Here is a 139,634-nt window from a genome sequence, read left to right as displayed (position 1 = left end):
GAATCATTTAGGCTAAATTAGTAATCTATGTTTCTGTCTACTGCTATACGTCGAGATGTATACAATCAATTATTTATGGAGAACTTATCATAGTGAACCATTGTTACTTTCACATACTAAATATATACTTTGAACAGTGTTATTTTTTTAAAGAAAACTGGAAACAATATCATAAAGAATCTGGTTGACTCAGGTTGAGTCTGACCATCTTTTCCTAACAACCTTTAGCTACTATGAAAGCAGCAAAAATACATGTATATTTGAAAACATAAAAGCATTGTTTGCAATTAAGAACATGGGGGAAATCAGCTGCATGCACAATGTTATGCAACATGAAATCAATCGGGAGAAAAGAGTTGATGAATACAACTCTAGCATGAAATAAATTTTGTATGAAACCTGTCAGAGGGGTCTGTATTTCATTGAATGGATTGAATGTATATGAATGTATATGAATGTATTTCTCCCTTTCTCTCTGGTGTACCAAGCTTTTTGGAAACCAAAAGGAAGTGAATGGAGGGTCTTAAATAGGAATGAAATCAAGTCTGAACCCAGAGTGGCCTGGAAGATGCATGGCAGAATGCACAGCATGGTGACGACTAAACCCTCAACAACATCTAAAGGGGATTATAAATGAAAGCATGGCTTGAACATACTCATAAGACTTCCCTTTAAAACAACCTCTTTATACAGACGGTCTACACTAAGAGGTGTGATGCATTGGCTAAGCATGGGTGAAGCATGATCAAACTAGCTGGTTTACCATGGGATGCCAGCCCGGCGGCACACATTCAACTCCTCTAAAGTTATCTCATCTCTACCCCTCCCTCTGCACTTTGAGCATCATCCACCATTAACTCTCACCCAAGCCCTCGCCCAGCAGGCCCTCGCCCAGCAGGCCCTCGCCCAGCAGGAGCAGGCCCTGGGTAATAACACTTCTGTCTCTCTTCTCTCTAGCATCCCGCCCAGGCCGGGCCAGGCGATCACAGAACACAGACCAGTCAGTCTGTGTTATGAACCATGGTGTCCCAACCACACTGTGTGTGGGCCACAACATCCCATCCCCCGACTGATAATGCTCTTAGTCTGTTTGTTGTACATAGACGACCAGTGCCAGGGGGGTGCTGACGTGGACAGCTGGGCATGCTGCCAGCCCCTGCCCAGCCTTAAATTTCACCCAGAAGAGTTGTGGTTCTCACACCTTTCTCATTGGCTGCTGTACCTATGACTGTTTGATTTCATGCTGTACACACTTGAGTAAGAACGAACGTTGTGTGTGTGTGTGTGTGTTTGTGTTTGTTTGTGTGTGCGTGTGTGCGTGCGTGCGTACGTGCGTGTATGTGTTTGTTGAAGTTTATGTTTGTACTGTATATCTGCTTCCCTTCCTTGTGTCTGACTTCATATAACTATGTTGGAGAAAGTCTAAACAAGAGTGTCATTTTGACCCCAGTAACACAGTCATTTTTTCCCTGAGTTAAAGCTTGCCAAATAGTTGTTTTCTGGCTGTTTTTGCCATACCACATCTGAGTTGCCTTTTTCATATATTTACCCTCAACTTTCCTTTGAAAAATATTCAATGCCCTCACTCTTTACACATTAAGGATTGAGTGTAAGAAAAATTAATTCAGTAAAGTGATCATAACTGCAGTAATGAAATTTTTTTCAGTTTGTTTTTTTGTCACAAATGTCACTTCCCCTAAATGTAACTGTAGTTGTGCTTTATATTAATTTGATATCCCCATTTATACAAACAATTGACACATTTCTTGCCTAAATATGTATTTGCTGTATGTTACTATGCCTGCAAAGGGAACCTTGCAGTTATCATTAATGGAAAGAAACATTTATTTGAGGTATTTCTTACAAATATTACTCTGTTACCTTCATGCTACAAGGTGGAAAACGTTCATATACATTTCATATACAGTACATACTGCACTCAGAACAAAGTTTTAAAATGCATGTACTTCACGTATGTGACCATGAGACAATCAGAGATCAAGCACTAACATAAGTCATTACAAAACTGGTTTTGATGGGATAAAAACAAAATGATTACCCATGTTGTAAACTACCTAGTAAATGACAACTGGTTGGTTGGTTTCTAAACTCTCTTTCAACAGTACTGCATGTGTTACACTTACATGAAACAATATTTCCTCAATTCTTTCACAAGCGTATAATGTTTTCAAAAGTTTTGGGCTTTGCTTTTCTAGTTAACTATAGATTATTGACTAATATCTCCATTGTCACTTGGCTTAATGTGTCAAAGAGCCAGGTTATTACCTATATGTTGCATGAGCAAGCTGTGGTACTAGATACCATTATTGGCATTGAGATGTGTAAGTGAGGGAGGCTGAGGAACAGTTTTCCACTGTTTCCATTAACTCAGTCTGAATGCCCATATTATAAAGAAAAATGCAGTTTCCTGCAAAGCCGTCACATTTTCCTTTTAACAACTCCCAGGGGGATTATTCACCACATTATTTCCTACATGGGATTTCAAAACACACAAAAGATACATTAACCGCATAGTTACTGAAAGTTGATAGAACATGATGGAATATATGCATAGTCTACGTATACTAATAACCTCTTAATTTGGCTCACAAATGCTCTTAGCATAAGATTGCTGCCACAGACAATATATACTGTACACTGCCTGTATAATAAACCATTCAACCAGCGCTCCGAACTAGACATCAGGTTAAACTATTTTGGTAAATAATGCCTCTCGCACTGAACAAAAGACCAATGTATTTAACTATGTAGAACTTGAATTGAGAATATTTGCTATTTAAATGTTGCTATTTAATCAGTAAGGGGTTGGGGTGCACATCTGCATAATGTAAAGTGTTTGTATTTCTAAAGTCCATTTTTAGACCAGACTATTTAGCTCAGCTTACCCGATAAAGAGGAACCAGCCAGGTAAAGACCTTCCTCCTATAGTGAAGTAGTCAACGTAGACATGCGGCTGTATTTACACACTACAACACTGCCATACCAATGCACACTTCTGATCTACAAACACAATCCTATCCAAGAGGTGGAGTGAAGCATGGAACAGTCCAGGCCACAATTATGCAACAGGGAGACTCCTCCCTCTTCAATGGTGCCATATTTAAGGGATCAGAGTGTTTACTAAACGTTTGCTATGGGAATTGCATATATTTTCCACAGTTGTTGTTTTTCTTAGCAGCAAACCACAGTACAGTATATCATATACTCAAACATCTTGCAAAATATATGACAAATTAGCTATAAAGATGTTCAGTAGTGAATGCAACGAACCAACCTTAGTGCTGAGGTTGGTTATTGTTTGAAATTAGTGCTTGCATTAGAAGAGGTTTTAAGATGATAAAAGAACTGCCTGTGTGAACATACGATGTGCATTGATCACACAACTCAGTCTATGTTGGAAGAATGCCAGCTGTTCGTTTTGATTTGTCCAGCCCCATCTGTCGACCAACACAGGTACATATTCTTATGTTCCCTTTCAAGATATGTATTATAGCTGAGCTCTTCTGGATGGTCCTTACAAAAAGAACCACATAAATAACATTTTAAAAGTAATGAAATAAATGATCTCCGTTTGTCTTTGTGCTTATATGTTTTGTTTTAGTGAATCATTTCTTGTTTTTTATCTCTCACATACACACTTCTATCTGAACAGCGCATGTTTTGAATGTTTATTACATTCATATACTCTCTCTGCATTCGGCTTGCTGCTCTGGTCCTGTTCCCATGGAAACCATCTGCACGGGAGGACACATCAGAACATTGGAGGCAAAAATGTTGTTCATACTGGCACACATGTAATCAGATGATTGTGTCAGACCACCTTGAGAGAGGAGAGTCTGTCAGAGTAATCTGATTAACACATACACATTTAGCCTAAGCAGTATCCAGACGAATACGATATGACCTCAGAGGTGCTGCACCTGAAAATAAACAGAGAAACTCTCCCACACATGGTCACACAAACACACCTACAACGGTTGAGTCACTGTTAAAGTTACAAGAAAACCACAGTAGTAGTAAATGCACCTGAAAAATAAATGTGGAGGCTGTGAGACAAGCAAAGCATATACCATTGAACTTGGCAAGATAGTTTCTATTGTTTAGCTGTCACTACCATCAGCCTATCCAGATGATTTAGTGGTTCAGTGTACTCTATATGGCACTCTGACAATGGGCCAGGGCCAGGGAATTACTAGGGTCTTGCCAAACTACCAGGGCTCTGATATACAGCACTGCAGCATATCAAGGCCTGTGAATCACTGGAGTAGAATCAATCTGTGTGGCAATTACACTGTTTGTAAATTAGCTAGTTAATCTCATTTGAGTGTCTGGTTCCGTAATATACATTATTTTCAATGTGCTGTACTGTGTTCACACAATTAATTTGAAATTGTATAAAAGTTATGTTTCTCTTTTTTGTATTACACTGAGGACATCCACCTGTCTCGCTGTGTGTTTGCTTGGTTATTTATTAGGTTGTTTGGTTGCTTATTTCTTTGTGTCATTATCTACTCTGTATCGTTGCCAAATGTTTCCCGACATTATATCACCAATGGACATGCAGGTGCAGTTATTGTACATGTTCCAGGTGTTTGGCCCTAATTTCAATTGAGTCCAGTGAATGGCTGAATACATTTACCCTGGAGGGCAGCACTGTGCAGTCCAGTGTTATGAGTGCCTTTCTGTGCTGGTGAGCTTTGATCATGGACAGGAAGGCCAGGTCTCCATCACTGGCAGAAATAGGCACCATGGCAACCTAGTTACCTAACATGGCTTGTTACCAAGGCAACACAAGCATGATCATCTCTCAAGGGCAGCACATTTTCCCAACCCCTTTATTCAACATGATTTCTGTTATCCCCCCCTCCCCCTCTCTCTCTCTGTAGATGATGTCTCCCTTCTGTCTCTCTGTGTTTTCACACTGGCTATTGATATAATTTCCTTTACTTTACCCATCTGTGGCTTAGCATTCTCAATATCTTTGTTTGTGTTATGTCATGATTGTGCTGTTGTACACACAAAGGTTTTTTTCATTTTTTCGTAAGACCGGGAAAGGATTGACAGTGTCACACAGAGATGTACACACACCATAGACTATTATGCATGTCCCATTATAACAGGACACCTGCTGTGCTGTTGGTAACTCTGTCCACATGGCCGCATATTTGATATAAAAAGATATTGTACTACATGCGTACTGTACATTCAATAAAAACACAGCTGTCTCGTGGGATTGAAAGAGCCACATGTTTTCTGATTCTAAACTGTTCCCATAACTCTATAAGCACTTTTACCACTTGCATGGCAGTTTAAACAAGTTTGTCCCATGTTTTGTAGATACTCTGTGACAGTTACTAAGTGATTGCATTCTCTGGGCTGGGAGGGAAGGAAAGCAGGGAGAGGGAGTTGAGACCGTTGTCTCATCTAGAAGAGACTCTCTCATCCCTTTTGCCTATTTCTGCACTATAAATAACAGCTCTCAGATCTGTATTCCCAATCGGCTGCTGTATACCACATTGACTGTTCCTCTGAGAGGAACATAGGGATGTGAGCCATAGCGATAGAAGACTCATCATGGATATAACCCATTTTGGCATGAACATTGCCATTGAGGGCTTCCACCATGCTTCTGCCATTTAGAAGTAGTCAAAGTAGTCGAATGGGTGGGAATTCCTTTGGGTTGTAGCCTCAATGGCGCTGCCCATGCTGTCACAGATGCTATAATGTCACAGATATAAAGATGAAAAGGATATTGACCTCATCCCGTCAGTAGAGGATGCCTGGTCACTCTTTAAAAGTGCTTTCCTCACCATCTTAAATAAGCATGCCCCCATTCAAAAAACTAAGAACAGATATAGCCCCTGGTTCACCCCAGACCTGGCTCCCATTGACCAGCACGTCCATCCTGTGGCGTTCTGCATTAGCATTGAATAGCCCCTGAGACATGCAACTTTTCAGGGAAGTCAGGAACCAATGTACTCAGTCAGTAAGGAAAGCTAAGTCTAGCTTTTTCAAACAGAAATGTGCATCCTGTAGCACTAATTCCAAAGCGTTTTGGGACACTGTAGAGTCCATGGAGAATAAGAGCACCTCCTCCCAGCTGCCCACTGTACTGAGGATAGGAAACATTGTCACCACCGATAAATCTATGATAATTGATCATTTAAATAAGCATTTTTCTACGGCTGGCAATGCTTTCCACCTGGCTACCCCTACCCCGGCCAACATCTCAGCACCCTCTGCAGAAACTTGCCCAAGTCCCCCCCGCTTCTCCTTCACCCAAATCCAGACAGTTGATGTTCTGAAAGACCTGCAAAATCTGGATCCCTACAAATCAGCCGGGCTAGACAATCTGGACCCTCTCCTTCTAAAATTATCCGTATCGTCTGAGATCCCAAAAGATTGGAAAGATGCCGCGGTCATCCCCCTCTTCAAAGGGCGAGACGCTCTAGACCCAAACTGTTATAGACCTATATCCATCCTGCCCTGCTTTTCTAAAATCTTTGAAAGCCAAGTTAACAAACAGATTATCGACCATTTCGAATCCCACCGTACCTTCTCCACTATGCAATCTGGTTTCCGAGCTGGTCATGGGTGCACCTCAGCCACGCTCAAGGTCCTAAACGATATCATAACCGCCATCGATAAAAGACAGTACTGTGCAGCCGTCTTCATTGACCTGGCCAAGGCTTTCGACTCTGACAATCACCGCATTCTTATCGGCAGACGCAATAGCCTTGGCTTCTCAAATGACTGCCTCGCCTGGTTCACCAACTACTTCTCAGATAGAGTTCAGTGTTGTCCGGACCTCTGGCAGTTTCTATGGGGGTGCCACAGGGTTCAATTCTTGGGCCGACTCTTTTCTCTGTATACATCAATGATGTCGCTCTTGCTGCTGGTGATTCTCTGATCCACCTCTACGCAGACAACACCATTCTGTATACATCTGGATTTTATTTGGACACCGTGTTAACAAACCTTCAAATGAGCTTCAATGCCATACAACACTCCTTCCCTGGCCTCCAACGGTGTGTATGCTCTTCAAACGATTGCTGCCCGGACCCTCCCGTCCGACTAGCATCACTACTCTGGACGGTTCTGACTCAATATGTGAATATGAATTAGAATATGTGGTTAGACTGTAAACTCTCCTTCCAGACTCACATTAAATCTAGAATCAGCTTCCTATTTCGCAAACAAAGCCTCCTTTACTCACGCTGCCAATCATACCCTCGTAAAACGGACTATCCTACCGATCCTTGACTTCGGCGATGTCATTTGCATAATAGCCTCCAACACTCTACTCAGCAAACTGGATGTAGTCTATCACAGTGCCATCTGTTTTGTCACCAAAGGCCCATATACTACCCACCACTGTGACCTGTATGCTCTCGTTGGCTGGCCCTCACTACACATTCATCACCAAACCCACTGGCTCCAGGTCATCTAATGAGTCTTTGCTAGGTAAAGCCCCGTCTTATCTCAGCTCACTGGTCACCTATAGCAGCACCCACACGTAGCACACGCTCCAGCAGGTATATTTCACTGGTCACCCCAAAGCCAACACTTCCTTTGGCCGCCTTTCCTTCCAGTTCTCTGCTGCCAATTACTGGAACAAATAGCAAAAATCACTGAAGCTGGAGTCTATATCTCCCTCTCTAACGTTAAGCGTCAGCTGACAGAGCAGTTTACCGATCACTGTACCTGTACACAGCCAATCTGTAAATAGCACACCTAACTACCTCATCCTCATATTTTTACTTATTCTCTTGCTCTTTTGCACCCCAATATCTCTACTTGCACATCATCATCTGCACATCTATCACTCCAGTGTTAATGCTAAATTGTAATTATTTCGCCTCCATGGCCTATTTATTGTCTTACCTCCCTACTCTTCTACATTTGCACACACTGTACATAGACTTTTCTATTGTGTTATTGACTGTATGTTTGTTTATGTGTAACTCTGTGTTGTTGTTTTTGTCGCACTGCTTTGCTTTATCTTGGCCAGGTCGCAGTTGTAAATGAGAATTGGTTCTCAACTGGCCTACCTGGTTAAATAAATGTGAAAAAAAGAGTCCTCTATCTATCTCCATGGTGTACTGTAAGGACACATGTGGCCGTTAGATGGCGCTAGAGAAGAGGAGTACAGAGAGTGCAATAGCCAGGGAGGGAAATAGCAGAAAGTAGAAAAGGAGATGGGAAGAAAGTTCTTGTAGCCCACGAAGAATACCATGGTAAGTTAAGTGTTTGAACCAGACTTGTTACTGTTGGGCTGGAATAAAAACCTGCACACAATTTAGTGTCTGTGTAGTGGCAGAGTTAGCATTAAACCATAATGCTTTGAGCTTTGCGGTTCCAGAACCCAATGCTGTCTGCAGTCACTTCCTCTTCCTCCCCTGTCACACCATGCAGGAGGATGGAACAGGGGAGGAACAATTTTAATGCTAGGCAATTAAACCTTCATAACTGCTTAGTCAGGCCAGCTATGCAAGGCAGGTGATGGATATTAAGGAGGTTAGAGCAAGTCTCCTAGAGAGCTGGAAGGGGGAAATGTGAACCTGGAGCTATATGAAGAAACCATGGACAGGGTAGAAAATAGACCAAAAAGCTCAGACCATGAGCCTGCAGAATCTGACCTGCTGCCAGGGCATGTTTGAACATGTCTGTTTTGATTGCTGTGCTCCTACTTTGGTCTTGTCGGGAGTTATGATTAGTTCATTCATAGTGAGTGGCAAGAAAACTGTGTTTGTTTAACATTCAAAGTTCTGAAGTCTTTTGTGCCCAGTCAGTCCCCAGTCAGTCCCCAGTCAGCCCCCAGTCAGTCCCAAGTCAGTCCCCAGTCAGTCCCCAGTCAGTCCCAAGTCAGTCCCAAGTCAGCCCCCAGTCAGTCCCAAGTCAGTCCCAAGTCAGTCCCCAGTCAGCCCCCAGTCAGTCCCAAGTCAGTCCCCAGTCAGTCCCCAGTCAGTCCCCAGTCAGCCCACAGTCAGTCCCAAGTCAGTCCCCAGTCAGTCCCCAGTCAGTCCCAAGTCAGTCCCAAGTCAGCCCCCAGTCAGTCCCAAGTCAGTCCCCAGTCAGTCCCCAGTCAGCCCCCAGTCAGTCCCAAGTCAGTCCCCAGTCAGTCCCCAGTCAGTCCCCAGTCAGTCCCAAGTCAGTCCCAAGTCAGTCCCCAGTCAGCCCCCAGTCAGTCCCAAGTCAGTCCCCAGTCACTCCCCAGTCAGTCCCAAGTCAGTCCCCAGTCAGTCCCAAGTCAGTCCCCAGTCAGTCCCCAGTCAGTCCCAAGTCAGTCCCAAGTCAGTCCCCAGTCAGTCCCCAGTCAGTCCCAAGTCAGTCCCCAGTCAGTCCCCAGTCAGTCCCCAGTCAGTCCCCAGTCAGTCCCAAGTCAGTCCCCAGTCAGTCCCAAGTCAGTCCCCAGTCAGTCCCCAGTCAGTCCCCAGTCAGTCCCAAGTCAGTCCCAAGTCAGTCCCCAGTCAGCCCCCAGTCAGTCCCAAGTCAGTCCCCAGTCAGTCCCCAGTCAGTCCCAAGTCAGTCCCCAGTCAGTCCCCAGTCAGTCCCCAGTCAGCCCCCAGTCAGTCCCAAGTCAGTCCCCAGTCAGCCCCCAGTCAGTCCCAAGTCAGTCCCCAGTCAGTCCCCAGTCAGCCCCCAGTCAGTTCCAAGTCAGTCCCCAGTCAGTCCCAAGTCAGTCCCCAGTCAGTCCCAAGTCAGTCCCAAGTCAGTCCCCAGTCAGTCCCCAGTCAGTCCCAAGTCAATCCCCAGTCAGTCCCCAGTCAGCGGAATCTTGGATGTTTATGAGGCTTTGAAACACATTTGAAACAACATGTCATTGGGGATTCATATAATGCTCACTCATGAGAGGATAACCTTGACAAGGGCAAATATGGTGAATAAACACATATTCATGTTAAATGTATTGATCAGCGCCCTTCCTTGAGTGTGGAGGCCATGGAGTTTACAGAGTGTGAAGGCCATGGAGGTCACAGAGTGTGGAGGCCATGGAGGTTACAGAGTGTGGAGGCCATGGAGGTTACAGAGTGTGGAGACCATGGAGGTCACAGAGTGTGGAGGCCATGGAGGTCACAGAGTGTGGAGGCCATGGAGGTTACAGAGTGTGGAGGCCATGGAGGTTACAGAGTGCTCATTCACTGTTGGTGTCATGTGTTCAGGGCAGAGATGGCGGGAGAAGACAAGGGCAGATCAGTAATGAATATACAGTTGAGGACTTGGACCCTGAGCATCTGTTGTTCATGACCATAAATACCTCACCTCAGTAGAGGGAGGAGACCTGGCAAGGCACACATCAGAGTGAAGAGAGGCCTCTATCGTTAATCCTGTCTGTGTGTGTGTGTGTGTGTGTGTGTGTGTGTGTGTGTGTGTGTGTGTGTGTGTGTGTGTGTGTGTGTGTGTGTGTGTGTGTGTGTGTGTGTGTGTGTGTGTGTGTGTGTGTGTGTGTGCGTACCTGAGATGAATGGTGATGATTATGGTCTTGAGGTCACGCAAGAACAAATCAGATTGATAATCCACATCAAATCAAATCAAATTTTATTTGTCACGTGTGCCGAATACAACAGGTAGACCTTACAGTGAAATGCGTACTTCCAGATTTCTATTTGACATTTTATTAGAATCCCCACTAGTCTTACTGGTGTCCGACACATAATGAAAAAGACATTACAGACAAAAGACTTTCCAATTGACATACATTTAAAAACATTAACATCTAGTGTGTACATCTATCAGTTACACATTCATGTCAGTACAAACACACAACAAGTAGGTCACATGGGGGAGAGGCGTTGTGCTGTGAGGTGTTGCTTTATTTGTTTTTTGAAACCAGGATGGCTGTTCAGTTGAGCTATATAAGATGGAAGGGAGTTCCATGCAATCATGGTTCTGTATAATACTGTACATTTCCTTGAATTTGTTCTGGACCTGGGGACTGTGAAAAGACCCTGGTGGCATGTCTGGTGCAGAAAGTGTGTATTTGTATTTATTATGGATCCCCATTATTCATTATGAAATGCAGTTGAGGTTTAGGGTTTAGGGAATGATTTGTCCCAAATACAATGCTTTTAGCTTTTAGAGGTGCAGCCTTCAAGTTGTCTCATTATGAGCAAACAAGAGGAAGTCAATTATCTAGAAAGAATTTCCCTTTTTGTCCGGTTTTAAAGCATAGGAGTTGACATGATGTCACTACGTTCTGCAAGTATACGTTACACATTCAGGCCATGCTATGCCCTCCCTGTGTCTCCGTTGTCTCCAAACCTTCCTTATTTCCTCCCTCTGTGTCACTCCTCCAGTGATCATTCGTTCCTTTTTCAGCATAGCAGTCTTTCCAGATCCCTTGTTTTTGCTGTTGCCACCATAGAAATAAAACAAACTCATACTAGTTGTGTGGTTGTCACATTGTGGCATTGCCTACGTGTCGTTCTGCTTCTCGCTCTTCCAGGTGGCATAGGATCTTCACAGATGTTGGGGCATAACAGTATGGAGGGAGTTGTGTACAGCTATATAAAGCCCTGCATAATCATATGAATCCAATCCACACATAAAAAGAGAGAACAGTGTGTCACACAAACACTATGGCAAATGTTGATTACACACACACAAGAACATTTCGTTTTACTGTCCTCCTGGTCTTCCCTATAGATTAGTCTCTGGAGAGAGGTTCTGTTTCTCTGGATGACATCACATGTTTGGTTTTTCAACTACTGGTGAGGAAATCAAATTAAATTGTATTGGTCACATACACGTGTTTAGCAGATGTTATTGCGGGTGGAGTGAAATGCTTGTGCCTCTAGCTCCGACAGTGCAGTAATATCAAACAAGTAATATCTAACAGTTTCACAACATATACCCAGAATACATGTAAATCTAAGTAAGGAATGGATTAGGAATATATATACATATACAGTATGAGATGAGTAATGCAAGATACGGAAACATTATTAAAGTGGCTAGTGTTCCATTTCCTTAAAGTGGCCAGTGATTCCTAGTCTATGTCTATAGGCAGCAGCCTCTGGAGATGGCTGTTTAACAGTCAGTGGGGTGGTGTAGAATACAATACAGTTTATACATACAGTATGAAATGGGTGATGCAATATGTAAACACAATTTAAAAGTGACTAAGATACTGTAGAATAGTGTGGAGTGCAGTTTATACATATGAGATATGTGCCAAATCAGACACATATCATAAATACAAAGTGTGGAGGAATGTACACACACCCACATGTGCATGCATGCCAAATGCAGACACACAGAGGCATAGGCAGGGCCGTGGACACTGACATATTCAGTATCAGCTCATATAAATACACAGACATTTCACACACATTCTCCCTTTTAAATCAACCTATAGGCAATCATCTGAGTTGAGGGCGAGCGATACTTCTCTTTAATTATATTCGCATTCTCTCTCATCGGCACTGCCTATGCAACATGACCAAACTAACATGTCCTCCATGTTTGCAATAGTATATCCTAGGAGTATGGGGGAAAAGCACTATCACAGCAGTGAGATAGATGTCTACCCCACCTGATCCTGCATCAAACCACCTTATGACTTCCTGTCCATCCTGCATTCTCAATCTGATCAATACCCCAATGTGTGGGGTGTGTCTTGATAACAAACACTCCATATGCAATTAATGCATATAGTGCCTGTTCGATGTGATGCCGATTGTAGCCTCATCATAACTTTGAAAAACAACTCATTGCACAAATGCTACGAGGCCATAACCAAGGTTGACCCCTCTTGCCACGTGTGAGAGTTAGTATTTTTCCATAAAGTTATACAATCCCTCCCCCCTCTGGCCATTGATTTATATTGCAACCAGTGAAGACTAGAGCGTCTATGTTAAACAATCGCAATCTAACTCTGTGTTGCTTGAGGCATTTTTTAGCTTACTTTAAAGGTAGTTATACTGAACAAAAATATAAACGCAACATTCAACAATTTCAATAATTTTACTGGGCTACAGTTCATATAAGGAAATCAGTCAATTCAAATAAATTAATTAGGCCCTAATCTATGGATTTCACATGACTGAGAATACAGATATGTGTCTGTTGGTCACATATACCACATATACCAGTCAGTTTCTGGTGTGACCACCATTTGCCTCATGCAGTGCGACACATGTCCTTTGCATAGAGTTGATCAGGCTGCTGCTTGTGGCCTGTGGAATGTTGTCCCACACATCTTCAATGGCTGTGCGAAGTTGCTGGATATTGGCGGGAACTGGAACACGATGTTGTACACGTCAAGCCAGAGCATCAATGCTCAATGGGTGACATGTCTGGTGAGTACGCAGGCCATGGAAGAACTGGGACATTTTCAGAATCTAGGAATTGTGTACAGATCTTTGCGACATGGGGCTGTGCATTATCATGCTGAAACATGAGGTGGTGGCGGTGGATGAATGGCACGACAATGGGCCTTAGGATTTCGTCACAGTATCTCTGTGCATTGAAATTGCCATTGAGAAAATGCAGTTGTGTTCGTTGTCCGTAGCTTATGCCTGCCCATACCATAACCCCACCACCACCATGGGGTACTCTGTTCACAACATTGACATCGGCAAACCACTCACCCACATGACGCCACACACACTATCTTCCATCTGCCAGGTACAGTTGAAATCGGGATTCATCCGTGAAGAATACACTTCTCCAGCATGCCAGTGGCCATCGAAGGTGAGCATTTGCACACTAAATTCAGTTCTGATACAAAACTGCAATCAGGTCAAGACCCCGGTGAGGACATGAAAAATGTCCTCACCAGTGAAAAATGCTCACTAAAAGGGATGTAAACAAATTTGTGCACAAAATTGAGAAATAAACTTTGTGTGTATGGAACATTTATGGGATATTTTATTTCAGCTCATGAAACATGTTGCTTTTATATATATCCTCCTGGATGTATCTAGCTTTTTATGTGTTCTCTAAGGAAATTTTTATGATAATGATGAGTATTATTATTAGCAATCATAGCACATAGTATAACACAGTGTGTGAACATGGAGTATTTAATGAGAGAAAAACAGAACAAAGAAACTACCGTAAATATTTCCCCATAGCTCAAAGCCCAGAATGCTGACAACCACTTCCCAATGCAAGGATTGGTTTACCAGGGATCCTTTTACACAAATTAAAGATTTTCAATAGAAGTACATTCATGTCATCTTCCAAACACTGATACATGCACATAAATTCCTTCCTTGAACATCTTATGATAAATAGACAACTGGAGGTCAACAGTAGTAGCAGCAGAAGGTCGATAAGGTACACGCACATGCACACACACACACACAATTATATAATACTACCACATCCCTATGCTTTGTGCAATGTGATAATACATGTATAGACTGTCACTCAATATACATGCAAGCATGTAACTTTACATCCACACTAGCACATTCACACACTTATTGAAACGGTTTATGCCAATAGAGTACAATACAATATCTATAAGACTACTGTTGCATTAAGAGAACCTTCAAAAGAAAAGAAATACTGCATATGAAAAACAAGAGAATATCAGTAATTATAAGCAAGAGCCAAGGAAAGGTCCGTTTCGGTCACATTCTAATCATCCTTAGTCAATATTATTATTCACATGACAAACCCAAAAATGTATTGAATTTTAAAGTAAACTACTGGTTAATAATTGAATAAAGTTAATATAACATTTGAATTTTAAGAGTTATTTATTTTGTAGGTAAAAGGCTGTTTGGGGATATCAGTGAGTAGGATTAAAGCAGTGAGCTGCTTGGTAAGGATCAGGTGGTAGACAACTACAGACAGCTGTACAGGGCTGTGTCAGGTATATGGTTGCAACATTTCTGAAAATTCCCATGTTTTCCAAAAATACTGGTTGGAGGATATCATATTTCTTGCTTGTTTCCCCCTGATTCTGTCCAACCGGGATTTCGGGACTACCTAGAAATGTTGGGAAAGTTACCAGAATTTTGCAACGTATAAAGGCCAGGCAGGCTAGTCAGACAGCATAGTGTTTGTTAAGGCGCTGTAGGGCGTCGGCCACGATGTCTAGTTCATGTCTCAGATCCTCCACCATGCTGTTGATACTGGATGTGTCCTTCAGCACGTCCACACTGTGGGTGTACGGGTTGTACCTCACTGTAAACGGACGCTTGATGGTTTTGGCAAACTCCCTGTGTGCATAAGAACAGATGATGACGAAAACATAACACAGCCATGGTTTGGAAAGGTAAAAGAATAGTTTATTAGCCCACTAACAGTTTATCTGCCCACAGAACAGCCAGGAATGTAAGGTCACAATTGACCTACCTCATCTTGACTTTGGCCTCTTCAAAGCTCTCTGACACAAAGTAGACGTCTTGGAATGTAGTGATTATGCACTCCTGCTTGCAGGTGACCTTGGGGTCAAAGGGCATGATCTTTGCATTGTCGGAGAGTGCATGCTGTATGAGGGAAAAAAATTATCTTAGGATTTTTCCTTTGCATCAGATGGTGTTTTTACACTTTAAATGGTGTTTGAATATTAAAATGAATATGAAATACTTTTACCTTCAGCTCACTGATAGAGGAGAGAAGTCCTGCGCCGTAGGCTCTCATCTTTCCCTCCTGTTTACACAGGCCAAACTCTACTGTGAAAAAGTAACACTGCAAAACAAAAACACAAAAAGACAACAACGTTTGAATATATCAGTTAGACAAGAAAAACAGTTAAATTCAAGCACAGTGTTTGGATATTGTTATAATGGAAACAGCACTTACGGTGGCCAGCGTCTGGACAGACTCTTCTGAGGCCCCCAGAGAAGCCAGACCTATCTCCTGGGAGAACTGGGCAAAACTAGGCTCTGCCAGCAGAGGGACATGACCCAACAGCTCATGACATGTGTCTCTGTAATGCACACATAAACACACACATACATACAGTATGTTGATTGTGAAGCCAATGGGCAGACATGTGCAACTTTGTGACAGTGTAACCAAGTGTTCTTCCATTAGATTTTTGAAACAATCAACCACCCTATCCACATCAAGGGGACAGTAGTGGGGAAGGTGGAAAGTTTTAAGTTCCTCGGTGTACACATCATTGACAAACTGAAATGGTCTACCCACACAGACCGTGTGGTGAAGAAAGCGCAACAGCGCCTTTTCAACCTCAGGATGCTTAAGAAATATGTCTTGTCACCTAGCACACTCCAAAGTGTTTACAGATGCACAATTGAGAGCATTCTGTCAGGTTGTATCACTGCCTGGTACAGCAACTGCACCGCCCACAACTGTGGGGCTCTCCAGAGGCTGGTGCGGTCTGCACAACGCATCACCAGGGGCAAACTACCTGCTCTCCAGGACACCTACGGCACCCAATGTCACAGGAAGGCTTAAAAGATCATCAAGGACAACAACCACCCGAGCCACTGCCTGTTTACCCCGCTACCATCCAGAAGGTGAGGTCAGTACAGGTGCATCAAAGCTGGGACTGAGAGACTGAAAAACAGCTTTTATCTCAAGGCCATCAGTCTGTTAAACAGCCATCAGAGAGGCTGCTGCCTACATAGACTTGAAATCATTGGCCACTTTAATAAATGGAACCCCAATCACTTTAATAATACCACTTGAATAATGTTTACATATCTTGCATTACTCTTCTCATATGTACAGATGAAGACGGAAGTTTACATACACCTTAGCCAAATACATTTCAACTCAGTTTTTCACAATTCCTGACATTTAATACAAGTAAAAATTCCCTGTCTTAGGTCAGTTAGGATCACCACTTTATTTTAAGAATGTGAAATGTGAGAATAAGAGTAGAGAGAATTATTTATTTATACTTCTATTTCTTTCATCACATTCCCAGTGGGTCAGAAGTTTACATACACTCAATTAGTAGTTGGATAGCATTGCCTTTAAATTGTTTAACTTGGATCAAACCTTTTTGGTAGCCTTCCACAAGCTTCCCACAATAAGTTGGGTGAATTTTGGCCCATTCCTCTTGACAGAGCTGGTGTAACTGAGTCAGGTTAGTAGGCCTCCTTGCTCGCATATGCTTTTTCAGTTCGGCTCACACAATGTCTATATGATTGAGGTCAGGGCTTTGTGATGGCCACTCCAATACCTTGACTTTGTTGTCCTTAAGCCATTTTGCCACAACTTTGGAAGTATGCTTGGAGTCATTGCTTCAATATATCCATATCATTTTCCTTCCTCATGATGCCATCTATTTTGTGAAGTGCACCAGCCCCTCCTGCAGCAAAGCACCCCCACAACACGATGCTGCCATCCCCGTGCGTTACGGTTGGGATGGTGTTCTTCGGCTTGCAAGCCTTCCCCTTTTTCCTCCAAACATAACGATGATCATTATGGCCAAACAGTTCTATTTTTGTTTCATCAGACCAGAGGACATTTCTCCATTAAGTACGATCTTTGTCCACACGTGCAGTTGCAAACCGTAGTCGGGCTTTTTAATGGCGGTTTTGGAGCAGTGGCTTCTTTTTGCCTAGTGGCCTTTCAGGTTATGTCGATATAGAACTTGTTTTACTGTGAATATAGATACTTTTGTACCGGTTTCCTCCAGCATCTTCACAAGGTCCTTTGCTGTTGTTCTGGGATTGATTTGCACTTTTTGCACCAAAATACATTCATCTCTAGGAGACAGAATGTGTCTCCTTCCTGAGCGGTATGACAGCTGCGTGGTCCCATGGTGTTTATACTTGTGTAATATTATTTGTACAGATGAACGTGGTACCTTCAGGCGTATGGAAATTGCTCCAAGGTATGAACCAGACTTCTGGAGGTCTATAGTGTGAAGGTCTTGGCTGATTTCTTTTGATTTTCCCATGATGTCAAGCAAAGAGGCACTGAGCTTGAAGGTAGGCCTTTAAATACATCCACAGGTACACCTCCAATTGACTCAAATGATGTAAATTAGCCTCAGAAGCTTCTAAAGCCATGACATAATTTTCTGGAATTTTACAAGCTGTTTAAAGGCACAGTCAACTTAGTGTATGTAAACTTCTGACCCACTGGAATTGTGATACAGTGAATTATAAGTGAAATAATCAATTGTTGGAAAAATGACTTGTGTCATGCATGAAGTAGATGTCCTAACCGACTTGCCGAAACTATAGTTTGTTAACAAGAAATTTGTGGAGTGGTTGAAAAACGAGTTTCGATGACTCCAACCTAAGTGTATGTAAACTTCCGACTTCAACTGTATATACTGTATTCTATACGATCTATTGCGTCTTAGCCTATGCCGCTCTGTCATTGCTCATCCATATATTTATATATTCTTATTCCATTCCATTCCTTATTCCATTAGGTATTTGTTGTGAAATTGTTAGATATTACTTGTTAGACATTGCTGCACTGCCAGAACTAGAAACACAAGCATTTCGCTACACTCACAATAACATCTGCTAACCATGTGTATGTGACCAATAAAATTTGATTTGATTTGATTTGAATGATTATGTATGCAGAAGCACCTTTGAGTACCTATCTCATGCTGGACTGTAGCTGTGGAAAATGCCCTTTTGAGTTGCAATCAGCTGGAAGTGTTAAGTTTGCTTAGGGGTGTGACAGGCCAGGCTTGTTCAATCAAATACAGGCTCTTTGTATGGAATGATACTCTATGTTCCTCTATGATGGTTTTTGGTATGGTGACGTACTGCTATGTTTACAGTATGTGACTATGAACATCACACTGATATACTCAACATCAGATGGATTTATATTCAACAATGAAAGTAAATTAACATTTGCCTAGACTAACTTCTACTTATTAATGTAACATGTGTCAAGGGGTACTTACGGCTCAGGTGTGTAGAGAGGGTCAGAGCTGTGGCGAACATACTGAGTGCAGTGGAAAACCCGGAAAGCCAAACCTGCCAGAAAGTCTCTTGGGGAGAGGTAACCTGCCACGGGCCGAATGATAAAGCCTGTGCGCTCTGATGAAACACACACATACGTTTTTCTCAAGTAAAAGGCCACGACACATTCAGCAACATCTAATTTGATACCCCTAAATCCACACTTTTCATTTTACAATAGCCTTCATTATGCTGATAAGCATCAGACTGAATGAGACTGTGTGGTGTCATGTACAGCGGCAGACTCTGCCTGTCTCACCTCTGAGGAAGTGTGACACATCTTCCAGCTGGGGGATGTTGTCCTCCCTGCAGTCACAGTGCTTGGAGAGCAGTGGCAGGTTCTTCAGGTACTCCCGGCAAGCATGGGTTGGATACAGCTTATTGAGCTCCCGATACACCACACCCCAGGTCTTCACCTCCTCCTCTGTGAACTCGATATGCGGAATTGGATTCCCACTAAAAGAGAGGGAGAAAGAGAGAAACAGAAATATAATGAAAGAGAGTAGCACTACAATGAAAAGTGTGTTGTTCTGCCCCTGAACAGGCAGTTAACCCACTGTTCCTAGGCCGTCATTGTAAATAAGAATTTGTTCTTAACTGACTTGCCTCGTTGAATAAAGGCTACTTTTTTTTAAATACAGTAGAAATGTCTAGCTATACCTGTGTGCATTAGGACATTAAAGTATTAAATACACATAGCATCATAGCTTTCTAAATCAGATCTCACATAGCATGATAATATGACCTACTGTTTGTAGCTCATGGCAAGATCAGCAAAGTGTTTCCTTCTTTTGCGGTAGACGTTGTCCTTGAAGCCCTGCAGACAGAAAAGATAAGTAATTGAGGTGTGACAGCAACTCATGCACTGACTTACTGAGTGGCTATTCCGTAAGTGTGCCGCTTATCACAATAGAAGTATTAGTCTAATCCTCCATCTGCCACTCTAATGCAGTCAGTATAGTTCTAACTGGCTTTGATAGTTGTACCATTGTCACAGGTTTGCCTCCTGTTTCAGTAGGTCAGTGAGAGTCTGAGACATAGAGATCCTATATTATGAATTATTGGATATCTTGTGGCCTATGGTGGTCTAGGGGTTTAAGCCGCTGACCCTGGCACACATGTATACCAGAGTCAGCATGGATTCAAATCAGGCCCACTGCCCTTTGACTCCTTCTGTCTTTCCAACACTATTCTGTCTCTACAAAAGGAGTGTGACTGCCACACTCATTAAACATGTTTATTTAAAAATAATTATAGGACATCTATGGTCAGACAAGCTTGCAACTAGAATGTAAAGCCATTGACCAGAGCATATTAGAAGGTATGCCTACTGGGTGATCAGCATCCAGGTCTAAGCCATACATCAAGACACGGTTAGCACACATGTCCAGGTCTGAGATTTTCTTTGGGAACCAGGGGATATCTCCAGTGTCTGAAACAAAAAAAACATGGGATGATCTGGGATGGCCTCCACACTAGATTTTAGTCATGTCTGGGCTATTTGGGATCCTTGGGACATCCCTACCTCACTGAAGTTTACATTTAAAATGGTTAAGGTAAGGGTTAGGGTTATGGATAGGTAAGGGATATGGTTATGGTTCGGGTAAGGGTAGGGGTTAAGGTTAGGGTGTGGGGTAGGAATGTCCCAAGGATTCCGGATAGCACTGACCCTTCAGTAACCTCGTACAACAATCCGGAAGACTCTCTTTCGCTACACGCCGAGGTAATTAGTCTGGTAATAGATAATAAGCCTACGTGGCTAGACTTTAAGGACTGAAATTATTTCAAAAGTAGCAGCTGGGCCTACCTTCTTCAGGCAGGCTGGAATTGTCAGGTTGGTCATGGTCCATATCAACTACGTTGGCGGCATGCTTATGTAGCAGCTCAGTGAGCTCCTTGAGTTGCTCGTGGCCGCTGTCACAGTCAACAAAGATCTCAAATTCTGAGCCCCGCCGCCTCGATTTTCGGGACTCGATGTGAACAAGGTTGACGTGATTCTCCTGGTGATGATTATAATAACAAGACATTTAAAGTTATGTCATGTATCTGATGTGCATGATAATGTCTCTACCAGTGTTGGGAAAGTTACTCTGAAAAAATAGTTTACAAAGCTACCAATTACTTCACACTGGAGGGAGTTAATTAAGCCACACTAAAGCTACCCTTAAGAAAATATAGTTCAATTAACTAAAGTTACTTAGAAAAATGTGTTAACTACATCCAAACTACTTCTTAATAAATTATCATATCTAAATCTGAAATGTCATAGACTACAAGTTGCAAGATAGATCACTTTGGAGTCAGATGTTAACAGAATGTGTAATTTAGCCTATTAAACACAAAAACTATGTTTTAAGTGAGAATTAGGCAAGTCAAATACTGAAAAAGAAAGGAAATGATTGCCTACTTCACACATATTTCATTTTTGCAACAAAAAAGTAGTCTGTTGTCCCGGTACTTAGCTTCACCGCTACATGCCCCCCAAAAAGTTATTAAGTAATGAAAACACTATCAAGATTTGAATTGAGTTCAACTACCACCAAACTACTGCAAAATGTAGTTAAATTGCTAGTTGAACTACATGTAGTTGACTACTTCCCAACACTGGTGTCTACCATCACCTGTTTGGTATGTGATAGCCTACTTTAAAATATTCAACCTTACTTGAAAAAGTTTTAGCGCCTTAACGAGCCCGCCAACTTCATTCTTGAGGGAAAAGGCGATGGCCGTGCGACCCTTTTCTAAAGAGCGACCATTCTCCCAAGATGAACTTTTGTTGTCCTTGTTCTCGTCGATCTTGCTGAAGGTACACTTTTTCATCTGTTGGGAAAGCGAGTGAAAATATTAATGAAAAACAAACCTCGGAGCTGGCAAGGCCTATTTGTGGAAAGTAAGGCAGTGTTTTGGGCTATGATACACCATTTATCAAGGCTGAAAAGGAAGTTAATTGTTTTGGAAAAGCACAATCACCTCCGACAACAATTTGTTTGAAAGGGTAAGCTGCGTTTTAGATGGACTGATAGGCCTACGGATTTGTTCAATATCCTGTGCTAAGAGCTGTATTTGAACAAGAGTTTGCTAGCCTCACAAAGAAAGGGCAACTAAATCAAACAATGTATTTACACAACCAAAGCTCACCAAAGTGTAAATTAACCCTCCTGCTGTGTTCTGGTCGAATTGGACCGATTTTCAAGTTTCTCTCTGAAAAATGTAGTTCATTTAATCTGATTGTCATAAGGTTCCATGAATTCGTCCACACAGCACATCTGAACACACAAAATACATTTTGATAATTTTCCTGACATTTTCTGTGTTTTATTTAACTTTTGTACACCTGTGGCGTTCCCATTAGAAATGGGTGTGAGATTACAATTAGTGTATAAAATTTAGTTCAGGCACATGCCCATTCATCAGATGGACACACTTCCTCTCCCAGACTACCACATGCATGTGTGTTTGAGCACACACACACACGCACTCACACACACACACACACACACACACACACACACACACACACACACACACACACACACACACACACACACACACACACACACACACACACACACACACACACACACACACACACACACACACACACACACACACACACCTCACTCCCCTTCTTGGCTTCCATGGCAACCCCCACGGGAATAGAATATTTTCCCCACAGCAACCACACCTGTTGGCATTCTGACAAACAATCGCAACATTGTTTCAATAATAATCTTTAACTTTTCTCGCAGCTCTGGTATATCAATCTTTTTTGAGGCCTTGCTCACAATTCATTCTGTGGCAGCACAAATGCCAAACGATATACTGTATGTGAGGCTCTTGATCATATCTTTGATCATGACACTGGTAAGGAGGAGTATTTGAGTATTTGTTATAGTCAAAATAATCCATACATTATGTTTTTATTACTCAAAAACGAGTTTTATGAGCTCAGGTCAATGAGGCCTACAGGCCATACATTTAAAAAACTTCGAACACAACATTAGGTGATAATATGTATTATTATGAATTTATAATCAGATATAATGGGGCGGTCATTTTGGACCAGGAACACAGAATTAATTAACATGAAACGAACTCAACCGGAGGGTTAAGAGTAAACCATTACAGTATTCACTGCAGCTGAACTTAAACTGAATACCCCACCTAATCAGGCTACTTCGAGATTTCAGCACTGGACAGCGACTACACTTGGCTGCATTCAAATGCAACTTCAAAACTGTGACTGAAAATAAAGTATAGGGACAAAATAATATCACAATTTAGACTGATATCGTTAGGTCTAAATACCACACACTTAATTAGCCTATAGATTGGACGCGTTAAACTGTCGATTTTTTTTCCCGTAGGCAAAATGTATTTTGGCAATGCTGAGTTGTGTCTGTCTCATTGTAAAGAGATCTGCAGCAGTAATCGCATTTGGTGACGAATGATAGCGCTCTCCAATCCAAATCCAACCCGGGATTATAGATGGCTACTTTCAGCGCAGCAATAAATCCATCAAGGGAACATATCCTGGACGTATTCTCTTATCATCTTTAGGTGTTCAAATTGTTGATTTTGTCGGTTTCATTTCAGTTGATGCCAAATGTCTTTTGGGGACAGTCTATGTCAATCATCAGAATATTATAAATATTTTTGGAATAGGCTAATTAATCTAAATAAAATGTACATTTATTGACAGGAAATACAATTAAAATCAACATGTTGTACACAAACGTGCACAGTCTTATCAATCATTACTTGCGTGGTTTTAGTTAATATCTCAATAATATGCCTAAATCAAGATGCAGTGGCTCGTAGTGAACACAGACAAATAACTTATTTTATCTAGTCTGATGTCTGCGAAGTTCTGCGGTGTAAGCGTTCTGAAAAGTTATGACTGCGTGCACCTTTATTTCACTTTGCTATAATGTATTTTGCAATGACCTCCTTATTGTATGACGTAGGCTACGCATCTCATTTGTCTCCAGATTTAGGTGGGTTAGGGTTAGGTCACACATAAGAGAGCTAGCTAAACTTAACCAGAGTGGAGAGGAAAACTCTGATAAGAACAGAAAATAAATTAACTAATGAAGTGGAGGGTAAGATTACAGATTGGCGCAACAAAAGTAAATCATTTATGTGTGATAAATGAAGTCGAAAGTAAAATGCATCATGTTTGATTATTCAAGCCTTTGCCAAAAGCTTACAAAATAAAAGACAATTCAACGTAAAATGACTGTTCATTTGTATTGTTCCATGGAAAATAATTTCGTTTAGTTTAGCCAGTTATTTACTTCCAATATAAATTTAATTTACCTCATTATTCAGTTGCTTTTCCTCGTAACAAGTGTGCAATGAAGAACTCATAGAGTCGAAAGACCTTCCTCTGCGCGGCCCGTCAATCTTGTTTGAATACATGTCAAAGTCCTTAGATTGATATGTTTTAGTGAGAATAAGTAAGGCAGTCCACTGCTGCGGTAGCTGCTATGATATACCTATATACCTCTCACTCAAAGCACAAGGCGCCTCAGTATTTATGAACACTGAGTGGAAGGAGGGGGTGGGGATGGGGTGGGGGGAGGAGTATCACAACTATATGCCTAAATGTAACATGGTAATGGTTATACAACTAATCTCACATTAATGTCACACACTGATGATTACAAAATATTCACTTTCACGAAGGGAATCAGTAGACTTTAATAATGAGGTACTGTTGGTGTAGTTGTGACTGCTGGCAAATTGCCATGAGGGAAATGTAAGCCTATCATACAGCCTACACCAACAGCAAAACATCCCAGGTCTAAGGGTTTTCATATCGATGTCATATCATATACTGTACATAAACTACATTTAAAAAAACACAATCCCAACTACTCATCCCTATAAAAAGTTCAGCACCACAGCATAATGGACAGTTTCACCCATCTGGACTGTTCTGCGGCTTACAAAATAAGAGATCTATCTATACAGCACACACAAAACGTGACCTGTTGTAGACCTTGACATTTTCACATTTGTTTGGTATACAATTAGTCATTGTAGTCTTCCTCTTGTTCTCTTTTGAGTGGGGTTAGAGAACGTTTTGAAAGACACCTGTTGAGTAAAGACCACAGAAAATACCAAACCTGAATTTAACTAAGAGTATATTAAATAGTGTTGACAGATACTCCTGCCCCGCTTCCCATCGTAGTCTAGGCCTATACAGTGCCTTTGGAAAGTATTCTGACCCCTTGACTTTTTCCACATGTTGTTACTTTACAGTCTGATTCTAAAATTGATTCAATTTAAAAAAAAAAAAACTCGGCAATCTACACACAATACCCCAGAATGACAAAGTGAAAACAGGTTTTTGGAAATTGTTGCACATTTATAAAAAAATAAATACTTTATTTACATAAGTATTCAGACCCTTTGCTATGAGACTCGAAATTGAACTCAGTTGCATCCTGTTTCAGCTGCATCCTGTTTCCATTTATCATCCTTGAGCTGTTTCTACAACTTTATTGGAGTCCACTTGTGGTAAATTCAATTGATTGGACATGATTTGGAAAGGCACACACTTGTAAGGTGCCACAATTGACAGTGCATGTCAAAGCAAAAACCAAGCCATTAGGTCAAAGGAATTGTCTGTAGAGCGCCGAGACAGGATTATGTCGATGCACAGTTCTGGAGAAGCGCTCAAAAAAATGTCTGCAGCATTGAAGGTCCCCAAGAACACAGTGGCCTACATAATTCTTAAATGGAAGAAGTTTGGACCCACCAAGACCCTTCCTAGAGTGGGCCAAACTGAGCAATCGGGCGAGAAGGGCCTTGGCCAGGGAGGTGACCAAGAACCCGATGGTCACTATGACAGAGCACTAGAGTTCCTCTGTGGAAATGGGAGAACCTTACAGAAGGACAACCATCTCTGCAGCCCTCCACCAATCAGGCCTTTATGGTAGAGTGGCCAGACAGAAACTAGTCCTCAGTAAAAGACTCTTGCCAGCCCACTTGGAGTTTGCTAAAATAATGAGAAACAAGATTCTCTGGTCTGATGAAACCATGATTGAACTCTTTGGCCAGAATGCCAAGCGTCACATCTGGAGGAAACCTAGCACCATCCCTACGGTGAAGCATGGTGGTGGTAGCATCATATTGTTTTGATGTTTTTTAGCGGCAGGGACTGGGAGACTAGTCAGGATCAAGGCAAAGATGAGCGAAGCAAAGTACAGAGAGATCCTTGATGAAAACCTGCTCCAGAGCACTTAGGACCTCAGACTGGGGCGAAAGCTCACCTTCCAACAGGAAAATGACCCTAATCACACAGCGAAGACAACGCAAGAGTGGCTTCGAGACAAGTCTCTGAATGTCCTTGAGAGGCCCAGCCAGAGCTTGGACTTGAACCCGATCAAACATCTCTGGAAAGACCTGAAGATAGCTGTGCAGAAAAACTCTCCATCCAACCTGACAGAGCTTGAAAGGATCTGCAGAGAGAAATGGAAGAAAATCCCAAAATACAAAATACAGGTGTGCCAAGCTATACCCAAGAATACTTGAGGCTGTAATCGCTGTCAAAGGTGCTTCAACAAAGTACAGAGTGAAGGGTCTGAATACTTATGTAAACATAATATTTCTGTTTTATATTTAATACATTTTTTTCTTCTCTAAAAACCTGTTTTTGGATTGTCATTATGGGGTATTGTGTGTAGATTAACGAGGGGATTTTTTTTTAATCAATTTTAGAATAAGGCTGTAACGTAACAAAATGTGGAAAAATACAAGAGGTCCGAATGCACTGTACTCCCTGAAAAACTCCAGGACCCAATTGCACATGTTTGACTACTGTATGACGAACCTGAGGGAGCGGGGGCATTATGTTCCTACGGGAGCTTGGTGCAACATCATAAATGTGTTAATGAACAGTGGTCATATTGTAATAATGACGTGGATGTTATGAGCAATTCTTGTGTTTACAAGCTCACACCGTTAGTAATTGCATTAAAAGTGCAAATAATGAGGGTTTCCTTTAGGAAAATAAATGCAACACATGACTAATCTTTTATTCAGACATTCTCACGCAACCGCTCCTGCTTTATTGGTCTTTGTCTCCACCTCCACTCCTCGCTCACTAGACTGAGAGACTGATGTAGGCTAGCCATGTCTGCCGGTAAACAAGACTGACCACGCGCTGCTTTGTGCGTCTCAAATACCCATCTAATTAGACCATGTGCAAAGAGGCTACTCAGCACCCCAATTCACTTCTACCTCCGACTGAATTGGAAAAGAGACAGTTTTATCCGGATTAGTGGAAAATAGTTAAATACTGATTGTGTGAAGTGTTCTGTGCAATGTAGCCTGTACACAGTTGTAGGCTACACCCTATTTGGGTGGATATGTGTGTGTGTGTGTGTGTGTGTGTGTGTGTGTGTGTGTGTGTGTGTGTGTGTGTGTGTGTGTGTGTGTGTGTGTGTGTGTGTGTGTGTGTGTGTGTGTGTGTGTGTTACATGAGAGGTCTATGACCTCTGTGAGTGAGGGGATACAGAGACCTGAGGAACAGGCAGGGGGGCCATCTAGGAATGAAGATATGGTTTCATGTGTAGCCTTATTAGTATAGATCATCTGAGGGGATGGATATGGTTTGACCTCTCTTCAGTTTGTGGTGGGAAAGGTGCAGTAAGGAGGCCAGGAATCCAGTAATATCCCAGAAATTATTCTAGTTATAGGAAATATTTTTGTGAATCCTACTATTGTATACTGTTGAGCTGATTAGGTTCTCACATAAGACAAACTCACTTGCACGTTTTTTATTAGCAAAACAATATAATAAAACAATTTTGCAATTTCACATTTTGCCAATAGGTTTACCATTAAGCAGCCTGACATATTTGACAAATATTTTGTAATGTACAGAGCGCATATTTTTCTGTCGATTATCCTTAGGAAACAGCAGCCACATTCACATTCACATCATCACATCCTGTCTGTGGGAAACTCAATATGAGACCTGGCCCATTCAAATATACGTACTCACAATTCGGAGTCAGATCCATCACTATGATGTCTAATGTAGTTATGGAGCTCAGTCCCTCTACACTCCAGCCAATAGAACTATGAAGCCTTGTGTGTATTCATGTTCTCTAAAGTAGCCATGGAGCCTGGACCATCTTCATACAGTCTAATTGATCAGTATCCGGTATAATGCAAGACAGCATATTCATCATTATCCCCTCATTCAAGTTCATTTACGCTCATTTTGGTTTGCATTAGGTTTCATTTTGTCTTTCAATTGCATGGACCATTGTCTGGACTGGATAGATTACTGCAAGTTGAATTTGGTTCAACATGTTTGTCTATCAGAATATAAAGCCCACTGAAATAAGGGCCTATTTTGACTCCTTTATTGGCAATGCAATGATGGGTCAGGGTGCAATCATATTAAATCATTGACGTCTTTGTGTACAACAGACAACCTTGTGATAAATGCTTAGTGACATTATGAGTTGACATTGAGAAGACACAGATTTCAGACAACTGTGATGTCCTGGTTTAGGACCTTGAAGGGATGAGCCTTTTGAGATGCATTGAGATTGGAGAGCAGGATTATTGCACAGCATGAGATTTACTTAATCTGTGTCTCCCTCATCTCTTCCACATAGGCAACAACCATGCTGAGCCATGAGTAACCATGTCAGAGAAGCTTGCATGACTACCATGACCTTCACACTGAAGACGTTTAAAACACTTGTCTGTTTGAATCTTTGCCAAGCATTGAAACATGTATTCAAAGATCAGTTTATTGACTGGTTGCTCAAACCTCTCTTTTCATCTGTTAGATGTTTTTATTGAAGGGAAACATTTGATACACAATAGCCCCCCCCCCATCTTTACTGACCCTCAGTTTACCAGACATTCTCACATTACTTTCCATAAAAGCTCAAGCTTGTCCTGAGACTTTTTTATAAATTGTTTTATGAGTTGAACACATTGGGAGGGGTCATAGATGATTACTCAATACAGAATCCATCAAGATATCTGATATCTTTCGTCTGCACTAATGGACTGCCCTATTCAATTCAAACCACAGGTTTTTAATGGGTTTCAAGATTGAGATGAGATGGCCATTGCAAAATGTCGATTTTGTGGAATTTGATGAGTGCTTGGTATGAATAATGATAAATATCATACCAAATATCAAGTTTTGTGGGCATGATCTTTGTGCATCTGTAACTTTGTATTTGTAACGGCTTTCTTTAGGTAAAGGAGGGTCGGACAAAATGCGGTGTGGCTATTTAGATTCATGTTTAATAAAAAACAACTAAACACAAACACTACAAAACAAGAAACGTAACATGAAAAACAAAACAGCCTATACTGGTGCAAAGTAACACAGACAGAAACAAGGACAATCACCCACAAAACCCAACACCAAACAGGCTACCTAAATATGGTTCCCAATCAGAGACAATGACTAACACCTGCCTCTGATTGAGAACCATATCAGGCCAAACATAGAACTAGACAAACTAGACATGTAACATAGAATGTCCACTCAGCTCACACCCTGACCAACCAAAACATAGAAACATACAAAGCAAACTATGGTCAGGGTGTGACAGTACCCCCCACCCCCCCAAGATGCGGACTCCGGCCGCAAAACCTGAACCTATTGGGGAGGGTCTGGGTGGGCATCTGTCCGCGGTGGCGGCTCTGGTGCTGGACGTGGCCCCCACTTCACCATAGTTTTAGTCCCCCACCTTGTCCGCTTCCGTGGTCTCCGAACCACGGCGACCCTACTTAATGACCCCACTGGACTGAGGGACAGCTGCTCGGGACAGAGGGACAGCTGCTCGGGACAGAGGGACAGCTGCTCGGGACAGAGGGACAGCTGCTCGGGACAGAGGGACTCCGGCAGCTCCGGGCAGAGGGGCGGATCCTTGCAGACTGGCAGCTCTGGCGGCTTCTTGCAGACTGGCAGCTCTGGCGGCTTCTTGCAGACTGGCAGCTCTGGCGGCTTCTTGCAGACTGGCAGCTCTGGCGGCTTCTTGCAGAATGGCAGCTCTGGCGGCTTATTGCAGACTGGCAGCTCTGGCGGCTTCTTGCAGACTGGCAGCTCTGGCGGCTTCTTGCAGAATGGCAGCTCTGGCGGCTTCTTGCAGACTGGCAGCTCTGGCGGCTTCTTGCAGAATGGCAGCTCTGGCGGCTTCTTGCAGACTGGCAGCTCTTGCGGCTCCTTGCAGACTGGCAGCTCTGGCGGCTCCTTGCAGACTGGCAGCTCTGGCGGCTCCTTGCAGACTGGCAGCTCCTTACAGACCGGCAGCTCCTTGCAGCTCATTACAGACTGGCAGCTCCTTGCAGACTGGCAGCTCCTTGCAGACTGGCAGCGCTGAACAGGCGGGAGACTCCGGCAGCACTGTAGAGGATGAAAGCTCTGGCAGCGCTGGACAGATGGGAGCACCTGTACGGATGATCCGGAGAGACAGCCTGGTGCGGGGGGCTGCCACCGGTTGAATGGTCCCGGTCGCCCTGCCAGTGCGGTGAGGTGGAATAGCCCGCACTGGGATATGCAGGCGAACCGGGGACACCATGCATAGAACATAGAACTAGACAAACTAGACATGTAACATAGAATGCCCACTCAGCTCACACCCTGACCAACTAAAACATAGAAACATACAAAGCAAACTATGATCAGGGTGTGACACTATTATTGTTCATTCACGATGCATTCATGATTATCCATAATCATGGTAGCTTCCACATTAATATAAAAGTGTTCAAGAACATATTATATTGTTATTTACAATAAAAGTGACTCCAAAATGACATATTACATTATTTACCACTAATTTCTATTGGGCAGAAAATAATCTGAAACACAACCAAAACAAACTGCAAATGTATCCAAAAAGTTTGTAGACACAAGCTTGATGGAGTCATTAGGTGCTAGGAAAATGAGACCAAATACTAAACATTTGACTACATTTAATACACTATAAGGGTAATTTGTCCAATTACTTCTGACACCTTCAAATGGCAGGACTAGAGACCTAAAGTGTTGTCATTTCTAAACGGTAAAACAGATATGTACTGTATATAAAATACCAGCAAATAAAATGTGACATTCTGTGCTTTCGCCTCATACCTTATAAAACATTTGACCTCAAATCCAAAATGCTGGAGTGTATAGCCAAATTAAACGTTTTAGCTTCACTGTCCAAATAAATACATACCGGAGAGTACATAGTTCTTGACTAAAACTGGGAAATATTGTCTTGACAAATAGAATAATAGGAACAGACTTCGGTAAAATTATGTACATTTACCCTACTATGCAAAGATTTGAAAATGATAATTAATTGTTTGGTATAGTCCTAGGTTCTTTGTGCTACATTGTCAATGTTTTTTGTATACTTCACATGTAGAGGAGATGTTAATTAAAAAGACTGAGTGTATGCACCTCTCTTTCAGCAGGAGAGTGTCTTTTGTCAAAGCCCTTTTTGAAGAGTCTTCTATTATGGGGGAGGAAAGCTATGCTCACCCATCTGATTATCAGAATACATGCTTTTCATCCTGTGCCTCTGCATCTATCACCCATGTGGCAACCAGAATTAAGCTTATATTCTCCTCCTGTTTCCATTGAAACCTATTTGATAAACATTGAACACCTGTCTGTCACCTTTATATAAGAAGTAGACTCGTGTCAAACAAAGGTTAAGAAATACTTCTACGTGAAAAAAACATGTTTGCCATCTATCTAAATCAGATTGCACAATAAGCATGCAAATCACTGTTCCATGAACATGGTGTAATTATAGGACTGTTGACACTAGATATGCGGTATGAGCCGACTTCGGAAATACGTAGAGGGACCTAATTGAAGTGCACCGTATTTGTCACTGATGTTGGAATGACTGATGAGGTGATGAGTCTGGGTTGATGGGCATGGCCAGGGGATCTCACGTAGTGATGTACGCTAGATGTACAGTTGAAGTCGGAAGTTTAGATACACTTAGATTGGAGTCATTAAAACTCATTTTTCAACCACTCCACCAAATACTTGTTAACAAACTATAGTTTTGATAAGTTGGAGAGGACATCTACTTTGTGCCTGACAAAAGTCATTTTTCCAACAATTGTTTACAGACAATTGTTTACAGACAGATTATTTCACTTATAAGTCACTGTATCACAATTGCAGTTGAAGTCGGAAGTTTAGATACACTTAGATTGGAGTCATTAAAACTCATTTTTCAACCACTCCACCAAATACTTGTTAACAAACTATAGTTTTGATAAGTTGGAGAGGACATCTACTTTGTGCCTGACAAAAGTCATTTTTCCAACAATTGTTTACAGACAGATTATTTCACTTATAAGTCACTGTATCACAATTGCAGTGGGTCAGAAGTTTACATACACTAAGAACGCTGTTGACTGTGCCTTTAAACAGCTTGGAAAACTCCAGACAATTATATAATGGATTTAGAAGCTTCTGATAGGCTAATTGACATAATTTGAGTCAATTGGAGGTGTACCTATGGATGTATTTCAAAGCCTACCTTCAAACTCAGTACCTCTTGCTTGACATCATGGGAAAATCAGCCAAGACCGCAGAAAAAAAGATGTAGACCTCCACAAGTCTGCTTCTTCCTTGGGAGCAATTTCCAAATGCCTGAAGGTACCACGTTCATCTGTACAAACAATAGTATGCAAGTATAAACACCATGGGACCACGCTGCCGCCCTACCACTCAGGAAGGAGACGCGTTCTGTCTCCTAGAGATTAACGTACTTTGGTGCAAAAAGTGCAAATCAATCCCAGAACAACATTAAAGGACCTTGTGAAGATGCTGGAGTAAACTGGTACAGAATTATCGATATCCACAGTAAAACGAGTCCTATATCGACCTAACCTGAAAGGCCGCTCAGCAAGGAAGAAGCCACTGCTCCAAAACCGCCATAAAAAGCTAGACTACAGTTTGCAACTGCACATGGGACAAAGATCATACTTTTTGGAGAAATGTCCTCTGGTCTGATTAAACAAAATAGAACTGTTTGGCCATAATGACCATCGTTATGTTCGGAGGATAAAGGGGGAGGCTTGCAAACCAAAGAACACCATCCCAACCGTGAAGCACAGTGGTGGCAGCATCATGTTGTGGGGGTTCTTTGCTGCAGGAGGGACTGGTGCACGTCACAAAATATATAGCATCAAGAGGAAAATTATGTGGATATATTGAAGCAACATCTCAAGACATCAGTCAGGAAGTTATATCTTGGTCGCAAATGGGGTCTTCCAAATGGACAATGACACCAAGCATACTTCCAAAGTTGTGGCAAATGGGTTAAGGACAACAAAGCAACAAAGCAGCATGGAAAAAGCATGTATGAGCATGGAGGCCTACAAACCTGACTCAGTTACACCAGCTCTGTCGGGAGGAATGGGACAAAATTCCACCAACTTATTGAGGGAAGCTTGTGGAAGGCTACCTGGAATGTTTGACCCAAATTAAACCATTTAAAGGCAATGCTACCAAATACTAATTGAGTGTATGTAAACTTCTGCCCCACTGGGAATGTGATGAAAGAAATAAAAGCTGAAATAAATCATTCTCTCTACTATTATTATGACATTTCACATTCTTAAGGATCACATTCTTGGTGATCCTAACTGACCTAAGACAGGGAATTTTTACTAGGATTAAATGTCACAATTTTTTGGCTAAGGTGTATGTAAACTTCTGACTTCAACTGTATACATTCGTGTGCAATAATTGACTATCTAGAGAAAATCTGTATCAGTCCCCTGGACAATATTTCCCTTCTACTGTAAGAGCTGCAACTTGTCTCGCCATAACTGTTTTCCATGAAAACACTATAGCCATGGCTGAGCCACGTGAAAGTAGGAAGACAGGTTTGATGCAGGAAGGCAGGGGGCGAACATGTGCAGTCAAGAGAGTGGACATGATGAGAAAATATGAATGCATGGTTCAATGGGAATTCAGGCTGTCAGGTCCACTTTGTGCAAGACATGGATCCACAGGATGAATGACAGCTAAAGGAAAGCTCTGGGGCAACAGTGAACAGGAAGTCAAATCATATTATCTGTATGGCCATGAATCTGACGGTGGCCGTTTGATTCAGTCTCTCTTCCTTCTATAGGTATATAGGGGTCCATGCTTTAGGTAGAGGAACAGAGATAGGCCCTACCACTGTTTCTAATTCTAAGACTGCATCATCATTCATGATACTGTGCATGATACAACTGCCCCCAGCCCCCACCCAAAGAGTTTGTGTTTGCATGCAACCATAGACTCTATATAACAACAAGCCTTTGTAACTTCCAAAAGTGGCGACAGCAGCACCACCATGTGAAGGACCAAGGAAACATAAACATAAATCTCAACATGGAAACAAATTTCACCCATGATGAAACTGGTTGAAAATTCTCTCAATATAAATGCGTACTGAATAGACCTGCAAGATACAAAAGGGATAACTTGCACATAGATTGTAGTACCAAGCGGGCAGAATGACAGAATCCACACAAGTGACATGTGTCTGTGTTTATCCATCAATTTGTTGTTGTTGTCTCACTCTCTCTGTCTGTCTGCTAGATTATACTAACTAAAAGTATTTCTGAAGCAGAATTCACCATGCATCATGTGGCATACAGCAGGTCAGCCACCAGGGGGAGACTCATCGAGGACTGGTGACAGACGTAGTATACTTCACGAGGCGATGGCTCCATCTGCTGGACGTGTCAGGTCTCGATGGGCCCTCCGGCCAGGACTAATTGGGGCTGATTGGGAATTGGTGAGTAATCAAGGACTGATTTCTCACCAGCTGTACAAGTCCCATAAAGCTGCCATTAGGGCAATACACAGGGAAGAGAGTGGGGCAAGAAAGGACTCCCATATAGTTGGGGGCGGGTGCAGAGGAAACAGGAGTGAGTTCAGTTTTTGATCCCCACAGGATACAGCAAGACCCGGAGGCAAGAAGACGATATCCCGGAGAGGGTCTCATCGGGGAGACATATTCTTTTCTTTTGAACTATTCTTTTAATAAACACCTTTGAAACTGAGCTAATCCTACTCTGTCTGTGTCTGATCTGTGTAACCGTTTTGACCCAACCCCCTGGTCTTCCACAAGTGGTGGAGAATGCGTGAATTCTGATAATGTGGTCAGATCAGGGTTGACATTTACACAGCATCAGCATGGGCGAGTTGATAGCTCAGTTCGTCCAGGTCCAACAAGCACAACAGGCGGTTCAGGAACGAACGCTGGAGGAACAGCGATTACAAAACATCCGCCTCGTTGAGGAAATCAGGAAGCTGCAAGGAGGAGCATCTCCTGAATCACATTCCAACCAGATTTTAATCAAGCTGACGGAAGACGATGACATCGAAACATACCTCTGTACGTTTGAATGGACAGCGCTACGGGAAGGATGGCCAAGGCCGAAGTGGGGAAGTCTGCTGGTCCCGTTCCTCTCTGGGAATAGCCAAAAGGCATATTGGGACCTGAACGACGAACAGGCGGATAAATACGACGGACTCAAATGGGAGATACTCAGCCACTACGGGTACAGCCTGGCCCATCGGGCTCAACTGTTCCACGACTGGAGGTTCGTACCCGACGCATCCCCCTGAGCCCAGATGACCGTCCTACTGCGTGTCACCAGGGCAAGTGACGTATCCTAACCGATGTATCCACCCTCTCCATCCTTGACAAAGTGGTCCTGGATCTCTTCTTACGGGTGCTACCCCTCTACATGAAGAGAGCAGCAAGTCTATGTGCGCCCCAGACCTTGGAGGGCCTCCTGGAAGCAGTGGAGACACATCAGAACACTCAGGCCCTTCTGAGTGGGAGCTGGGCCAAGTCGGTGACCCGTTCAAAGAGACAGAAGGACAGCCCCACCGTTGTGTACACCGAACTGACAGTTGTCAGGGCCAAAGGATCGCAAACCTGTGGAGAGACGGCTGGTGTTGGGCCGACCCACCACCGACGACCCCAGGTAGATGGAGACCAAAGGAGGTGTTTTGAGTGTGGTGCCCGGGGGCACATTGCCTGGAATTGCCCGGCTCAAGAGGAGTCGATGCCATCAGAAAGCCCCGGAGGCGAGGTGGTTCACGCCGTGAACCAACTGCACCCATGGTCCCGGTGAAGGTTGACGGACATGACACGGAAGCTCTATTAGGCTCTATTAGGTATGGTTACACTCGTAACCTCAAGCCTGCTGAACCAGGAGACCGAACGTGGTAGGGAGATGTCCAGTGCCTGTGTTCATAGTGACACAAAGCGGTATCCAACCGTATCGCCCAACATTGTGACGCCACAAGGGAGCTGCCAGATGATGGTGGGTGCAGTACCAGAGTTGCCGGTACCTCTCCTAGTGGGACGGTTCGCGCCGCTATGGGGGCACGAGCTGAAGAAAAAGATACGAGCTGGTCAAAGAAGAGGGCGGGGATGACCCATCGCCTGTAAGGTCCGGAAGCAACCGGTTGACCAACCTGTATCTACGGGTCTGGAGTCGGAGTTGGCGACAGAACCCAACCCCCCCAGGGGAACCACTGGAGGAGGAGCCCAGCCTCCCCCTCCTCGATTTCGAGGGGCCACTCGAGACACCTGCTGGGGGCCAACTGAGGGGACAATTTGGGACGGCCCAGTGGGAGGATCTGAACTTGAAATCCGCCGCAGCCCAAGAGATAGCGGTGGATGGACAGCTACTTCCGGGGGTGAGAGACTGACGATACACCCATTTCCAAATCAAGAATAACCTTTTGTATCAGGTGTCGCGCCAACAGGGTGAACTTCAAGAGGTATTGTTGCTGCCCCAACGGTACGTGGTAACCGTTCTTCAGCTGGCCCACACCCACCTGTTGGGGGCGAACCTGGGGATGGAGAAGACCCGGGAACGGATAGCCGCCTGGCTCCATTGGCTCGGGATGAGGAGGGCCGTGGAAGACTGCTGTCCTGAGTGTCAACTCACTGCCACAAAAGTACAATTCTGAAACCCACTGGTCCCCCTACCAATCATCGGGATGCCCTTTGAACGCATCGCCATGGGCATAGTGGGACCACTGGTAAAAACAGCACGAGGACACCGGTACATCCTGGTGATAGTAGATTATGCCACCCGGTATCCTGAGGCCATTCCCCTACGGGCGGCGGTATCCAAGGGAATCGCCGGGAGCTGTTCCACCTCTTTAGAGCGGGTGGGCATCCCGAACGAGATCCTGACAGACCAAGGTACTGAGTTTATGTCCTGCCTAATGAAAGAGTTGTGTGCTCTCCTGCAGATCAAGCAGATCCGGACCTTCGTCTTTCACCCGCAGTCGGATGGGCTCATCAAGCGCTTCAATAAAACGCTCAAACAAATGCTGCGGAAGGTCATTCAGCAGGGTGGGAAGAACTGGGACCAGCTACTACCACACCTATTGTTCTCAATCTGAGAAGTACCCCAGTCCTCCACTGGGTTATCCTCTTTCGATCTCCTCTACGGCAGGAGGACATACGGCCTACTGGACCTCGCCAAAGAGGTGTGGGAAGCCCAACCGACCCCCTTACGCAGCATGGTAGAGCACGTGGAGACGATGAGGGAGCGGATGACAGCCATATGGCCAGTCTTGAGGGAACATATGGAGAATGCCCAATGTGCCCATGCCCAGGTCTAAAATGGGGGAGCCCAGCCCCGAGAATTACAGGTGGGAGACAGGGTGTTGGTCTTAATCCCCACGGCCAAAAGTAAGTTCCTGGCAACATGACACAGGCTATACGAGGTGACTGAGAAGCTGGGACCTGTCAATTAATGCGTATGGCAACCGGGGAGATGGAAACCCCAACAGATTTACCATGTGAACCTGTTGAAGAAGTGGCACGAGAGGACAGCCTTGGCTGTGTTATGGTCGGGACCCAGAATGCCAACGGTACCAGTGGTGTTTTTTTTTTTTACGTGTTATTTCTTACATTAGTACCCCAGGTCATCTTAGGTTTCATTACATACAGCCGAGAAGAACTACTGTATATAAGATCAGCGTCAACTCACCATCAGTACGACCAAGAATATGTTTTTTACGACGCGGATCCTGTGTTCTGCCTTACAAACAAGACAACGGAATGGATCGCATGCAGCGACCCAAAAAAACGACTCTGAAAAAGAGGGAAACGTGGCGGTCTTCTGGTCAGACTACGGAGACGGGCACATCGTGCCCCACTTCCTAGCATTCTTCTTGCCAATGTCCAGTCTCTTGACAACAAGGTTGATGAAATCCGAGCAAGGGTAGCATTCCAGAGGGACATCAGAGACTGTAACGTTCTGTGCTTCACGGAAACATGGCTCACTGGAGAGACGCTCTCGGATGCGGTGCAGCCAGCGGGTTTCTCCACACATCGCGCCGACAGAAACAAACACCTTTCTGGTAAGAAGAGGGGTGGGGGTGTATGCCTTATGGCTAACGAGGCATGGTGCGATGAAAGAAACATACAGGAACTCAAATCCTTCTGTTCACCTGATTTAGAATTCCTCACAATCAAATGTAGACCGCATTATCTACCAAGAGAATTCTCTTCGATTATAATCACAGCCGTATATATCCCCCCCAAGCAGACACATCGATGGCTCTGAACGAACTTTATTTAACTCTTTGCAAACTGGAAACCATTTATCCGGAGGCTGCATTCATCGTTGTTGGGGATTTTAACAAGGCTAATCTGAAAACAAGACTCCCTAAATTTTATCAGCATATCGATTGCGCAACCAGGGGCGGAAAAACCTTGGATCACTGTTACTCTAACTTCCGCGATGCATATAAGGCCCTGCCCCGCCCCCCTTTCGGAAAAGCTGACCACGACTCCATTTTGCTGATACCTGCCTACAGACAAAAGCTAAAAAAAGAAGCTCCCACACTGAGGTCTGTCCAACGCTGGTCCGACCAAGGTGACTCCACACTCCAAGACTGCTTCCATCACGTGGACTGGGACATGTTTCGTATTGCGTCAAATAACAACATTGACGAATACGCTGATTCGGTGTGCGAGTTCATTAGAACGTGCGTTGAAGATGTCGTTCCCATAGCAACGATTAAAACATTCCCTAACCAGAAACCTTGGATTGATGGCAGCATTCGCGTGAAACTGAAAGCGCGAACCACTGCTTTCAATCAGGGCAAGGTGTCTGTTAACATGACTGAATACAAACAATGCAGCTATTCCCTCCGTAAGGCTATCAAACAAGCTAAGCGTCAGTACAGAGACAAAGTAGAATCCCAATTCAACGGCTCAGACACAAGAGGCATGTGGCAGGGTCTACAGTCAATCACGGACTACAGGAAGAAATCCAGCCCAGTCACGGACCAGGATGTCTTGCTCCCAGGCAGACTAAATAACTTTTTTGCCCGCTTTGAGGACAATACAGTGCCACTGACACTGCCTGCAACGGAAAAATGCGGTCTCTCCTTCACTGCAGCTGAGGTGAGTAAAACATTTAAACGTGTTAACCCTCGCAAGGCTGCAGGCCCAGACGGCATCCCCAGCCGCGCCCTCAGAGCATGCGCAGACCAGCTGGCTGGTGTGTTTACGGACATATTCAATCAATCCCTATATCAGTCTGCTGTTCCCACATGCTTCAAGAGGGCCACCATTGTTCCTGTTCCCAAGAAAGCTAAGGTAACTGAGCTAAACGACTACCACCCCGTAGCACTCACTTCCGTCATCATGAAGTGCTTTGAGAGACTAGTCAAGGACCATATCACCTCCACCCTACCTGACACCCTAGACCCACTCCAATTTGCTTACCGCTCAAATAGGTCCACAGACGATGCAATCTCAACCACACTGCACACTGCCCTAACCCATTTGGACAAGAGGAATACCTATGTGAGAATGCTGTTCATCGACTACAGCTCGGCATTCAACACCATAGTACCCTCCAAGTTCGTCATCAAGCTCGAGACCCTGGGTCTCGACCCCGCCCTGTGCAACTGGGTACTGGACTTACTGACGGGCCGCCCCCAGGTGGTGAGGGTAGGTAACAACATCTCCTCCCCGCTGATCCTCTGGGGCCCCACAAGGGTGCGTTCTGAGCCCTCTCCTGTACTCCCTGTTCACCCACGACTGCGTGGCCACGCACGCCTCCAACTCAATCATCAAGTTTGCGGACGACACAACAGTGGTAGGCTTGATTACCAACAACGACGAGACGGCCTACAGGGAGGAGGTGAGGGCCCTCGGAGTGTGGTGTCAGGAAAATAACCTCACACTCAACGTCAACAAAACTAAGGAGATGATTGTGGACTTCAGGAAACAGCAGAGGGAACACCCCCCTATCCACATCGATGGAACAGTAGTGGAGAGAGTAGCAAGTTTTAAGTTCCTCGGCATACACATCACAGACAAACTGAATTGGTCCACTCACACAGACAGCATCGTGAAGAAGGCGCAGCAGCGCCTCTTCAACCTCAGGAGGCTGAAGAAATTCGGCTTGTCACCAAAAGCACTCACAAACTTCTACAGATGCACAATCGAGAGCATCCTGGCGGGCTGTATCACCCCCTGGTATGGCAACTGCTCCGCCCTCAACCGTAAGGCTCTCCAGAGGGTAGTGAGGTCTGCACAACGCATCACCGGGGGCAAACTACCTGCCCCCCAGGACACCTACACCACCCGATGTTACAGGAAGGCCATAAAGATCATCAAGGACATCAACCACCCGAGCCACTGCCTGTTCACCCCGCTATCATCCAGAAGGCGAGTTCAGTACAGGTGCATCAAAGCTGGGACCGAGAGACTGAAAAACAGCTTCTATCTCAAGGCCATCAGACTGTTAAACAGCCACCACTAACATAGAGTGGCTGCTGCCAACACACTGACACTGACTCAACTCCAGCCACTTTAATAATGGGAATTGATGGGAAATGATGTAAATATATCACTAGCCACTTTAAACAATGCTACCTTATATAATGTTACTTACCCTACATTATTCATCTCATATGCATACGTATATACTGTACTCTATATCATCGACTGCATCCTTATGTAATACATGTATCACTAGCCACTTTAACTATGCCACTTTGTTTACATACTCATCTCATATGTATATACTGTACTCGATACCATCTACTGTATCTTGCCTATGCTGCTCTGTACCATCACTCATTCATATATCCTTATGTACATATTCTTTATCCCCTTACACTGTGTATAAGACAGTAGTTTAGGAATTGTTAGTTAGATTACTTGTTGGTTATTACTGCATTGTCGGAACGAGAAGCACAAGCATTTCGCTACACTCGCATTAACATCTGCTAACCATGTGTATGTGACAAATAAATTTGATTTGATTTGATTTGGTCCTGAGCAATAAGGACCTCGACCCGGCACAGAAGCAAGAGCTCAGGGAGTTCATCAATCGTAACACGGCGGTGTTCTCCGAGAAGCCGGGCCGCACGACCCTCATTGAACACCACCTCTGTACCCAGCCCGGGGAAATGGTACGAAAGAGGCCATATCAGATTCCGGAGGCCCGACGGAAGGCCATAAAACAGGAAGTCGAGGCTATGCTGAGGATGGGGGATGGGTGTTGGTGCCCAAACCGGATGGTAGCCTCTGCTTCTGTAATGATTTCCGGGGTGTGACCGACATAAGCTTGTTCGACACCTACCCCATGCCGAGGGTGGACGAGCTTATTAGGGCGGCAGGGTAGCCTCGTGGTTAGAGCATTGGACTAGTAACCGAAAGGTTGCAATTTCAAATTGCCCGAGCTGACAAGGTACAAAATCTGTCGTTCTGCCCTGAACAGGCAGTTAACCCACTGTTCCTAGGCCATCATTGAAAATAAGAATTTGTTCTTAACTGACTTGCCTAGTAAAATAAAGGTGAAATTTAAAAAAATAAAATAAAATTGACCGATTGGGAAAGGCCCGGTACATCAGCACCCTTGACCTGACCAAAGGACATTGGCATGGACCGTTGGCAGCTTCCTCCAACGGAGGAGTTTTTGGCATTTTTGACACCAGAGGGATTGTATCGGTACCGGATGCTCCCGTTCGGTCTCAACGGAGCCCCGCCCACATTCCAACGACTGATGAACAGAGTGCTTCGACCCCACCACCAGTACGCAGAGACCTATCTGGCTGAAATCATAATCCACAGCCAAGGTTAGGAAGAACACCTGATGCGCCTCCAGGCGGTGCTGGACGTGCTCGGACAAGCCGAGTTGACCGCGAACCCCAAGAAATGCAAACTAGTGTTCGAGAAGGTGGAGTACATGGGGTATTTGATGGGATGGGGGAACGTCAAGCCCCAGGAGAGGAAGGTTCACGCGGTACGTGACTGGCCAGTTCCATGCATTTTGACACAGGTCAAGTCGTTCCTGGGACTGGAATAGTGGTTTATCCCCAACTTTGCGCTATAGCTTCCCCCCTCACCGATCTAACCAGGGCCCGCCTCCCAAAAATAGTGAAATGGACTGACGAGACAGAAGCAGCGTTCAGCCGTCTGAAAGAAGCGATGTGCTCCCTTCCGATTCTCATAATGCCCGATTTCCAGGTGCCGATGGTGGTCCAGACGAATGCATTCTGTCCCAGATACACGATGGGGAGGAGCACCCCATCATGTATATCAGCCAAAAGCTGATACCTAGAGATAAAAGTAGTCTATTGTTGAGAAAGGGTGTCTAGCAGTGAAGTGGGCACTAGGACACTCAAGTATTACCTATTAGGTACCCACTTCACCCTGGTCATGGATCATGTTCCCCTGGTCTGGATGGCGATCGGGTCACCAGGTGGTTCTTGTCCCTTCAACGCTTCTCTTTTTCTCTTGTGCACAGGTCAGGGGCGAAGCATGGAAACGCGGATGTGCTATCGAGAAGGGAGACAGACGTCGCACTGATGACAGTCCCCTCCCCGACAGAGTTAAGGGGGGTGGCGTACAGCAGGTCAGCAACCAGGGGGAGACTCGTCGAAGCCTGGTGACAGACGGAGTAAACATCACGAGGCAATGGCTCCATCTGTTGGACGTGCCAGGTCTCGACGGGCTTTGCGGCCAGAACTAATTGGGGCTGATTGGGAGTTGGTGAGTAATCAAGGGCTGATTGCTCACCAGCTGTACAAGTCCCATAAAGCTGCCATTAGGGCAGTACACAGGGAAGAGAGTGGGGGAAGAAAGGACTCTTGTATAGTTGGGGACGGTTGCATAAGAAACAGGAGTGAGTTCAGTTTTTGATTCCCACAGGATACAGCAAGACCTGGAGCCAAGAAGACGGTATCCCGGAGAGGGTCTCATCGGGGAGACATATTCTTTTCTTTTGAACTATTATTTTAATAAACACCTTTGAAACTGAGGTAATCCTACTCTGTCCGTGTCTGATCAGTGTAAACATTTTGACGCAACCCCCTGGTCTGCCACAATCATTAACACCACTCACTGTGCTTGAAATGAGTGGCCTACTGCACCACTTTTCACACCCTGGGAATCTTGGAGTTGGCTCATTCACTCTAAAAGTTCCTGTCCTCTGACTTCCTGAGGTCTCTACTGGGCATGTCTCACAGAGGTAAAGACAGATTCAGGTTGGATCTTTGACAGATATTTGCCTGTCGTTTTCCTTACATTCACCAACAGCAGTTAGGGACCGTCAACATAGTGACAAATCTCATTTTTCAAATTTCAATAGTTCTTTAACCATTACTCTTAAAACTTTCAAAACTGCCATCGGGTTAGCTAGAACCATAGACACATTGCACACGCTGTTTTGTTGGTTTACATCTCACACTATTTTAAATTATTTAAATTTGACATTCAATAGCGCCTTGGTCATGTGACCCACACATCAAACAAGGTTCATAATGTACACTCAGTGGGCCTACACATTGCATACCCTTTTGTCTGTCCATTTGCATCTCATTTTTAAAGATCCAAATGTCAATAGCTCCTTAGTCTTATGACCTACAACCCTCAAACTACTTTCAGAACATCCAGTCACTAGCCTTATATATTGCACACCCTTTAGTTCATCCATTTCCATCTCAGGTGATTTTACACACATTTTTCTATGTTTTTCATTGTTTCTAATTTCAATAGCCCTCTCCCTTCCCTTGGCGCTGGGTTTGCGGGTGGGGGAAAGAAAAAACGAATGGGTGTGCAGTGTGTAGGCCCACTGAGTGTACATTCTGAAACTTGTTTGAAGTCAGTAGGTCACACGACCAAGGAGCTATTGAAATTCTAAAGTTGACAATATTCATGTGAATCACCTGAAATGAAAATGGACAAACTTAAGGATGTGCAATGTGTACTGAGTGTACATTCTCAACCTTGTTTGAGGTCATTGGGTCACATGACCAAAGAGCTACTGAAATGAGAAAGTTGAAAAACGTATGTAATAACATGTGAGATGAAAATTGACAAACCAAAGGGTGTGCAATATAGAAGGGTAGTCAGTGGACATTCTGAACCTTACATTTACATTTAAGTCATTTGGCAGACGCTCTTATCCAGAGCGACTTACAAATTGGTGAATTCACTTTATGACCTTGTTTGAGTCCAGTAGGTGACATGACCAAGGAGCTATTGAAATGTTTAATTTTGAAAAAGTCATGTAAAATCGAGTGAGATGAAAATTGACAAACCAAAGGGTGTGCAATAGAGAAGGGTAGTCAGTGGACATTCTGAAACTTGGTTGAGGTCAGTAGGTCACATGACCAAGGAGCTATTGAAATTCGAATGTAAAAAAAGGTTGTACTTTGTTTACGCTCCCTAACTAATTCAACTAGGAATACAAAATTCTGCTTACATTTACACATGTTTATTAGCTTTGGAAAGCGAATTCGTGTCCAAATCGAGAAAATAAGACATGTGCAATGTGCGAAAGTTTTCCAACATCATGACACTTATTTGGAGTCTGTGGCTCAAGTGACCCCGCCTCTTTAACAAAAACCTACTCCCGAACAACTGATATAAAGTGTATTTACGGTCTGACTGCGGAGAACAGGCTAAAAATCAAAATATCGCGTGGAACAAAATGCCTGCAGTCTCGAAAGGAGATGGAATGCGTGGCCTCGCTGTGTTTATATCGGACATTAGGAACTGTGAGTATATGATGTTGACTTGCTAATTAGCAAGCTACAGTTAATTTGGGATGAATGCAAGGCAAGCTATGAAACAAGCTATCCAACGTAAAGGCACACGCGCGCCATGTTTAACTAGCTAGCTACTTAATTAACTAAACAAACTAACGTGCGGGTAGTTCGTTAACTAACTAGTTCGCTAGCAAATAGCAAACCTGCCGAAGTCAGTTAACGGTAATGTAGCTAACAGAGTTAACAGTTAGCAAACTAACGTTAGCCATTATAGCTAGCCAACGTTTGCTAGAGATTGAAGCAAAAATAGCCCGCAAAGGACGGTAGCTAACTATGTTTTCCTAAACAAATGTCCAGTCTGTGAAATAAAGGTAAATGGCTAGCTACAGACAGCAAATGCAAACTTTTACTGTACTAGTTATACTTAACTAACTTTAGCTGGTTTAATGTCACGCTAGGCTAGCTAGTTTAGCAAACTAGCCAAGGGGCGTGGGTCACACAGAGTCAGGAAATTAAAAAAAATCATGGTGACATTCATCATTTTGGCTGGCTGGTGTCACATCGTTGTAGATTGATAATTTGTACATTTGGTGCTGGGTATATCTGTAATCTAGTAGCAAACTACTTACCTCTACAAATGTTGACTAGCTAGCTAAGACTTTTTTTTTGTTTTTCTCTCTAGCAATTATCAACATGCTCTATGAATGAGTGCGTATTCCTCCGACAATAACAATACTAGTAGCTGGATTGCGTATACTACCATCAAGAAACACAGCTGCAGTGCAGGGTTTTATGGTGGTGGGACTGGGAACTTTCACCTAGACTAGAGCCATTGAAGTCTAAATGTGCTCTGTGAGCAAATCTATTTTGAGCACTAGTTTCCCTGCGTAAATCAATAGCAGACAGTGAAGGTTACCAACGTTCCATAACTTCAATGTAGGTGTGAATGAGGCATGCTACAGATCCATGCTGAACAACTGATCCTAGACGTAGGTCTGGGTCTGAGCCTCCCGACCCAGGTATGCTCTCCTGACCTAAATCCATGCCATAATTTAGACATCTTACTACTAAGACCATTGCTCCTGAAGGGTATCCAATTTATTTCCTGATCTCACCTCCCTAGTTCATGGTGCATAGGCACATCAATACACATACTTTGCAGAAAATAAAATAAACAATCAATTATTTAGCCCAGTCTTTTGAGTACTGTGGTACAGCCAAACTGTTCCCTTCCACAAGTGCTGTCATTCAGACTTGCATACAGGTGCATATGGCCCATACAGGTGACATTGAACATATAACATGTTTTATTTTCCATTTCAGGTAAAAGTAAAGAAGCAGAGATCAAGAGAATTAACAAAGAGTTGGCCAACATCCGCTCAAAATTTAAAGGTAAGCCAAGCAAAATCCCTTTAAATCTGGGTGTGAACACACTTTGGTGTCTGATTGTTCCACATAAGGTTTGTGGACACTGACACTAGTCATTTAGCTTATTAACAGTGCCCTCACAGGTGATCACCATGCAGCTATGCTGAATGTCAAAATGTTCTCTACCACCTGCTCCATCTAGCCTAAAATAAGTCAGCTGTTCCAAAGTGAAAATGGATATTGGCATCTATAAAATCTGGTGAATTGTGTTTTGGTGGGTAGAAAACATGTAGGGCGTATCTGCAAAGTTGCTTTTGAGGGGCTTATGAGCCAGCTCATTTTTATCACGTAACAACACATTTGTATGGAAAGGCTTGCCTTCCAAACTGATGGAGTACTTAGGCTACCACTGAGGCAGGCTATTTGGTTAAAGAACAACTGCACCCAAAAATAAACTTCAAAATGTACTACATTGCAAATAGGATAATTTTGGTCATAAAGCTAGTCTTGTCCAAAACTGAGATTTATGAGATGATAGTAAAAAAAAAATATGTCATGGAATGAAGGGTACTGTAACAGTTTTCTGTGGGTTGGGTTTATTTTAATCCTGCCCACAGTTGGCAGCACCCAAGTAGGCTAATCATCAATTTGGAGTATAGCTGCACATGACCTGAAATTTGGTTTCACATTCGATATCCCTATGGGACAATAAAAGGTCAATGCCTCCACATTTCAATGACTTAAAAAACACAACCCAATTATAAAAAGTATAAAATATTGTCCCATTTACATTGTATAATTTATTGACGGTCCCTAACTATCCCCAAAGATAGGCTATATTAAAGTTCAGTGAGGCAGGGAGAAGCTAAAGGGCATAGCCGAACAGGGAGAGTTGTTGAGTCAACTGTTCTGTCAGGAAACTGAGGGGGGCACAGTATGTTAGCAGGCTGGAATCCTTTCCCTTGTTTCCCGGGGAACTTCCTGTGGAGCTCTACAGAATCTCTTTCTTGCTGTTCCTCTCTCTTCCTCTCTCCATACACACATTCATTAAATGTTTTATGATTGTGATGTAAACATGTTTATCTTACTTTGAATGAGATAATACTTAGTTTATGCAGAAAGTTCAGAAAATAGAAAATGATAGCCTTATCTTAGAGAAACTCCGTATGCATTGTCCAACTAATCCTTAATGTAGAGCCCCTCCTAATCTCTCTCACGGGACATCGTCCCACACACCGTAGGGGTGGGGGCTCCATTAAACTCCCACTTTCAGAATGCTGTTGCAGCTCTTCAAGCTATAATGTGCATTGGTCTGCATTTGTAAGTGCACTTCCAGGTTTCCTGTAAGCGGCATTGGACATACTTTATTTATTTGTGCAATGTTCTGAATCCGTCATTATTTTCATTGGCCTCCTACCATTTGCCCTCTTTCATCAAGGTGAAAAAAGTGCTGCACTCAGCTTCCTGTCTTGTGCTGCTGACTCACTCTCTCCTCAACTACAGTCAGTTGTGGGATTGGTTTACCTAGCAACATGGAATGTCGTACTTTTATCTATTCCTAAGTGAGTTTCACGTTTTTCTTCCCAGAATAGGAGTGGTTAGCATGTTGCTCTTTTTAGGCCTCCGTGCTTCAGATTAGGATTCATTTTAAAAGGGAAGAACACTGGAACAAAGTTCCGTGCTCTCAAACACTTGATCAGTCATTGTCTTGGCTTGCCTTAAAAGTATTCTTTCCTTCCAGTTTTTTTCTGCTTCTAAGTCATAGTCATGACAACAACCTTTCTGTTTTGCTGCAGGAGACAAGGCACTAGATGGCTACAGTAAGAAGAAATATGTGTGCAAGCTGCTTTTCATATTCCTTCTTGGCCATGACATCGACTTTGGCCACATGGAGGCAGTCAACCTGCTCAGCTCCAACAAGTACACAGAGAAACAAATTGTGAGTAGAGAAGCCAGTCTTTGACTTTGTTTGCGTGACTATAAGTGAGTGGATTAAGTTATGTATCTAATTGGACAAAACACTGTTAATTATCAATCTATTTTCAACGTTTGTTAAACTATTATGATAACTTCCCTTTAATTCCTTTCAGGTTTGATGAACTGTTTATTTCTATCCAACTCAACAGGGTTACCTGTTCATCTCAGTGCTGGTCAACTCAAACAGTGACCTCATCAGCCTTATCAACAATGCCATAAAGAATGACCTGTCCAGCAGGAATCCAACTTTCATGAACCTGGCCTTGCACTGCATTGCCAATGTGGGCAGCAGGGAGATGGCTGAGGCTTTTGCAGCTGAGGTGCCCCGCATCCTGGTGGCTGGGTAAGAAAGGGTAGTGGTGTGGAGCAGACTTAGCCTAATGACTGAGGTACCCTCTCTGTCAGTTTAACATTTGAGGCTGTAACTTTGTCAGTCAGGCCTCTTTGTAAAAAAACCTGAAGCTATGTGCCAGTTAAGTGATGCTGATGTTCTGTCATAATTTGGCAGGGTTTGTCTTGCAGGGACACCATGGACAGTGTGAAGCAGAGTGCTGCCCTGTGCCTGCTGCGTCTCAACAGGACCTCTCCAGACCTGGTACCCATGGGCGAGTGGACCACCCGGGTGGTTCATCTGCTCAATGACCAGCACCTGGTACTGACTGCCATGGGGTTATTATGAGAGGACTGTGGACCTTTGGTTTTAGTGAGGGAGATTTGGATTGGTGGGGTGTGGAGGAGAGGATTCTTTCACCATGAATTCTGTCTTTGTTGTTAGGGCTATGTTTGAGCCAAAATAATAGGTTGTGGGCGTAATGAGGAAAAACATTTCATGCAAAAAAGTTCTCTGATTGGTTGGTGTATAGTGTAATATAAATGATTAGCTGTTTGTGTTATGGCATTTGTATTACTTCCCTTTTCCACAGGGTGTGGTGACCGCTGCCACCAGCCTGATTACCACACTGGCACAGAAGAGCCCAGAGGACTTCAAGACCTCTGTCTCCTTGGCTGTAGCCAGACTCAGCAGGGTAAGCATATGGCCGTGTGCAGGACTTTTATTTCTTCTTTCATCAATATGACCATTGAATGTTATTATGACCCTTAGTTATTAGTCAGTTGTTTGCTTGAGGTGTAATGTGTTAGTCATGTCTCATGTCCTCCTGTTCTCTAGATCGTCTCCTCGGCCTCCACTGACCTGCAGGACTACACCTACTATTTTGTTGCAGCTCCCTGGCTTTCTGTCAAGCTCCTGCGTCTCCTACAGTGCTATCCTCCGCCTGGTAAGAAGCTGTGTGAGCATGATGACATGCGTGTGGGTGTTTGACTATATGAACGTATTACTCAGAAAAGGTCTGTAGTGTTGCCGGGATGAAAATAGTTGTGCTTTCATCTGCGGCCCCCTTCCTCCCCCTTTCTTGCCCTCTCAGAGGATGGTGCAATCCGGGGCCGTCTGACGGAGTGTCTGGAAACCATCCTGAACAAGGCCCAGGAGCCTCCCAAGTCGAAGAAGGTGCAGCACTCCAACGCTAAGAACGCTGTGCTGTTTGAGGCCATCAGTCTAATCATCCACCATGACAGGTGAGGGGCTGCCTTCTCCCAGTTGCAGCAGCTACAGAGGACCAATGTATTCAAGAAATGCAGTTTGTTTGTGTTGAGTTGGACTGTCCTGGTGACAATGGCACCAATGTCTGTCTTTCTCCCCACAGCGAGCCCACTCTGCTGGTGCGGGCCTGTAACCAGCTGGGCCAGTTCCTCCAGCACCGGGAGACTAACCTGCGCTACCTGGCCCTGGAGAGCATGTGCACCCTAGCCAGCTCCGAGTTCTCCCATGAGGCTGTTAAGACGCACATCGAGACGGTCATAAATGCCCTCAAAGTACGCAAACTCATTTGTACCTGCATTCACAAGCTACATCTGCCAATCCTAGTATTCAGTGTCTTCTTGGGTACATAGTGTATGTATGCCTGTGTCTGTTTTGTTCCTGTTAGTGTGACTCTGCCTTAGTCCTGATGTTTGTGTTTGACCTGGTTGAATCCTGCAGTCGGAGAGAGATGTCAGTGTGCGTCAGCGTGCTGTGGACCTGCTCTATGCCATGTGTGACCGCAGCAACGCCAAACAGATTGTAGCAGAGATGCTCAGCTACCTGGAGACAGCAGACTACTCCATCAGAGAGGAGATAGTGAGTTCTAGCCCAGTATCTAACCATTTCTCTAATTTCGCCAATCAAAGGTTTGATAGCTTCATGTTTTAAATGCCACTGAGGTAATTTGGGAGAATACGTTCCACAGACCTAAATAAAAACATGAATGCCAACGTTCTTTGATCTGATTAGACTACCTCTCACCACAGGTGCTAAAGGTGGCCATCCTGGCAGAGAAGTATGCAGTTGACTACACCTGGTATGTTGACACCATCCTCAACCTGATCCGCTTCGCTGGGGACTATGTCAGTGACGAGGTCTGGTACCGCGTCATCCAGATCGTCATCAACAGAGATGAAGTACAAGGTTATGCTGCCAAGACGGTGTTCGAGGTGCTTATTTTATTTTTGTGAATAATCTGTCTTTAAACGAGCCATGGGGGACTCATTGTAACCTGTCTGGATTGTTCTTTTTTAATTTAACATTTATTTCACCTTTATTTAACCAGGTAGGCCAGTTGAGAACAAGTTCTCATTTACAACTGCGACCTGGCCAAGCTAGAGCAGAGCGACACAAACAACAGTTATACATTACATTTACATTTAAGTCATTTAGCAGACGCTCTTATCCAGAGCGACTTACAAATTGGTGAATTCACCTTATGACATCAGTGGAACAGCCACTTTACAATAGTGCATCTAAATCATTTAAGGGGGGGGGGGGGTGAGAAGGATTACTTTATCCTATCCTAGGTATTCCTTGAAGAGGTGGGGTTTCAGGTGTCTCCGAAAGGTGGTGATTGACTCCGCTGTCCTGGCGTCGTGAGGGAGTTTGTTCCACCATTGGGGGGCCAGAGCAGCGAACAGTTTTGACTGGGCTGAGCGAGAACTGTACTTCCTCAGTGGTAGGGAGGCGAGCAGGCCAGAGGTGGATGAACGCAGTGCCCTTGTTTGGGTGTAGGGCCTGATCAGAGCCTGGAGGTACTGCGGTGCCGTTCCCCTCACAGCTCCGTAGGCAAGCACCATGGTCTTGTAGCGGATGCGAGCTTCAACTGGAAGCCAGTGGAGAGAGCGGAGGAGCGGGGTGACGTGAGAGAACTTGGGAAGGTTGAACACCAGACGGGCTGCGGCGTTCTGGATGAGTTGTAGGGGTTTAATGGCACAGGCAGGGAGCCCAGCCAACAGCGAGTTGCAGTAATCCAGACGGGAGATGACAAGTGCCTGGATTAGGACCTGCGCCGCTTCCTGTGTGAGGCAGGGTCGTACTCTGCGGATGTTGTAGAGCATGAACCTACAGGAACGGGCCACCGCCTTGATGTTAGTTGAGAACGACAGGGTGTTGTCCAGGATCACACCAAGGTTCTTAGCGCTCTGGGAGGAGGACACAATGGAGTTGTCAACCGTGATGGCGAGATCATGGAACGGGCAGTCCTTCCCCGGGAGGAAGAGCAGCTCCGTCTTGCCGAGGTTCAGCTTGAGGTGGTGATCCGTCATCCACACTGATATGTCTGCCAGACATGCAGAGATGCGATTCGCCACCTGGTCATCAGAAGGGGGAAAGGAGAAGATTAATTGTGTGTCGTCTGCATAGCAATGATAGGAGAGACCATGTGAGGTTATGACAGAGCCAAGTGACTTGGTGTATAGCGAGAATAGGAGAGGGCCTAGAACAGAGCCCTGGGGGACACCAGGGCTCTGTTCTATACATCGGATAAACAAATGTACAGTCAATAACACAATAGTTCTGATGTAGGTGTTTCCTTAATCATATTCGTTTTAAGCAGCTCACTTCCGATGCTCATCACAGGCGCTGCCTGCCTGGATGTGACCTGTGAGGTCAGGGGGATGGAGAGCGCTATTCACCACTAAACCTGTCTTTGTCTTCTCTGGCAGGAAACTATGAGCCCGCCTTGTGCTTTGGTACAGCAATATAAGCTGACTTGATTCTCCCTTCAGTCTCTGCTTGTTTGTCTCACTGACAGGTCACTGTAAGATCCTAAAACAGACTCATGCAGACTGCTGCTCCAAACAGTAAGCAATGCAGATGTACTGTAGAAGCATGGAGGCTAGGAATAACTCCCTAGGAAGAAACCTAGAGGAACCAGTCTCTGAGGGTTGGCCAGTCCTCTTCTGGCTGTGCCGGTTGGAGATAATAACAGTACATGGCCAAGATGTTCATAGCTGACCAGCAAGGTCAAACAATAATAATCAGTGGTTGTAGAGGGTGCAACAGATCAGCACCTCAGGAGTAAATGTCAGTTGGCTTTTCATAGCCGATCATTCAGAGTTAGCCATAGCAGGTGTGGTAGAGTTGAAAACAGCAGGTCCGGGACAGGTAGCACATCCGGTGAACAGGTCAGGGTTTCATAGCCGCATGCAGAACAGTTGAAACTGGAGCAGCAGCATGACCAGGTGGACTGGCGACAGCAAGCAGTCATCAGGCCAGGTAGTCCTAGGGCTCTGGTCCTCCGAGAGAAGAGCGAGCGAATCAGAGGGAGCATACTTAAATTCACACCGGATAAGACAGGAGAAATACTTCAGATATAACAGACTGACCCTAGCCCCCTGACACTTTAACTATTGCAGTATAAATACTGGAGTCTGAGACAGGAGGGGTCGGGAGACACTGTGGCCCTGTCTGACTACACACCCAGACAGGGCCAACCAGGTAGGCTATAACCCCACCCACTTTGGTATATCTTCAATCACTAACTTACTACACTGAGACAAGGAACAAGTAGAGACCATGAAGATCTCCCCCAGGGCACCAACCAGAGGGGGGCGCCAACCCGGACAGGAAGATCACGTCAGTGACTCAACCCACTCAAGAGACTCACCCCTCCTAGGGATGGCATGGAAGAGCACCAGTAAGCCAGTGACTCAGCCCCCGTAATAGGGTTAGAGGCAGAGAATCCCAGTGGAAAGAGGGCAGCCGGCCAGGCAGAGACAGCAAGGGTGGATCGTCGCTCCAGTGTCTTTCCGTTCACCTTCACACCCCTAGGCCAGACTACACTCAATCATAGGATCTACTGAGGAGATGAGTCTTCAATAAAGACTTAAAGGTCGAGACCGAGTCTGCGTCTCACATGGATAGGCAGACCATTCCATAAAAATTGAGCTCTGTAGGAGAAAGCCCTGCCTCCAGCTGATTGCTTACGAATTCTAGGGACAGTAAGGAGGCCTACGTCTTGTGACCGCAGCGTACGTGTGTACAGAAGGACCAAATTGTAAAGATGGGTAGGAGAAAGCTCATGTAATGCTTTGTAGGTTAACCCACTCACTCCAATCCATTATGATATTTCATACTTAACTCTGACTCTCTTTCCTTTCCACAGGCACTCCAGGCCCCAGCCTGCCATGAGAACCTGGTGAAGGTCGGAGGGTACATTCTAGGGGAGTTTGGGAACTTGATAGCAGGAGATTCAAGGTCAAGGTTAGTAACTGATCAATGCCATATATTTCAGTGATCCACTGTTGTTCTTAGTTGGAGAGAGTGGAGGCTGCTGAGGGGAGGACTGTTCATAATAATATCCTGGAACGGAGTCCATGGAATGGTATCAAAGCATGGTTCCATGTGTTTGATTCCATTACATGGACTCCATTCCAGCAATTACGAGCCGTCCTCCCCTCAGCAGCCTCCACTGGTTGGAGAAATGTGCAGTCAATGATATCCTTTGGAGCTGAGGACATATGTCACTCACTGTGTCAACCATTGTCCTTCTTGCTCTAACTCCTTAGTCCACTCATCCAGTTTGACCTGCTCCACTCCAAGTTTCACCTGTGCTCAGTGCCCACCCGGGCTTTGCTGCTCTCAGCCTACATCAAGTTCATCAACCTTTTTCCTGAGGTGAAGGGCACCATCCAGGAGGTGTTGCGCTCAGACAGCCAGCTCCGCAATGCAGACGTTGAACTACAGCAGCGTGCTGTGGAGTACCTGCGCCTCAGCTCTATCGCCAGCACTGACATACTGGTCGGTGACATTCCACCCTGCCTTTGTGCCATTATAAGCTTGATTGATTGCATTTATTATGTAATTAAAAGTAGTAGTATGCTCCAGCTGGAGACATTACATTCTTTAGAAATGAACTAGCATAGAAAAACAACCTGAATGCTTATTTCCATTGTGGTCCTCTATGGCAGTGAGCTAGTAGTTGGACAAGATTGACACTTTTACATTTAATACAATTTAAAAACGGTTTTATATTACACTTAGCTGTTTGGTTTTTAGTTGTTCAGAATACAACTCACAGGAAATCTTTGTTGGTAGAAAGACTGTAATTCAGAAAAGGACACTCGAGAGCCTCCAGTTCCTTCACCCCAGGTCATGCTCTTCATTCCCCATTTATTCTGTGCTCCCCTCAAGGCCACAGTGTTGGAGGAGATGCCTCCCTTCCCTGAGAGGGAGTCCTCTATACTGGCCAAACTCAAGAGGAAGAAGGGACCAGGAAACCTGCATCCCGATTTGGATGAGAACCGCAAAGAACGCAGTGTCAACGGGGGTACTGCAGACCATAGCAGCACTACCTCAAATGCCAAGGTATTACTGTTGTCGTGTGTTTACTTATTAGAGCCTCCTATTCCTCTCCTCTCAGGTGTGTACATTTCCTATTTTTCTATGCTGGTGTTTTCTGCTCTTTTCAGTAACTATCCTCAGCTCTCTCGTTCTGTCCTGCCTTCACTGTTTCCTCCTCTGTTCATTAGAGCTTTCCTCTCTTATTTGTTGGGGATCTTCTGGCCCCCGCCTCGACCGCACCCCCACCAACCGGCCACGTCCGGGCTCCTCTTCCTACCTCCTGCAGGCCCCCATGCCCCCCCAGGCCTCTGCTGTCCCCGTGCTGCGTTCTGCTGGGCCCCTCTTTCAGGTTCTGGTTATTCTGGATGCTCATGCTGGGTTTTTCACTTGTCACTTCCCTGACCTTAATACACTGCCCTAACAACATCATGTAATCTGATCTGCTTACAGAATAAAGCCAATTCCAGATGCTAAAATGATTCATTGCTTTTGTGTGAGCTTGATTACTTAGCACTATATATTCTTAGATTTTTATTGTTGAGTCCTAAGTATAGTCCTAATAATTATAGATCCTCCTACAGAGGTTTGTTTTGCATGGTGTTTGTGTGTTGTGTGTGTGTTTTTTTTTTTTTTTAGCGTAAGACCAATTAGAGCGGTTGATTTGGTTCAGATCCTGAACTTCCGAAGTGAAGTAATTGTGACCGTTACCTCTCCTAAGGTGTTCGCGTCCCCCACTACATCCACAGACCTGCTTGGCCTGGGCAGCACCATTGCCACTCAAAACTCTGCCCCTCTTGCCTCCAAGGGGGCAAGCCTGCTGGTGGATGTCTTCTCTGGAAACACAGCAGCCTTTCCTGTAGAGACACCATTGGCAGTGGGGCCTGTTGCAGATGAGAACTTCTCCAGGTAAGAAAGAGTGGGTCAAATATCAGAGGGAGGCAGGGGCTTTTTAACTGTATTGATCTGTCATGGAGCTTACTAAAACCTGGTGTGAATGTGCTCCTCTCGTCCTTTACATTCTCGCTGTGCATCTCACTCATGGCTTCAGTTTCCTGCCGAATACTCCACAAGTAGCATATGCCAACGCCACTCTGCCCACTGCAGAGGAACCTGAAGACAAGTAAGAGACGTCATCAGTGGAGTCTGTTCAAAACACTTGCATGCTCACAGCAGATTGCGCTGGTGAAAGGGACATTAGTTACATCCCTACTGTATGCTGGGGGACTCTTGGCATCTTGGTTGGAAACCCATCCTGGGGGTCAATACAGTATATTAAGCCCAAGATAGCAGATATGAGATGCTTTCCCCGTTCCCTTCCAGGTTTGTTTGCAAGAACAATGGTGTCCTGTACGAGAACCAGCTACTCCAGATCGGCCTGAAGTCTGAATTCCGACAGAATCTGGGTGAGTACCCCTCAGAAAAAATACATATGCACCTAAGTGTGATTATGATCATGGTTTGACCCTTAGATCTCAGGGTTTAATTAAGTTTTTTTCTTTTTTTTTCTTCAACATACAGGTCGGATGTATGTGTTCTTTGGTAACAAGACATCAACCCAGTTCATGAATTTCGCTGCCTCTGTGGTCTGCCAAGATGCTCTGCAGGCTCATATCCTTTACTAGATGGTATTATGTAATTTTCAAAAATTTCTGTATGCTGTTTTAATAAATCCCTCCCAGTTTATATTATTTATTGTCTAGGGGTGGCCATTTACTGCTTCCTATTGTGCCCTTTTCTTAACTGTTCCCCTACAACTGAATGTCCATGCCAAGCCTGCAGACCCCACTGTGGACGGGGGTGCACAACTCCAGCAAATACTCAACATTGAATGTGTGTCTGACTTTGTGGATGCACCAGTGCTCAACATTCAGTTTAGGTAAGAACTTATTTTCCTCCTTTATGTGCAATGTATTTACAATACATTGCATATCAGTGTGTGTTTCAGGGTGCAACTATTTGCTAGATTGGTGATAAATGTTTGCATGAACGTTGTTGGAAAAGCTACTGTATCGGTTTCCCAGTTATTTAGCATTGTTTTACTCCTGTTTCTACTCACAGGTACGGGGGAACTCTCCAGAACATTGCTGTTAAACTACCTATTACTTTAAACAAGTTCTTCCAGCCTACAGAGATGACATCGCTGGACTTCTTTCAGCGCTGGAAACAACTTGGAGCGTAAGGAAACATGTATATAGAAGAGAGATTTGGTCATGTATTAAACTTTTTTTAACCTTTATTTAACTCGGCACGTCAGTTAAGAACAAATTATTTACAATGACAACCCACTGTTCCTCGGCCAACTTCCTTGTTCAGGGGCAGAACAGATTTTTACCTTGTTAGCTCGGGGATTCGATCCACCAACCTTTCAGTTACTGGCCCAACCACGAGGCTACCTGCCGCCCCCCCAAAAATATATTCCTATCACATGTTTTCTCTTTTGATATGGACACAATATTCCCCTCTGACAATGTGCCAGTTTACTCTTCCTCGTATTCCGAGGACACAAAAGGGCTCATTCATTCAGATTGTCCTGCATGTGTAAATATTGATATTAATAGTGTACTTTCTCCCACTGTATATTTTAAATGTGAAGGAAATGCCAACAGAATAGGTACAGTGTCTTGTGAAATTGTTCCATTAGAGCTTGAGCAACATTGCCAAGAGGGAGATCAATGTTTCCCTAGGAGTGTGTCTATATAGCGCTTCTACCAAATATTGATTTATGTAGGTGGTATAGGTCAGTGAAATGCATCTTAGTCTAATGCATTTTAATTAAATGCAACTAAATGTGAAAATTGTGCAACGACGTCAACATGTTCACATGGAAATACATGTATCTATTTTCCATCATTCAGCAACAAGGTGGAACTTTGTGTAGTTACACATCCTTAACAGCTGAGGGTGAAGCTGCTAGTGACTGCTAGCTGCTAGCCACTAAAATGGCACCGGAAGAAATGGCAGCAGTTTTACGGGCCCCCAACCAATTGTGCTATTGTGTGTGTGTTTGTCCCCCTGTGTTATTTGTAACTTATTTTGTACGTAATGTTTCTGCAACTATATCTTATGGCAAAAAAATAGCTTCTGGGTATCAGGACAGCACTCACCTCGGATTAGACAGATTTCTTCTTCAACAAACAAGACGCACAAGACCTTCTCCAAACACCTGGCAAGGCCGACATCCCCGTTATTTGCGAGAGGAAGCAGTGTGCCCCCCCAACCCCTCTTTTTACGCTGCTGCTACTCATATGCATAGTCACTTTAACTATACATTCATGTACATACTACCTCAATTAGCCTGACTAACCGGTGTCTGTATGTAGCCTCGCTTCTGTATATAGCTTGTCTTTTTACTGTTTTATTTCTTTACCTATTGTTCACCTAATCCCTTTTTTGCACTATTGGTAAGTAAGCATTTCACTATAAGGTAAATACAACACCTGTTGTATTCAGCGCACGTGACAAGTAAACTTTGATTTGACTGACTTTCTCTACCCACAGCCCTCAGCAAGAGGTACAAAATATCTTCAAAGCAAGGCATTCCATGGACACAGAGGTTACCAAAGCCAAGGTGAGATCCCTTTATACATTTACATTTAAGTCATTTGGCAGACGCTCTTATCCAGAGTGACTTACAAATTGGTGAATTCACCAATTTATGATTAGAATTGCTATGGAGATTGTCTTGACTTGTGCAGCTACTAGTCAACCAACATCAGCCTTTTCTTTATTAAAAATGTATATCTGATCAGTATATTTGTTTTGTTGATAGAAATGTTGGGGGTTTTAGGCTGGGTTTCTGTACAGCACTTTGTGCCATTGGTTGAAAAGGGCTTTATAAATAAATCAAATGTTATTTGTCACATACACATGGTTAGCAGATGTTAATGTGAGTGTTGCAAAATGCTTGTGCTTCTAGTTCCGACCATGCAGTAATATCTAACAATTTCACAACTACCTTGTACACACAAGTGTAAAGGAATGTATAAGAATATGTACATAAAAATATATTGATGGCCGAACGGCGTAGGCAAGATGCAGTAGATGGTATAGAGTACAGTATATACATACGAGATGAGTAATGTAGGGTATGTAAACATTATGTTAAGTGGCGTTGTTTAAAGTGGCTTGTGATACATTTATTACATCCAATTTTTAATTATTAAAGTGGCTAGAGATTTGAGTTGTGTTTGCAGCAGCCACTCAATGTTAGTGATGGCTGTTTAACAGTCTGATGGCCTTGAGATAGGAGCTGTCTTTCAGTCTCTCGGTCCCAGCTTTGATGAACCTGTACTGACCTCGCCTTCTGGATGATAGCGGGGTGAACAGGCAGTGTCTCAGGTGGTTGTTGTCCTTGATCTTTTTGGCCTTCCTGTGACATCAGGTGGTGTAGGTATCCTTGAGGGTAGGTAGTTTGCCCCCGGTGATGCGTTGTGCAGACTTCACTACCCAATGGAGAGCCTTACGTTTGTGGGCGGAGCAGTTGCTCTACCAGGCTGTGATACAGCCTGACAGGATGCTCTCGATTGTGCATCTGTAGAAGTTTGAGTACTTTTGGTGACGAGCCGGATTTCTTCAGCCTCCTGAGGTTGAAGAGGCTCTGCTGCGCCCCCTTCACCACGCTGTCTATGTGGGTGGACCATTTCAGTTTGTCCGTGATGTGTACGCTGAGGAACTTTAACCTTCCACCTTCTCCTACTGTCCCGTCGTTGTGGATAGGGGGCTGTGCCCTCTGCTGTTTCCTGAAGTCCACGATCATCTCGTTTTGTTTTGTTGACATTGAGTGTGCGGTTATTTTCCAGGCACCACACTCCGATGGCCCTCACCTCCTCCCTGTAGGCCGTCTCGTCGTTGTTGGTAATACAATCTACCACTGTATTGTTGTCTGCAAACTTGGTGATTTGAGTTGGAGGCGTGCATGGCCACGCAGTCATGGTTGAAGAGGGAGTACAGGAGAGGGCTGAGAACGCACCTTTGTGGGGCCCATGTGTTGAGGATCAGCAAAGTGGAGATGTTTCCTACCCTCACCACCTGGGTACGGCCCATCAGGAAGTCCAAGACCCAGTTGCACAGGGCGAGGTCGAGACCCAGTGTCTCAAGCTTAATGACGAGTTTGGAAGGTACTATGGTGTTAAATGCTGAGTTGTTGTCGATGAACAGCATTCTTACATAGGTATTCCTCTTGTCCAGATGGGTCAGGGCAGTGTGATTGTGTCGTCTGTGGACCTATTGGGGTGTTAAACAAATTGGTGACACCATATGAAGCATCACTACTCCGGACAGTTCTGACTTAGAATATTTGATTGATTGAAAGACGAAAGTGAAGAAACTGCATAAAGATCACCCTGACTTTACTAGCAATACTATGTAACATGCTGACCACACCTCCTGCGTGGCATGTACTCTACAAGTGTTTTGCAATGCTCAACACATGTACATGCGCACGTCAATAAGCATCTGTGTAGCTAGGGGCTAAAATTGAACTTGGTTCTATTTTTGACGCGCTGCAAGTCCCACCTGTCCCATCATTGGTTTTCAGGAGCGTATACACACGTGGGTGATTGAAAGCTGAACTGATATCCACACTAGTCCAGTTGGTGGTAATGCATCTTAACGTTGGTTGCCAACCACCATATAAAGTCCACAGAAGACGACTGATAGAGGAGCGATTACTAGAAACTAACTAGGTTTCTCCTTTTATCTGTGGATGATTGACTAGAGGACACAATTTTGTGTGACTCAAATTCTACAAAGATCCAGGAAAAAAAATAACCTTGTGCAATTTCATGTAAAATAACAATATCCCAGGACAAATTAGCTAGCAACAGCACGCTAGCTAGCTGAATGACCATTAATGTTAATATAGTTGGTTCAGAGTTCATTTTGATATTTCAACCTGCCTGTCCTGATCGTGTCTGATTTGAGTTGATTAAATCAATGTGTGTACAATGACGCATGTGCGTGCTCGGTCTAGTCAGCATGTTGGGCTGTGTTGTCGATAGTCTTAACCTTGATCTGATGTCTGTTTTTTTGTTTTCCAGATAATGGGGTTTGGTGCTGCTTTGCTGGATGGGGTAGATCCAAACCCCTTCAACTTTGTGGGAGCTGGTGTCATCCATACAAAGACCACCCAGGTTGGCTGCCTCTTGAGACTGGAGCCTAATACTCAAGCACAGGTATGTAGCCCTCGCCTCCCTCCAGTGAGAATTATTCTCCACCCCAGGACCCTGTCACCAACTCTTTCCTCTTTCTTAATTGGTGGTTGAAAGGAGTTTACAATATCCAGACAGTGTATTTGACCCACCTATTTAACCCCGCTCTCCTTTATTTTTTCAGATGTACCGCTTAACACTCAGGACAAGCAGAGGTACTGTGTCACAGCGCCTTTGTGATCTGCTCTCAGAACAATTCTGAACTGTTTTCAGATCAGGTCTTCTTACTTGGCATACCACAGAACTGTACAAGCTCCCCCTGCCACTTCTGAAGACACCACATAGTTCATAACAAACAGGTCACACTTATCCTTCCCGTCTGTTTCAATTAAATTGGAATTGATAGTGTAAATTCTTTTTTTATATTTGACTTATTATAAATGTACTGTATATCATTTTTCACTGCATTAAATCTGCCTTATGTCCTTGTGCGCAAAGAATATTTACGTCTGTGCTTTTGTTGTGGAAAAGGCTTTGTCCTCTCCCTGTACTTTAAAGACATATATTGACTGGATGAATTGGAGTTCAGGGGGACTGGCAAGAAAATGCCTTAATTGTCTAATCCAACTGAGTAATGATAGTCCATAGATGTGTCTATTTTGTGTTTCAGATCCAGGGTTACAGTTACACAAGCATACATGAAAAGATGTCATCTTATTTAGTTCTAAGGATGGCAGCTGTCTTCTGCTCTTGTCTTACCTGGAAACAAGCCCTGTCCCTGAACACGTCATGACCCTATTGCAAACCCTAGCCATTGTGTGATTTTTGTTTTGTTTGTACGGAGGTGAGAATTTAAATTGCAGTGGTCTTTATGTAGATATTTCCGGCTGGTCTTAACAGTCAGGTAAAGGGAGAAATCATCTTCTTGTTAGTAGTGTGTGTGTGTGTGTGCGTGCTTATGTTAAAAAACAAACCACTAAGGAATGAAGTGCTGTCATTATATTCAGATATGCATACAATTGTGTGTCCAACCAAAGTTATCTGTCCCAAATCAGGGGGTATTTGGTATCTAGTATGTCTCTAGAACATGTTTTGTATCCAATGAACAATTTTTTTTTGTTGTTTTTTTTTTTTGTACAAACGACACTGGCTGGATTACTGTTTTAACCAATCAGGATGAGAACCACCTGTTATGTAATCTATGATTATACAAGCATACCGGTATCACCACTACGGATCCCTTCTAGAACAATGGCTGGAACTATGTATTATTTATTTCATTGGTTAATAGGCTATTTACACAGTTGGCTAAGGTTTTAGGTTGTTGATGGTGTACCATCAGAACATTCACCAGATTCTTTTATATTTTTGCAATTGAATTGGTAGAGTGCAATATATAATACATGCAGCCATTAGGTATGCATAACCCAGTTTCTTCTATATGCCAGAGAGGGCACTTTTATGCTCATAATATAGGTGGTCGGCGTGTTAAACAAAACATTCAATTACAAACTCTGGACATGTTGATGGTTTCAATGATTCTCAGAATTACGAATGTATTCTTGTTTTTGGTAAATGGGGTATAGGACCCTAAACGTATCCTTGATGGTAAAACAGAAATCTTTCCTGCAGCACATAGTGGTTTATTATCTCTTGGCCTCTAGCGAGTACTCTTCACACAGTAGTTGAATGATGGTTCAGGAAAGGAGCCGAGTTTCAGGGCTAGTCCTATGCTTGTACACAATGTTGAATGAAACTTGACTAATAGTGGAATATGTGATGAACACAATTTAGTTCTGTGATGTGTAGGGAGGAGCAGTTTTGTTTTAAGCATAGATATTTACCCTGAATCAATAATATTCTGATTAAGCTTAGCTTTCAATAGTCATTGTTAATTTAAACCCTTCCTGACTATTTTAGCGGTACCAGTTTCTATTCAGGGTTCATCCTCTTTTGTCTGAGTCAGACTGGGCGCCTCACTTTTCCTTTGTTCTCAGCTCTCTTCCTCGGCTAACCATATCCTAGCTGTATTTAGCCCCTCTGCCCGTTGTTTCTGTCTTGTCTCCACTAACCCTATTTATTTGTTTAATCATTGATTCCAGTTTTTCTTTATTTAAACGTTCACCAAATTCGTACTTACTCCTCCATGTCTGGCTAAAATAGGTGTTCCTCTTATCATCTTCCTGTATATATTTCTCATCTCCTGTTAATTTTGGGACCTCCTTTGACGATTTACTACCAATGGTTAATAAATCATTGCCGCTCCTAGTAGCAATGTTCGTACTTATCACTATCTATGTGTATATATATTTCTATAACCTATGTATGTGCTTTTTACCATTACCTAGTCACTGGCTGTTCTACTGCCTGACTATGTGTGTGTCTCTAATGATTACAATCTGTGTATGGATTTCTATTTGTGTTTTCTCCTTTTTGGAAACTGTTGAATCAGATATTAGGTCTTACCTATACAACTATAAGCCCAGGGGTTGTAAATCCCTAGGTAACATCTTATATCAGATTGTGTCGGAGGGCTTTTAAAGTACACTAATATCTTTATCTCACGCCACTATTTTAGGTTTCCCTCTCTCCTTGGAACCTCTTGTTTATAGATTTGGCTTTTATCCCAATCCTCTAGATTTTGGCTTCCCTCTCCTCCTCATGTGGACTTTATTTCAGTACTAGTTGTTGAATTGTAATGATGGTCAATACTCCCAGAGTTTAACTCCATAGCTGTAGAAACATTAATCTTTTTTCTTTTCTTGTTACAATAGTAAACCCGTCATTATGAGGATCATTCAGTTCTTATGTTGCACATTCATGTTCTCCCAACATATTTTTATTTAATTCACTTCTGCTTTTAGTGTTACCTTGTGCCAAACTGCATTCTGATAAACAAAGGAATGTAGTATTTTCTCTGAATACATTGAACATTTTACATTTAACACATTCTTCAAATATTGAAAGTTCAGGCACTATCAAAAGATCAAAGGTGATTTGCTACACAAAAATACAATTGTCCATCCTATGTTTGTTTGCTGTATACTTAACCAATTCGTACCACTCCGTTCTTCACTACTTCTTCTCGTGTGGTGTCCTTGAGTGGTTCTGTGTCTGAGATATATATGTCACTTTTGCAATGTTTTTGTCTTGAGGTATATCATTAGAGTTTGTCAAAAAGTTCCAAATGTTAGTAAAGAACCCTCCTGGTTCTGATGCTTCAGGTTTCTTTGTGGGTACAGTGGACTGCTTGGTAAGGGCAGTTGATGTTATCTTAGTTGTCACAGGCTCTTCCTGTTTAGAGCAATCTTAATGACCGTGGTGCTACTCCCTTTGGTCACTGTTCTTGTTATTTCAACTATATGTTCCTCACCTTCTACTGGTTCAATCTTGTTCATGATGAGCACCCACTCGTCTACTTCTTTGGTTAATGTCAGGTCACATCCTTTTGGGTCCCAAATGACTTCTCCCTTCGTTTTGATGATGTGTCCATCCACAGAGTCCAATCTCCGGTAAGGGTTTGATCCTTTTGATTGAGATTGTCTTCTGTTCTCCTGTTTCAGTTATGTCTCTTCTCTTCCTGTTTCCACCCTACATCTTGATTGTGCGTGAGTCTGTTTCTATACTAGCGTTCACTGTTACTTCTGTTATGTCAATGTCATTGTTTTTCCATGGTTCTAACTTCAAGTGTCTGTTTATGGAGACCATTTAAGAGCTGAAAAGTCAATTGTGCGGAAATCCCCCTTTTTTTTCAGCTTGCGGAACTTTTCCTCCTCTTTGTGGGGTCTCCTTCTGTTCCTTGTGAGGCCTTTCCTCCCCTGAGACTCCCTCCTCAGGCCGGGCTGGACTTCCATCTGGAAGGGTGTCAATTTTAGGGAAGATGTTCCCATTCTGCAGGTGGTACTTCGGGGTCCCACTGTGGAAGGCTTCTGTCAAAGAGGTCTGCCACAACAGGTATGTCATCAAGAGTAGCAGGCATGCTACTCCCTCCCATCCCTGGACTCTCTGGCCCCACGAGTGAATTCTGGTTGTTCACAGGTTCTCTCTCCATTGTTATCTCTCCTTCGTCTTCTTCTGGGTGCATTAGGCAATGCACCTGTATTGCACCTGTCGTATTTCACTTGGTCTGCTGTTCTCTTGGCTCCTCCCTGGCGTCTCGATTGCTTTCGCTGTTCCTGCTCCCTCCGGGGTCCCTCCTGGTGAATCAGCAGCCTCTGTGTCCTCATCTCTATATGGTTGTGTCCTTTCTGTTGGGACTCGGGTGCAGTGATTCAGATGGTACCACATCTTGCTTCCTTTCACTTGGACGGCCGTGTTTGATGCTGCAGCCACCCGTTAGGGTCCTTCTCTCCTCGGTTGATCCCACTTCCTCCGGAACACTCGAACGTAGACTAGATCTCCTGGTATCACTGGGAGAGGTCCTACTGGTCCCCTTGGATCATCAAACATGGAACCTCTCGTCCTGGTTCGGGTTTCTGCCTTCTTTCTGTGAGGCATTCAGACTTAGAGACTTAAGGCCTCTGTTCTATGATTACACCATACATCCTCTTACTTCCATCACTCATCACACAACAAACTGACATTCCAGCTGAAGCTGGCGAACCCTTCTCCATCTGGTTTCCTAAACATAAGACTTGGAAAGCAAAAGACAACATAACACTATTGACAATTATGTGTTATGCATGAATATATTCATGAAAACTGAAATCTGAGACCATGACAATTCCCACTCTCTCTTCACTTGACTCTATGCCTCCAGGATACTTTTCTGCTGGACTCCACAAAAAGAAAAGCCCTAAAAAGCTTCCTCATGCTTCCACCCAGTCTTCCCCTTTCGGCCCCAGGTTCTGAGAGGTGTTCCCAAATCATGTCATTTTTTACTTAGAGCAAGAAAGGAAACTTTCTTCCTTTCTTGCTCGATTTCAACTGATAAGCATATATGCATAACCTTAATAAACATTATTTCTTCTTGAAGTAATTCAACACTGTATATGCCTTCACATCAATGCCTTCAACTTGTTTAGAGTACAACTACCCTAACATCTATCCCTTTTTACATGATGCATTAACAAATAAAACACGTAGCCCCCAAACTCAACCCACTATGTCTACAGTGGAATCTAGTCTCTCTTTCTCTGGTTCCATGTCCTCTGTCATGGTGTTTAAGCTCACCCATTATTCAGCTGGACTTTACTTCTTGTGGGACTTATGCACCCACCAAAGAAAGACATGATGATCTTTACCACTACAGGTGCTGTAAGAAGTATACCCCCAGCCTGGTGTATCTTGATGTACACTCAGTCTCCAGAATTCAGCCAATGCCCTTTCATCTGGCCTCTTAGGTGCTGTTATTTTCCTGAGGACATACACACTAACACATGGGTTATTTCCTTTCTTCTTATAGCAAGATCACTAAATCTTAATTTTTAAATAACTCCCTATGTAAACATTCTGTCTCAAATACCTGGCCTCCTGCCACAAATATTTATAATGATAGCCAAATTATGGTCCCTACAAGTGTCTTCCAGTTGGAAGAATATCCTAACAAAACTAAATCATAAGTTTCTTAAACCTTTGCTCTAGTGTTCAAAATGCCACTACTTATTACTTTTACCATAATCTAGGTATGTGTAATGTTCTATTTACTTTTAGAATTATCCCTATATTTTTACAAGGCCAACTGTCCTTTTCTGTGAGTTCTTGTCTATTAATATACATTGTTTCTAGAAATAACACCCCACCGCTACCATAACCTTCATGTATGAGCCCCCAATGTAGGTAGTTTTTCTAACCCATAACACATACGTCACTACTCCTAATTTCCTTCCATAGTTTGATACATACTTAAATTGACAAAAAATGATTTGAGAATGTTTCAGTCCCTCCTCAGGAACAATATACACACTTTATTTTCCTCAAAACAAAAATAAATTGACCAAACAAGAAAAAAATAGTAAATAAATTATAATCATTGCATATTTGCAATTAAATTACCACTATTTAATGTAATTAAACCTGGGGAAAACGTCCATCCGTTTCGTTCTATGCCCATGTTATGTTGGTCTCTCTCTTCTTCATCCTTGGGTGTTATCGCACAAGACTATACCTTTTATTCAATTATATCATTCCAATTACATTGTAAAACAAAAGAAACAAAAACCTTTAATATTCTAAGTTCTGTCAATCACCCTGTCTCAGGATTAGCTTCCCTAGGCCTAGTAAATTTAAACAGTCCTATATCCAAATCCTAACTAAATGTTGTTTATAAATTGTCCAACCCAATATTCAGGATAACAGTCCTTAGTGCTTACTTTAACTCAAATTTGACCTTCTCAATTCAATACACATCATTAACATTATACTAAACTTTTAGTACCAGTAATATCTATTTTCCAATGTGCCCTTTTGTCTCTGTTTTTCTGTCATGAGTGGCCTGGTAATAAAAGGTCATTACCCCAATCCCCTTTACTCTTTCTTCTCCCAGCACATATCATTCCAGCATGTCTATTTTAGATACAGTTCACAGGTCATCAGACAGTTGTTCCTCACTATTCAGCCAGTAGGGTAGGTTTGAGTTTCACACACACTTGTTGTGGTGATAATCTCTCCCATGCATTAAAGCATTCTGACGTCACCTTCCATGATAACTCCCTTATTCTACTGGCGATCTCTCAGACTAGTTACAGATTATGTAGTTATCAACATAACCCTCGCAGAGACCCCCACTCCAATAAACCATTTGGAGTAACTGTTATCCTTTTAACATATATTTGCCTTTTATACTCAGAATGAACAAAGCACATTTGTATTTACCCAAAGACCATAACCCCAGGGAACTGATAATTTCTCCTATGAACCCATATTAAATAAAAAAAAATAAACCTATTTGAGTAACTAGTCAATTTAAGATTTTGAAACTGAATTGAAAAAAAATCCTTCCAAAATAAATCCACTATTGCATATTCATTCACGGTATAAGGTGTATACCTACTAGTGTACCATAGGTCAAGAACACACAGGAACTGGCCTTACTTATCCGGAACTCCAGTTATAGCCTTATCCAGATACTTTTAAAGTGGCCGAATATCTCTAACTGCTTTCCTCAGTACCGCAGTCTCCAATGACATTTTGACCAGAGAAAATGAAACCCCTTTTTTCTGGAAAAGAAATGTACATTTCGTTAATATTCACAATGTTACCTTTTAATCAGCAAGCCAATAGTATTACTTATATATTGATTTCATTCTATAAGCGTCTTAGCAGTTTCAGAGAATGACGGTATAGACTGTCTAACAAAACTGAAAACGCCTTACGTTTTTCGGAACATGCGAGAAAAGTTTAGCCATGCCCAGAACGCATAGTTTCTTCCTGGTTGGTTATCTGTATCTTACTCTTAGAAATTGAAACACCAATATATTACATTTAGCTTTTTCTCCAATTACTTAGGTGGTGATTTCTCATATACGTTTATTTTCCGTCTTTTGACGCTAATAACAAATTCTCCACGTATTTTTATCACCACTGAGACTATTGTTTCAATGCAAAAAGATGCCACATGGGACTATTAGTAAATCCCATCGGTACTTTACTAGAGGTTAGGTAAAACGTGATCTAGTATGTATTTTACCACATATAAACTGTACTCTCTATGAACCACTTATTGATCGATCAGAGACTATACACCGCTTGGTGAATATTCCATTCTTACTAACCTCAAACGATTAGTTGTTGCTCTTTTGAAAAAGATGCAAACTCCTGTATAGCGGCATTCTCTGCTACCGCACTAAGTTCCAGCGTCATCTTACACTCATTCTTCCCATACCAATTAGCTCCACATCTAAAACTGGGAGCCATTTTCTTACGCTGAGATGTTCTCTATAGCTCTGCTAACCACTCGCACGTCTGCGAGGGCAAGCAGAATCATATCTGTCCCCCATCTTCATGTATTTTCTGATGATAGAATGTTGACATCACAACGCTTCTTTTTATGGTTTTATGTGAATGTTCCAATTCCTAATTGCCTCCCTGAATTGTTTATTTTATTTTTCCTGTTTACCGGGTAATGTTGTCCTCCATTATCCAGTTTGCCCTTTCATGTTCAAACCAAGTTTGGTATAATTCACGTGCGCTTCTTTCAGCGACTCCATGGCTTTATTAAATTCCGCTATCTCTGTATGCTGGGGAGAAACAGTCTGTTGGTTTCCATGCCACTTTATTTATTTATTTTTCCTAAACACTCCCTTTTTATTAACTATTTCCCAATGTAGGGCTACCCACTTTCCCAGATAATAATTAATTAGTTACAGCACTTAATACCTCCTATTAAAGCCTACTCTATAATGTCTTCAACTGTATTACTGAATACTACAGAAGACTTCATGTCTTATTCTAGTACAGTACCTCAAATATCACTGTTTTCCCTTTCACAGATAGTAATGATATCATCATTTTATTAGTTTGCTTATTCTATTACTTTATTCAGTGTATTAAATCCCATTTAATATATTTTTCCTTCTAATTCAGCTATTTATAATGTCTACACTTATCTCTTTATTTATTTGCTTGCTATTTTCTCTCTTAGCCTATTTTACTGTTTAATTCCTGATTCGTGGTTTTAGTGAAACAGTCTCTCCTGTCTTTCAGGCTATTTTTAAACTGTAGCCTCTGTCGCCTGCTGTATTCCTCCCATTTTGTTACAGGGCTCGTGATATTTTTAATATGTGTTCTAGACTTCTATTTTGGTGTCTCATGCAGTTTTGTCACTTTATTCTAGACCGCCTAGATTTATAAAGTACAATTTAGTTTATCTGTATTTTTAAATTCTTTCTTCCTACTTTGCATCCGTTATATACTACCCGTGCCTTGTTTAATACCTCTTTTTAACACCCATTGTATTTTTTACAATGGTTGTTTAACACATTATCACGTCAATGTTTTATCCTTATTTTTACCTTTTGCCCAATGTTTATTGATTTCATTCCCTTTGTCTAGCAATAGTTAAGAGTGCCTCCCCTTAATTTATTACCCTGCCTGTCACAGAAAGACTCCGCCATCCCTCCTCTGGACATCATCTGGCACGACGCACACAACCTGTTCTTCTTCCTTTCACCACAGAGAATTCTCATTCATGCATTTTATTTCCATTCATTCAGTTTCTTTTTTCACATACACCCTTCGTTTTACCTAAAACAACCTATAGTTTCTTACCTACTGACTTAATTTACTTCCTCTACATAAGCCGGTATTATCCAATAGGATTTATTTAGAAGTTGAACCCAGCCAAATCGGGTCAGAGTTCTTCCGCTCCCTATCTATTCACCTGAGCAGTCCCTCTTTCTTCTTAAAGGCGGTAACCGTGAATACACCTTTCTAATCTTCTTCTTAAAGGGTGGTATTCGTGGATTTTTCTACTTATTTTTTGATACGTTTATGACCCTAGGAGCAGGCAGCAGCTGCCCCACGCCAGGCAGCTCAGCCAGAGAGCGCAAACAACCGCACCTAGTCAAACCACACAAGGTCCCCAAATGAATGGCTTGGTGAGAGGGGCAGTCCGACTCACACACACCCAACACAGGTCGCTCGCTCAGGTTGATTGGGCTGTGTTTACGCACATCCCAAAACAGATCCTGAGATAGTCGAGTCTGGTCAAGTAGAATCAGACGGAACAACTCCTCCCAATCAAACCAGACACGTGGGTCCGTTCGAACGGTCCGACCAGAACGAGTGCAAACCCCCTCCGCTAAATGCCTGACTCCAGCAAGGTCTACCCGTCTCCCCATACTTAGTCCTTACAAATGCAAATATATATTTAATAACCTCCAAAATCACACACGCATGCAATTCATTGAATTAAAATGTTCTTAGCATTCTACTGGGTTTAGGAATTTTAAAGAGACCTATGTGACGCCCCTCTCACTGAGACGGGATCTCTGAAGCAATCTATACAAACATTTTAACTATGTAAGAACATGCTTGCCTTTTTATAGTTAGGCGGCCACCTTTTGTTTGCAAGATTGTCAAAAGAAACCGTCATCAGCCCGGAACGTCACTCCGTGGTCCCTGTCTCTCCTGGCTAGCTCGCCAAGTTGTCGTGGAGGATCGTTACAAAATATAACACTTACAAGAACGTGTGAATTCAATATAGGCTTTTAATACAAACATATCAGAAGCCTAGATGGTCTGCGGAACACACACTTTTCCAGAGCTCTGGCTCTGTTTTTATATACATGCAACATATGAGTCCATCCCACATGTAAATGAAGTTACTTCTCTCAGTTCATATGCCACCATTTATATCCCAATCTGTGCATCCTGCTTGTTCACGCCCAATAACGCCCATATCTGCTTTCAGTTAAGTTATAATGGTGACAGGACCTCTTCATGTCCCAAAAATAATACATGCCCATCTTACCCTATGGGCCCCTTAAGTTTAGCTTGGTGTGTTCTTTGGTATGTCTGTCCTTATTAGGACTAGTAGGCTATGTGTCTCTTCTCTTCATGTCCTAAAAATATATGCCCTATGTCTATAGTCCATCCGTTGGTCATTTGGCTGACCCCCTCCTTTGTGTGTCCCTCTGACCTTGGTATGTGCAGCTGTCCTATGCTCTCATGGCCTTACTTTGGTTTCCTGTCCTATACAATAGACAATGCATTTTACCAGAATGGCAAATGCACTCTAAGTGTATATTTCTCTTGTGGTACAGTATTATGTTTCTCACTATATGTACATCTTGCTCCCACAAGACCAGTCTCAAAATCAATCAGTAGTGTTTATTCTCGAGAGTACTGAACACGATACAGTTTACCACAGGTTATAAACTGAAAATGACGTCATTAGTTTTCGAACTGTCTCTTCTCCCACCGTGGTACAAAGGCAGTAAAATTCATACATCTATACAGTAACATAATAGTATTCTGATTAGTCAGTCCTGATTGAAACGTATACATAATTAGTCATTATTGATAAAAATCCTGTAACAACTATTAAGTGATCAAAGTTTTCTCCTGGATTCACCTGGTCAGTCGGTCATGGAAAGAGCAGGTGTCGCTAATATTTTGTACACTCAGTGTATATTTCCTCATTATGAGTTTGGAATAATACCGAAATTGTGAAAATTATGATGCCCTTTTAGTTTAAGAGCGGTTTAAAAAGACCACCTGAAATTTCAGCCTGTTTTGGTGGGATGGAGTTTTGGCCTTCAATGGTGATATCATGCGGTAAATTCCACTGAACAAAAATATAAATGCAACATGCAACAATTTCAAAGATTTTACTGAGATACAGTTCATGTAACGAAACCAGTCAATTGAAATGACTTCATTAGGCCCTAGTCTATGGATTTAACTTGACTGGTAATAGAGAAATACATCTGTTTTTGGTCACTGATACCTCTAAAAAAAAGTAGGGCTTGGATCAGAATCCCAGTCAGTATCTGGCGTGAACACCATTTGCCTCATGCAGCGCGGCACATCTCTTTCGCAATGAGTTGATCAGGCTGTTGGTTGTGGCCTGTGCAATGTTGTCCCACGCCTTGTCAATGGCTGTGCGAAATTGCAGGAACTGGAACATGCTGTCGTACATGTCGATCCAGAGCGTCCCAAACGTGTTCAATGGTCCATGCATTATCATGCTGAAACATGAGGTGATAGCGGCGGATGAATGGCAGGACAATGGGCCTCAGGATCTCGTCACGGTAGCTCTGTGCATTCAAATTGCCATCGATAACACACAATTGTGTTTGTTGGCCATAGTTTGTCTGCCCAAACCATAACCCCGCCTCCACCATGGGGCACTCTGTTCACAATGTTGATATCAGCAAACCACCGGGATTCATCCTTGACGAGCACATTTCTTCAGTGTACCAGTGGCCATCGCAGGTGAGCATTTGCCAACCGACATCGGTTACAACACTGAACTGCATTCAGGTCAAGACCCTGGTGAGGATGACGAGCACACAAGCTTATCTGAGACCGTTTCTGACAGTTTGTTCAGAACTTTGGTTGTGCAAACCCAGTTTCATCAGCTGTCCGGGTAGCTGGTCTCAGATGATCCTGGATGTGGAGGTCCTAGACTTGCGTAGTTACATGGGTTCTGCGGTTGTGAGGCCGGTTGGACGTACTGCCAAATTCTCTAAAACGACATTGGAGGTGGCTTATAGTTGAAGTGAACATTCAATTCGCTGGCAACAGCTCTGATGGATACCCCTGCAGTCAGCATGCCAATTGCACACTATCCAAACTGTAGACGTCTGTGGCATTGTGTGACAACTGCACATTTTAGTGTGACTTTATTGTCCCCAGCAGTAGGTATACTTCTTGATATGCCACACCTGTCAGGTGGATGGATTATCTTGGCAAAGGAGAAATGCACACAAACAGGGATGTAAACAAATTTGTGCCTACATTTTGAGAAATGTTTTTTGAATGTGGAACATTTATGGGATACTTTATTTCAGCTTATGAAACATGGGGCCAAGACTTGTTGCATCTTATATTTTTGTTCAGTATAGGTAATCCACCAAAATTGAGAGCTTTTAAAACATGGAAGCCAAACGCTGAAACTATGGATACAACTTTGGGGGAGGCTGCCATGCAGATTATATTTGTTTTGCCCGCCTACAGACGTCTATATTCATTTGCTAATACAGGACTAGTAATGGCCTAGTGCACTACTTTAGTTTTTTTTAAAATCACAAATGTATTTGTATATGAGTGGTTACCAGCATTTGGAGACATGCAGAGGTCATACTAAGCTTCTTACTGAGCTACTTACTGCATTGCTGAGCTCCAACCAAATGTTACAATACGGAGGGCTCCATATAGACATGATTGCTTGATGGTAGGTGGAGGTGGGAGGTCCAGTATAAATACACACTCACTTCCTTGACAACAGCTCTGACTTCTGCAGAGGCCGTATCCCAGTAAATGCTGTATGGCCACTGCAGATATCAGATTGACCGCCTTTTATCCAGAGCAATGAGAGTATACTTTTTCATACTGGTTCCCTGTGGGGGTCGAACCCAAACCCATAGCATTGCAAGCACCATGCTCTACCAACTGAGCCACATCATATCATCACAAACCACTTGATGTGTCAGCGTACTCAATTACTGTATTGTGCATTGTTTTTCTTCATGGTGATGAAGAAATCCCCGTATAAGCATGTTACTGTAAGCTGTTACATCATGACAAAATACACACCATATTACTGTCCTGCTAATGTGCATGGACCTTGTCAGCTAACTGATCCAATCGGTTGACCAATAAGGCAGGCAAGATGCAGTTATTTTGAAATGACTATGTATTCAAAACGCCAGGCAGTTATTAAAATGTTATAAAAAAATATCTTTTTAACCCTTATTTTACCTGGAAAATTGACTGAACACATTCTCATTTACAGCAACGACCTGGGAAATAGTTACAGGGTAGAGGAGGGTGGATGAATGAGCCAAATGTAAACTGGGGGTGATTGTTGCACTGATGCACTGCAAATATTCTGAACAAAAATATAAACACATTTGAAGTTTTGGTCCTGAAATAAAAGATCTGAGAATTGGAGCATTTCTCCTTTGCCAAGATAATCCATCCACCTGACAGGTGGCATATCAAGAAGCTGATTAAACAGCATGATCATTATACAGGTGCACCTTGTGCTGGGGCCAATTAAAGGCCTCTCTAAAACGTGCTGTTTTGTCACACAACACAATGCCACAGATGTCTCAATTTTTGAGGGAGCCTGCAATTGGCATGCTGACTGCAGGAATGTCTGCCAGAGCTGTTGGCAGCTAATTTAATGTTGATTTCTCTACCATAAGCCACCTCCAACATTGTTTTAGAAAAATTGGCAGTACATCCAACCGGCCTCACAACCGCAGACCACGAGTGACCACGCCAGCCCAGGACCTTCACATGCGGCTTCTTCATATGTGGGATCGTCGAAGACCAGCCACTGCAGACAGCTGATGAAACTGGATTTGCACAACTGAAGAATTTCTGCACAAACTGTTAGAAACCGTCTCAGGGAAGCTCATCTGTGTGCTCAATGTTCTCACCAGGGTCTTGACCTGACTTCAGTTCGACATTGTAGCCGACTTCAGTGGGCAAATGCTCACTTTCGAGTGCCTCTGGCACATTGGAGAAGTGTGCTCTTCATGAATGAATCCTGGTTTCAACTGTACAGATGGCAGACAGTGTGTATAATGTCATGTGGGAGAGCGGTTTGCTCAATGTTGTAAACAGAGTGCCCCATGGTGGCGGTGGGGTCATGGTAAGGGCAAACATAAGCTACGGACAACAAACACAATTGCATGTTATCGATGGAAATTTGAATGCGCAGAGATACCGTGATGAGATCCTGAGGCTTAATGAATTTATTTCAATTGATTGATTTCCTTATATGAACTATAACTCAGTAAAATGTCATCTCCCGTCTGGATTACTGCAACTCGCTGTTGGCTGGGCTCCCTGCCTGTGCCATTAAACCCCTACAACTCATCCAGAACGCCGCAGCCCGTCTGGTGTTCAACCTTCCCAAGTTCTCTCACGTCACCCCGCTCCTCCGCTCTCTCCACTGGCTTCCAGTTGAAGCTCGCATCCGCTACAAGACCATGGTGCTTGCCTACGGAGCTGTGAGGGGAACGGCACCGCAGTACCTCCAGGCTCTGATCAGGCCCTACACCCAAACAAGGGCACTGCGTTCATCCACCTCTGGCCTGCTCGCCTCCCTACCACTGAGGAAGTACAGTTCCCGCTCAGCCCAGTCAAAACTGTTCGCTGCTCTGGCCCCCCAATGGTGGAACAAACTCCCTCACGACGCCAGGACAGCGGAGTCAATCACCACCTTCCGGAGACACCTGAAACCCCACCTCTTCAAGGAATACCTAGGATAGGATAAGTAATCCTTCTCACCCCCCTTAAATGATTTAGATGCACTATTGTAAAGTGGCTGTTCCACTGGATGTCAGAAGGTGAATTCACCAATTTGTAAGTCGCTCTGGATAAGAGTGTCTGCTAAATGACTTAAATGTAAATGTAAATGTAAAATCTTTGAAATTGTTTCATGTTGCATTTTACATGTTTGTTCTGTCTATCATATCTCATGTCCAATATGACTTGGTTGAAGGAGTTTATCATTGTTTGGTAATGCTGTTACCTGATGTTGTCCCAACTGAGCTTGAGAGAGAGAATCCCAGCAACATGCAAATTCAACATATCCAACCATCAATATGAGAATCAAGATAGTTCATTGTAGCAATGAGACATATTTGACTTTTTTTTTTTTCAACAGACTGTTGTTGTACCGTACTGTACGTATGTAAATGCAGCCACATACAATTGAGGCAGAGGTTTTGACCCTCATTGCATGAGGTCTCAGCCAAATGACCCTTACCCTTAGACTCATTTTGGCAAAGTGGTTGTATGCTAGTATTAGTGTGAGAGATTATACGTTTTTTGGGGGTGGGGCTCACCAAGTGTAATTTATGTGTAAATTGGAGGGCACCAATGAGCTACAAATATTTGCTGAAGAAAAGGTCTGACAAATATTGAAGTATGGACATCCAGCGGAGACTGTGTAATTGCATACGCAAATAGACGTATATGTGTTTCACCACATAAGGTCTTCTGTCCAGAACAGTTGCAACACATCTGAGTCACTGCTTCCTGACACTCCCTGCGGGCAGCCGCTCCACCTGTGTATCTAGAGGTGGGTAGGGCTTTTGAACCAGTACCTTGTCAATGGTGATCGAACCCAAAGTACGAACTGATGAACGAACATTCCACAATTCATCAAACACTTTTTTGAGGTTTCTAAATTCTTTATAGTTTCAAGTACATATAGGAAAAACTCTTAGAAAAACTAACATTTGAAGAATATTGTTACATCTTGGGAGATTAACAAAGCCTTGTATAGTATTATTAATTAATTTGCCCAGAGCTAATTTAGGTAACCGCATTAACATCTAAAGTGGGAATGAAAAGCTCCACTTGTATTTTTGTGCTTTTTTTCAGCTGTCCACATCATTACGTCACACCAAATGTACAGTATGTACTGTAGCTACTGCACTTTGCTGAGTTATGGCTACATATTGTTTTGTCTGCTTGGTTACAAAAAAGACATAAGACTAATGCCCAAGTTTGTCTGGCTCTCAGTGACACGCAATGCACTCTGACAATCTCCTCCCAGAAAGAGATCCCCACTCCCCCCACGGAGTTCTAAACACAGACCTATGTGTTTTAAACTGTAAAATGAATAGCTCTGTGTGCAGAATATCGACACGTTGTGGAGAGGGAAACATTGCTGATCAGGGAAAATGAAGTGCTTTCATTTCTGTAAAACAGATACGTATGAAAATACCCTCAAATAAAGTTGACATTCTGTACTGTTGCCTCATATACAACATTTGATCTCACATCCAAAGTGCTGGAGTATAGAGCCAAATTAAACATTTTACCTTCACTGCACAAGTAAATACAAATATTAGTGTACATTATGTATATATTTTTGTTTTACAGCAGGATTGATTGAGTCTCTGTAAGACTGACAAAGCGATTCTCCTTTGCACTGCTCTTGTTCTGATATAACTCATGGCTGAATATATTTTTATCTATTTATTTTTATTTCACCTTTATTTAACCAGGTAGGCTAGTTGAGAACAAGTTCTCATTTGCAACTGCGACCTGGCCAAGATAAATCATAGCAGTGTGAACAGACAACACAGAGTTACACATGGAGTAAACAATTAACAAGTCAATAACACAGTAGAAAGAAAAGAGAGTCTATATACATTGTGTGCAAAAGGCATGAGGAGGTAGGCGAATAATTACAATTTTGCAGATTAACACTGGAGTGATAAATGATCAGATGTGGCCTACTGACCTACATATCAGGGAGGTCCCCCATCAAATTATTAGTTTCAAATGATAATTCTATCACATCAATGACATCAAATGCAACTTTATTAAATGGACATGTATTCATGAGTGCCTGGCTCCAGATCCTGTTCTTGGAAGTGCTGTATGCTGACACATTTTGGCAGTGCAACAATTGCAATGGCCGGCCTAAATATATAAGCTGGTGAGTCTAAGGACTGGCAGTGAATGAAGTGGGAATGACCATTTATTGGCAATTTTTTCAAGTGATTAACAAACCAAGGGATGATTAAATTGCTACACCATTCAACTAAGAGGTTAGGGCATCAGTGCAGAGTCCAATTTCTCTGGTCTTATATGGCTAGATGGGCTGACATTTCTTCCTGTTGATTAAATTAACATTTGTAAATAATTTCAAGATGAATTGAAAGCTGCAATACAGTACCTACAGCAAGACAGGCTTTATTAAAGGGGAAATTCAGGATATTACAGCTTGTTGTTAGATGGCTCCTCATCCTAATAGTAGCCCATGGGCTAGGAGAAACTGTAAATCATTATCTTAACAGCCACTATAAATGTCAGCTAACTTTAGCCACTGCTAGAACTGATGGGGGCATGTATGCAATTGTCAAAATGTCACAGTCAAATAAACTGAAATAATCATCATATTTGGTTTGATGTCACTAAAAGGTGATTTGGCTCACATTGAGGCTCAAACCCAGGACATCTGCCTTGCGGCCCTGACGATGACAGAGGGTAGTGCGTTTGGCCCAGTACATCACTGGGGCTAAGCTCCCTGCCATCCAGGACCTCTACACCAGGCTGTGTCAGAGGAAGGCCCTAAAAATTGTCAGAGAACCCAGCCACCCCAGTCATAGACTGTTCTCTCTACTACCCATGGCAAGCGGTACCGGAGTGCCAAGTCTAGGACAAAAAGAAAAGCTAGATATTTGTTAGTGCAAGTGGGGACACTTCAGGCTGAGGAGTAAGTTTCACACATCCCCATGTGCCTCACACATGTCCCTTCCATTGATTGTTATCTAGTGGTGGCTAAAGTTCGCTGAAGTTTGTAGTGGCTGTCTAAAGAAAACCAAAGCATGAAATACATTTTCTCCTGGCCCATAGACTACTTTCAGGGTGAAGAACCATCTAACATCAAGTTTTAAAATCCTGAATTTCCGATGTGCAGGTTTGGCCAAGCCTCGGTTGCACTGTTGGGACTATTCCATTAGTAACATTACAACAGGCAAGTTAATCTAGTCACCTCAAGTATTTGACACATGTATTTGACCCAGTTCCGGTATTTTTCTTGCTTCAACTATGACCCAACTAACTTTGATGTATGGTATATGTACAGTCCTGGATATCTGTACCAATGACCCAAAATTATTATTAAGTTCATTATTTGCCATAGGGATACACAGCATAGAGCTCTCTGGTTGTTGTGTCCAGGTGTGTATGGCCCTTCTAGTGTGTAGTCTCCATGGCACTGTGCGCTAATGACTAAAACCAATTATTTTGCTATATGTTTTGGAGTAATTACGTATTATTCTTATTGTGGTGTTAAACATGAATACGGGTATAATATACAAACTGATTTATTTGGTAACACTTTACTTTAAGGTAGGCTACACATACAGTATAAACCACTAGTTGTTAGTTTATATGTGTGTATATAAGTAGCTAAAATGCTTTATTGTGTCTTATTAGCCACATATTAGGCTTTGTTTAAGTGTTTTCCTATTCACACATTATAAGTCATGTGTTAGCCATAATAACGGCAATATTGTTTAATAAAAAGCAAAGTTGCACAAGAAACATACTTTTTGTAGGCCTTCTCCCATTCCTCTCTTCCCTCATCAACTCATTCTACCCCTCTGACTTCAAGATGGACAGAGTTGCTCCCCTCCTCATGAAACCAACACTCAACTCATCTGATGTAAAAAATTATAGACCTGTATCCCTTCTTTCTTTTCGCTTCAAAACACACGAGTGTGCTGTCTCTGATCAACTTTCTCGTTATCTCTCTCAGAACAATCTTCTTGACCCTAAACAGTCAGTCACTCAACCAAGACTGCTCTTCTCTGTGTCATGGAGGCTCTCCACACTGCCAAAGCTGACTCTCTCTCCTCTGTTCTCATCCTGCTAGATCTATCTGCTGCCTTCAACACCATGAACCATCAGATCCTCCTCTCTACCCTCTCAAAGTTGTGGGTCTCAGGCTCTGCACACTCTAGGATTACATCCTACCTGGTTGGCCTCTCCTACCAGGTGACGTGGAGAGGATCTGTGTTTGCACCACGTACTCTGCTACTGGTGTCCCCCAGGACTCAGTTCTAGGCCCTCTCCTCTAATCTCTATACTCCCAAGTCACTCGGATCCATCATATCCTCACATGGTCTCTCATTGCTATGTAGATGAAACTCAACTACTTTTCTCCTTCCCACTTCTGACACCCAGGTGGCGGCACGCATCTCTGCGTGCCTGGCAGATGTCTCAACTTGGATGTCAGATTTTTGCTCACCGTTCTTGTGATCATTTTGAACCCACGGGGTGAGATCTTGCGTGGAGCCCCAGATCGAGGGAGATTATCAGTGGTCTTGTATGTCTTCCATTTCATAATAATTGCTCCCACAGTTGATTTCTTCAAACCAAGCTGCTTACCTATTGCAGATTCAGTCTTCCCAGCCTGGTGCAGGTCTACAATTTTGTTTCTGGTGTCCTTTGACAGCTCTTTGGTCTTGGCCATAGTGGAGTTTGGAGTGTGACTGTTTGAGGTTGTGGAGAGGTGTCTTTTATACTGATATCAAGTTAAAACAGGTGCCATTAATACAGGTAACGAGTGGAGGACAGAGGAGCCTCTTAAAGAAGACGTTACAGGTCTGTGAGAGCCAGAAATCTTGCTTGTTTGTTATTGACCAAATACTTATTTTCCACCATAATTTGCAAATAAATTCATAAAAAATCCTACAATGTGATTTTCTGGATTTTTTTTCCTCATTTTGTCTGTCATAGTTGAAGTGTACCTATGATGAATATTACAGGCCTCTCTCATATTTTTAAGTGGGAGAACTTGCACAATTGGTGGCTGACTAAATACTTTTTTGCCCCACTGTACATACAAATACAATCAGTGGGAATAGGGGCCAATGAAAGTTCCAGAGGAATCCGTGACACCATCAAACCCCTGCAACTTACCCAGAACACTGCAGCACGCCTGGTTTTCAACCTTCCCAAGTTCTCTCATGTCACCCCGCTCCTCCACTACATGACCATGGTGCTTACCTACAGAACAGCAAGAGGAACTGCCCTTCCCTACCTTCAGGCTATGCTCAAACCCTACACCCCAACCCAAGCACTCTCTTGGCCCTCCCACCCCTACGGGAGGGCAGCTCCCGCTTAGCCCAGTCCAAGTACTTCTTCACTGATAGCTACGTTATTGATGTACTTTCTATGCCTGTGATACAGTTGAAGTTGAAGTTGAAGGTTTACATACACTTAGGTTGTCATTAAAACTCGTTTTTCAATCACTCCACAAATTTCTCCACAAACTATAGTTTTGGCAAGTCGGTTAGGACATAGGGCATACCATAAGTAATTTTTCCAACAATTGTTTACAGACAGATTATTTCACTTGTAATTCACTGTACCACAATTCCAGTGGGCCAGAGGTTTACATACACTAAGTTGACTGTGCCTTTAAACAGCTTAGAAAATTCCAGAAAATTATGTCATGGCTTTAGAAGCTTCTGATAGGCTATTTGACATCATTTGAGTCAAGTGGAGGTGTACTTGTGGATGTATTTCAAGGCCTACCTTCAAATTCAGTGCCTCTTTGCTTGACATCAAAAGAAATCAGCCAAGACCTCAGAAAAAAAATGGAGACCTCCACAAGTCTGGTTCATCCTTGGGAGAACACCTGAAGGTGCCACATTCATCTGTACAAACAATAGCATGCAAGTATAAACACCATGGGATGACGCAGCCGTCATACCGCTCAGGAAGGAGACGCGTTCTATCTCCTAGAGATGAGCGTACTTTGGTGCGAAAAGTGCAAATTAATCTCAGAACAACAGCAAAGCCCATTTTGAAGATGCTGGAGGAAACAGGTATAAAAGCATCTATTTCCACAGTAAAATGAGTCCTATATCGACATAACCTGAAAGACATTTGACCCAAGTTAAACACTTTAAAGGCAATGCTACCAAATACTAATTGAGTGTATGTAAACTTCTGACCCACTGGAATTGTGATGAAAGAAATATAAGCTGAAATAAATAATTCGCTCTACTATTATTCTGACATTTCACATTCTTAACATAAAGTGGTGATCCTAACTGACCTAAGACTGGGATTTTAAATGTCAGTAATTGTGAAAATCTGAGTTTAAATGTATTTGGCTAAGCTGTATGTAAATTTCCGACTTCAACTGTATGTGGTTGTCCCACTGAGCTATCTTAAGATGAATGCAGTAACTGTAAGTCACTCTGGATAAGAGCATCTACTAAATAACAAAACTGTTATTAGCTACCTATGTACATGCTTACGAGTACCTAAAAAGAACCTGCTATCATTTACTTTCAAGGATATGACTGTATGTTTAAATTACAAGATGGTATCAATATCCTTAATAATCTTGGCAAAAGGTCTAGTTGGGGATACAGTTTAAGTAGAATCTTCCTAACCCTTGTGTGAAATTCATGAATAGCTCAGTGACAATTGCATTTTCAAATCATGAATCAAGTGATGCTTTACAACCGGAACACAGCTTTCAACAATATATTCCGTTCATTCACAGTTTTAATGGGTGTATAATGAATCCAAAAGGGGGTTTTCATGCCAAAACACACTCATTTTGAACCTCGGTTCTGGGTCGTTCCATTTGATTTCATTCACTTTTTGTCAGCACCCCTTTTGATTTGAACATAACTTTGCATAGATATTTGCACATGGTAGAAATGGTCAGAAAGTGGAGATAGAAGTGCTCAAAGTTGACCCATTTTGCATACCCCATCTTACCATGAGACATCCATGTCTTCAGCACTGGAAAAGGTAAACGGTTGAGTATGTTATAGTTTAAAACCTTGCAAACAGTGTTGTAATACTATTTTAACTTAAATAGGAATGGCTGTTCTATTATCTATATTTCTATGATTTTAATGGGTTTGTATGGAAGATTGACAAAACAATTTAAAACAACTGATGTTAGAGTGCTCTAATACTGTAGTTACCAGCAGTAAATGTATCTATTTTTTTTGAAACATTTCAGCACAGGACTATTAATTAATTCCACATCTGTGTCTTTTTAAATGCTAATTGTTCTCTTCTTACTAAGGTATCTGCTATGGTTGGGGAGACCCTCACTATGTCACCTTTGATGGAACATACTATGGCTTCCAAGGAAATTGTTCTTACGTCTTGGTCAAAGAAATCCTGCCAAAGTACAATTTCAGTGTGGTAATCGACAATTACTATTGTGATGCCCCAGATGGACTTTCCTGCCCTCAGTCTCTGACAATTTATTACCAATCTTACAAGATATTCATGACCAAGAAGGACGTTGATGGAGTTTTCACATGTCTGGTAATTAAAATATCTCAGATACTGTATGTTCAAGACATTTTCATTCGTTTTTCATTTAAGAAGGATTAGCTTTTTGATTAGCTTAGCTTCCTCTATGTATTAGATATGGGAGACAGTTCTAGAATACTAATAGGTATACAAATATTGAATTATTGTAACCATTTTGTCCATCTCTTAATATTTTTGTCTTAGATTTATGTAAACCAGCAACGCATCATCCCGGCATATGAGACCAAGGACTTCCGCATCACAGACAACGGAATTGAGACCCTTTTAGTCATACCAGCAATTAATGCCAAGGTGTCTTTCACTGGTCTTATGTTTAGCATATACCTGCCCTGGGACAAGTTCAGTGGCAACACTGAGGGACAGTGTGGTAAGTACAGGTGTTTTATGGTCACTCTGTTGCCATGATTACCCCATGATGTCTCATTGTCTAACGATGGTTTTCAATCTTATTCAGGTTCATGTGACAACAACCGGACAGATGACTGCCGCTTGCAAAATGGAACTATCGATTCATCTTGTCCAGACATGGCACACCAATGGCATGTTGCCAGTGCACACCACCACCACCAGAGCCGACGCCAACACAACCACCAGGCTGCGATCCACCCATTTGTCATCTCATTCAAAGCAAGTAAGTAGTAATTAGTATTCACAATAAATCTCCTCTGTAGTATCGATAACCTCTCAATCAGAATAATCTCAGTGTAACGACGTTCTTCTGTTGAAGGAGGAGCGGACCAAAATGCAGCGTGGTGGTTACTCATGTTTATTGAAGAAAAATGACTAGACATGAAATAACTGAAATGTACAAAAACAACAGACGGAAACGTGAAAAACTATACAGCCTGTCTTGTGACTACAAATACAGAGACAGGAACAATCACCCAAAGAATATGGCTGCCTAAATATGGTTCCCAATCAGAGACAACGATAATCACCTGACTCTGATTGAGAACCGCCTTAGGCAGCCATAGACTACGCTAGACACCCCACAAAACCCCAAGACAAAAACACACCACAATAACCCATGTCACACCCTGGCCTGACCAAATAAATGAAGATAAACATAATATATTTCCACCAGGGCGTGACAGAACCCCCTCCCCCCCTAAGGTGCGGACTCCCGGACGCACATCAAAACAATAGGGAGGTTCCGGGTGGGCGTCTGTCCATGGTGGCGGCTCCGGCGCGGGATGTGGACCCCACTCTATAAATGTCTTAGTCCCCCCTCCTCGCGTCCTAGGATAGTCCACCCTCTCCGCCGACCATGGCCTAGTAGTCCTCACCCAGAACCCCACTGGACTGAGGGGCAGCTCGGAACTGAGGGGCAGCTCGGGACTGAGGGGCAGCTCGGGACTGAGGGGCAGCTCGGGACTGAGGGGCAGCTCAGCACTGAGGGGAAGCTCGGGAGTGAGAGGAAGCCCAGCACTGAGAGGAAGCCCAGCACTGAGAGGAAGCCCAGCACTGAGAGAAAGCTCAGCCAGGTAGTTGGATCTGGCAGATCCTGGCTGGCTGGCGGTTCTGGCAGATCCTGGCTGACTGGCGGATCTGGAAGAGTCTGGCTGACTGGCGGATCTGGAAGAGTCTGGCTGACTGGCGGATCTGGAAGAGTCTGGCTGACTGGCGGATCTGGAAGAGTCTGGCCTACTGGCAGGTCTGGAAGAGTCTGGCTGACTGGCAGATCTGGCTGACTGGCAGATCTGGAAGAGTCTGGCTGACTGGCAGATCTGGAAGAGTCTGGCTGACTGGCTGGTCTGGAAGAGTCTGGTTGACTGGCGGATCCTGGCAGACTGACGGCTCTGTCTGCTCCATGCTGACTGGCAGCTCTGGCTGCTTCATGCTGACTGGCAGCTCTGGCTGCTTCATGCTGACTGACAGCTCCTTGCAGACTGGCAGCTCTGGCTGCTCCATGCAGACTGACAGCTTAGGCTGCTCCATGCAGGCTGGCAGCTCCTTGCAGACTGACAGCTCTGGCTGCTCCATGCAGACTGGCAGCTCTGGCTGCTCCATGCAGACTGACATCTCTGGCTGCTCCATGCAGTCTGACAGCTCTGGCTGCTCCATGCAGACTGACAGCTCTGGCTGCTCCATGCAGACTGACAGCTCTGGCTGCTCCATGCAGACTGACAGTTCTGGCTGCTCCATGCAGACTGGCAGCTCTGGCTGCTCCATGCAGGCTGGCAGCTCTGGCTGCTCCATGCAGGCTGGCAGCCCTGGCTGCTCCATGCAGGCTGGCAGCTCTGGCTGCTCCATGCAGGCTGGCAGCTCTGGCTGCTCCATGCAGGCTGGCAGCTCTGGCTGCTCCATGCAGGCTGGCAGCTCTGGCTGCTCCATGCAGACTGGCAGCTCTGGCTGCTCCATGCAGACTGGCAGCTCTGGCTGCTCCATGCAGGCTGGCAGCTCTGGCTGCTCCATGCAGGCTGGCAGCTCTGGCTGCGCTGAACAGGCAGGAGACTCCAGCAGCGCTGTAGAGGAGGAAGGTTCTGGCTGCGCTGAACAGGCGGGAGACTCCGGCAGCGCAGGAGAGGAGAAAGGCTCCGGCAGCGCTGAACAGGCGGGAGACTCCGGCAGCGCGGAAGACTCCGGCAGCGCAAGAGAGGAGAAAGGCTCTGGCTGCGCTAAACAGGCGGGACAGTCCAGCAGCGCTGTAGAGGAGGAAGGCTCGGGCAGCGCTGAACAGGCGGGAGACTCCGGCAGCGCAGGAGAGGAGAAAGGCTCCGGCAGCGCTGGAGAGGCGAGGCGCACTGTAGGCCTGATGTGTGGTGCTGGCACTGGTGGTACTGGGCCGAGGACACGCACAGGAAGCCTGGTGCGGGGAGCTGCCACCGGAGGGCTGGTGTGTGAAGGTGGCAGAGGATGGGCTAGACCGTGAAGGCGTACTGGAGATCTTGAGAGCAGTACTGGCACAGGACGTGAAAGGCTAGGAAGGTGCACAGGAGGCCTGGTGCGTGAGGCTGGCACCATCTTAACCAGCCGACTAACACGCACCTCAGGACGAGTATGGAGCGCTGACCCAGGTGCCATCAAATCCCCGACACGCTCCGTCGGGCGAATATCATGCTTAAAGCACCAACACAGCAACTCCCTCATTACTCTCTCCTCCAATTTCCCCATTAACTCCTTCACAGTCTCTGCTTCGCTCACCTCCAACACCGGCTCTGGTTCTGGTCTCCTCCTTGGCTCCTCACGATAAACAGGGAGAGTTGGCTCAGGTCTGACTCCTGACTCTGCCACACTCTCCCTGAGCCCCCCACCCCAAGACATTTTTGGGGCTGACTCTCGGGCTTCCATCCGCGTCACCGCGCTGCTTCCTCATACCAGCGCCTCTCAGCTCTCACCGCCTCCAGTTCTTCTTTGGGGCGGCGATATTCTCCAGGCTGATCCCAGGGTCCTTCTCCGAACAATTCGTCCTCCCATGTCCCAAAAGTCTTGTTACGCTGCTCCTGCTGCGGCTGTTGCCTGTTACCACGCCGCTTGGTCCTGTTGTGGTGGGTGATTCTGTAACGACATTCTTCTGTTGAAGGAGGAGCGGACCAAAATGCAGCGTGGTGGTTACTCATGTTTATTGAAGAAAAATGATTAGACATGAAATAACTGAAATATACAAAAACAACAGATGGAAACGTGAAAAACTATACAGCCTATCTTGTGACTACAAACACAGAGATAGGAACAATCACCCAAAGAATATGGCTGCCTAAATATGGTTCCCAATCAGAGACAACGATAATCACCTGACTCTGATTGAGCACCGCCTCAGGCAGCCATAGACTATGCTAGACACCCCACAAAACCCCAAGACAAAAACACACCACAATAACCCATACCAATAACAATACCTTGACATACTAAAACACGGCAATCATTTGAAAAAGCCTGATGACAAAACAAAGTGAATTAACATATTTAAATATCTACTCTAACTGAAGCATGACATCTTTTCAAGGGTCTTTGAGAGTTGCCATAAGATAATCCCCTACGAGCCATTCCTTGTGGCATGTATCTTTGATGTGTGCCATATGGATGATGTTACCATTGGCTGCACCAGCTTGCAGACCTATGCTGATGCATGTGCACAAGCAGGAGTCTGTATTGAGTGGAGAAATTATACAAATGGACAATGTGGTAAGTAGGTCACTCCTCAAGACCATAAAGCTCAGACAACCTCTCTATGATGTAGCTTATTGTTAATTAACCTTTTTATCTCACCTGCTACAGATTTCACATGCGAGAAACCCAAGGTTTATAATGCCTGCGGTCCACAAGTTGAACCAACCTGTAATGCCTGGTATGTATAATGCTGTTGTTGTTCAGTGGATGGGTATAACGACTAGGATAAGTCTCTCAGCTATTGAAACCTTTTTTGAATATCTCTGCAGATACAATTTCAAATTCATCCAGACTCAAAATGAGTTCAGCGTCATGGGAGATATACAATTGGAGGGATGCTATTGCCCTCCTGGTACCACTTTGATGAGTTCCAGCTCAAACTACTGTATCCCCAGCTGTGGTAAGAATGGTCAAATAACATCATTGTATATTGAGGGTGTGGTGACTTACAGTATTGTGCTGTGATAGTAGCTACATCCTGCTGGCCTTCACTTTGGGAAGCACAAAGTGTTAATTGTTTGTTCCTACTGCAGTTGTCTTTTGAAAGCTGGTTTAGCTTTTTCTAAAAAATAAAAAAATAAAAAACTGTTTTACCACAGCATTTTCAACAGATACATCAATGGTGTGGGTTTTGGTTTATATTGATTTATATAGATTTTATCAAGTGCTTCCGGTACATACAGTACATTATCAAAACTAAGTAGTGGAATGTACTTCAATGACTTTGTTTTTGAATTTATTTTTCTCTCTTTGGTTCATCAGATAATTGCCCTTTGCCAAATGGAGAATGAAAACAGGTAACATTGATAGAATTTCTCTCACAGGTTTTAGCAGGGAAGAGAAACTATTAGTTAATGACATACTCATATTGTGGGTAGTTCACTTTGACAATCATGTATATTAAGGTGTGCAAATGTAAAAACAATTATAATATTAATTTAGTGTGATGTCACACGATGCTCTACTTCCAATATAACTTGTCCATTCGGATTTGAGACAGATGCAACTATGGGAGTCTGCTGCCCAACGTATCAATGCAGTGAGTATGAGTTTGCATGTGCTTGAGTGTGCATGTACGTGTAATGTGTTGTAATGTGTGTGTGCATACCATAGAAATCCCAACATGTTAGTTGCAGTATTGAATGATTATCCATGTTCTTTGCCCCACAGTGCCAATGGATGGCTGTGTGTTTAACAACACTGAATGTCAGATGAGAATGCATTCTATGCGATGTTCATTTTTGCCAGTCCCACCACTTCTACACTATCAACAATTTTGAACTTAACTTATGATAAGAGGACAATGTTATTTTACTTGCATAAATTAATAAAAAATGAAGTCAAACTAAACGAATTTAAACCCTCCATTAAACAATTATAGGCATTTATCTAGGTGCCAACAATAAATTTTTTTGCAATCCTTTTATGAGGTTAGACATGTATTAGATTAGATATTAAACAAACAAAAATTCAATTTATACATTTTCCATTGAAATATTGCATTTTCTCATTCCAGCCTGGTGCCAATGTTCCTGGGGACAAGTGTAAGAATTGTGTGTGTGGTGACAGTGTGGATGCCCAAAGTCATCTACATATCATTGAGTGTCAACCTACTGAATGTGACACTCACTGCCAGCAGGTATGTGATCTCTATTGACACATACACACTTTAGCCTCATATGTAATTTAACCAACTTAGTCTAATATTTGATGAGTTCTTAGCAATTTCAAAATATTGTAATAAGCCTGATTCCTCTGTGTCCACTATTGGGCAACTACTGAATACGTGTAATTACTTTTGAGTTACCAGGATCACACATTGGTATAACAGAGATCATAAAGTTTTTCTCCTCTCTGGTCTGTCTTCATCCTTTCAGGGCTATGATCATCAAACCGTTCCTGGGCAGCGTTGTGGGAAGTGTGTACAGACAAGCTGTGTGGTTATGCTGCCAGTTAATACCACACACACTATTCAGGTAAAATAGCATCAGGCAGCATTATTTATCTCTCACAGATTCCCAAATTGTATATACAATTTATCAGTCCTATTTCATTCGATTATTTAAAAGCACCAACATTTAATTTTACTGTAGTAATAAAGTGTTATGCAAAATCACTATCTTAGCAATGATATAGTATATCTTATCTTACATCATTTGAAGAATCTCCTTTTGATATCTTTCATATTCTCACCTCAACAACCTGGTTCCGTCTGGATACCATCTGGAGACAAGTGTCTCAAGTTTGAGTGCGTAAAGATTATGGGCCAACTCATCCCAATTGAGGCTAAGACCGTGTGCCCTGACTTCCACCCAGAAGATTGCCTACCCGTGAGTTACAATAACTATCTGGCAAATTATCTGGGTCTGGGAAACTGGCCCATTTAAAAACTGGACAATGTGCAAATTCATACTTGTGAAATACAGTTTAAATATGCCCAGTCGCTCAGACTGTTGCTTAATATAGTATACCTACTGTGTATTTCCATTTTCTTCTAAACAAAATACATGGGGTATGTGTGATTATATAAAACAAATGGAAATACATGTGGCATGTGTGATTATATAAAACAAATGGAAATACATGGGGTATGCGTGATTATATAAAACAAATGGAAATACATGGGGTATGCGTGATTACATAAAACAAATGGAAATACATGGGGTATGCGTGATTATATAAAACAAATGGAAATACATGGGGTATGTGTGATTACATAAAACAAACACAGTACTATTATGCACTTAAATGATTTCTTTCAAATGTTTTGATAGTGTTTGTCAAACTGCATGAACAGAAATGGGAAGGTTTCCACCTTAGTTGGAGGGAATTATAGACCTCTTTTGCTATTATAACCAGTCCACTGTTACATATTACTTATCTTACTGATGTTGTAGCCTCATAACAATCAGACAAAAAGTGGATCAATAGACATTCAAATCAAAACTAATATTGCAGAAAAGAGCACTCTGCCTGCTTTACAACATGATCATGTTGTACTGACTTGTCTACAACTGGCATAACAAGTGTTGGTGTCCAAATGGTCATTTTTCTGACAGATTTTGGTTAGTTGAGGCTCTTTAAAATGAAAAGTACTCTCTACAGTTTCTTGAAACCCCTTACCTGAAACAGAATGATAGATTATGGAATAATGGGCCCTTCAATAGACCACCCCAGTCAAGGCACTTGACAAACATAACATCGATTTCAATCAAAGTCATGGACAGGACATGACAGATATTTAGAAGGTTATGCCTTGAGGTGCCATAGAGTCATGGTGGATTAGATATACATTTAATTTGTAATTAGATCAATAATTGTATTGATGCTGAATCAACATTGAAAGTCCCACCTAAGAAGGTAAACAACATTCCTGTGAGATTAAAAGTAAGCAGTAGAACAGGTAGGGTGACCTTAATAGGGACCCCAGTGCCCAAAGGCCATAATACTAGGACTGTTTATTAGTTTTACCCAGCTCCAGGCACGGTATACTTGCTGCTAAGTCATCAAAAAGGAACTCTGAGCTCACAGAAAGTAGGTCATATGTTTAACATAATTAGACCAGGGACAGTAAAATACCCATGAAATAATATAATGGTCAAATAAATAAGATCATGTATTTTTTCTTTTTTTTAAACATACAGTAGTGTTGTTAGGGAACCTCTACTAGCCTATATAGCCAATAAACAGTAAACATTTGTTGCTCAACTGTGTCCTCCACCCTGGATAGTTAATCGTTAATAGTCATTTCTCCCACTTTATTCAACATGTTTTAATATTACACTTACTTTTACATAAAGTTCCCTGTATCAACCTACCTCAATCTAACCTTTAGTTACACTTAACATGAAGCTGTCACCCATAAATCATCAGTTTGTTTGAGTTATTCAAAGTAATCATCAACTTGCGCTGTATAATATTAATGCTGTATGCTGAATTGAGTTTACTCTCAACCTCAATCTATTTACCCAGAGCTTGTGTAATAATGGTTCTATACATAAACCAAGTATAGCTATGACGATAGAGCAGTCAAATACGCAACCCAGAGCTGCTAAAATCATCAAACATTGTTGAAGCCTTTGGGTAAGGTGGAGCCGCACACAGCCTCTGGCAAGACCTAGGTGGGGATGGGTGGGGGAGGATGGATAGGCTATTCAGTCAGCGAAGGCTTTGTTAGGAAAGAAACCACCTGGGGCATATGACATAGCCTCGGCAGTGTGAAAGATATTTAAAGTCTGGGCCAATTATCAGTCATAAATCAGTACATTGTAATACAATTTGGATTAATGAGGTTTGAACTCTGTCTGAATTCCAGATTGACCACTATGAATATCCCATTGTCCAATGTAAAGATGGGTCAAATTCGAAACATATTAACCTGCAAACATGCAACAGATTCAACCCTATAGCAGATGAATGTAGACATAATCATATGCAGATATGATCATTTCACACATAGGTCGGCTCTGTCAGCAATGGGTCATAAACCCCCCAGGCAAGTTAGATGATTGATTTAATAAAAAAAGGCAATTCTTCAACAGATGTTGATCAACTGACGGTACAATATTTCATGTCATGTGTTACATTCATCACAGGAAAACCAAGCAGTATTTTGCTTGGTTTGAACACAGAACTGCTAAAGTGAAGGAAACACCAACATAAAGTGTCTTAATAGGGCATTGGGCCACCATGAGCTGCCAGAACCGCTTCAATTCACCTTGCATAGATTCTACAAGTGTCTGGAACTTTATTGGAGGGATGCAACAACATTTCTATCATGCCAAATTCCATGATTTGGTGTTTTGTTGATGGTGGTGGAAAGCACTGTCTCAGGCTCCACTCTAGAATCTCCCACACGTGTTCAATTGGGTTGAGATCTGTTGACTGACACACACACACACACACACACATACACACATGACCGTAAGCAAGGTGGAATGTTAATTGCTTAATTAACTTGGGAATCACACCTGTTTGGAAGCACCTGCTTTCAATATACTTTGTGTCCCTCAATTACCCTCAAGTGTTTCCCTTATTTTGTCAGTTACCTGTACAATGTTGGTAAAATAAATTAGCGTCAATGTAAAATTAAATATGGATAGGCATTGTCACCCCTTCTCCCGCTCTGGCGCTCGACGTCGCCGGTTTACTAACCACCGGTCTTGGCAACCCATCATTACGCACACCTGGCAACCATCATTATGCACACCTGGACTTCATCACTACCTTGATTACTTCCCCTTTATCTAGCACTCTGTAGCCTCACTCATCACACAGTATTGGTTCTGTTTTCTTGTCCAGACACTGCTTTTGGTTTATATCGTGCCATGTACGTTATTATTAAACTCACCAATTGCACCTGCTTCCAGACTCCATGCATCTCCATTACAGAATACTACCTCAGCAAATGGAAGCAGCAGGTAATCAAGACATCTCCCAGATGGTCTGTGAACAGGGACACCGACTTCGCCAACACCACGACCAGATGGCGACACTGGGGATGGCTATGGATGAGGTCCTCCACATTCTTCAACGCCTTGGCATTACCAGAGGGGCGTCACCTCCAACTAGAGTAGGATTCTCTACCATGAGTCGACCCAGCGAGCCAGTACCCCAACCTATCCAGTGCCCCCGCCCAGGTCAGACTCTTGATTCTCCCTCCCAGACAAATATTACAGGACTCCATCTAAAGCCTGTGGCTTTCTATTCCAGTGCTCCCTCTATATCGTCCGTCAGATGGGAGCCCTCACCGCCGAGAGGTCCAAGGTTGCCATGGTTATTTCCCTGCTGACCGGATGGGCATTGGAGTGGGCTACGGCCGTCTGGGAGAGAAGGTGTTGGGTTCCTATGAGAGGTTCATGGCTCTGTTCAGAAGTTTCTTCGATCATCCACTGGAGGGTAGAGGGGGAGGAGAGGACTGGGCGAAGAGGTCCAGACGGAGTTGGCATGCCAAGACGACACCCTCTCCTTGGATGCACGCATCGCGATGGATAACCTCCTTTTGGAGCGTCGGCACCTCTATTGCCTCTCTCCTTCCTCCTTTGACCACTGAGTCAGAGCCTGAACCAATGGAGGTAGGGGCCACACACCTCCACACAGCTGAGTGACGGTGTCGGAGACAGCTTTGGCTCTGTCCCTATTGCGGTCAGGAGGGGCACCAGCTTCAATGGTGTTTGATATGTTCCAACCCAGGGTTCACAAGAGCAGAGGGACAGCCCCATGATCATCCAACTCCTGGGTTAGGCGTGAGTATTCCATTACTTTCTGCCAAACCCTTTCTAGTATCAATTTCACTGGCTGCCTATCCCTCGTGTTGTTTCTACAGCTCCATTGGACTCCAGTCCTTGCCTCCTCCCTGAGCATCACCTTTCCTCTCCTTTTCCGATTCAAGTGCTGGATAGTGGACCACTGGGATCTGGGACTATCACACACATCACAGCACCACTCACCCTTACCGTGGAGTCCATACATCAAAAGAAAACCTTTCTTATCATCAGTGCACCCGTACACAAGGTCATCCTCAGCCTCCCATGGCTCCAATATCATGACCCCACCATATCATGGTCAAGGATGACTATCATAGACTGGGCACCTGAATGCCGGATGACCTGCTTTCCCGTCCCCTGTGGTTCCACGTCGGTCAAGAGTCCTGTGGTTACCCTTCAGCCCAACATCCCGTAGGTATATCAAGACCTGCGGGAGGTTTTCTCCAAGACCCTTGCCATCTGTCTCCCTCCTCATCGCCCATGGGACTGTGCCATCGATCTGCATGCAGGCTCTGCTCCACTGGAGTGACAGTGTGGGGATTAAAGACACACAGAGCCTACAATGGCATCACCATAGTCTCTAGGCTGTGTCGAGTTCAACGAGATACCCCACTTGACCATAGCTCGCTCGGTTTGACCGCAGCGACCATGCAAAAAAGTAGGCCCAAAATGAAGCCTGGCCTAATTTTGAGGTGCTTTTGGGTGACAGTGGTAGAACCGTTAAGTTTAGAAACACAATTCAACCACAGGAACGTTCCTAAGGTCCTCCCGATCTGTGCATACCTTGACCGTGTGGAATTAACCCTTAACAGTGAAAACAGGATGTTTTCATCTAACAGTTTACAATGACAACTCTCCCCATAGGAATACATTGCCTGCTCCCTTAACTTCAACCTGAAGCCTATGTGGGTTATGATTGCCATATCAAACTGTCTTCGAAGACAATCCATCAGGCCACTATGAGGATTACCTGTGTTGAGTCTAAGTTTCCTGGAGCAACCCGAAAGTCGTTAAATTCACTCTAAAATTGGTTTTGATTTCACAATCTGCAGTTAGGGAAAACACTACATTCAACCCTCTATAAACCAGTCAGTTCTTAACGTAAAGACTTGAAACTCAGGATTCTATAAAAGCCTACCCCAATGACGATATGTGTTTACCTACCGCTTCCTGTGACAACTGGCAGTGCCTTAAATGGGGGTCATAGGGGCTGTTTCGAATGGTTAAAAAGGTCACATCTTTCCAAAATTTCATATGTGTGATTAGTCAACCATCATGAACTGTAAATAAGTTATTTCTCCCATCAGATGTCCAAGAAAACACACACACACACACACACACACACACACACACACACACACACACACACACACACACACACACACACACACACACACACACACACACACACACACACACACACACACACACACACACACACACAGCCAGGATGGAGTTACACATTGTGGGGGTTACAGACACACTAAGCCTGCAATAGATACCAACGTACGCACCATCAACGATCCGTCAGACCAAGAGCTCTGAAACTTTAGAAACCTGTTCTAGAGCTTAAATCGGTAGTGCACAGTGAGTTATGTGGCTCGAGAAGGCTCTCAAGCCGAGAAACCACCTCGTCCATTTGCAGTAACTTGGTTTCATTTTGAACGTTGTGAAAATGACAACATTTAGAAAAGTCCCTGAATCACAATACTAGGTGCATTAAAACCGCCTCGGCCCACAAGATGACACTTGGCATTTGTCATGTTCCGCTTGCCGTCCATTTGAGTGGTATTTGCAAGTTTTGTATATGGTTCGCCCAATGCCAATAAGTTGCCATTCAATTTTGGCCCTTTCATGGGGGTCTTCCCTTACCTTCGTGGTGGAGGTGGATGCTTCAGAAGGGGATGTGGGGGCTGTCCTGTCCCAATGACAAGGAAATCCACAGAAATTCTATCCATGTGCGTTTTACTCAAAGAAACTGCCTCTTGCAAAGAGAAACTATGATGTTGGAGATCGGGACCACATGACGGTGAAGTTGGCACTGGCTGGAGGGCGCCAAGAGTTTCTCATCCTCACTGACCATCAGAACCTGGAGTACATACGGACAGCGAGGCGGCTGAATCCGTGCCAAGCAAGTTGGGCCCTTCACTTAGAGTCAACTTCACTCTGACATATTGCCCAGCTTCAAAGAATATCAATGCCCTGTCCCGTCTCTTCAATTCGGGAGAGGGTCCTGTCCTGAGTGCACCCATAATTCCACCCACTTGAGTCAAGTGGGCTGGGGAGATTCCTGAAGAGTCACTGCCAGGACCGGCAGGGGGTGTGGGCCCAATTCCTTTCATGGGCAGAATACGCCCACAATTCATCGCCTCACTCCTCCACCGGGCCGACTGCCTTCCAATGTGTTCTGGGATACCAGCTAGCCCTGGCTCCGTGGACCCCAAGCCAGATCGAAGCTACTGCAGTAGATGAGGGTTCAGGCACACGGAGGAGGTTTGGAATGATTCCCAGGTGAGGCTCCAGCAAGCCATTCACAGCCAAAAGGAGCAGGCGGATCACCATTGCATTGAGCCTCCCGTGTTCGCGTCTGGCTATCCACCAGGAACCTCCCACTCCGCCTGCCCTGTATGAAGCTGAGCCCCCAGTTTGTGTTGTTTAAGGTTCTCAACAAGGTGACATATAGGTTACAGCTCCTCACTAACTACCGGATCTCATCCTTTTTCATGTTTCCCTCAGGCCGTTGGTTTCTGGTCCCCTGGCTGATGCCGTCCCCCTGACACCCCTCCTCCTCCCCTGGACATTGAGGGGAGCCCTGCCTATGCCATCAGATCCCTCCTGGATTCCTGACGTCATGGGGGCCGGCTCCAGTACCTGGTGGACTGGGAGGGGTACGGTCCAGAGGAGCGGTGTTGGGTCCTTCCTGGTGGACGATATTCTAGATCCCGAGATTTCCACCTCCGCCGCCCGGACCAGCCTGCTCAAATCAAATCAAATGTATTTATATAGCCCTTCGTATATCAGCTGATATCTCAAAGTGCTGTACAGAAACCCAGCCTAAAACCCCAAACAGCAAGCAATGCAGGTGTAGAAGCACGGTGGCAAGGAAAAACTCCCTAGAAAGGCCAAAACCTAGGAAGAAACCTAGAGAGGAACCAGGCTATGTGGGGTGGCCAGTCCTCTTCTGGTTGTGCCAGGTGGAGATTATAACAGAACATGGCCAAGATGTTCAAATGTTCATAAATGACCAGCATGGTCGAATAATAATAAGGCAGAACAGTTGAAACTGGAGCAGCAGCACGGCCAGGTGGACTGAGGACAGCAAGGAGTCATCATGTCAGGTAGTCCTTGGGCATGGTCCTAGGGCTCAGGTCCTCCGAGAGAGAAAGAAAGAGAGAAAGAGAGAATTAGAGAAAGCACACTTAAACTCACACAGGACACCGAATAGGGCAGGAGAAGTACTCTAGATAAAACAAACTGACCCTAGCCCCCCGACACATAAACTACTGCAGCATAAATACTGGAGGCTGAGACAGGAGGGGTCAGGAGACACTGTGGCCCCATCTGAGGACACCCCCGGACAGGGCCAAACAGGAAGGATATAACCCCACCCACTTTGCCAAAGCACAGCCCCCACATCACTAGAGGGATATCTTCAACCACCAACTTACCATCCTGAGACAAGGCTGAGTATAGCCCACAAATATCTCCGCCATGGCACAACCCAAGGGGGGGCGCCAACCCAGACAGGATGACCACATCAGTGAATCAACCCACTCAGGTGACGCACCCCTTCCAGGGACGGCATGAAAGAGCCCCAGTGACTTGGGTGACTCAGCCCCTGTAATAGGGATAGAGGCAGAGGTTCCCAGTGGAAAGAGGTGAACCGTCCAGGCAGAGACAGCAAGGGTGGTTCGTTGCTCCAGAGCATTTCCGTTCACCTTCCCACTCCTGGGCCAGACTACACTCAATCATATGACCCACTGAAGAGATGAGTTTTCAGTAAAGACTTAAAGGTTGAGACCGAGTTTGCATCTCTGACATGGGTAGGCAGACCGTTCCATAAAAATTGAGCTCTATAGGAAAAAGCCCTGCCTCCAGCTGTTTGCTTAGAAATTCTAGGGACAATTAGGAGGCCTGCGTCTTGTGACCGTAGCGTACGTGTAGAACAAGCATCTCTGTTTTGTCCCAATTTAAAAGTAGAAAGTTTGCAGCCATCCACTTCCTTATGTCTGAAACACATGCTTCTAGCAAGGGCAATTTTGGGGCTTCACCATGTTTCATTGAAATGTACAGCTGTGTGTCATCCGCATAGCAGTGAAATTTTTACATTATGTTTTTGAATGACATCCCCAAGAGGTAAAATATATTGTGAAAACAATAGTGGTCCTAAAACGGAACCTTGAGGAACACCGAAATTTACAGTTGATTTGTCAGAGGACAAACCATTCACAGAGACAAACTGATATCTTTCTGACAGATAAGATCTATACCAGGCCAGAACTTGCTCCTTGCCCTTGGGGCCGTCCCCCTGACCGGCATCCCCCTGGACCACCGGTCCTGGCAACAATCATTACGCACACCTGCGCCTCATCATTATGCACACCTGAACTTCATCACTATCTTGACTACTTCCCCTTTATCTAGCACTCTGTAGCCTCACCTATCAAGCAGTATTGGTTATGTTTTCTTGTCCAGACACTTCTTTTGTTTTGTATCTCTCCATGTTCGTTATTATTACAGGCATGCAGGTAGAGCAAACTTCTTTAATGGGTTTTTAGTAAAATGTTGACTTTTTGGTCGTTTAGTGTGATATTTATGTTTTAAAAGAAAATGGAGCATATTTCCAAGATGTTGAGACTTAAATGTATGCTTAGTGTGTCTAAACTTAATAACCATACGCCTTATAATGACAACCACCAATTGAACAGGGAACAAAAAAATGTATGTTACATTTTCAAACATAAATTTGGAAAACGTAGATATGCAACTAAACACATATGTTACTTAAGTTAATTTTGCAACAGCGTAGGGGGTATGTAGCACATACTTCCAACTAGTCAGTCCTGTTGAATTAACATTTTTAAAACAAAAAAGAGTAGGTTGATACTATTCATAGACTTAGTGGCCATATAAGAAATCTGAAGTGATTAACATTATAATAGTTGTGAATTTCTTCACATCAGTGTGTCAATTATTTTGAAAACAATGGTTCATTTTTTTAATCAGGATGCAGTTCCTGGATCAGCTTGGTGAGTCACACCAGCCTATGAATACCAACTATGAATACAATTAGTTGGATTACTCCTTTGAGCAACAGCAGAGAGACAAATGTTTGCATTTGAACAATGTGTGCTCAAGATACTGAGCCAATAAAGTGGATTAATGTATTATTCATCTGTTATACATTGCCAGAGTTTGGGATGGCCATGGAGATGCACCTTTTTCTTCTATCAAATCTCACTACTTATGATGTATCTGTAATTATACATTCAAATCTACATTACATAAAGAAAAAACATGTATTGTATTGTGGACCCCAGGAGGAGTATCTGCTGCTTTCGGGATAATGGGGATCCTAATACAATACCAAATGCTTAAACCACTGGAGTGGAGATGCTGCCTGAGATAGATGCTGAATGAGGAAGGAAGACACCTCTCCTTGTAAAAAAGGAAATCACATAAGACTATTAAGTAACTTCTCTTCTGCAATATAGATGTGAAGGTGTCACGTTCTGACCTCAGTTCCTTTTTTATGTCTTTGTGTTAGGTTGTTCAGGGCGTGAGTTGGGGTGGGAAGTCTATGTCCTTTTTCTATGTTATTATATTTATCTGTGTTCGGCCTAGTATGGTTCTCAATCAGAGGCAGGTGTCGTTCGTTGTCTCTGACTGTTAGCCTGTTTTCCCCATTTTGGTTGTGGGTGTTTGTTTTCTGTTTTGTGTCTGCACCAGACAGAACTATTTTGGTTTCATTTCGGTCTCTTGTTGTTTTTGTCATTCAGTGTTCTGTTCTATTAAATAATCATCAACACTTACCACGCTGCGCTTTGGTCCTCACCTTCTTCCACCAACAAAAACCGTTACAGTAGGTCTATTATAAAGGACATTATGAACCCCCTGAGTTTATAATAACAATATGGGTACACAACTAATCCCAATAATAGAATACCTAATGAAAATAGCTAAATCTGTATGTAAATGTCCATGCTTAATGTACTCAAAAACCTCATAAGACAGAACATTCAAGTCTTAAAGTCATCATTGAGTCATGTTTAACCTGTGGCCCCACCTTTATTTTAACCTTTAAGGTCCCTCCTCAAATACAGGTGGTTATAAAAACCAGATCCATCCTAAGCAGCTCTCTCATATCACCTGTGCAGGACCTGTTCACTACCCACAGGATCACCATGGGGACAACCAAGGATGCACCGATATGGAGGCTGATATGCCTGGTACTACTGATCAAATCAACACAAACAGGTTGGTATCTGTTTCTCACTCTCATCTCTCTCTCTCTCTCTCTCTCTCTCTCTCTCTCTCTCTCTCTCTCTCTCTCTCTCTCTCTCTCTCTCTATATATATATATATATATATATATATATATATATATATATATATATATATATATATATATGTGTAAAATCTCATTATCAAAAATATTTGTGTTAGCTATTCAGACAGAAAAGTGATTACATGTATTATACAGGCATTTTGAAGAATTCAACAGTAGGCATACAGTAACAGTTTTTACTCAATCAGTAATAACGTTTCTCCTTTTTTCTGCATTAGGGCAGCATACACATTTCCTATGATCATATGATTACATTATTCATTTAAGTTTTCATCCTAGTTCTGTTCCTTATACACATTTGTTTATTTAAAATATATATATTTTCACCTTTATTTAACCAGGTAGGCTAGTTGAGAACACATTCTCATTTACAACTGAGACCTGGCCAAGAGAGAGCAAAGCAGTGCAACACAAACAACAACACAGAGTTACACAGGGAAAAAACAAACATACAGTCAATAATACAATAGAGAAAGTCTATATACAGTTTTTTGCAAATGAGGTACGACAAGGGGGTGAGGCAATAAATAGGCCATAGTGGCGAAATTATTACAGTATGGCAAATTAAACACTGGGGTGATAGATGTGCAGAAGATGAGTGTGTAAGTAGTGGTACTGGGGTGCAAAGGAGCAAAATATATAAAATAAATAACAATATGGTGATGAGGTAGTTGGATGGGCTATTTACAGATTGGCTATGTACAGGTGCTCACAGTGATCTGTGAGCTGCTCTGACAGCTGGTGCTTAAAGCTAGTGAGGGAGATATGAGTCTCCAGCTTCAGTGATTTATGCAGTTTGTTCCAGTCATTGGCAGCAGAGAACTGGAGGGAAAGGCGGCCGAAGGAGGAATTGGCTTTGGGGGTGACCAGTGAAATATGCCTGCTGGAGCACGTGCTGCGGGTGTTTGCTGCTATGGTGACCAGTGAGCTGAGATAAGACGGGACTTTACCTAGCAATGACTTATAGATGACCTGGAGCAAGTGGGTTTGGTGACGGATATGAAGCGAGTGCCAGCCAACGAGAGCATAAAGGTCGCAGTGGTGGGTAGTAAATGGTGCTTTGGTGACAAAATAGATGGCACTGTGATAGTCTGCATCCAATTTGCTGAGGAGAGTGTTGGAGGCTATTTTGTAAATGGCATCGCCGAAGTCAAGGATCTGTAGGATAGTCAGTTTTACAAGGGTACGTTTGTCAGCATGAGGATGCTTTGTTGCGAAATAGGAAACCTATTCTAGATTGAATTTTGGATTGAAGATGCTTAATGTGAGTCTGGAAGGAGAGTTTACAGTCTAACCAGACACCAAGGTATTTGTAGTTGTCCACATATTCTAAGTCAGAACCATCCAGAGTTCTGCTGGACGGGTGGGTAGGTGTGGGCTGCGATCGTTTGAAAAGCTCCTCTGGAGGTTAGTTAACACAGTGTCCAAAGAAGGGCCAGACGTATACCAAATGGTGTCGTCTGCGTAGAGGTGGATCAGAGAATCACCAGCAGCAAGAGCGACATCATTGATGTATACAGAGAAAAGAGTCAGCCCGAGGATTGAACCCTGTAACACCTCCATAGAGTGCCTTTGAAGAGGAGGTTGACCGCGGCAGCTTTCCAATCTTTGGGGATCTCAGACAATACGAAAGACAGGTTGGTAATAGGGATTGCAACAATTTGGCTGATAATTTTAGGAAGAGAGGGTCCATATTGTCTTGCCCTGCTGATTTGTAGGGGTCCAGATTTTGTAGCTCTTTCAAAACATCAGCTATCTGGATTTAGGTGAAGGAGAAATGATGGAGGCTTGGGCAAGTTGCATTGAGGGGTGCAGGGCTGTTGACCGGGGTAGAGGTACCCAGGTGGAAAGCATGGCCAGCTGTAGAAAAATGCTTATTGAAATTCTCAATTATCGCGTATTTATCGGTGGTGACAGTGTTTCCTAGCCTCAGTGCATGAGATTGTTTATGAGATTGTTTCTGTCTAAATTTGAAAATGTTACACATTTGTGGTGAAAATTCTATAACCTTTTAGAAATCGGTATCATTAGTGATTGTTATCATGAGTGGTTGCAGCATAGTTTATAGTGTTATAAATACATGAAGCACTCCACCCACTGGGTGTGTGTTGGTACTTTAGATTATTATTTTTTGATCAGGAACAAAAACAAGAACAGAATACAGACAAAACTCAAGTGTATATCTTTAAAATAACAGTTGTGGTAATGTACGTCAAATGTCTGATATTACTCAAATAATACTGACAGAAAACATCTGATGCCTAAATATGTAAAGTAGGAACTGAACAGTCATCGGAATTCAATGTGTTTAGTTTACAAAGCAGATGACACTTGATTAAGGAAGCTTCAGGTTCGTTTTATTTGTCAGATGACCTGTCAGCCAGGGCTGAGCTGTCCAAAGGCTTTGACCACACCTATGCAATTCATAGAGCATCAAAGTACTGTGGTTCAACGAAGACTCCGCAAATGCAGGAACATTCCCTTTAAAATTAAATTGCACGATAGCACTGAACTTTGGCGATACGGATTGAATGGAGCCTTAGGTTCGCTGTCAATATTGAATGAGTCACATCATTCCTCAAATGTCCCTTCATCTGGACATACTGCTGTGCAAATGCACTTCTAAAAGCGCAGTGCAACAATCTAAATCTGCAATGATTGAATTCCATCCGGAATGTTCATATAATATTGTAAAATACTCATGAATTGCTTTTTTTCAGTGAGCCCCACCACAAGTGTAACAATCATCCCGGCAATGATCACAACGATACCCACACTTTCAGGTAAATCTCTGACCGAATGCACACCGAATAAATGACTGGGTATCCATCAATATGCTAAGATGGAACTGACATTTGTATTCCTTGTCCCTCAGGAGTGAATGCCTCACACAATGACCAGGTCTGCAGCACATGGGGTAACTACCATTTCAAGACCTTCGACGGGGACTTTTTCCAGCTCCCCTCCACCTGCAACCATGTTGTGACCTCACTGTGTAAGAGCAGCTATGAGGCTTTCAACATCCAGATGAGGCGGCAGGTGGTGGACAACCAGCCCACCATTAGCAAGATCACCATGAAGCTGGATGGTGTAGTGGTAGAGCTTTCCAAGGGTGGTGTTGTGGTCAATGGGCAGACGTGAGTTTCCCTGTCATTTGACTGATTCGCCATTCTGCAAGCACCTCTCTTGGGGATTTTATGTGCTACATTCTGTAATTTAATAATACTTATAATCATAATGTATTGGATGACCTTTAAACATCATCTTCCTCCTGAAGGGTGACCCTGCCGTTCAGCTTGTCTGGAGTCAGCATTGTGAAGACTACATCCAATGTGAAGGTCGTAGCCAAACTGGGGCTGGTTGCTGTTTGGAACAAGGATGACTCCCTAATGGTAAAATACCTGCATTTCTAATTTTCCTCTTCAATGGTTGATTAGTTAATAATGTTACATTTTTCTTTTGATAAAAAGCGTAACATTGTCATCATTGGCAATGATCAGCAGTTGATCGTGAGTGAGAGACACCTATTTTTGGCTGCACCTTGTTGGTTGAAGCACTGTCTATTCCCCTCCTAAAATATTAACATTGAAAGGCAGAATTACCTGAAGAACGAGGATGAATTAACAGGATATGTGAATATGTATACCCTATACACATACAGGCTAATGTTCCAATGTTTATTTGATGAAGTGTTTGCAAATATTTGTAGATTTGAATTACATTTTCTGTCACTCTCTAATATAAGACTAACGAAAAGATAGGTTGTAAACATGGAGGACAGCCCAGACTGAACACGTGAATGGTGCTGAACAGGATGACATTTTTCTCAACACCTTGCGCCTGGTCATTCTACAGATTGAAATGAACGAGAAGTACAGAAACCAGACCTGCGGGCTGTGTGGTGACTTCAATGAAGTCCAAACATACAACGAGTTCATCATCAATGGTAAAAACAAATCTGACCAAACTATTGAAATGTAACTACATTACATACTGTAGGTGGAAAAGCTAATTGTCAATGTCTGTGTTGTTGCAGGTGGGAAACTCTCTAGCTCTGACTATGGAAACCTCTGGAAACTGGATGGTCCTCTGGAAGTCTGTGAGGAGCCTACACTAACTTCTGAGGAGAGTTGTGGAGATGAGGTATTACAATTCACACCACAGAAGAAGAATACAAAACAATGTTAATAGAAGTTAGAAATAGCAATTATTCCATGTGATCCAACAAATGTTTTCTATATAGTAACCTTTTGTGGTTTGTCTCTATTTGTAGGAATTTTGTCAGCAGCTGTTCTCCAGTGCAGCTTTCAGTAGCTGCACTAATTATTTGGACATGGACTCCTTCATCAAGACCTGCCTGGCAGACCTGTGCCACTGTGATAACAGCACCAACTCCTTCTGCCTGTGCAACACCATCTCAGAGTACTCCCGTCAGTGTGTTCATGCAGGGGGGAAGCCCCAGCAATGGAGGACTGAACAGTTCTGCTGTAAGTATGCAGATACTCTCCAACATGACCACCAAACACTAAATGATCATGTTCACAATACATTTTAAGGAAACTGTTAATCACAATGTTTATTTTCTCAGATAAGACATGCCCCTACAACATGGAGCACCAGGAGTGTGGAAGCCCCTGTGTTGACACCTGTTCCAACCCAGAGGCCAGCCAGTTGTGTGAAGACCACTGTACAGACGGCTGCTTCTGTCCCCTAGGTACCACATAGGTTCAACTCTGTCGTACAAGTTAACCTCAAGCACATCATGAAAACACCACACCTTTTACCCATTATGCCTTTTACGTCAATGTGTGCAAAAGTCCTTGATAATGAAATAAGTAAATATTGAATGTTTCTCTCAGTTACTTTCTCGAGTCAAGGAAGTTCTCTGTGTAAAGAACACATTAGAATAACTTAAATCTACTGAATTCTGCCTGATCTCTCACCAAATAGGTACTGTTTTTGATGATGTCAGCAACAGTGGCTGTATTCCATTGAGTGAATGCCACTGTGTCCACAATGGACAAGTATACAAATCTGGAGAATCTTACACCAGCAACTGTAAAGAATGGTAGGCCAAGTACATCATCTGATTTAAACATCACATATCCCATGCCTCATTTTCATGAATCATGCCAAACTCCACAGTGTGATTATTAAAACTGTATTCATGTAAATATTTATGAAATACTGTGTGAATGCAGTTGTGAGATGAGCCTGTAAATGTTCCCTTTAGCACCTGTGCTGGTGGTCAGTGGGCCTGTACAGACAAGGACTGTCCTGGGACCTGCTCTGTGGAGGGAGGATCCCACATCAACACCTATGATGGGAAAGCCTACACCTTCCATGGGGACTGCTCTTACATTCTGACCAAGGTCAGTCCATGTGGTGAAGTATAGCAAAGCAATAGAAGCAAGTAGAAACTCTTGATACGTTTTCAGTGCAAACAAAGGTGAAAAGGTGAGGTAAAATAGCTTTTCCTCAAGCCATATGTTGACATAGAAATGGGTCCAAACGAGTCACTCTCATTTCATATTTCTGCCTTCAAACTCATGCTTGTTTTCTTTCAGCAATGCAATGGAACTGAATTCACCGTGCTGGGAGACATTGTGAAGTGTGGGTTGACTGACACTCAGACCTGTATGAGGGCTGTTACCCTAGCCCTCTCCAGCAGATCCACCGTAAGGCAACTCCCCAAATATGTTTCAGAGAAAATAACACAATGACCTGTCAACTCATTTCGAAACCAAACCACTTCTTGAAGATAATTATACTGGCTTGCAAATAAATGTCCCTAAACCTTTTTGACTACACACACAATAACCTTCTTTAAAATTGCCCTGATCTGGCAAATATTGCCAGGCTGTTTGCAATCTTTTAAAATGCTCATGCATGGTAATGTTTGTGTCTAGAGGGGATTATTCAATAAACATATATGAACCAATTAGAATTTTATAGAATCCATTATCTTATCTAATTCACAGGTGATCCGAGTCCAGTCATGTGGAAGTGTTTTTGTAAATCAGATTCTTTCTCAGCTCCCACTCAATACAGGTGAGACAATCCATTGTAATGCCAAATTAAATTGTAGTGTGGATCAGTGTATGAGCTCCATATAATTTATATTCACTAGATGAAGCCTTAATGATGTCCATCTATTTCTTTCATGTATTGCAGCTGAAGTGACCATCTTCAAGCCCTCCTCATTCTACATTGTTATCCAGACAACTCTTGGAGTTCAACTTCAGATCCAGCTTTCACCAGTTATGCAGATCTACATAACTGCCATCTCATCCTACAAAGGAACAACCTGTGGTATGCTTCAGATTCATCCATCAGTTTCATAGCTTTTTCTTCGGTATCTCTATTCACAAAAATCTAATAGCATCATATGGCTTCAATTATTTTCCTCAGGCCTTTGCGGAAACTACAATGACGTTCAGTCAGATGAGTTCAGAGTCATCAGTGGATTGGTGGAGGGCACAGCTGTAGCTTTTGCCAACACATGGAAGACCATGGCCAGCTGCCCTGATGTCAAGACTAGCTTTGAAAACCCCTGCAGTTTGAGCATCGAAAATGGTACATATTTATTAAGCCTACAGATTCATCACTTGTTGAATGATTATAACAAAGTTATATAAGATATTATATGCTTATGTTGTAATTATGATTGTCTTTTTCACAGAGAAATACGCCCAGCACTGGTGTTCCATGTTATCAGATCCTAAAGGAGTGTTCTCCCCTTGCCATTCTGAAATAAGACCAGACACCTACAAAACCGTAAGTTAGTTAAGAAGGATACTATCTCAAATTAAAATCATTCAACTCTTATGTGATGAGGTTATAGTCTTGACACACGTTGACTCTTTTTCCAACAGAACTGCATGTATGACAGCTGTAACTGCGAGAAGAGTGAGGACAGCATGTGTGCTGCCGTCTCCTCTTATGTCCACGCTTGTGCTGCCGAGGGTATCCAGCTCAGCGGCTGGAGAGACACTATCTGCAGTGAGTAGACAGCACGGCACCATGGAGACCTCTCGCAATGTGTCATTATAATGAGTGCTGCAAATTGATTAGAATAGAATGATTTTACTGAAACAGCAACAGTAGTTACTAAGTACAAATAACCTGAAGAAATAACTGCACAAAGATATAAGGAAATCAATATCTTGCTAATACTACTCATATCTAATGACTTTTCTCAGATAAATTCGCCGCCTGTCCCAGACAAACAGTTTATACCTACAACATGACCAGCTGTGGACGCACCTGCCGCTCACTGAGCATGACAGACCAATCTTGCCAGGTGAAGTTTGTTCCGGTGGACGGCTGTGGCTGTGCAGAGGGCACCTACATGGACGAGGCTGGCCAGTGTGTTGCCCCCACCAACTGTCCCTGCTATGACAAGGGCTCAGTGGTCCCTGCAGGAGAGACTATCAGCAGAGACGGTGCCACCTGGTAAGCACCTCCCTCATACATATAAAGACAACAGGAGCGGTAGAGATACTCTCAATGTTTGGCTATGAAAAGCCAACTGACATTTACTCCTGAGGTGCTGACCTGTTGCACCCTCGACAACTACTGTGATTATTATTATTTGACCATTCTGGTCATTTATGAACTTTGGAACATCTTGGCCATGTTCTGTTATAATCTCCACCCGGCACAGCCAGATAAGGACTGGCCACCCCCCAGAACCTGGTTCCTCTCTAGGTTTCTTCCTAGGTTCTGGCCTTTCTAGGGAGTCTTTCCTCGCCACTGTGCTTCTACACCTGCATTGCTTGCTGTTTGGGGTTTTAGGCTGGGTTTCTGTACAGCACTTTGGTATATCAGCTGATGTAATAATGTCTATATCAATACATTTGATTTGATACATATAAAGATAGGAGACCAAAATAAATACAAGTACAAATGAAACTTCATGGATATATTCAAAACTGTATGTCATAATGATATTTGCTGTTAATTTCATTATCTTACGAACTATAACTATGAATACTGTAACTATTTTACAGTACTTGCAGACAAGGGACACTGAGTTGCACTGGGGGAGCAAGACCATCCAGTAAGTTTTATCTTTGCCTTCAATTTATGAATTTAATTTATTGATAAAATATATGGCTCAATATGATTTAACCCTTTACATGCATCCTTCACAAAACAGGTACATTTGAAATTGTCAGGACCCGGTTTTGAACCTGGGTCTCCGGAGTGAGAAACAGTCACTTAACCAACTGAGCCACGAATAGACAGCAGAACCCAGAAGATGAGGCAGACACAGCAGTACTTAAGACGGTGTATTTAATAAAGAAAAAATCCTAAAATAAAAAATGGCAAATCCAAAAGGTGGTAGGTAAAACACAAAAAAAACCTAAAAAGAAACTCACTAAAACTAAACAAAAACAAAAAACAGAATACTACAAGAACTTCACCCGGAATCGACAAGAGCACACAGAACACTAGGGCAGGGTGCCAACATACAAACACAGAGCACAGAACTGAGGGAAACAAAGGGTTTAAATACAATCAGGGGAAACGAGACACAGGTGCAAACAATAATGGGGATCAAGGGAAAAACACAGGGACAAAAAGCACAATGGGGACATCTACTGACAAAAACACGGAACAACCCTGGCCAAATCCTGACAGAATCCCCCCCCTAGGAACGGCTCCTGACGTTCCTACCAGCTCTCTCAGGGTGGAGGACCCTGAACTGACGAATGAGGTCAGGGTCCAGGATGTCTTTGGCAGGAACCCAGGAGCGCTCCTCAGGACCGTAGCCTTCCCAGTCCACCAGATACTGACCGCTGCACCCGGCGGGAATCCAGTATCCGGTGGACGGTATAAGCCGGCTGGCCTCCAATGACACGAGGCGGAGGGGGAGGTCTGTCTGCCGGGACAAGGGGAGAAAAAACAACAGGTTTTAACAAAGACACATGAAATGTGGGATTAATCTTAAGGGATCTGGGTAAGTGTAGGCGATAAGAAACTGGGTTAACTCTCCTGGCAACCTTGAAGGGACCGATGTATTTTTGGGACAGCTTGCGAGACTCCACCCGTAGAGGTAAGTCTCTTGTGGAGAGCCAGACTCTCTGGCCGGGGCGCAGGGTAGGCCCGGGACGGCGACGTCTGTTGGCTTGTTGTTGATACCTCTGTGAGGAACGCATCAGATTAAGACGGGTCTTCCTCCACATAAGCCGACAGCGTCTGACGAATCTCAAGGCTGAAGGCACTCTGACTTCTGCCTCCTGGTCCGGGAACAATGGAGGAGCATAGCCAAACTGACACTCGTGCGGGGACATACCAGTGGAGGAGGAGCGCAAGGTGTTGTGCGCGTATTCGGCCCAAACAATAAAGGATGACCATGTCGACGGGTTGTCACGAGTCATACATCGGAGGGTGGTTTCCAGCTCTTGATTCATCCTCTCTGTTTGGCCGTTGGACTCCGGATGGTACCCTGAAGATAGACTGGCAGAAGCCCCCATGAGTTGGCAGAAGGCCTTCCAAAACCTTGAGGCGAACTGGGGACCTCTGTCAGAAACCACATCTTGAGGAATGCCGAAGACTCGGAACACATGATTAATTACCAACTCAGCCGTTTCCTTGGCAGAAGGTAACTTAGTCAGAGGGACGAACCTGGCCGCCTTTGAAAACCTGTCGATTATGACTAGGATAGTAGTATTGCCATGGGATGGAGGAAGTCCAGTAATAAAGTCCAATGATATATGGGACCAGGGTCTGTGGGGAACAGGTAAAGGGTGAAGGAGTCCTTGAGGGCGGAGGTGAGAAGATTTGCCCTGGCAGCACACGGGGCAGGCATTGACGAAAGTGGCAACGTCTTCTCTTATGGTAGGCCACCAGAACTTACGCTGGATGAACTCCAAGGTGCGACCTACGCCCGGATGACAGGTGAGGCGAGAGGAGTGCCCCCACAGAAGGACCTGAGTCCTCACTGCCTTGGGGACAAACAACCGATTGGCAGGACCTCCTTTCGGGTCCGGTTCGCTAGCTTGAGCACGTCTCACGGTATCCTCAACTTGCCACGAGATCGGAGCCACAATCTTAGCAGCAGGAAGGACAGGCATGTCCGTGTCATCTCGAATGGCAGGAGCGTAGACTCGGGACAGGGCATCCGGTTTGAGATTCTTCGACCCGGGCCGATAGGTGAGGATAAACTGGAATCGATTGAAGAAAAGAGACCATCTAGCTTGTCTAGAGTTCAATCGCTTCGCCTGCTGGATATACTCCAGATTCTTGTGGTCCGTAAGCACTTGAAACGGGTGAGAAGCCCCCTCGAGCCAGTGTCTCCATTCCTTCAATGCCATCTTAACCGCTAGGAGTTCACGATCCCCACATCGTAGTTCCTCTCAGTCGGGGTAAGCCGGTGTGAGAAGAAAGCGCACGGATGAAGCTTCTTGTCTTCACCCCTCTGAGACAGGACAGCTCCAACACCAACCTCTGATGCGTCTACCTCCACCACAAATGGTTCATCCGTAGTCGGTAGTATCAGGATGGGAGCAGAGAGGATGCGCTGCTTGAGTCCTTGGAAGGCCGTCTCAGCTTCTCTTCCCCAAGAAAACCTTGCATTGCCACCTTTGGTTAAAGCTGAGAGAGGAGCTGCCACCAAACTGAAGTTCTTGATGAACTTGCGGTAAAAGTTTGTGAAGCCCAGGAAACGCTGAACATCCTTAACGGATTTGGGGGTGGGCCAATCCGCTACCGCCCCTACCTTCCTAGGGTCCATTTGGATTCGACCGGGTTCCACTACAAATCCCAGGAATTGTACTCGGGATGAATGGAATTCACATTTTTCCGGCTTAACGTACAGATGGCTGTCCAGGAGGCGTTTGAGTACTTGTCTGACATGCTTAGTGTGTTCTTGAAGGGAGCTCGAAAAGATGAGGATGTCATCCAAGTAAACGAACACAAATATGTTAAGCATATCCCTAAGCACATCGTTTATGAGCGCTTGGAACACCGCTGGGGCGTTGGTCAGGCCGAAGGGCATCACCAAGTATTCATAGTGACCAGTAGGCGTGTTGAAAGCGGTCTTCCACTCGTCACCAGGTCTGATCCGCACAAGATGGTATGCGTTCCGCAGGTCAAGCTTAGTGAAAACAACTGCTTCCTGGAGCAGCTCGAAGGCTGTGGCCATAAGGGGTAGCGGGTAACGGTTACGGACGGTTATGTCATTGAGTCCCCGGTAGTCGATGCAAGGACGTAACCCACCGTCTTTCTTGGCCACAAAGAAAAACCCTGCTCCCGCCGGGGAGGTGGATGGACGCATGAGGCCTGCTTCCAGAGAGTCCTTGATATAGGTATCCATAGCAGCTCGTTCGGGTGGAGATAGGGAAAAGATCTGACCCCTGGGGGGCAAGTGCCCGGAAACAGGTCGATGGGGCAATCGTAAGATCTATGGGGTGGTAGCATGGTGGCCCTCTGTTTGCTAAACACCAGTTTGAGGTCATGGTAACACTCGGGAACTCGGGTCAGATCGATGGATTCTAAAGACTCGGGAGTAGAACTCGGGGAATTCTGGAAAATACAAGTAGCTTGGCACGTAGGACCCCACTGCTTGATAGTGCCCACAGACCAGTCGATGTGAGGGTTATGGCTGTGAAGCCAGGGGTATCCAAGGACGAGAGGGAACTCGGAACAGGAGATCAAATGAAAGTTCATCAATTCCTGGTGTTGTGAAACTGAAAGTCTCAAGGAGGTAGTGACATGAGTGACAAGTCCAGATCCCAAAGGGCTTCCATCCAATGTAGTAACCCTCATGGGGTCACTTAGAGGTTCAGAGGGAACGCCATTCTTCTTCGCCCAGACACCATCATGAAGTTACCTGCGGCTCCAGAGTCTACCAAGGCTTGAAGGTGAAGCTTGTGGTTGTCCCAGGAGAGGGTGACTGGAATGAGCAGACGGGAGTTGGACGGATGGGAGGAGGTTATGTTTCCCGTTACAGTTCCCCCGGTCTGTACGGGACAGAGCGTTTCCCTGGAGCCCGGGACACGTGGAACGGAAATGGCCCGGTTTGCCGCAATATAGACAGCGTCGCTCCCTCATCCGGCGGTCTCTCTCAGCCTGGGAGATGCGTCCAATCTGCATGGGTTCCGGTGGAGCCAGTGATGATAAAGGTGGGGACTCGGAGCTGGGACTGATAGGGGCTAGAGGTCTACGGTTGAGTTCTCTCTCAGACGCTGGTCAATGCGTGAGGCCAACTTGATCAGGGACTCGAGATTGTCCGGTGGTTCCCGAGTGGCCAGTTCATCTTGGATAGTGTCGGAAAGGCCTTTCAGAAAGCACACCGTGAGCGCCTCGTTGTTCCAGCCACTCGCTGCTGCCACCGTGCGGAACTGGATGGCATAGTCCGTCACGCTGCGCCAACCTTGATGGAGAGTCAGGAGCTGTTTGGCTGAGTCAGAACCACTGCTTGGGCCTTGAAACACTCGTTTGAATTCCTCAGCAAAGGCAGAGTAGCTGGTACAGCAGGAACTATGGGCATCCCACACAGCAGTAGCCCAGGCCAGGGCTTTTTCCGACAGCAGGGTGATGATATATGCGATCTTAGACCGGTCGGTGGGAAATGACGAGGGTTGCAGCTCAAAGGAGAGAGAACATTGAGTGAGAAACCCTTTACAAGCACTTGGATCACCTGAGAACCGTTGGGGAGGTGGAAGACGAGGTTCAGCCAGGGGGTTAACTGCCATGGGTACGTGAACTTGAGGTACTGGGACGGGAACTGTTGCCGGGGTAAGTCGATCAGATACTTGCTTAATGGAAGTCAGCATCTCCGACAGAAGATGAGAATGTCTAGCCATTAAGGCCTCTTGCTGAACCAGGGCGGCTTCGTGGCGTTGGACAGTCTCCTGGTGGTGGGACAGCGTGGCAAAAGGTCCTGGGAACTGGCTGCCTCTGGGTTCATTTTTGGCTCTGTGTTTCTGTCAGGACCCGGTTTCGAACCTGGGTCTCCGGAGTGAGAAACAGTCACTTAACCAACTGAGCCACGAATAGACAGCAGAACCCAGAAGATGAGGCAGACACAGCAGTACTTAAGACGGTGTATTTAATAAAGAAAAACTCCTAAAATAAAAAATGGCAAATCCAAAAGGTGGTAGGTAAAACACAAAAAAACCTAAAAAGAAACTCACTAAAACTAAACAAAAAACAGAATACTACAAGAACTTCACCCGGAATCGACAAGAGCACACAGAACACTAGGGCAGGGTGCCAACATACAAACACAGAGCACAGAACTGAGGGAAACAAAGGGTTTAAATACAATCAGGGGAAACGAGACACAGGTGCAAACAATAATGGGGATCAAGGGAAAAACACAGGGACAAAAAGCACAATGGGGACATCTACTGACAAAAACACGGAACAACCCTGGCCAAATCCTGACAGAAATGAACCAAGAGGATTCAAGCAATTCATGTAAGACAATGTGATTAATGATGATGATGAATGTGGATATTTCTGGATACATGATCATTATATTCTGCTTGTTTGAGAATTGAAAATATTTTTTTAAACGTGTATTCTCATATATCCCCAGTATGCACAGTGCCAATGGTTTTCTTCAACTGCTCAACTGCACCTCCAGGAGCTTCAGGTTCAGAGTGTCAGAAGAGCTGCAAAACTCTGGATATGACCTGTGTGAGTCCCTTATTCACTCTAAATGGGATTGTCACGTACTGTCACTATTATACTGAGTTTTGTGTTGACTGAACAAAAACATTTGAGAATCTCAATTATGTCAAATACCCACCCCCCTCCTCCCCTGGTGTACAAAAACATAGTCCATATCTCTTTAATTTGTGTGCACTTTGTTAAATCGCTTTAGATCAGCACAGAGTGCACATCAGGTTGTATGTGCCCCACCGGACTGGTGTCTGATGGGAACGGAGACTGCATCAAGGAAGAACTTTGTCCTTGTGCTCACAATGGAGCTACTTACCAAGCTGGAGAGACTCTTAAGGTTGACTGCAATACATGGTATGCCTGTTTTGTGCCTTCCCCTCACCTGGGGAGAAAACATAAAGAACACAAATGTACAAATAATGGAAAAAATGTCAGGCAATTTTTGTGACATTATGTGTGTGTTGTTCACAGTACTTGCAAGGACAGACAATGGCAGTGTACCACACATCTTTGTGATGGAGTTTGTGCAATCTACGGAGAGGGTCACTATATCACCTTTGATGAGAAAAGGTTCAACTTTAATGGAAACTGTGAATACACTCTCATTCAGGTTTGTGTCTCTTTATTTGGTAGAATTGTATCAGCATTGAGAAGTGTGAATTTAAACCATATTAAGAACATTTTCCTTTCGCACAGGACTACTGTGGCAATACTAATGGCAGTGGCAGCTTCAGAGTCCTCACTGAGAACGTTCCTTGTGGAACTAAAGGCACCACCTGCTCCAAGACCATCAAGCTCTTCCTGGGGGTAATGAGCAACTTGACTTCACACAATACTGTACATTCCATCCCTCGTGTAAAGAACAATCAACAAATCATCAACCAAACATCAAGTTGAGATCCGATTCCAGACAAAGTTATGTATGAAAACATATTTTCCTTCTACAGACCAGTGAGCTCATACTGGCAGATGGGAACGCTCAAGTTGTCAGGAGTACTCCAGAAGAGCAGTTTCCTAAACAGATCAGCCTTCTGGGGAATTATCTGGTTATTGAAGTCAAAAGTGGTCTAATCCTCATGTGGGACAAGAAGACCAGTCTCTTTATCAAGCTTAGCCCACAATACCAGGTACATTAAGATACTCTGATGAAGAAATGAATTCAGTATTGAGTCAAAACTGATATTACAGAGACTTTCGTATATACCCTGCCAAGTCAATCATTTTAATTCATGATCTCTTTTCTTCAGGGGCAAGTGTGTGGTCTGTGTGGAAACTATGATGGCAACGCAAACAACGACTTCACCACTAGAGCCCAGGCGACAGTTGTTGATCCAGTGGAATTTGGAAACAGCTGGAAAGTTTCATCAAGCTGCCCAAGTGTATCTGCTGTAGTGCACCCATGTGCCTCCAACCCGTACAGAGCGTCTTGGGCCCAGAAACAGTGCAGCATCATTAACAGTGATGTCTTCACAGCCTGCCAGAACCAGGTATGGATATATTCAAATAGGATTTAATAATTGTTAGATTACTTGTTAGATATTACTGCATGGTCGGAACTAGAAGCACAAGCATTTCGCTACACTCGCATTAACATCTGCTAACCATGTGTGTGTGACCAATTCAATTTGATTTGATTTGAATACTAGTAAGATATGTGGATTGTATTTTGTGGACAAAGAAATGTGCTTCACCATGCAACTCCTGTATATCTTACAACACATTGCTGTGCTTTTAAGGTGGACCCCTCTCCTTACTACGATTCTTGTGTGAGAGACTCATGTGCTTGTGACAGTGGTGGAGACTGTGAGTGCTTCTGTACCGCAGTGGCAGCTTATGCAAAGGCCTGCAATGAAGCTGGAGCATGCGTAGCCTGGAGAACCCCTCGAATTTGCCGTAAGTTTCTTCACAATCAACAGTGAAGTCTGAGCTGAGTAAAATCAAGGTTGAATTGAAAAATGTTTGGTTCTGGTCTGGAATGCGATTTCAACTACATTAAGGCGCTTGTCATTTCAATACTGGACTAGGTTGACACATTATCATATTGGACAGTTGATCATGGAAAGGGATCATTATTCTAGTTCAAATAATGAAAACGTTTTTGTCCACCATATTTTGTCCACCACATACAGCACTGTTCTGTGATTACTACAACCCCACTGGAGAATGTGAGTGGCACTACAAGGCATGTGGAGCTCAGTGTATGAAGACTTGCAGAAACCCTTCCGGAGACTGTTCTAGTTTAATTCCAGCATTGGAAGGTAGGGATATGACCGTCTAACTCATATTTGGTCTCATTTTGTATATTATTTCTGAATAACAATTGTAATTGGAACTGACCCCGACAATGGTTTTCCATCTACATGCTGTGTGTCTGAGCAACTCAGGCTACATTTACACTGACTACTGTTATCCTTAACAAGACTTGACCTTTTGTAACCTCGGCTATTGTGGTTATTACAGGCTGCTATCCTAACTGTCCTGCGGCACAACCTTACTTCAATGAGGAGACAATGAAGTGTGTGGAGAGGGAACAATGTGGCTGCTATGACTATGAAGGAAACCAGTACACCAATGGACAGAATGTTCCGGCACCAAATTGTAAAACATGGTATGTTTAATTAATTCAGTTCACAGTACCTGTGCTATTTCAGAGCATATTCTGAATGTTCTAACTGTGAAAGTACCAGGTATTCTGCGTTATATTAATTCTGGAGAAGAGAAGGTCAGGGGTTTCGCAAAGATTGGAAGGGTCATACTAGTTTTTCCATAGTGATGCCAATTATGGTTGTATGACAATCTGAAAACATGCCCTGCTCCCCATGGATTTCACAATTTACTTTATTACCAAGTCCTGACTAGTCTTACCTCTTTACTAGTATTTTGAACAAAACATTTATAAATATATAAGTTGAACCTGTGAATAATTTCAATGCTTAACAAATTTTTCTTATTTTAAAGCACCTGCACAATGACTGGAGTGAGCTGCAGTTATGATATAAATGGTAAGGATGACATCATCAAATTAAAATAACATATTTTGCACTGACCAAAGCAACATGGATTGAATCTAACTCTAAAATACTTTCCCCCCTGTAGTTTGTACATGCTTGCATAATGGTAAACAACACCGATATGGAGCAACCCTCTACAATACAACAGATGGAATTGGTAACTGCATTGTTGCTGTTTGTGCCGCGAACGGAACCATTACCAGAAACATTTCCCCTTGTCAAGTGACCACAACTCCAGTACCAATGACAACATCCCCTCTGACAACAACAACTGTCCATGCAACTACAACACAGGCCTCTACGACAACACTAAAGCCCACAACTGTCTTCCACTTTTCAACACATGGTAAGCAGAGAAACTCTTGAATGATTAAAGTGCAGCCACATGTTTTCTAAATACCATAGTCATAAATGGCAATCTTGATGCAAGTTAATAGCAATTGGTATGTAAGGTGTTAGTAAATGTATTCTCGAGTCAAAAAGTTGGACGAGGACCCGAATGGACCCGAGTACAATCAAACCCGGACACGAACGGACCCGGGTCTCGGTCAAACCCGATTAGACCCGAGTGTCAGACAAATTACATTTATCAGCCAAGTTTCAACATTGTTTGAAACAAAAAGGACTTTATATTTTGCTTTCTATAAGTATGAAAATAAACCTTATTAGTGTAAAATAAATATGTTATAGGCTATGCAGAGCTTTGATTGGGTCATTTCGGGTCCACTCAGGTTTATCAGCTGTACTTACAAAGACACAAAACCTGATGACAATAAAACAGGAATCGACCCGAACCAGGGTAAAAGAGACCCCAGCAGCTAGGGTCATGGGTGGGGTCTCGAGTATTTGGGTTTGGGTGGACCTGTGAAGAACTTAAGGTGGTAATGATGAGTTAAGTTTAATTCATATGTTAAACTTAAGAATTGTATATGTGAGCTATTTAGTAAGTTAAAATGTTATTTTTCAGGCCGAGTAAACTAAATATATATATTTTTCAAAAACAGAACCAACATCTACTTCAACTTGGTCTTCCACAACAATGGAGATGACACCTAAAATCACCACAAGTTCATCATTAAATCCTTCAACTACATCATCAGGATCAAGTACAGTCACAATTCCAAAACCAACAACTGTAACTACAACAACTATAGGACCCACAACAAGTGGAGAAGTAGCTACATCGACCACAGCTGAGACTTCAACAAAGGAAGAAACCACAACTGAGATGATCACATCTACAAAGCCACCTAAAGAAGTCACCACGGGCCCAACAACCACTTCGACAACTGTATTTGTTGAAACCTCTACATCAACATCTCAGCCCATAACAGCAGGTGAAGAAACAACAGGTCCAGTAGTGTTAACATCCAATCCCACTACTTTAACAACAACTACAATTGTACCCACAACAACTACACCTACCACAGGTGGAACTACAAGAATTGAAGAAACCACAACTGAGACGATTCCATATACATCTACAACGCCACCTAAAGTTGTCACCACAGGCCCAACAACCACTTCCACCACTGTAATTGTTGAAACCTCTACCTCAACATCTCAGTCCACAACAGCAGGTGAAGAAACAACAGGTCCAGTAGTGATAACATCCAATCCCACTACTTTAAAAACAACTACAATTGTACCCACAACAACTACACCTACCACAGGTGGAACAACAACAGGTGAAGAAACCACAACTGAGTCAAGTCCATCTACCTCCACAAAGCCACCTAAAGAAGTCACAACCGGCCCAACAACCACTTCCACCACTGTAAGTGTTGAAACCTCTACGTCAACATCTCAGCCCATAACAACAGGTGAAGAAACAACAGGTCCAGTAGTGATAACATCCAATCCCACAACTTTAACAACAACTACAATTGTACCCTCAACAACTACACCTACCACAGGTGGAACTACAAGAATTGAAAAAACAACAACTGAGACGATTCCATATACATCTACAACGCCACCTAAAGTTGTCACCACCGGCCAAACAACCACTTCCACCACTGTAATTGTTGAAACCTCTACCTCAACATCTCAGCCCACAACAACAGGTGAAGAAACAACAGGGCCAGTTGTCATAACTTCGAATCCCACAACTTTAACAACAACTACAATTTCACCCACAACAACTACACCTACCACAGGTGGAACAACAACAATTGAAGAAACCACAACTGAGACAATTTCATCTACATCCACAAAGCCACCTAAAGAAGTCACCACCGGCCCAACAACCACTTCCACCACTGTAATTGTTGAAACCTCTACGTCAACATCTCAGCCCGCAACAGCAGGTGAAGAAACAACAGGTCCAGTAGTGATAACATCCAATCCCACTACTTTAACAACAACTACAATTGTACCCACAACAACTACACCTACCACAGGTGGAACAACAACAATTGAAGAAACCACAACTGAGACAATTTCATCTACATCCACAAAGCCACCTAAAGAAGTCACCACCGGCCCAACAACCACTTCCACCACTGTAATTGTTGAAACCTCTACGTCAACATCTCAGCCCACAACAACAGGTGAAGAAACAACAGGGCCAGTTGTCATAACTTCGAATCCCACAACTTTAACAACAACTACAATTTCACCCACAACAACTACACCTACCACAGGTGGAACAACAACAAATGAAGAAACCACAACTGAGACAATTTCATCTACATCCACAAAGCCACCTAAAGAATTCACCACCGGCCCAACAACCACTTCCACCACTGTAATTGTTGAAACCTCTACGTCAACATCTCAGCCCGCAACAGCAGGTGAAGAAACAACAGGTCCAGTAGTGATAACATCCAATCCCACTACTTTAACAACAACAACAATTGTACCCACAACATCTACACCTACCACAGGTGGAACAACAACAGGTGAAGAAACCACAACTGAGTCAAGTCCATCTACCTCCACAAAGCCACCTAAAGAAGTCACAACCGGCCCAACAACCACTTCCACCACTGTAAGTGTTGAAACGTCTACGTCAACATCTCAGCCCATAACAACAGGTGAAGAAACAACAGGTCCAGTAGTGATAACATCCAATCCCACTACTTTAACAACAACTACAATTGTACCCACAACAACTACACCTACCACAGGTGGAACTACAAGAATTGAAACAACAACAACTGAGACGATTCCATATACATCTACAACGCCACCTAAAGTTGTCACCACCGGCCCAACAACCACTTCCACCACTGTAATTGTTGAAACCTCTACCTCAACATCTCAGCCCACAACAACAGGTGAAGAAACAACAGGTCCAGTAGTGATAACATCCAATCCCACTACTTTAACAACAACTACAATTTCACCCACAACAACTACACCTACCACAGGTGGAACAACAACAATTGAAGAAACCACAACTGAGACAATTTCATCTACATCCACAAAGCCACCTAAAGAATTCACCACCGGCCCAACAACCACTTCCACCACTGTAATTGTTGAAACCTCTACGTCAACATCTCAGCCCGCAACAGCAGGTGAAGAAACAACAGGTCCAGTAGTGATAACATCCAATCCCACAACTTTAACAACAACTACAATTGTACCCACAACAACTACACCTACCACAGGTGGAACAACAACAGGTGAAGAAACCACAACTGAGTCAAGTCCATCTACCTCCACAAAGCCACCTAAAGAAGTCACAACCGGCCCAACAACCACTTCCACCACTGTAAGTGTTGAAACGTCTACGTCAACATCTCAGCCCATAACAACAGGTGAAGAAACAACAGGTCCAGTAGTGATAACATCCAATCCCACTACTTTAACAACAACTACAATTGTACCCACAACAACTACACCTACCACAGGTGGAACAACAACAGGTGAAGAAACCACAACTGAGTCAAGTCCATCTACCTCCACAAAGCCACCTAAAGAAGTCACAACCGGCCCAACAACCACTTCCACCACTGTAAGTGTTGAAACGTCTACGTCAACATCTCAGCCCATAACAACAGGTGAAGAAACAACAGGTCCAGTAGTCATAACATCCAATCCCACTACTTTAACAACAACTACAATTGTACCCACAACAACTACACCTACCACAGGTGGAACTACAAGAATTGAAACAACAACAACTGAGACGATTCCATATACATCTACAACGCCACCTAAAGTTGTCACCACCGGCCCAACAACCACTTCCACCACTGTAATTGTTGAAACCTCTACCTCAACATCTCAGCCCACAACAACAGGTGAAGAAACAACAGGGCCAGTTGTCATAACTTCGAATCCCACAACTTTAACAACAACTACAATTTCACCCACAACAACTACACCTACCACAGGTGGAACAACAACAATTGAAGAAACCACAACTGAGTCAAGTCCATCTACCTCCACAAAGCCACCTAAAGAAGTCACAACCGGCCCAACAACCACTTCCACCACTGTAAGTGTTGAAACCTCTACGTCAACATCTCAGACCATAACAACAGGTGAAAAAACAACAGGTCCAGTAGTGATAACATCCAATCCCACTACTTTAACAACAACTACAATTGTACCCACAACAACTACACCTACCACAGGTGGAACTACAAGAATTGAAAAAACAACAACTGAGACGATTCCATATACATCTACAACGCCACCTAAAGTTGTCACCACCGGCCCAACAACCACTTCCACCACTGTAATTGTTGAAACCTCTACCTCAACATCTCAGCCCACAACAACAGGTGAAGAAACAACAGGGCCAGTTGTCATAACTTCGAATCCCACAACTTTAACAACAACTACAATTTCACCCACAACAACTACACCTACCACAGGTGGAACAACAACAATTGAAGAAACCACAACTGAGACAATTTCATCTACATCCACAAAGCCACCTAAAGAAATCACCACCGGCCCAACAACCACTTCCACCACTGTAATTGTTGAAACCTCTACGTCAACATCTCAGCCCGCAACAGCAGGTGAAGAAACAACAGGTCCAGTAGTGTTAACATCCAATCCCACTACTTTAACAACAACAACAATTGTACCCACAACAACTACACCTACCACAGGTGGAACAACAACAGGTGAAGAAACCACAACTGAGTCAAGTCCATCTACCTCCACAAAGCCACCTAAAGAAGTCACAACCGGCCCAACAACCACTTCCACCACTGTAAGTGTTGAAACGTCTACGTCAACATCTCAGCCCATAACAACAGGTGAAGAAACAACAGGTCCAGTAGTAATAACATCCAATCCCACTACTTTAACAACAACTACAATTGTACCCACAACAACTACACCTAACACAGGTGGAACTACAAGAATTGAAACAACAACAACTGAGACGATTCCATATACATCTACAACGCCACCTAAAGTTGTCACCACCAGCACAACAACCACTTCCACCACTGTAATTGTTGAAACCTCTACCTCAACATCTCAGCCCACAACAACAGGTGAAGAAACAACAGGGCCAGTTGTCATAACTTCGAATCCCACAACTTTAACAACAACTACAATTTCACCCACAACAACTACACCTACCACAGGTGGAACAACAACAATTGAAGAAACCACAACTGAGACAATTTCATCTACATCCACAAAGCCACCTAAAGAAATCACCACCGGCCCAACAACCACTTCCACCACTGTAATTGTTGAAACCTCTACGTCAACATCTCAGCCCGCAACATCAGGTGAAGAAACAACAGGTCCAGTAGTGATAACATCCAATCCCACTACTTTAACAACAACTACAATTGTACCCACAACAACTACACCTACCACAGGTGGAACTACAACAGGTGAAGAAACCACAACTGAGTCAAGTCCATCTACCTCCACAAAGCCACCTAAAGAAGTCACAACCGGCCCAACAACCACTTCCACCACTGTAAGTGTTGAAACATCTACGTCAACATCTCAGCCCATAACAACAGGTGAAGAAACAACAGGTCCAGTAGTGATAACATCCAATCCCACTACTTTAACAACAACTACAATTGTACCCACAACAACTACACCTACCACAGGTGGAACTACAAGAATTGAAACAACAACAACTGAGACGATTCCATATACATCTACAACGCCACCTAAAGTTGTCACCACCGGCCCAACAACCACTTCCACCACTGTAATTGTTGAAACCTCTACCTCAACATCTCAGCCCACAACAACAGGTGAAGAAACAACAGGGCCAGTTGTCATAACTTCGAATCCCACAACTTTAACAACAACTACAATTTCACCCACAACAACTACACCTACCACAGGTGGAACAACAACAATTGAAGAAACCACAACTGAGACAATTTCATCTACATCCACAAAGCCACCTAAAGAATTCACCACCGGCCCAACAACCACTTCCACCACTGTAATTGTTGAAACCTCTACGTCAACATCTCAGCCCGCAACAGCAGGTGAAGAAACAACAGGTCCAGTAGTGATAACATCCAATCCCAGTACTTTAACAACAACTACAATTGTACCCACAACAACTACACCTACCACAGGTGGAACAACAACAGGTGAAGAAACCACAACTGAGTCAAGTCCATCTACCTCCACAAAGCCACCTAAAGAAGTCACAACCGGCCCAACAACCACTTCCACCACTGTAAGTGTTGAAACGTCTACGTCACCATCTCAGCCCATAACAACAGGTGAAGAAACAACAGGTCCAGTAGTGATAACATCCAATCCCATTACTTTAACAACAACTACAATTGTACCCACAACAACTACACCTACCACAGGTGGAACTACAAGAATTGAAACAACAACAACTGAGACGATTCCATATACATCTACAACGCCACCTAAAGTTGTCACCACCGGCCCAACAACCACTTCCACCACTGTAATTGTTGAAACCTCTACCTCAACATCTCAGCCCACAACAACAGGTGAAGAAACAACAGGGCCAGTTGTCATAACTTTGAATCCCACAACTTTAACAACAACTACAATTTCACCCACAACAACTACACCTACCACAGGTGGAACAACAACAATTGAAGAAACCACAACTGAGACAATTTCATCTACATCCACAAAGCCACCTAAAGAATTCACCACCGGCCCAACAACCACTTCCACCACTGTAATTGTTGAAACCTCTACGTCAACATCTCAGCCCGCAACAGCAGGTGAAGAAACAACAGGTCCAGTAGTGATAACATCCAATCCCACTACTTTAACAACAACTACAATTGTACCCACAACAACTACACCTACCACAGGTGGAACAACAACAGGTGAAGAAACCACAACTGAGTCAAGTCCATCTACATCCACAAAGCCACCTAAAGAAGTCACAACCGGCCCAACAACCACTTCCACCACTGTAAGTGTTGAAACCTCTACGTCAACATCTCAGCCCATAACAACAGGTGAAGAAACAACAGGTCCAGTAGTGATAACATCCAATCCCACTACTTTAACAACAACTACAATTTCACCCACAACAACTACACCTACCACAGGTGGAACAACAACAATTGAAGAAACCACAACTGAGACAATTTCATCTACATCCACAAAGCCACCTAAAGAAGTCACCACCGGCCCAACAACCACTTCCACCACTGTAATTGTTGAAACCTCTACGTCAACATCTCAGCCCGCAACAGCAGGTGAAGAAACAACAGGTCCAGTAGTGATAACATCCAATCCCACTACTTTAACAACAACTACAATTGTACCCACAACAACTACACCTACCACAGGTGGAACAACAACAGGTGAAGAAACCACAACTGAGTCAAGTCCATCTACATCCACAAAGCCACCTAAAGAAGTCACAACCGGCCCAACAACCACTTCCACCACTGTAAGTGTTGAAACCTCTACGTCAACATCTCAGCCCATAACAACAGGTGAAGAAACAACAGGTCCAGTAGTGATAACATCCAATCCCACTACTTTAACAACAACTACAATTGTACCCACAACAACTACACCTACCACAGGTGGAACTACAAGAATTGAAACAACAACAACTGAGACGATTCCATATACATCTACAACGCCACCTAAAGTTGTCACCACCGGCCCAACAACCACTTCCACCACTGTAATTGTTGAAACCTCTACCTCAACATCTCAGCCCACAACAACAGGTGAAGAAACAACAGGGCCAGTTGTCATAACTTCGAATCCCACAACTTTAACAACAACTACAATTTCACCCACAACAACTACACCTACCACAGGTGGAACAACAACAATTGAAGAAACCACAACTGAGACAATTTCATCTACATCCACAAAGCCACCTAAAGAATTCAACACCGGCCCAACAACCACTTCCACCACTGTAATTGTTGAAACCTCTACGTCAACATCTCAGCCCGCAACAGCAGGTGAAGAAACAACAGGTCCAGTAGTGATAACATCCAATCCCACTACTTTAACAACAACTACAATTGTACCCACAACAACTACACCTACCACAGGTGGAACAACAACAGGTGAAGAAACCACAACTGAGTCAAGTCCATCTACATCCACAAAGCCACCTAAAGAAGTCACAACCGGCCCAACAACCACTTCCACCACTGTAAGTGTTGAAACCTCTACGTCAACATCTCAGCCCATAACAACAGGTGAAGAAACAACAGGTCCAGTAGTGATAACATCCAATCCCACTACTTTCACAACAACTACAATTGTACCCACAACAACTACACCTACCACAGGTGGAACTACAAGAATTGAAAAAACAACAACTGAGACGATTCCATATACATCTACAACGCCACCTAAAGTTGTCACCACCGGCCCAACAACCACTTCCACCACTGTAATTGTTGAAACCTCTACCTCAACATCTCAGCCCACAACAACAGGTGAAGAAACAACAGGGCCAGTTGTCATAACTTCGAATCCCACAACTTTAACAACAACTACAATTTCACCCACAACAACTACACCTACCACAGGTGGAACAACAACAATTGAAGAAACCACAACTGAGACAATTTCATCTACATCCACAAAGCCACCTAAAGAAATCACCACCGGCCCAACAACCACTTCCACCACTGTAATTGTTGAAACCTCTACGTCAACATCTCAGCCCGCAACAGCAGGTGAAGAAACAACAGGTCCAGTAGTGATAACATCCAATCCCACTACTTTAACAACAACAACAATTGTACCCACAACAACTACACCTACCACAGGTGGAACTACAAGAATTGAAACAACAACAACTGAGACGATTCCATATACATCTACAACGCCACCTAAAGTTGTCACCACCGGCCCAACAACCACTTCCACCACTGTAATTGTTGAAACCTCTACCTCAACATCTCAGCCCACAACAACAGGTGAAGAAACAACAGGGCCAGTTGTCATAACTTCGAATCCCACAACTTTAACAACAACTACAATTTCACCCACAACAACTACACCTACCACAGGTGGAACAACAACAATTGAAGAAACCACAACTGAGACAATTTCATCTACATCCACAAAGCCACCTAAAGAATTCACCACCGGCCCAACAACCACTTCCACCACTGTAATTGTTGAAACCTCTACGTCAACATCTCAGCCCGCAACAGCAGGTGAAGAAACAACAGGTCCAGTAGTGATAACATCCAATCCCACTACTTTAACAACAACTACAATTGTACCCACAACAACTACACCTACCACAGGTGGAACAACAACAGGTGAAGAAACCACAACTGAGTCAAGTCCATCTACATCCACAAAGCCACCTAAAGAAGTCACAACCGGCCCAACAACCACTTCCACCACTGTAATTGTTGAAACCTCTACGTCAACATCTCAGCCCGCAACAGCAGGTGAAGAAACAACAGGTCCAGTAGTGATAACATCCAATCCCACTACTTTAACAACAACTACAATTGTACCCACAACAACTACACCTACCACAGGTGGAACAACAACAGGTGAAGAAACCACAACTGAGTCAAGTCCATCTACATCCACAAAGCCACCTAAAGAAGTCACAACCGGCCCAACAACCACTTCCACCACTGTAATTGTTGAAACCTCTACGTCAACATCTCAGCCCGCAACAGCAGGTGAAGAAACAACAGGTCCAGTAGTGATAACATCCAATCCCACTACTTTAACAACAACTACAATTGTACCCACAACAACTACACCTACCACAGGTGGAACAACAACAGGTGAAGAAACCACAACTGAGTCAAGTCCATCTACATCCACAAAGCCACCTAAAGAAGTCACAACCGGCCCAACAACCACTTCCACCACTGTAAGTGTTGAAACCTCTACGTCAACATCTCAGCCCATAACAACAGGTGAAGAAACAACAGGTCCAGTAGTGATAACATCCAATCCCACTACTTTCACAACAACTACAATTGTACCCACAACAACTACACCTACCACAGGTGGAACTACAAGAATTGAAAAAACAACAACTGAGACGATTCCATATACATCTACAACGCCACCTAAAGTTGTCACCACCGGCCCAACAACCACTTCCACCACTGTAATTGTTGAAACCTCTACCTCAACATCTCAGCCCACAACAACAGGTGAAGAAACAACAGGGCCAGTTGTCATAACTTCGAATCCCACAACTTTAACAACAACTACAATTTCACCCACAACAACTACACCTACCACAGGTGGAACAACAACAATTGAAGAAACCACAACTGAGACAATTTCATCTACATCCACAAAGCCACCTAAAGAATTCACCACCGGCCCAACAACCACTTCCACCACTGTAATTGTTGAAACCTCTACGTCAACATCTCAGCCCGCAACAGCAGGTGAAGAAACAACAGGTCCAGTAGTGATAACATCCAATCCCACTACTTTAACAACAACAACAATTGTACCCACAACAACTACACCTACCACAGGTGGAACAACAACAGGGGAAGAAACCACAACTGAGTCAAGTCCATCTACCTCCACAAAGCCACCTAAAGAAGTCACAACCGGCCCAACAACCACTTCCACCACTGTAAGTGTTGAAACGTCTACGTCAACATCTCAGCCCATAACAACAGGTGAAGAAACAACAGGTCCAGTAGTGATAACATCCAATCCCACTACTTTAACAACAACTACAATTGTACCCACAACAACTACACCTACCACAGGTGGAACTACAAGAATTGAAACAACAACAATTGAGACGATTCCATATACATCTACAACGCCACCTAAAGTTGTCACCACCGGCCCAACAACCACTTCCACCACTGTAATTGTTGAAACCTCTACCTCAACATCTCAGCCCACAACAACAGGTGAAGAAACAACAGGGCCAGTTGTCATAACTTCGAATCCCACAACTTTAACAACAACTACAATTTCACCCACAACAACTACACCTACCACAGGTGGAACAACAACAATTGAAGAAACCACAACTGAGACAATTTCATCTACATCCACAAAGCCACCTAAAGAATTCACCACCGGCCCAACAACCACTTCCACCACTGTAATTGTTGAAACCTCTACGTCAACATCTCAGCCCGCAACAGCAGGTGAAGAAACAACAGGTCCAGTAGTGATAACATCCAATCCCACTACTTTAACAACAACTACAATTGTACCCACAATAACTACACCTACCACAGGTGGAACAACAACAGGTGAAGAAACCACAACTGAGTCAAGTCCATCTACCTCCACAAAGCCACCTAAAGAAGTCACAACCGGCCCAACAACCACTTCCACCACTGTAAGTGTTGAAACCTCTACGTCAACATCTCAGCCCATAACAACAGGTGAAGAAACAACAGGTCCAGTAGTGATAACATCCAATCCCACTACTTTAACAACAACTACAATTGTACCCACAACAACTACACCTACCACAGGTGGAACTACAAGAATTGAAAAAACAACAACTGAGACGATTCCATATACATCTACAACGCCACCTAAAGTTGTCACCACCGGCCCAACAACCACTTCCACCACTGTAATTGTTGAAACCTCTACGTCAACATCTCAGCCCGCAACAGCAGGTGAAGAAACAACAGGTCCAGTAGTGATAACATCCAATCCCACTACTTTAACAACAACTACAATTGTACCCACAACAACTACACCTACCACAGGTGGAACAACAACAGGTGAAGAAACCACAACTGAGTCAAGTCCATCTACCTCCACAAAGCCACCTAAAGAAGTCACCACTGGCCCAATTACATCTTCTACAACTGCTGTCATTGTAACTTCAACTTCAACATCACAGCCTTCAACAACAATTACAGAAACAACAGAGCCAGTTGTCATCACAGGCCCATTAGAAACAACAACAACTCCTTCAGCAACGCCACAAGTGATTATTACACCTACATCACAAGCAGTCACCACCAGCCAGTGCATTTGCAATGTTAATGGGACACAGTATCTACCAGGTAACCTGTTAAAAATGTCATTCAGACAATCAAAATAAATGACATTTCACAAATCTTTTATGATCTTTGCAAAATGAAATGTTCATATATTTGCCTTTCTCAACAATCAGGGAACCTTGTGTATAACGTGACCGATGGTTCAGGGTGGTGCTTCACGGCTTACTGCAAAGCCACGTGCCAAGTCGAAGTGGAATCAAATCCATGTCCTTCCTCTACACCACCCACTGTATCACCCACAACGTCAGAAGAGACCATGACCACACCACCAACAACCCAATCCTCTACAGACTGCACTAGCACTGATCCACCAAGAAAGGTAATTTTTTACCTAAAAATCTGTTTTTGGGGGGGTAAAAATAAAATGGGTGAAATGGTATTTTAATGCTTGAGACATGGATGGTGTAAGTGCGCCATTCAGAGGTTGAATGCGCTAGACAAAAGATTGAAGTGTCGTTGAATGGAGTATTTTAAAAGGTGCCAGGCGCACTGGTTTGTGTCAAGAACCACAACGCTGCTGAGTTTTCACGCTAAACCGTTTCATTTTTGCACCAAGAATGGTCCACTAAAGGACATCCAGCCAATAAGACACAATAGTGGGATGCACTGGAGTCAACATGGGCCAGCATCCCTGTGGAAAGCTTTCGACACCTTGTAGAGTTCATTCCCCAACGTACACATAGAGTTAAACCCTCCTTGTGCATGTTTGAGTAATTGCTTTTCCTTATCAAATCAATGGCAGAATGGAGAGTCTTGGCAGCTGAATAGCTGTACCACAGCAGTTTGCCAGGACGGCATTGTTGTCCAGCTACCAGTAAAATGCAAGCCAGTGGAGCCACTACAGTGTGAGAATGGTCGTCCACCTGTCAAGGTCTATGACTCAACTGGATGCTGCTTTACATATGAATGTGAATGTAAGTGGCAACATACAACCCAACAATCTGAATTAAAATAAGACATTATTGCTCATTAGTTTTCAATGTCCTCTGTCAATAGCTTTGATTATTATCAACTCATATTTTAACATGTTGCAGGTGTATGCAGTGGATGGGGTGGATCACACTACATGACATTTGATGGAGTATATTACAATTTCCAGGAGAACTGCTCATACACCTTAGTGAAAGAAATCAACTTCAAATACAACCTTACCATTATTGTTGATAATCACTACTGTGGAAACACCGACAGTGGATTCTGTCCTCAGTCCCTTATCATTCATTACAAATCCTATGAAGTGATTCTAACCCAACAGAGATCTGGTGATACAACAGAGAATGTGGTAACTATTTAAAAATATATATATTTTTATTAATATCCATAATTTTTTTATGATGCTGCTGCTTTATCATGCTTTATTGAAATCCCATAAATTTAAATGAAAACCAAAAATGCGTTTAACATTGTCATGTTACTACTTTCAAGATAACACCTGACTCAACCATCTAAATGTGTATTCATTTCTACACAAATGCAGGTATATGTCAACAGTAAACGAATCTACCCAGCTTACAGAATGGGTGACATTGCTCTAACAAGTACTGGTGTGGAGGTCGTGCTGGAGATCACTGATCTTAAGGTTCAGGTGTCTTACAAGGGGTCATCATTTAGCATCAACCTTCCTTATTCCCTCTTCCAAAACAGCACAGAGGGCCAGTGTGGTGAGTATTATTAAAGAGGGTCAATAAACATTTCACAGTTTCAAACCTTCAGTAGATGCTCCTATCTAGACCACTCTATATAAATTGCATACAACAAGACAACTATGACTTGTCCTTGCTAACTAGGTTTTACACTACTTAATATCCGTATTTTTCAAGGTACCTGTGATAATTCCCAGAAGAATGACTGCCAGTCACCTAATGGTCAGATACAGAGCTGCTCAGTCGCAGCTAGCCAGTGGCTGATTCCAAACCAGGACTGTCCAACTCCTCCAACAGCACCACCCTCTACCACCACGGCAGCCCCAAGCACATCCCCTACCCCCTGCAAGACAGTCATTTGTGAAATCATGAACAGCAAGTAAGCAACATATCAAACTAAGTTTGAAAAAGGGAACAAGCACACAATAGGAATGCCTAAATGACAATTCACTTCCTAATGTGTTTTATCAATTGTAATGTTAATTTACTTGTAATTACACCTGTTTTATCATAATGCAGGTACCGTTCCATTGGCATTTCTAGTTTAAGGTTGCACTCCATGCATCTCTTTAAATCACTCTCTATGATATTTTATTTCAAAGGGTCTTTGAGGAATGCCATAAAGCGATTTCTCCTGATGCCTTCATTCAGGCCTGTAGATCAGATGTCTGCAACAATGCTATTTCTAGCTGCTCTAGTCTGGAGGCGTATGCATCTGAATGTGCAAATAAAGGGATCTGCATTGACTGGAGGAAGTCAACCGATGGAGAATGTGGTGAGCTGTGAATCCAAGCATAGTAGTCATGCCACAAATTCATAGGAAGCTACTTTTGTCTTATGCAGCTACTTAAAAAAAATATTTTTGCTAGTGTTTAGCATAACTGTGATCTATTTTTGTCCTGCAGAGCATACATGCCCAGCCACTAAGGTGTACATGCCATGTGGTCCAGCAGTTGAACCAACATGTAATACAAAGTAAGCTTTAGTCTGATTGAATGTTATATGAATTTCTTTAATTTGAGCGTTTAAAAAAAATAAAAAATGATCTCCTGCATAATCCCAAACCTCTTTTGTATGCAGATATAATGAGAAGTATTTGAACAACCAAACCCAAATGACCAATAAGACGAAGGAGGGTTGCTTCTGTCCATCTAAAACCGTCTTGTTCAGCACCTACTCTGATACTTGTGTGGTCTCCTGTGGTAAGAATGGGTTATGGGTCATTTTGCAGGTAGCTATCAATATGAAAATTAGACCTTTCTGTACTTTGAAACCTTAAATGAATCATAAATAATGGCTTACAGGCTTTATTTGTAATGGAACAGTTAACAAAATGTGTTGATGTTGAGGTGTGAAAAATGTGACGCCAACCATGTGAGACAAAACTTTTAAACACACCCTCTATTTATTTTTCAGGCTGCACTGGACCTGATGGCAACCCCAAAATGGTAAGAATTTCCTCCATCTAAATATTCTCCAGATATTCATTCTCACATAGACATATCATGAGATGCATTTCACGTGAGTCAGGGAAACGTACATACTTGGATGGATACTTTTCATTGACATAGTATAGGTCTTGGCCTCTTAATTCCTTCCAATGAACTGACCAGAAGAAAACGTTTAATCTCTGAATAACTACCGCCAACCCATTTTTTCTCACCTAATGATGGTTCATATTAACTGTCATGGTTAAATCCAGTTCATTGCAGAACAAAAACATTTGAGTTACTCTTTTCTGTCTCTGTATTGACCTGACATTACCCTGTTTTTCCATTAAGCCTGGTGATACATGGGAAAGTGGTTGCCAGCAGTGCACCTGTGACATGGACTCCATGATTGTCCAGTGCCAGCCTATCACCTGCCCCACACCAGCCACACCCATCTGCAATGAGACTGGATACAGACTGGTGAACAAGACAGAAGGCTGCTGCCAGAAATATACATGTGGTGAGTGATGGAGCAGACGCTTCAGTAAATCATTAGAAGCCAACTCTTATTCATACAGTACTAGATCAAGATTATCTGATGTGTTCTGTAGGGTCATAGGGGTTATTTGACCCTCTATCGGCTTGTATTCTAATCACTTCTCATTGGTTACCTCTGTAATAGAGTGCGATGCACTGCTTTGCCCCAAAGTCATGATGGACTGCCAACCAGGGTGGGAGGCAATTATAAGCACGTCCATCTCAAGTTGCTGTCCAGAGTATACCTGTGGTAAGTCCCCTTGATTTGCTTCATCAGTGGTTTAGTTAGTTCATTGACTTTGTAATTCCCAGGTATCTAGTTTGAATTAAGTTTGTGTTAACTCTGACATGAATCACTGGTATAACTGACTGATTTCTTTTAAATGTGTGTCTGTTTAGTTCCTAAGGGTGTATGTGTCTACAATAACATTGAGTACCAGGTAAGAATTAGTAATTTCAAAGAAATTAATTGAAATTCAACAAGCTTCTGAAAGATTCACACACACACAGCTTATTTGCTGCCCTCATAATTGGTCACATTCTAGTATAGAACTGCTCCCTTTGCACTCTGACCCTCCTCTATTCAAACAGTCTGTTATAGTGGATGATAACTTTTGTCTCTCTCTTTCACTCCAGCCTGGTGCTGAAATTCCTAAAGGAACATGCGAGAATTGCACCTGCAGCTCGATCATGGATCCTAGCACCAAGCTCAACAACATTGTGTGCATAAATATCTCCTGCGACACTACATGTTCACAGGTACAAAGATGATCAATTCATTTACATATTTATAAGAAACTTGCAGTAGCCTACTCTGGAAGCTGCTGCATGCTTATATAATAAGTGAACAATGATTCAATGATGGCTCTCCCTCCTCGTCTTAGGGCTTCCAGTATCAGGCCATACCTGGTCAGTGTTGTGGGAAGTGTGTACAGACAAGCTGTGTGGTTACTATGCCAGATAAGACCAAACACACTATTCAGGTGAGTACAACAAGAGTGTATGAGGATGCATAATCTGTCTGCATGATCTGAAACTCCATCATAATTCTTCATCATCTTGTCCTTGTTCGATAGGTGAACGAAACCTGGTCACCACCTGGTGACAAATGTGTGAAGTACACATGTGAGAAACCTGGTGGCCAATATATACCAGTGGAGGTGAAGACTGTGTGCCCTGCTTTCAGCCCAGAGAACTGTGTCCCAGTGAGTTTCTGTCCTATCTCACCTCCATCGTGGGGACAATCAACACTGCAGTTACACTGTTTTCCATTCTCACTCAGAATGTTACTATCATTCCTAGTGCTCTTGAGTCATAACGATCTCATAATCATCTCTCCTATTTTTCACCCCAGGGCACAGAAAAGACCGACGCAAATGGATGCTGCAAGACCTGTAAGTAACACATCCAGCCAAAGCATTCCTAATAACCCCCTATCTACTGGTTAATACTAGCATGCTATGTCACCTAAACAAGACGAACTGAAAACATTGTGTGACTACATACTGGCCAAAAATGTATATGATGGCTGTTTCTGCTTCATCTGTGTCATACCAAACAATAGCCTAACTCTTGATGCATCTTCCCTGACCAGGTACAGAACGCAGCAATGTCTGTGAGATGAAGTACACCACCACTAGCATTGTCATCAGTGGCTGTGCGACCGCTGAGCCTGTGGAGATCAATTCCTGCTCAGGAAACTGTGAAACCTCTTCTATGTAAGTACTACAGATGCTGAATGCAGCACTAGTCAATGTCATGCAGGCCCCAGTTAGTGAAAATCTATTCACTGTCTAGTGTGCCCTTTATGAACTAGGAGACAATTTGACTTATTTAATCCTCCTGTGCTCATCATGTCAAGACAACCCAGGGAATTCCATCCCTCTTTTCAACGTCTCTTGTGTTTATGTGAATGTGCAGGTACTCAGCAGAGGCGAACACCATGATGCACTATTGCTCCTGCTGCCAAGAGGCGACCACTAGCCAGAAAGAGGTGGAGCTGATGTGCCCTGATGGGTCAAAGGTCAAGCACTCCTACATCCACGTTGAGTCGTGCAGATGCCATGTCACAGACTGTGATGCAGGCACGACCACCGCCCCGGGGACAACGAGACCGCGCAGGAGGAGGCGCTAAACGTCTAGGGAGACAACATGCACACTGACATAGGAATTATCCTCATGACAAGGAATGTTTAATCCAAATTTGTTTTCTTGTTACGTTTTAATTAAATCTGTCATGCCAGTGTATTTCTACAATCGGCAACAGTTAGCATTATGTTCTTATACCTTCATTGTGGAATTAATGTATTTTCTATGATAAATGTAGTGGAGAATCTCTTTTCTCATTTGTAGTGATTAATAAACAACAGCAACTTCAACATGTGCTTCTGCATGTTCCTTTTGCTCTTTGAGCAATTCTCAAATGGGGCTGGAGACATGTAAACCACTCTCAAATTCACAAACAGAGCTCTGGATGTAAGAACCTACCATCCATGAGCTCAAAATTATAATTTAAGGGCCAGATTCAATCAGATCACTTTTTTGCCCACTATATGCATGTTTTAAAGGGAATGTTCCAGCGATTGCAGAGACCACATTAACGGTAAATGCAGCATGTGTTTTGCTCAATCGAAAATTACCTTGATATATTAATTTCTCTGTAACACAGAACACAGATCACAGTACAGATTGAATCTAGTCCTTAATCATGTTGAGTCTATACAGTGTTTATTTACAATTACATCATTTACAAACAAAGAAGTCAAACAAGCTTATTTTGGGATTTCTGGTGAGGTACGACAGTTGAACTAAGCTCATGATTCGTTTTTAAGTTATATTCTTCACAACTCAATGGGTATATTTCAATCAAGTCCAAAAATGGCATGGCAAACAAACCAGTAGGTTGAGAAATACACTTTAAGAGCAAACAAGACGCAGATAAAACATTTATTTCCATAATGTGTCTTGATTTGAATAAAGGAAAAATCTCAAATTTTAAATGTAATTTAATGCCCATTCAAGCCAGATAACCAATTAAACTGCTGGAGCACGTAGCCTTGCCATTCCATTGTGACAGAATCAGAACAACCTTATTACTGCCACTTTTAATGATTTTGTTACACATCCGGTGGATAGAGAGCCGTTTATTATGTTCAACCTAGGAGGGCCAAGCACCAGAAGCAGCTAATTCAGTAGTTTAGTTGGAATAGGGTCCAGTAAACAGCGTGAAGGTTTAGAGGCCATGATTATTTTCCTCATTGTGTCAAGAGATATAGTACTAAAATGCTTGAGTGTCTCCCTTGATCCTAGGTCCTGGCAGAGTTGTGCAGACAAATGAGCATTGGAGCAATACGCATATTTAAAGAGGAGTCCATAATTTGCTTTCTCATGATCATGATCTTTTCCTCAAATAAGTTAATGAATTTATCACTGCTGAAGTGAAAGACATCCTATCTTGGGGAATGCTGCTTTTAAGTTTGTTTTGCGACAGTATATACATTTTTTTTGGATTGTTTTTATTTTCCTCAATCAAGTTGGAAAAAAGGGATGATCGAGCAGCAATAAGGGCTCTTCGATACTGCACGGTACTGTCTTTACAAGCTAATCGGAAGACTTCCAGCTTGGTGTGGTGCCAATTCCATTCCAATTTTCTGGAAGCTTGCTTCAGAGCTCGGCTATTTCCTGTATACCAGGGAGCTAGTTTCTTATGACAAATGTTATTTGTTTGTTTTTAGGGGTGCGACTGCATCTAGGGTATTGCGCAAGGTTAAATTGAGTTCCTCAGTTAGGTGGTTAACTGATTTTTGCACTCTGACGTCCTTGGGTAGGCAGAGGGAGTCTGGAAGGGCATCTAGGAATCTTTGGGCTGTCCGAGAATTTATAGCACGACTTTTGATGATCCTTGGTTGGGTTCAGAGCTGTCATGACGTTGGCCTCTTTAGGTATAGCAAGTCCCATCCCCCTCTCCCTGCCTCCCCCTTGCCTCCTTCAACTAGGTGACTGTGGTCAGAGAGACATCGTAAATTCCCGAGGATCTCCTCATGGACACACAGTATAGAGAGAGTACATTTTCATAGAGAACAAAGTAATTCATTCCACCTCAAAGAACTTGAGGTACGAACAAATTTCATGTTCCGGAGAAAGTATAAAAGATCGGTGAAGAATCCAGCTATGAACTGGTCCGTTTGTCACAACTTGGTGAAGCTCATAGGAGACGTTGTGGCCATATTACCATAAAACTGTTTATATAATAGCCTTAGATATGAGGTTTACATCTAATTGTTGTATAAGATGAATGAGTGAGTACGATACTGTTTGTATAATTGTGTAATATGATTTTGGACTGTTTAATGAAGAAAAATACAATTCCCTTTTGATTTGAACTAAATCAGACGACCGCCCCTGAGCCCAGTTAGGGTCAGACATCCTGGGACAGCCCTTTTCGGCCCTTCCGAATAAAACCCCCACTCGGGTTTTCGATCAGCAGACCGACCTTACCTCAATTACGAGATGGCTAAAGGTTGCAGACCATGTTTCTCTCAATCAAGGGAGTACAAAGTTTGTAGACCATTGCTGTATCTTTTAACCATACCACATGGTTAAACTCTTAGACTGTCGATACCGACAGAATAAGAACAAGTCTTTGATATTAATTACTAGTCTGCAGCTATGAATTCGGTATCATTGAACGCGAAGAACGACAACCGCCAAAACATCCATACTATTACGAATGTCACTCTGAACCATCTCTAACTACAACCGAGAGAGAGGTAGAGAGACGGACAATTCTACAAAATAAACCAACTTTTCACCAGCGATCAAGACAACACACTGAGCGTAAATATATTTGATTGATTGCAATTGTTCCCGAATGAGTGAGCGTTCATTTGTAAAGGATTAGCATTTCAATTGTTATAATTATTAACTCTGTAGCGACTTCTTAGTCGACCCCCACTTCCCCTTTTGTCTAACAAGCTGCCATGCCGGTTTAGCCCACTAGGGTATATTCTCCTATCATTTCATGTAACCACATTTACCTTGTTTGTTTGTTTGTTTATGCATTTCTGTGAATTACTTAGTTAGTAATAAATAAATGATTTAAGACAATTGATGTATGGATGACTCATAGTGAAGACTGGGTTTGTGCAGATAACCTACAATTTACGACATTTGGAATGAGTCTAACGTGAGGTAAAGTAAATAATTCATTAATCAGAAGACTATGGATCAGATATGTGTCAGGACCCGGTTACGAACCTGGGTCTCCGGAGTGAGAAACAGTCACTTAACCAACTGAGCCACGAATAGTCAGCAGAACCCAGAAGATGAGGCAGACACAGCAGTACTTAAGACGGTGTATTTAATAAAGTAAAAAAGGAGAAGTCCTTCAATACAAAATGGCAAATCCAAAAGGTGGTAGGTATAGCACAAAAAAGCCTCAAGAGATACTCAAAAACAAAAACAGAATTCCACAAGAGCATCCACCGGAAACGACAAGAATACACAGAACACTAGGGCTGGGTGCTAACATACAAACACAGAGCACAGAACTGAGGGAAACTAAGGGTTTAAATACAATCAGGGTAAACGAGGCACAGGTGCAAATAATAATGGGGAACAAGGGAAAAAACATGAGGTCAAAAAGCACAATGGGGGCATCTAGTGACCAAAACCCGGAACAACCCTGGCCAAATCCTGACAGAATCCCCCCCCTAGGAACGGCTCCTGACGTTCCTACCAGCTCTCTCAGGGTGGAGGGCCCTGAACTGACGAATGAGGTCAGGGTCCAGGATGTTTTTGGCAGGAACCCAGGAGCGCTCCTCGGGACCGTAGCCTTCCCAGTCCACCAGATACTGCCAGGACCGCTGCACCCGGCGGGAATCCAGTATCCGATGGACGGTATAAGCCGGCTGGCCTCCAATGACACGAGGCGGAGGGGGAGGTCTGTCTGCCGGGACAAGGGGAGAAAAAACAACAGGTTTTAACAATGAAATGTGAAATGTGGGATTAATTTTAAGGGATCTGGGAAAGTGTAGGCGATAAGAAACTGGGTTAACTCTCCTGGCAACCTTGAAGGGACCGATGTATTTTTGGGACAGCTTGCGAGACTCCACCCGTAGAGGTAAGTCTCTTGTGGAGAGCCAGACTCTCTGGCCGGGGCGCAGGGTAGGCCCGGGACGGCGACGTCTGTTGGCTTGTTGTTGGTACCTCTGTGAGGAACGCATAAGATTAAGACGGGTCTTCCTCCACATAAGCCGACAGCGTCTGACGAACTTCAAGGCTGAAGGCACTCTGACTTCTGCCTCCTGGTCCGGGAACAATGGAGGAGCATAGCCAAACTGACACTCGTGCGGGGACATACCAGTGGAGGAGGAGCGCAAGGTGTTGTGCGCGTATTCGGCCCAAACAATAAAGGATGACCATGTGGACGGGTTGTAACGAGTCATACATCGGA

The 139,634-nt window shown here is 43.4% G+C and overlaps 4 protein-coding genes and 1 long non-coding RNA gene across 6 annotated transcripts; 3 read left to right on the top strand and 2 right to left on the bottom strand.

Annotated features, from left to right (window-relative positions):
- Window positions 1–14,032: 14,032 nt before the first annotated feature.
- On the bottom strand, window positions 14,033–24,387 carry LOC135503866 (tryptophan 5-hydroxylase 1-like). Its single transcript, XM_064922075.1, has 11 exons — window positions 24,210–24,387; window positions 21,555–21,710; window positions 20,698–20,890; window positions 20,222–20,322; window positions 19,640–19,707; window positions 19,150–19,346; window positions 18,833–18,968; window positions 15,784–15,910; window positions 15,574–15,669; window positions 15,334–15,467; window positions 14,033–15,197 (listed from the first exon to the last, which is right to left on the bottom strand). The coding sequence occupies exons 1-11, from the start codon at window positions 24,309–24,311 to the stop codon at window positions 15,023–15,025; spliced, it is 1,485 nt and encodes a 494-aa protein (XP_064778147.1). The 5' UTR covers window positions 24,312–24,387; the 3' UTR covers window positions 14,033–15,022.
- A 20,391-nt stretch (window positions 24,388–44,778) lies between these two features.
- Window positions 44,779–61,595, top strand: LOC135550149 (AP-2 complex subunit alpha-2-like). Of its 2 annotated transcripts, XM_064980680.1 has the most exons (23): window positions 44,779–44,961; window positions 46,276–46,344; window positions 48,117–48,259; window positions 48,447–48,640; window positions 48,820–48,949; window positions 49,221–49,322; window positions 49,466–49,574; window positions 49,722–49,872; window positions 50,001–50,169; window positions 50,336–50,473; window positions 50,644–50,826; window positions 53,769–53,866; window positions 54,172–54,403; window positions 54,797–54,970; window positions 55,665–55,852; window positions 55,995–56,066; window positions 56,267–56,349; window positions 56,465–56,555; window positions 56,700–56,822; window positions 57,005–57,121; window positions 58,445–58,514; window positions 60,985–61,119; window positions 61,280–61,595. In XM_064980680.1, the coding sequence occupies exons 1-23, from the start codon at window positions 44,895–44,897 to the stop codon at window positions 61,355–61,357; spliced, it is 2,916 nt and encodes a 971-aa protein (XP_064836752.1). In that variant the 5' UTR covers window positions 44,779–44,894; the 3' UTR covers window positions 61,358–61,595. The 2 variants fall into 2 exon arrangements, with proteins under 2 accessions (XP_064836752.1, XP_064836760.1); XM_064980688.1 differs by lacking the exon at window positions 55,995–56,066.
- A 2,317-nt stretch (window positions 61,596–63,912) lies between these two features.
- LOC135550157 (uncharacterized) lies at window positions 63,913–69,253 on the bottom strand. Its single transcript, XR_010457079.1, has 2 exons — window positions 68,808–69,253; window positions 63,913–68,252 (listed from the first exon to the last, which is right to left on the bottom strand). It is a non-coding gene; the product is annotated as an uncharacterized LOC135550157 (long non-coding RNA).
- Window positions 69,254–73,140: 3,887 nt separating this feature from the next.
- On the top strand, window positions 73,141–84,195 carry LOC135543519 (mucin-5AC-like). The gene is made up of 4 exons (XM_064970890.1): window positions 73,141–73,210; window positions 83,300–83,547; window positions 83,740–83,923; window positions 84,011–84,195. The coding sequence occupies exons 1-4, from the start codon at window positions 73,141–73,143 to the stop codon at window positions 84,193–84,195; spliced, it is 687 nt and encodes a 228-aa protein (XP_064826962.1).
- Window positions 84,196–103,225: 19,030 nt separating this feature from the next.
- LOC135543452 (mucin-2-like) lies at window positions 103,226–135,558 on the top strand. The gene is made up of 52 exons (XM_064970761.1): window positions 103,226–103,282; window positions 103,375–103,636; window positions 103,777–103,891; window positions 104,355–104,445; window positions 104,536–104,642; window positions 104,773–104,986; window positions 105,088–105,213; window positions 105,450–105,567; window positions 105,733–105,871; window positions 106,067–106,177; window positions 106,481–106,550; window positions 106,674–106,811; window positions 106,911–107,075; window positions 107,182–107,276; window positions 107,375–107,501; window positions 107,702–107,954; window positions 108,512–108,555; window positions 114,043–114,152; window positions 114,340–114,491; window positions 114,609–114,747; window positions 114,834–114,944; window positions 115,085–115,264; window positions 115,385–115,624; window positions 115,874–116,030; window positions 116,267–116,395; window positions 116,598–116,745; window positions 117,096–117,139; window positions 117,234–117,494; window positions 118,153–120,008; window positions 120,417–120,687; window positions 120,931–122,145; window positions 122,875–123,831; window positions 126,991–128,706; window positions 128,950–129,573; window positions 129,684–129,889; window positions 130,313–130,484; window positions 130,605–130,852; window positions 131,048–131,231; window positions 131,391–131,592; window positions 131,816–131,988; window positions 132,119–132,188; window positions 132,294–132,415; window positions 132,630–132,661; window positions 132,995–133,163; window positions 133,326–133,430; window positions 133,580–133,620; window positions 133,817–133,939; window positions 134,065–134,163; window positions 134,257–134,385; window positions 134,535–134,574; window positions 134,775–134,898; window positions 135,101–135,558. Exons 1-52 carry the CDS (start codon window positions 103,255–103,257, stop codon window positions 135,312–135,314), a joined length of 12,966 nt encoding a protein of 4,321 aa, XP_064826833.1. The 5' UTR covers window positions 103,226–103,254; the 3' UTR covers window positions 135,315–135,558.
- The last annotated feature ends 4,076 nt before the right edge of the window (window positions 135,559–139,634 follow it).

Source organism: Oncorhynchus masou, chromosome 1 (assembly GCF_036934945.1).
Source record: "Oncorhynchus masou masou isolate Uvic2021 chromosome 1, UVic_Omas_1.1, whole genome shotgun sequence".
Classification (NCBI taxonomy): Eukaryota; Metazoa; Chordata; class Actinopteri; order Salmoniformes; family Salmonidae; genus Oncorhynchus; species Oncorhynchus masou.
Note: the sequence above shows the minus strand (reverse complement) of the source record. Positions and strands in the feature narration are given on the sequence as shown.

Bases quoted from the DNA above. Each gene is read 5' to 3' on its own strand.
- LOC135503866 (XM_064922075.1), bottom strand. From the start codon at position 24,311: ATGTATTCAAACAAGATTGACGGGCCGCGCAGAGGAAGGTCTTTCGAC. The intron at 20,891-21,554 runs GTAAGGTTGAAT...AATCATCACCAG, and splicing joins AGGCGCTAAAACTTTTTCAA to GAGAATCACGTCAACCTTGT. The intron at 15,198-15,333 runs GTAGGTCAATTG...TTATGCACACAG, and splicing joins GAGGCCAAAGTCAAGATGAG to GGAGTTTGCCAAAACCATCA.
- LOC135550149 (XM_064980680.1), top strand. From the start codon at position 44,895: ATGCCTGCAGTCTCGAAAGGAGATGGAATGCGTGGCCTCGCTGTGTTT. The intron at 49,575-49,721 runs GTAAGAAGCTGT...TTGCCCTCTCAG, and splicing joins ACAGTGCTATCCTCCGCCTG to AGGATGGTGCAATCCGGGGC. The intron at 53,867-54,171 runs GTTAGTAACTGA...CTAACTCCTTAG, and splicing joins GCAGGAGATTCAAGGTCAAG to TCCACTCATCCAGTTTGACC.
- LOC135543519 (XM_064970890.1), top strand. From the start codon at position 73,141: ATGATCCTGGATGTGGAGGTCCTAGACTTGCGTAGTTACATGGGTTCT. The intron at 73,211-83,299 runs GTACTGCCAAAT...CTTCTTACTAAG, and splicing joins GGTTGTGAGGCCGGTTGGAC to GTATCTGCTATGGTTGGGGA. The intron at 83,924-84,010 runs GTAAGTACAGGT...AATCTTATTCAG, and splicing joins CAACACTGAGGGACAGTGTG to GTTCATGTGACAACAACCGG.
- LOC135543452 (XM_064970761.1), top strand. From the start codon at position 103,255: ATGATCACAACGATACCCACACTTTCAG. The intron at 114,748-114,833 runs GTTTGTGTCTCT...CCTTTCGCACAG, and splicing joins GTGAATACACTCTCATTCAG to GACTACTGTGGCAATACTAA. The intron at 133,940-134,064 runs GTACAAAGATGA...TCCTCGTCTTAG, and splicing joins GCGACACTACATGTTCACAG to GGCTTCCAGTATCAGGCCAT.